Source organism: Pinus tabuliformis, chromosome 3_1, assembly GCF_031772625.1.
Source record: "Pinus tabuliformis cultivar Carrire ecotype Pingquan chromosome 3_1, CPIR1, whole genome shotgun sequence".
Taxonomy (NCBI): domain Eukaryota; kingdom Viridiplantae; phylum Streptophyta; class Pinopsida; order Pinales; family Pinaceae; genus Pinus; species Pinus tabuliformis.
The window spans coordinates 133,277,246-133,421,424 of NC_142301.1; the positions used below are offsets into that span (position 1 = coordinate 133,277,246).

The 144,179-nt window shown below is 37.9% G+C and overlaps 1 protein-coding gene across 4 annotated transcripts; it reads right to left on the reverse strand.

Moving 5' to 3' along the window:
• Positions 1-42,742: 42,742 nt before the first annotated feature.
• On the reverse strand, positions 42,743-101,338 carry LOC149186124 (protein CHUP1, chloroplastic-like). Of its 4 annotated transcripts, XM_089410907.1 has the most exons (12): positions 101,114-101,338; positions 100,810-101,001; positions 100,609-100,680; positions 100,272-100,475; positions 100,007-100,101; positions 98,493-99,278; positions 96,806-98,323; positions 96,495-96,626; positions 71,215-71,396; positions 70,324-70,435; positions 43,427-43,573; positions 42,743-43,243 (listed from the first exon to the last, which is right to left on the reverse strand). In XM_089410907.1, exons 3-12 carry the CDS (start codon positions 100,613-100,615, stop codon positions 43,157-43,159), a joined length of 3,270 nt encoding a protein of 1,089 aa, XP_089267033.1. In that variant the 5' UTR covers positions 100,616-100,680; positions 100,810-101,001; positions 101,114-101,338; the 3' UTR covers positions 42,743-43,156. The 4 variants fall into 4 exon arrangements, with proteins under 4 accessions (XP_089267033.1, XP_089267036.1, XP_089267034.1 ...); XM_089410910.1 differs by lacking the exon at positions 101,114-101,338 and having other exon boundaries at positions 100,613-100,680; positions 100,815-101,093; XM_089410908.1 differs by lacking the exon at positions 101,114-101,338 and having other exon boundaries at positions 100,815-101,093.
• Between the last annotated feature and the right edge of the window lie 42,841 nt (positions 101,339-144,179).

Genomic DNA, 144,179 nt, shown 5'->3' on the forward strand with positions numbered 1-144,179 from the left:
TTTATGCATGATTTGGGCCAGTTTGTAGTCTGTTTCCAGGCTGGTCACTTTTTCCTTAAGCTTGTTCATTTCAGTGGTCTGAATGGACATTTCTTCCATTGCTCTGACCAACCTGTTTGCTTCATCACCTGTAGAACCTATTGTTGTTGACCCTGTTGTTGACGTAGTTGGTGTGGATGCTGGCAATGTTATGGCGTGGATGCTGGCAATGTTATGGCCATCGGAGCTGTGGGAGCTAAGAATGCTGCCAAAGTAGAAGGTACAACAGTGGTAACTGTTGGGAGGATAGTTGTAGGGGCATCATCAAGACTAGCTTGTTTCAACTGAATCAAGCTATCCAATTCTTTCTCCATCTCCTTTAACTGATCATTTAGCTATAGCTCTAGGTCCATCATCTCTTCATGATTGGTTTGGCTCTCCAGGTCCTCCTTTGTCTATGGGTGTTGTACATGTGACAACTTGAGTTGTTTCTTGAGGGATGATATATCCTCATTCTCAGGGAAAATTTTAAGAACCACCCTAAATTTATATGTATAATAAATGGTTGAATCCCCATGATACATAGGAAAAATGGGAGGTGATTTTATCACTAATATATATATATATATATATATATATATATATGGCGAATCTCTCACCAGATTATACTATCTTGTAGAGTCATGGCGAATCTTTCACTAAATTATAAAATCTTGTAAGATCTTGGAAAATATTTCACTGAATAATAAAACATTGTGAAGCCTTGGCGAATGTTTTGTTAAAGTATGAAACCATATATGATAATAATAAAACATATTCATTAAACTGTAATATACTAACATACATTTTTAGAAAAAAGAAACATAATTTTCACTTCCTACAAACAATATTGCAAATTTTAGTGGCCATGTTTGTCATGGTAGGAGAGATTAATGTTTTCTCTACCACTTTTGTCAAGCTACCACTTTTGCCAAGCTATCAAATTTCTTTCTTATTTCATAGACTCCAACTGCGAGATAAAAAAAAACACATCAAGTTTGTTTACCCCAACACGCCAACAAGTAGCAAGCTCTAACTATATAATATAATGAAGTAGTAGGTATCCCAAAGACCTGAAGGGGATCTAATGGAAAGAAGTGACCATTGTCAGAAGCCTTCCAATCAATATATAAATATATAAATGTAGATTTATTATTATTTTAATTGGAAATCTTCAATTAAAAAATAAAATTTAATTACGTCTCTCCCAATATAGATCTCTTATTAGCATAATTCACTACCTTCATACCATTTTTAACAGCGTTGTAATATGTGGATTAATTTCCTTTTTGGTGCACAATCTCCGCCTTTTAGGACAATATGGTGCAGTGACCCAACCCCTACAGATCATTACGACAAACTAAGAATAGTAGAGAAGATGAAAGGTTGTACAAACCAACATATTTTTCAAACAACTAATCCAAGATCGGTACCTTAACTTTTTCATGAAGATATCATATTGAGAATGTTTGAAAAATGGTGGGAAATCTGGGCAGTGACTATATTTATTCTGCGAGGGTGATGCGGAAATAGTTAAGATTTCATTGTTTTGAATTTTTTTTGTTAAATCAGAAAAACCAATATTAATGGAGATATCGATATTTTTTACTAAATTTTGTGAAGTGACTAAATGTAGCTTTAACCATTCACCTTAAGAATTTTTTTACAATATAACTTCCTAAGTCTATTTAATATCTTTATTATCATAAAAACTAACCTATATCCATCTTAACTCCACATCTACCACTCTTAGAGGGATGAAATCTATTTATCCCTCCCAGCACTTGGTAGATCCAGAATTAAGATGGATCTAAGCTGATAGAATTTCCCCTTTAAATAGTCTATGCTCACATGAATACCATGGGTTATCATAAACCTGGAGCTTAAAAACTACTATTAGTAATTTATAAAAATTAATAAAATTAATAATTGATTTTTATTTTTTTTATTTTTTATTTTAACCAAGTTAAAATGTTTAAGTGACATTAAATTACAAGATCCATTTACTCTTGATCTACCAAGCCCCGAGAGAGATCAAATATTTTCTCACTCTATGTTAGTTTGCATATCACGATATTTGATCCAGAGTAAAGATGGATCAATACTAGTTTAATTCCCCCCCTTTAAATAGGGGGCATTCCATGTGAATACCATGGGTCAATACCATGTGCCATCTTTATTTTTATTAATACTAATATTATGGTTAATAATGTTTTTTTGCATGGTATTAATAATAATTTGGTCCATGGTATTTGGCCCATAGGCTTCACCTAAATATAACATATTTTTTTGAGTGTTCATAAATATAAAGTGGCTTATGGAGTAAATATAAATAAAAAAAAATTATTCAATTAAATAAAACCTCTTTTTTGAGCCTTCTTAAATAGAAAGAGGGTTATGGACTAAATATAGAAAGAGATTTTATTTATTTACCATACTTATAATTTATTTATATTTTTATTTATTTACCATACTTATGAAGTATAAAAAGAGGTTTTATTTATTTACCATACCTCCACTTTATTTATATTTTTATTTATTTACACCCTTGTGTGTTCATAAATATAAAGTGACATATGCAGTAAATGTAAAAAAATGTTTTATTTATTTACCATACCTCTCGTTTATTTATATTTTTATTAATTTACCATACCTCTTTTATAAATATGGTATTTGGCCCATAGGATTCACTTAAATGAAACCTCGTTTTTTAGCCTTCTTAAATAGAAAGAGGATTATGGACTAAATATAAAAAGAGGTTTTATTTATTTACCATACCTCTAGTTTATTTCTATTTTTATTTATTTACCATACCTTTGGAGTAAGTATAAAAAGAGCTTTTATTTATTTACCATACCTCCACTGTATTTATATTTTTATTTATAACTATCATAAATACATTTTCTTGAAAATGACGGCGAATGGAAGATTGTAACTTCTAATTTCAAGGGCTAAATTTATTTATTTTTACCCTCTCCCTTAAAATAAGGTGGGCTAACCTCCATACCTAATTTTTTTATAAAATAAATTTGAGGCGATTTGTAACAATGTACTATGATACAAAATATTCGCCCAATAAAAATATAAAACCCCTACAATTTTCCATGCTCATTCTTCTTTTTGATCAGCTTTTCAGTAGCCTTAATGTCACTTGGATCATGGCCCAGCTCAATGACCAAGTCCTCTAATGACTTTATCCTGTTGTCTTTGGCCTGTGAGGAGGCCTTCTCCAATTTGTACTGGGTTGTCACATTATCTAGTGAATCCTGCAACCTATGTGCAACCATGGCTTTTCCTGTAAGGGTGGAGTAGATCATTTCTCTAGCCTTCTTGTGGAACTCTATCTGGTCAATGGGATGAACATCCCTAGCCAATACCTCAAAATCAGTATTCTTATAGTCAGCCAAGGTCTTTGGTTGCTGAACAGTGGGCTGCAAAAATGGTACCTGCATCTTTCCTGCTTTGATGTCAAACGTTGACATTAGCCTGCTCTAGTTGGCTGGTGTATGTTTGAAGTATTGGGCATAGGTCTCTGCCTTCAACTTCTCATTCCTCATCTTTATTTCTTTATACATGTCTTTGATGTCCTTTTCTCTGTCAGCTGGCCTGACAAAGGAAGAAACCTCAACACTTTGTTATCTTTCAATCAATTGAGTGTTGGAGGTTGATGGTTGTTGTGTTTCACCTGATGTAGATGTGCTTTTTCTCCTCTTCCCCATTGTTTCAGTGTCAGCGATTTCCACTAATTCAATGTCCTCCTCCTGTTCAGACACAGGATTCAACTTGGGCCCTTTTTTGAGCTCAAACAACTCATATGTAGTCTCCATGGAAGAACTGGATGCCTCTTCCCTATTCCTCTTTGAATTCTTCTCTTCATTGGCTGGGGTCTGTAACACAAAAGGATTACTCATTGGCTCCCCTAGTTTTGGAACCTGCAGGAAAGAGCTTTGGTCAAATTATTTTTCCAAATTAATGAGTGTGTTCTCCACATCCACAACTATGCTATCCATATCAATCAATGTATTTTCCAACCACTCAGATTGGTTGGCAAACTGTTCAATGTCAAGTCTTGGGTGGTTGATGTAAGGTCCGAACTTGACCCTAAGTCTTAGCTTGTTTGTGACCCCAGGAGGGTCATACTGCCACATGAAGTTGTTATTGAACTTCATCTGTTGTAGTATCTTGTCAACCTCTGGTCCAGCCTCTATGTTATTGCAAATGAATGGACCGAATTGGTTCTTCATCTTAAACTGGGTCTTCTTCCTAGCAAATAGGAAGTGGACCTCATCAGAGTTGATGATTTGTCTAAAATACTCAAATGCAAATATCCTCATGGGGAGGTATTTGGGCAACTTGTAAGGGGCTAATTGGCGGCCATAAACCCTGATTTCAGTGTGGTTCTGGTATAAGTACGAGTCTCCCAACTTGATGTTCTTAGCAAACTATAGCACCCTCTTGATTTCTTGGTTGATTCTAGGTTGAGTGTTACTAGTCAACATGTTCATGACTGGGTAGACAAATGAATCTATGAAGTCTTTGTATGTAAATGTTGTGGAGAATTTCTGGATCAAGGGCATCCAGAAGACAACTGATCTCTCTTTTCCCTTGGTATCCAACTTCTGGATGCTTACAGGGAACTTATCTACTTGGTAATATAAAAACATGTGAAACAACACTGAAGAGTACTTGAAAACTCTTTCAGTGGGCAGTCTTGTGAATTGTTCATGCATCCTGTCTGCAATGAACTGAGCATAATTGTACATGATAGCAGGAGGCTTGCCTGGGGTAAAAATGGACAGGAAGGCCAGGATGACCTCATCCACATGCTCATCTGTGGTGTATCCTAGGATGCATGAGAGCATGGTGATTATATGTCTGCCAGTTTCTGAAAAAATAGTGGCAGCATAGGGTGGGGTATCTGTAGGAGTATGGCGGTCTTCAATGATGAAAGTCTGGAAGATTTGCCTTATCTTAACTAGGTCCAGGGTGATATACAGGTCCAATAGGTCTCCAATGGATAGAGGGGTCTGATTTTGGCTAGGTTGGACTTGAAGTATTTGGTTGATGGACTCTGGTGTAATGATGAATAAGAGTTGCAAATTTGGAGCAACAATAGCTCTTTGGCTAGGGATATAGCAAGCATGACAAAAATGTATGATATTAGGGAATCAGTGGACTTCTGGGAATAGATATTTGGGTAAATTGGATTCCCAGAGGTGGATTTCATTGGCATAGTTCAGGAATCTATCCTTACTTCAGCAGTGGAGCCTCAGAAGGTTGGTTGGAGTAGCAGTGTCTTTTATTTGGAAATCCCTGTCTGCTAGTACCAAATGGTCAATGTCCAGGTGAGGGGTGGACACAGATCTGACGTCCAGAGAGGCCCGGGAAGCCATTTTTAGGGGGAAAGGTGTGAATTAGGCTTGTATAGGTTGTAGCAGTGAGGCTTTGAAAACTCTAGTGCAGTGAGAGGGTAATTTGCAGTTTGCAAAAGAGTGGTTTGGGTATTCTTGTAGAAATACTCTTCAATTTAGGGAAAATTAATTAAATTCAATTAATTAATCTTTTAAATTAATTGTACGCTTTCAAATTGAGAGGGTCGTTCCAATTTTTCTCAAAATACCTAGAAATTGGTGGTTCAAGCTACAAACTGGTTTCAATGGTGACTATAGAGGGTATAGTGGCTTCAGCTGTGCACTAGATGCTTGAACGGGGTGCCCGAAGCTTGTTCGGGAGGTAATCGGTAGTCAATTTCAGTTGCAAAGGCTCAAGGTGGTGCAGGAAGGCTTAGGTTGCATTCACAATGCAAACGAGCGAAAAGAGTCGAAATGGGATTCTTCGGCGTTCTAACCGGCAATGGTTAGAATTTGGCGCGGAATTCATAAATGAATAGTGAATGGTTTTGGCTTTTGGCGGGAAGGCAGTTTCAGGGGCCATCATACCACTTTTGGCAAGCGGGGAGTATTTCCTTGAGAGCACACGATTTCATCTGGAGTTGCCACATAGCATAATGGGGCCCGAGAAAAACTGCGAATCTCACGTGCTCTCGGGCTAGTAAAGGTCGGAGAGGGTATGAGTGCGATATGGATGCGCGCCATTAGATCTGGGGGTGGGAGATCTAATGGCTGTCACGCAGTCGAGATGCATTGAGGGGAATCGGGGTGAAGATTTGTGGGACCTGGGCGATTAATTACAACTTATTGTAATTAATTAATGAATAAGGCGAGGATTAAATATAAGCGAGTTAATGGAGTGGGACCAGGGTTTAATGTGGCAGGGTTTTCTTAACCACACCAAGGGTGGTGGGTTAAAAGGGTTGTTAGGAAAATATGAATTCGGGGAATTAATTAAATAATGTGGGGGAGGAGGGAGGGCGGATAAAACCTTAGGATAAAGGGTTTTTATGGGTTTTTAGGTAAAATAGGGGAATTAATAAGGGGGAAATTGATTTTTCAATGGGGAATGGGTTTCACACTAGGGAAAAGGGGTTTTGGATAGGGGGATGACCTTTGGAGGGTAATTTGCTAGGGAAATGTGTGAAACCAAGGGGTAAGGATCAAAATGAAGGGAAAAGGGTATTTTCATAAGACATGATGGGATAATGGGGAAATTAGTAAGTATGTAGTGGGGGTGAAATGAAATGAGGGGAAGTTAATCAAGTAAGCTTGTGAACATCTTTTCACTCTCATAAATGCTCCTGCACACTGAAACATAGGATTAAGCATGATAAATGTGCTTATGATTTAACAACCTTGTACATCTGCAACCTTTCTTCTACCTACCCTTTACTTATCCTAACATTTTTTCTTCATTTTAATTGGTGCATTTAAGCTAGCATGCCCTTTCTTTCCTTTTCTTTTAACAAGCAAAATATCTAATTCTAACCTTATAACTTCCAATGGCTGGGATTAAGCTTATGAACACATTTTTATTTCTCTACCTAACTACTGATCTGCAAAGGTTAAACAGTTTGGCTAGATCTTTATTCTCTATCTATAAACATGAAATCTAAGGCATGAATTAGTCAAGATTAAGTTATTTGACTATCATGTGCTATGGAATTTATGACAAAATGCACACAACCGTTATTTTGCACATAAAAGTAAAAGTAATGGCACTTGAATTTGCACACTTTCAAGATCTGTTTTTGTTTGGAGTTCATAATTTTCAGTTTTTTGATATTTCCTTTTTTCTTTTCGTCCTTTGATTATTCTTTTAGGACATACTCTCTTTACATTTTTTAATTTTTAATATGGAAAAAAATTTGCAGAAAGCAAAAGTATGTACAATATTACAAGACTAATCATAGCCAATTCAAAATTATGAATCCTATTATTATAGGACCCTAATGATGACTCCACGTGGGGATGGAATTTCCTCGTGAAATGTCAAGAAATTTAAGATCAGTAACCTTTGCAAATGTGACTAAAGTTACCTTGTAAATTGTTCTTCTGTGATTCTGCTTTATTCATAATTATGATGGTGAACCTTTCAAAGCTCAGGGCCTTCTCTTCGGGTTTCAACTTCAAAAGATTACCATCCACTCCAATCTAAACTCTGCAATGTTATATACAATGAGTAAAGTAAAGTGAACTATTGTTAATCTGTGGAAAAATAATGCTTCAGCATTCTACCATTGACAGGTCCTCCTGGTAGATTTGATCCATCTATCTCTCTCAAGAAAAAAACATTGTTACCTTTGTAACCATAAATGACATAAGGGCCTTGCCACAAAAATCAAATTTGCCATGTTTTCCGTTGTCTTCTCTTCTTGAATCCCACTTAAGAACTTTATCACTTATGTAAAAATCAACAACTTTGGTCTTTTTATCAAATATCTTATTGATTTTGTCCTGGATTACTTGTGATTTTACATATACTTCTTCTCTGGTCTACTGCAAGTGTATAGTCTAATTTATCCTTCTCTGGATATCATTTGGTTCTACCTACAACTTCTGGATGATCTTCATCACTGGAACTCCCAAAGAGGATGGAAAAACAACATCCATACCATATACTAACTGATAGGGAGATGTACCAATGGAATTTTTGGTAGTTAGTCTGTCTGCCCGTAAGGCATTGACCAACTTTTTGTTCCATGTCTTTTTGTTGTCTTCCAATAATTTTTTAATCATATTGACAAGGCTTTTGTTATAGGATTCTGCAAGTCCATTACCTTGAGGTTAATAGTCAGTGGAGTGGCCAAGGGTGATGTGGTATTTGTTACAGAAGTCTACCATCTTCTTGGACTTAAAAGCAGCTGCATTATCAGTAATGAGCTTTTGGGGGCATCCAAATCTTGACAAGACATTGTTTTCTAGGAAGGAGATAATGACAGAGTCTGTAGCTTGTCTAGAAGGGATGGCTTCTATCCATTTGGTAAAATAATCAGTGGCTGTCAAAATCCACTTATGCTGGGTTGAGGAGGCTGGGTGTATTTCTCCAATGAAGTCTAACCCCCATTGTTGAAATGGCATTTCTGTGGAGATGGGTTTGAGAGGTAAAGGTAAAAGCTTTCTTTTTCCCTCAAATATCTGGAAATTATGGCAGGAGGTCACATGTTTCTTAATATCTGCAAAAAAGAGTGGGCCAGTAAAAACCAGTCCTCAAAATTTTTTCAGCAATAGTCTTCTAATACAAGTGTCCTCGATAATCTCCTACATGAAATTCTTGCATAATTTTATCAGCTTCATCTTTCAGTAAATAATTTAACAGAATACCACCATTGTCTTTCTGAAACAAAGCATTATCTATAATACAATATCTTAATGACTTAATTTTCAAAAATCTAGCTTTAGTTCTTGTTAAACCAGGAGGAGCTTGTAAGTTCAGTAATACAAATATGATATCTACATACCAAGGTGAATCAATAAAAGGTTCACTGATCTGTGGAGTCGTCATCTCTTCCTGATCATCAAGGGCACCAATGAAATTTATATCTAGGGCCTGACAATTCGATTCAGCCATGAGTTTGGATAAACCTTGGCCTTTGATAAGTTTAGTGGACTTTATTTCTATGTGATATTCCAAAATAGTGGCAATCCATTTGCCCCTCTTTTCTTCAGGCCCATTTTGTGTCAAAATGTCTTTTACTACTGAGTTTGGAACATAAGCAATGATGTGAGAATACAAAATGTACACTTTGAAGTCTTTAATAGCCTTTACTAAAGCTAACGCTTGTTTTTCCATAATGTTGTATTTGAGTGTGGCATCTCTTAAGGATTTACTGAAAAATGCAATTGGTTGTTCATATCCCTGGTCATTCTTTTGCAACAAGACTGCTACAATAGTGTGTTTTGAAGCAAAAGAAAAAAATTATAAAATCATTCCGAAAATCAAGACTTATAAGGACTGGAGTTTTGGTTAGGGATTCCTTGATGGCTTTAAAGGACTATTTTGCCTCCACTATCCATTTAAGTGTTGAATTTTTGCTTAACATGTTATTTAGTTCTCTAATCAATTCTGCTAAATTTGAAATGAATCTCCTAAGAAAATTAATTTTGCCTAAAAATGACTGCAATTCTTTGATATTTCTAGAATGGGTGATGGTCAAGATTGCCTCTATTCTAGTAGGATCTATTCTAATTCCATATTTGGATATCATATGTCCCAACAGTTTACCTTCTTCTAGACCAAAGAGTTTCTTTTGGGATTTAAGGAAATACCAAATTTCCTGCATTTACTTAAAACTCTTCTCAGGTGATCTGGGTGTTCATTATCAGATTTAGAAAAGAGTGCGATGTCATCTTGGTAAACCACTAAGAAATCATGGATCTCCTTGGCAAAAGCTATTTCCATAGTTCTTTGAAATGTTTCTCCTGCGTTCATTAATCCAAAAGGCATCTTCAAATACATGAAGGTACCCCAAGAAGTCGTAAATACAGTTTTGGCTTGGTCTTCTGGTTGAACTAAGATCTAGATATATCCAGAAAATCCATCAAGCAGTGAAATTCTAGATGAGCCTACTACTCTCTAAAGGATATGGTCCATTTTTGGTAGAGGATAGTTGTCTTTTAATGAGACCTTGTTTAAATTTCTGAAATCAACGCAAAGTCTGATTTCTCCAGTTTTCTTGCTAATAGTGACTAAGTTTGAAACCCAATCTAAATATCTAATGGGAGCTATAATTTCGGAATCATATATTCTTTTAACTTCTTTCTCAATAGATGGCATAAGGACTGGATTAATTCTTCTAAGTTTCTGTTTAAAATGTTTATGATCTTCTTTGATAGGTATCCTGTGTTGAATTATGCTAGTGTCATAAGCTTTTGGGTATTCATAACTCCATGAAAATACATCTTGAAACTCTTTAAACAGATTTATGTATTTAACCTTTTCATCTGGAGGTAAGGCTTTTGATAATTTAATGAGTTTAGGTTTTTCTTCACTTCCTTTGTTACATTCTTCAATATTTGCTCTCAAAGGCTCCATTTTCGGTTTCCTAGCTACATCGTTGGAATCAAACAAGTCTTCTAAGGGGACTAATCCCATAAGCAAAAAATTATTTTTAAGATTAAAAATTTCAGGATCATCATTCATTATTTCCTCTATTTCTACATTTTCTAAGTTATCTATTTCTAATTTAGTGAAATTAGTAGGTTTACCTATATCTAAAAATATTTACATCTATCTCGCTATCTATTTCATTGTCTATTGTACAGTCTGTATCTATATTACAATTATGAAACTCACCTTCAACATTCATGAAGTCATAAAATTGGGAATCCTGTGAGAAAATCTGCCAATACTTCAAATTGTCTGGTATGATAGGCCTATGTCTCACTTCGCAGTGTATTGATGGTTACGCTAAAAAAGGAAATTTGTAAGTACTGGAAAAAGTAGCCAGACTGTGGGCTTGCATATTCTGTTTTCTAGGAATGGCAGCAAAGTTTGTTTCTAGAAGGTCTTTGATCAAATCTAGGACAGTCTCTCTATATTGACTCAGTCTGGGATTGTTTACAGAGTATTCACCATTAATTTGTTTAATAATCAATTCTGAGTCACCAAGTATAAAAACTCTCTTGGCTCCAAGTTTTCTAACCATTTGTAATCCTAAGATCAGAGCTTCATACTCTGCCATGTTATTTGTGCATTTAAAATTTAACCTAAATGCATCACCTTCGGCATGATTATTCTCCATATTGTGGATCCACAGTCCTACTTCTGCCCCTAACCTATTCACAGATCCATCAAAATCCAAATGCCATAGGGACTCATGAAAAATGTTTTCTCTGTCATCTGTTTTGTATTTATGTTGTTCAAATGTGATTTTCTTTTTGTCATGGTCTGAATTGTACAAGATGAAAGAGTCCATATCAGAATGAATGGAGTATATTGGGAAATTTTGTGGTTTTTCTACACTACTCACCATGTATTTCATCAAGGTATCTCTATATAGTTTTATTTGTTGGCCAAAAACAGATATGGTGGCTTATGACATATCTAATTGCAAGGATCGTTGCAATTTTTCTCCCCATGAGCGAGATAACAACATTCCATATTTGGGTGGGATGTCTGCAACTATTATGTCCATCACAATACTCTTTGATGGGCATTGGACTAGAGTTACACATAAATCTTTAATCAAGCCAAGGCACTTAACTTGACTAGAGTCAAAGGAAAACAAATCCTTATATGGTCTGGTGATATCTAAGTTTAGTCTCTCCATGATTGCTTTTGGCATCAATGGGATACCCCTGAGTCTAGCATAGCATTATGTAATACTTTGTCATGAATGTTCGGGCTAATGTAGAAAAGAGAGATTCCTCCTTGCTGATGACTACTATTCACCTCAAGGCCAAACAATAACTCAGGTTGATCATCATTCAAATTCACTGCATCTTCCCCTTCACCTATATTTAAAGTTTCTATGATCTATAGGATTCATTTTTCACTAGCTCAGTCAAAGGGACTGATATTTTCAATTTTGCTATTTCAGTCTTGAGGTTGAAAGGCAGTTGAGCTTTGTTTGTTTGGATGAGATCTTCCTTAACAAATGCAGTTTGTGTGTTTTTATCTTGTTTTTCAGTACTTGGCATTTCAGTGTATTTTTCCGCAATTTTGTTTTGATTACTCCTACTTGGAATGTTTTGAGTCACTATTTCAGTTTGAGTTTCGGATGAGGTTATATATACAAATTTTGGGCTAAAAGTCTCTTGTGTTCCCCTAGGAAGGATTTGTAAAATTTTAGTGACAGGAGCTTCTGTTATCTTTTTAGTTTGGGTCTGGATTGATCTTTTAGTGGGAGCTTCATTGTTCTTTTTACTTCTTAAGCTATATTGTTTGTGAACTTCATATATAGCTGACTCATAACCCTGTTTAAAGTCGAAGGATTCCCCATATTCTAATTGCAATTGTTGCAACATATACAATTCTTGTTCTTCTTGAGTAAGAAAAACAACATCTTCATTTTTTATTCCTAATAAGTTTATCTGGGTGCCATCCTCTCCTTCATGGTTCTGTGAAACCTCCGCATAGTTTTCTTGGAAGGGTGGCCTAATTTGCTGCTCTGGTATTGCATTCTTTCCAGTGTTAGGATTCTTCCTCAAGTTAGGGTTTCTTATTGGGGGTGACTATTGGTTCTCTCACTGAGTTTTTCTTTCCATGTTTTCTAACCTATCCATTATTCTCTCTACACTCTTTGTCAAACTATCTATTTTACCATTAGAAGTGGAAGTTTCCTCTTTAATGACAACTCTATTTTCATTTCTCATTCTAGCTTTCTTCGCTAATAGGTTGGCCTCTACACTAACAACATTAATTTGCATTTGTTCCAATGTTTCAGGGTTTCTTTCCCTTAACTGGTATAACATGTCAGTGTCAAAACCATTAGGGAATTTAATTAATGCTAGGTCAGGTGGAGGCTTAAGATAAGCAGAGGTTGCATTGTAGATGCTATTGAACCTAGTACAATAATCCTGAACTGACTCATTAGGATCTCTTCTAATGTTATCGTATTCGGAAAGTATTTGCAGAGGGTTTTTCTTTCTCTCCCATTTATCAATGAATACTCTATGAAAAGCAACTAAATCTGCAATATGATTAGCTAGTAAAGCTTTGAACCATTTCTTAACATCCCTAGTTAACGTTTGGGCAAACAACCTCATTTGGATATCAGATTCATCTATCTCATGCAACTCAAAATAGTCAATCATTTTGTTCACATGCTATTGGGCAGTGTACTGACCAGTAGCATCAAACAAAAATATTTTTCTTTGATAATCTTGGGGCATGGCATGGAGTTGTGCAGGAAAAACGAGAGGTGCATATCGGTCTACCATGGCTTGGATTCTGACTTGACTAGGGGGTAATATGCCAGTACTTGAGGAAGGGCTTGAAACAGATGGAGATGAACTAGATGAGGATGAGGAGTTTGGTTGGATAGGAAGCTGATGAATGACTAGTTTAGGGGAATGGACTGTGGTGGATATTATTGGTGAGGTGGTAGTAAATGTAGTTGTTTAAAGATTGTGTAGAAATTTCAGAGGTAGCAGCGGTAAGAGCAGCTAGTTCAACAGATTGTTGAAGGTAAGTAGCATCTATATGGCTTATTAATGTGGAGATTAAAGCTTCTAACTTTTCAAAATGTATCCAACACAAATTTATCTAAATCTGGATGTATAGGCACCTTTTTCGACTCAATGAATTGAATAAAATTAGGGTCTAACATAGTTTCATGAATTGCATTCTCTGATTTAGTTCTAAACAATGAGAGATCAAATGAAAAATCAAATGGAATTTCCTCTAAAGTTGACAACTCCTGAGGGAGTGAATTTGCTTTAATTAACTGGCTACTACTTGCTTGAGATTCTACCTTTTTTGGTTTTCTTAAAATTCTATCTGGGTCATCACCTATTGTAGCAGGGTTTGGATCTGGGTTTGCCCTGGTATAGTGAGTCTTCTTGGGAGCCATAATTTTAACTTTTTAATTTTTTTTTATGAAACTTTTTAAAAACAACTTATAAAAATGACCTTAACGGGCTCAAGATGAAATTTTAAGGTTTCCCTGAAGTTTTATTTGACTGAGTATCGAAGTTCCCCAGTACGATCGCCAATTATGTTATCACTCCAAAATTTCCTCTAAGTCGTCAGAAAAAGAAATGATAGAGGTAACTATAAACCAACTTTGGAGATCAGGATCTAGCCTTCCTAATCTCATAGAGGGCTCTCTCTTTTTTATTTAACTTTGTTTAGTTATTTGATTTTAAGCTAGCTATGATTGTGCTTGGGTTTTTTATTTGAATTTGGGTGGTGGGATCACTTACTTAGATGAAAAGAGGCTTGCTTTTACCATTGGGTTATGGGGTCAAAATGTCAGACAAACAAGACTGGATCAAGTTCTAAAAATAATGTCTACAGGGCAAGATAGAGGAGTTACTATAGATCTCAAAGGCTTGATGGTGAAATGGTTTCTAATCGGATCTAGGGAGAAATTAAGGGTTCCTTAGACCGGATTATGAAGAGAAATTAAAGAGGTCAATCGAGATGTGAGAGCAATTAAGGGTTCTCAAATCCGGATATCTGAGGAAAACATATAAATGATTAACTATGCAAAACAGAGTGTATTTAAACAAATTCTGAGTTAAATTTCCATTTAATTCATTCAAATTTAGATAACATTAAGTTTATGAAACACATAAGAAAGTAACAAAATCAGACAAATAAGATACTTCACTGCAATAGCTCATCTCATGAATCTTATAGTGCAATCCTTTTATTAATTGCTCTAGTCTGTTGACTTGAAAATCGGTACAATAACCCTTAGGTTTAAGATCAAAATAACTCTACAAATGTATAGCAATCCACCCTCAATACTTCGAATTATGAATTATTTATACAAAAATAATTTTACAAAATATCCCAAACTGTCTTGTGAACTAATCTAGGAGAAAGGAATATCTTCATGCAAGAAGATAGAGTTAGTTATTGAACTGATGTTTGTTGTCCCTGTTATTTAGGTTATGTTGGCTATCTTTTGATATTTTGCACTTTAATTTGCTTTGTTGTTTGGTCTTCCCGCTGGATGTTCTATTTACTTTGACATTTTAGCTGCTACACTTTGACTTGGCTGGCCTGTCAATATCCTTTTACTGTGCCCTTTTACTTTTACTGTACATTTTACAATTTTACTGTGTATTTCTACAATAAATCATTTAGTTTTTCCCATGTCTCAGCATTTGGTAATTGGATATTGAGCATCTTTCTATAGATCTCATCTGCCTCTGTATACTTGGAAAAAGTAGGCTTATTGACAAAAAGGTGTTTTACCTCATGCTGGAGGTAAAACAAATTCTCAAAAGTTTGATACAATACTTTGCCAGTAGGTATACCCTTCATGGATGAAGTATTTACCTGATCTCTGGCCACTTCTATGATCTTTTTATTATAGTCTTCCTATGTCATTAACTTGTCGTTGATAACCAAGGGATTTGGTAAACCCTTTTGCCTCAAAATTTCGAACTTCACCATGAATATGTCAATGGCCAATTGCATAGTTTGGCACTTATCCTCTAGGTTCAACATCAAATTCCTTTTGGTGAGGACCCTCTTCACTTGCAAAATTGTACCTGTTCTATTAGGTATCTCTAATTCTTGCAGCTCATACCTGTTCTTGGAGTTGAAGAAGTGAATGATCCTTGTAGCTTCCTCTGGCATGTCTCCAAGTTCTGCTTTGACTCTTTGAATGGCTTCTGTAGCCTGCTTTATTAGATCAATTTGTTCAAAAATAACCTGGATGGATGGCCAAATATCATTGATAGAGTCAATGATATTGGCCCACAGTTGTTCCTCGGCCTGACTTACATATTCTTTCAATGTCAGTTCCTTCTCCAGGCTTTTGATTCTTTTGGTCATCCTTGCAGACTTCTGTTGTTCTTCTGTTGTTTGTTTCCAGGCTGGTCACTTTTTTCTTAAGCCTGTTCATATCAGTGGTCTAAATGGACATTTCTTCCATTGCTTTGACCAACCTGTTTGCTTCATCACCAGTAGAACCTGTTGTTGTAGACCATGTTGCTGATGTCGTTGGTGTAGATGATGGTAGTGTTGTGGCCATTGGAACTGTGGGAGCTATGGATGTTGCCAAAATAGAAAGTACAATAGTGGTAACTGTTGGGATGACAGTTGCAGGGGCATCATCAAAACTAGCTTGTTTCAACTGAATCAAGCTATCCAATTCTTTCTCCATCTCCTTTAACTGATCATTTAGTTGCAACACTAGGTCCATCATCTCTTCATGATTGGTTTGGCTCTCCAAGACCTCCTTTGTCTGTGGGTGTTGTAAATGTGGCAGTTTGAGTTGTTTCTTGAGGGCTGCTATATCATCATTCTTATTTTTTATCATCTTTTCAGTAGCCTTAATGTCACTTGGATCATGGCCCAACTCAATGACCAAGTCCTCTAATGACTTTATCAGGTTGTCTTTGGCCTATGAGGAGGCCTTCTCCAATTTGTACTGGGTTGTCACATTATCTAGTGAATCCTAAAACCTATGTGCAGCCATGGCTTTTCCAGTAAGAGTGGAGTAGATCATTTCTCCAGCCTGCTTGTGGAACTCTATCTAGTCAATGGGATGAACATCCCTGGCCAATACCTCAAAATCAATGTTTTTATAGTCAGCCGAGGTCTTTGGTTACTGAACAATGGGCTGCAAAAATGATACCTGCATCTTTCCTGCTTTGATGTCAAAGGCTGACATTAGCCTGCTCTGGTTGGTTGGTGTATGTTTGAAGTATTGGGCATATGTCTCTGCCTTCAACTTCTCATTCCTTGTCTTTATTTCTTTGTACCTGCCTTTAATGTCATTTTCTCTGTCAGCTGGCCTGACAAAGGAAGAAACCTCAACACTTTGTTGTCTTTCAATCAATTGAGTGTTGGAGGTTGATGGTTGTTGTATTTCACCTAATGCAGTTGTGCCTTTGCTCCTTTTCCCCAACGTTTCAGTGTCAGTTATTTCCACTGATTCAATGTCCTGCTGCTGTTCAGACATAGGATTCAACTTGGGCCTTTTTCTGAGCTCAAACAGCTCATATGTAGTCTCCATGGTAGAACTGGATGCCTCTTCCCTATTCCTCTTTGGATTCTTCTCTTCATTGGCTGGGGTCTATAACACAGGAGGATTACTCATTGGTTCCCCTAGTTCTGGAACCTGCAGGAAAGAGCTCTGGTCAAGTTGTTTTTCTAGATCAATGAGTGTGTTCTCCACATCCACAACTATGTTATCCATATCAATCAATATATTTTCCAACCACTCAGATTGGTTGGCAAACTGTTCAATGTCAGGTCTTGGGTGGTGGATGTAAGGTCCCTGTTAGCTCTGCTATGTTCTTTAACTTTTGATGGATAAAACAGGTTGGGCAATGTTGATTTTGGTTGCAAAGGAGCTCGCAGCAGTGTATTATATCCTTCCCCTTCATTTGCAATATACCCTTATAACTCCCCACACCTCCGTTTCCTCCTTCCCCTTAAATCCTCCTTATTCTCCTTTAAGTCCCTTTATCCCTGTTTTTCTCCTTTAAACCCCGCATAAACCCTTTTTCCTGACTCCCAGGCATATTTTGATTAAACGATAAAAACCTTCATAACTCGTTTAAAATCCTATATAAACCATTCTTCGTTTAGTCCCGGGCGCATAGTTAAACTTATAACCTTTGATTATATAACTGTGTGCATATAAAAATACTTTCGACGGGCCCTCACCTGTCACATCATTTAATAAATGTGTGCGATTAACCGTGACCTTCCGATTATCCATCGCCATAATCCAACGATGTGCACAGCCCCCGTTCCCATAAACCGCACGTCCGTTGACATGCGGGGAAAGCGGTTTCCCCGCCGTCCCGTCAGCCACGTGTCCCATCCTGATTGCATCGCGCCCCCCGGTACGTAAACCACCTTTTCCCGTAAAGCGGTGTGGGGAAACCGCTTACCGCCCTTCCGGTACAACCCCCGCTCATTAAACTGCGCTCATCTCCGTCGCCCGATAGCCTTCGGATTGGCCCGACAGCAATCCAACGGCCCTCATTCGTCAGATCCCGTTGACCTCCGATAGCTCCTCTGATATAGTCTCCACCGCCCGATTATTTAATCCAACGGCCCACATTTGATTCCCGCTTGCTCCCGATAGCTGTTGCGAAATGCTTCCTGCCGTCGATCCACGATATCCAACGGTAGATATATCTCCATGCCACCTGCGTCCACTGCTTTTGCCATGCTTCCAAGGGACAAAGGATAACATTGTTCAGCTTCCACCGGTACTCTGCACATAAAATCCTCAGCTACCACATTCAATACAGTGTACCTCCGAAGGACAAAAAGGACGGCCTCGATGCTCAGAAAAGGACGGCCGAGCATTAGAAAGGGTCGATTTATTCATTAAGACCATCAGATTGTAGCAGACAAACTATCAGAAGAATTAATATGTGTGGGTGGTCCATTATGACCCCTCCTCGTGGTACTTAGCAGAGTGTTTTTGTAAACAAATTCTATATATACCCAAAAGAAAGATGTAAACAGGTTGATGAATGTTATTCTGTTGTAAGGTTCAACTTCTGGACACTGTAACTACTGTGATACCTGCAACATCTGGTCTTCATTTTCAGCAAATGCAAGCTTTTTTTGCTATTAATTGCTCACTTTCCACTTCTTCTTCTTTGTTCCAGGCTGTGCCTATTATGCATTTATTCATGTGTTGTAGATGTTTAGCATTAGAGGGGCTGTCATCCCACCTCTGTGTTTGAATCTAGCATGTATCATTGAATTTGTATGAAAGTTTCTGTTATTTTAATGCCAGAGAGTTGTCATCTTGTCTGTGTATTAGGAAACAGATTTACAGACCTTTTAACTAGTTGCAGTTGGCCATCACAGGGTCTTGTGCATCTACTGGTGTGATCAGTATTCTCCATTATCACATTTTCTTAAAACTGTGAGATATTGGTGGTCTAAAACCTTGTAGTCTGGGGGTGTTCACCCATGTCTGGGGTTAAGCATAGTAGAAGTGGTTATCTGGCTTAAATATGCAGCATTTCTTTCATTCATCCACCATTTTTTCAACATTTTGTTGAGTTTGTAATGTTCTCGAGCATCTCTCATATACAACCTAGGAGAGTTTCTTAAGGTGATAACATTAATTGGCGTCGTTGCCGGAGAGAGGAAAATTGAAGCTCAGCTTCCCTGAGAGAACGAAACAGCTTCAAGCTTTGATGATAGACAAGGTTTGAACACATTTTATGATTGTAATCATCTATCTGGCAACTCCACTGGAGGAAGACCATCCTTTGGTGACTCCACATTGAATTTCTAGCTCAGTTTGTGAGACACACTCGAAGAAATCCTCAGAAATCACCAACTGAACCAGTGTCTGAACCTGAGAGGACTGTCAAATCGAAGAAAGCTTCACAGAAAGGGGCATCAGGATTAGGTAAGCCTAAGAAATCTCATGCATCTCTAAAAGATAAAGTTATTGCTGAAAATATACAGTTTGAAGATTTAGAACCCAGCACTGTTAATAAGGAATTCCTTCATAGATTAATTCAGCCCCTTGTGCAGTTAGTTCCCATTTGAATCTCAGTCCAAAGAAAGTTCCCAATACAGTCCAAAGCATCCCTTTGTCTTTCCCATCCATCTCATTACTTCCTACCATTCAAGCTGCTAGTACTCCAGTCAAGGCAGGACAAAAAGCACCCACGAAGATAGAAAGAATTGTTGCTGCTAGATATGGACCTCTGGTATTGCCTGTTCCTTTAAATCCTATGCCTGTGGGAGAATATCAAAAATATATGCCTAAATTCATTGGCACAGAGGGAGTAACAACAGAAGAACACCTAGAATCTTTTTACAGTTATGCTAATAATTTAGATATAAGTGAAAATGATGTATGGATGAGAGTTTTTGTCCAGAGCCTTGATGGGGAGGCCAGGAAGTGGTTCAGAGAATTACCCCAGAGATCTATAACAGATATTGAAGCATTAGATGATGCATTTTTGAAGCACTGGGGAGATAAAAAAGACCTGTTGTATTACCATACTAAGTTTGGTAACCTGAAGAGGGAAAATGGTGAATCTTTTCCTGATTTTAATAAAATATTTAATTGAATGTATAGTAAGATACCAACTGAGGTAAAGCCTACCCCTACCTCTGCGAAACTCACTTATGCCAATGCTTTTGACTCAGATTTCTGCCTATTATTGAGAGAAACAAGATGTGCTACGCTGGCAGACATGTAGGATGCAGCCCTAGAAGTAGAGTCCAATATCATGGCTGCAGAAAAGCTAAAAAATCAAGCTGACAGAAGGAGGCAGAGAGGTCAGGCTTCTACTTCTTCTGCATCATCCTCATAGCCTAAATTGGGCAAAATGACCAAGATGATAGAGTCATTGGCTGCTGAAATTTCTAAGCTAAAGGTTGAGCAGAATTCAGGGAAAACAAGGCAGCAGAACACATTTGCTCCAAGAAACCCCAATCCATTCAGAATAGCAAATGAGCAGTTACAAATAATGCAGAGGGGTGAAGAATCAAAAGAGTAACAGAAAGTTAAAGCTCCCTTCCAAAATGTAGTCATGGAGGAGGAACAGTTTGAAGAAGATGAGGATGAAATTCATTGTATGGAAGATAAAGGCAATGCTGTGTTTTTTACATTGGTTGTGTATGAAGAATCATTGTTGCAAGAACAAGACAGTCAAGAATGGGATAGAGAAGCTATCCTACAAGCTGAACAACAGCAGAGATATAACCTGAGATCAAATGCAAAAAATATCAAAGAAAATATTGCCCAAAGAGCTGATGTCCAAGCAGAGAAGACCAGCAGTTGATCCAGTCATCCTCAAAAGCTCCAGTTCAAGAGGTAAAAGGTTCTAATAAGTTATTTTCTTCTTTCAGCTTTGAGTCAGAAGTTCAGAAATTGAAAATATTTGTGCCTCTGGTAGAGTTGGTGAAGAGTGAAGTGTTTAGAAAGCCTCTTCTTGAAGCCCTTGAGCTAGAAACCACACAAACCTCCACTGACTCTGTCAATTTGCAAGATGACAAGCTTGCCATTGTGCTTAGCCTCATGATTGAACCTGTTGATAATAATTCTCCATCTTTTTATGTCTCATTGACCATTCATGACAAAATCCTTCACAATTGCCTACTAGACACAAGGGCCAGCCACAATTTAATGCCTAAAGCTGTCATGGAAGAGTTAGGCCTTGATATCACTAGACCCTATCATGATTTATTCTCTTTTGATTCAAGGAAAGTGAAATGTCTTGGATTCATCAAAGATCTGGCCATTACTCTAACTCAGCTGCCCATGAAGAGTATGATGATGGATATTGTGGTAGCAGATGTCCCTCCCAAGTTTGGCATGTTGTTGTCCAGAGGTTGGATTAAGAGACTAGGTGGGACATTACATAATGATCTATCTTATGCCAATGTCCCAGTGTTTGGAGGAGAAAGCAGGAGGTTGTATAGAGAAGCACAATTGGCATATATTATCAGTGATGAGAAGAATCCTACCAATCATCCCATATATGCAGTGGACACTGATTTTGGAGCATGTATTCTCCAAATGGAAGAATCTCAGAAGGCCTTAATGCAGATCAGAAAACCAACAGTTCAGGCCGAGGAAGAGCAAGGAAGTAAAATTTGAGAGATGTTCTTTGATGGAGCATGTTCCAGGGAGACTACAGGAGCAGGGGTGGTGCTGATATCTCCACAATAAGAAAGCATTCAGCTGTCTTTTAAGCTGGCTTTTCAAGTCACAAATAATATAACAGAGTATGAAGCTCTGTTGTTGGGCCTTAATGCAACAAAAGACAGAGGAATCAAGAATATAAAGGTGTTTGGAGATGCTGATCTAATCATTCAGCAAGTAAATAAAACATTTCAAGCAAAACACCCAAGGCTGAAAGCATACAGAGATGAGGTATGGAGAATCAAAGATTTTTTTGAAAATTTATGTATTTCATATATTCCTAGAGCCCAAAATCATCTTGTTGATTCTCTTGTTGTTTCCGCTAGTCTATTTATACCTCCCATGCCTCCCGGACTGGTTTATGAAGTCCAAATGAAATATAGACCATCCTTGCCTGATAATGTCCACCATTGGAAAGTTTTTGATGATGATGATGAGATAAATAGGTTTCTTCAAGTCATTGATGAGTTTTCCGAAATGCAAATTGACCAAGAAAATGATGCCTTTGAAGAAAAACCCCAGTCCCAGCTTAGAAATAAAATTGGTAAATACAACATTGTCCAGCTTCCTACTAACCATATTCCTAAGGGTCTAATTCCTCTAGAAAGACTGTTTGACCAGAATGATGTGCCTTACAAAGCTGCCCAAAAAGAAGACCAATCTGCAGTCTGTAAGCATGATATAGGAAGTCCAGGTCAGCCTAGATATGTAAATTTTTCCATTCATTTGTCAGCTGATCAAAGTGTTGAATACTGCAATTTAATGAGGCAATTTGCTGATGTGTTTGCCTGGGAATATAGTGATCTGAAAACGTATGATAAGAACATAATTCAGCACAAAATCCCTCTGGAGAAAGACACCATTCCTTTTAAACAGAAGCTGAGACCAATAAATTCGATGCTTCTTCCTCTAATTGAAAAAGAAATTAAAAAATTATTGGCTGCTAAGATCATAGTCCCTCTCAGATATTCAAAATGGGTGGCCAATCTGGTGGTGGTGAGAAAGAAGAGTGGAGAGATCAGACTATGTGTTGATTTCAGAAATCTAAACAAATGCTCAAAGAAAGATAATTATCCCTTACCAAAGATGGAGCATTTGCTGTAAAAAGTCTCAGGAGCCAAAGTAATGTCTTTCTTAGATGGTTTTTCAGGCTTTAATCAAATTGTTGTGCATCCATATGATCAAGAAAAGACTGCATTTACCACTCCTTGGGGCACTTTTATGTATGCCAAGATGCCTTTTGGATTGATGAATGCTAGAGCAACCTTTCAGAGAGCTATGGATATAGCATTTGTAGGGGAGAAGGATAAATTTGTCCTTATCTACCTTGATGACATAACAGTATAATCCAACAACGATCAAAATCATTTGCAGCATTTGAAAAAAGTGTTTCTGAAGTGCAGGAGGTTTGGAATTTCAGTCAATTCTAAAAAATCTCAATTTGCTTTAAATGAACGCAAGTTGTTAGGACATATTGTGTATGCTGCATGTGTTCAAATTGACCCAGAAAGAATCAAAGAAATACAGACTTTGTCTGCCCCTAGATCAAAGAAATATATCCAATCCTTTCTCGGAAAAATTAATTTTGTAAGGAGGTTTATTCCAAATTTTGCAAAACTGGTAAAGCATGTTACCTCCATGTTGAAGAAAGGGGCAGAAATCAAATGCACTGATACAACAAGACAATATTTTGAGTCCATTAAGAAAGCCATTATGGAAGCTCCCACATTAAGCAGCCCAGATTATAGCAAGGAGTTCCATATTTTCTCATTTTCCTCTGAAGACACCATTGCAGTTGTTTTACTGCAGCAAGATGAAGAAGGTTCAGAACATCCAGTATCATTTTTCAGCAAGAATTTGAGGGATGTTGAACTGAGGTATGATATTATTGAAAAACAAGAATATGCTCTTATCAAATCCTTGAAAGCTTTTAGAGTTTATATCCTACATTCCAAAATAATTGCATATGTACCCTCTGCTGCATTAAAAGATGTCTTGACACAACCTGATGTTGATGGAAGAAGGGAAAAATGGATTGCAAAGATGATAGAGTTTAACATAGAGCTGAAGCCCACTAAGCTAGTCAGAGGTCAGGATCTTGCTAAGTTATTGGCTGAAGAAAATTGCAGATCTTTGGATATTGATTTCCTATGCACAATTGCAAAAAATGGTCAGACAGGTAAAGAAGAGGAAGCAGTTGAACCGGACAAAAAGGAGTCGGTGGCCGAAAATCTAGCTTCATGTGGTTGGTATTCTGTGATAATTAATTTCTTGTTGAAGCTAGAAATCCCTTCAGGATTTACTCAAAGTCAAACTAGAACTTTAAAACTTAGAGCAGTGAAATATTGCATCAATGAAAATCTGCTCTACTGGAGGGATCCATCTGGAGTGCTTTTGAGGTGTCTGGACAAGGAACAATCAAAAGAAGTGATGCAGCAATTTCATTCCAGCATGTGTGGAGGGCACCATTATTAGAAGACCACAGCCCATAAAATCCTGAGAGCTGGGTACTATTGGCCCACTTTATTTTCTAATGTATTTTCTTTTGTTAAATCTTGTGACAGGTTCCAAAGATTTGAAGGAAAGCAGCAGTGGAAGTCCCTACCCTCAAAACCAATTCATGCAAAAGGACCTTTTCAGCAGTGGGGTTTGGATTTCATTGGAGAAATCAATCCACATTCCAGTGGCTAGCACGGATGGATATTATTAGCTACTGGTTATTTCACTAAGTGGATTAAAGCAATCCCTACTAGGAAGGCTGATCATAATGTGGTCATGAAGTTTTTGACAGAAAATATCTTCAGCAGATTCGGTTGTCCACACAAACTAGTCACAGATAATGCAGCAACCTTCAGGGCGAAAGAATTGGTGGAAATGTGTGATTCTATGGGTATTAAACTTATTCATTCCACCTCATATTATCCTCAAAGAAATGGTCTGGCAGAATCCTCTAATAAAAGTCTGATCAGGATAATTAAAAAGCTGTTAGAGGACAATAAAAAGAATTGGGATTCAAAGCTCAAGTATGCATTGTGGGCTGACAGAGTGACTATTAAAAAATCCACAGGGAATTCTCCTTTCAAGCTGGTATATGGCACTGAGGCTATATTTCTGATTCAGCGAACTCTCCCTGTGGCAAAATTCCTTCAACAAGAACAGGATGATGAAGAATACATGGCAGAGGATCACTGATTTAGCAGAGGTACATCATATTAGAGAGTAGCTGGTTGAAAAGGCTGCAGCACATCAAGAAAAGATCAAGGAAGCCTTTGACAAGAAGGCAAAAATAGATGATTTTCAGATTGATGACTTGGTTTTCAAATGGGATGCACTAAAAGAAAAGAAAGGCAATCATGGGAAATTTGATGCTTTTTGGACAGGGCCTTTCATCATTTCATAGATTCAAGGGAATAACACCTTCATACTGAAAAGTATGGGAGGAGAGGCAGTTTTTGATGGCCCAGTTAATGGGCGGTTTTTGAAAGTTTATGTGATTTAAGGTCTTTGGCCTTAAAAATTGTAAATATTGTGTTTTTATCAAATTTAGTATAGGTGCAATAGACTCCATGCCCAATGAAACACTAGGAATTTTGGCTAATTCGTTTTCAGTTGGAAAGGCATTAATCTGCTGGTTCTTAAGACCTCACGGGGAGGATCTCATCCCCAGAAGGAGCCAGTGTTAGCTCTGCTATGTTCTTCAAATTTTGATGGATAAAACAGGTTGTGCAATGCTGATTTTGGTTGCAAAGGAGCTCGCAGCAATGTATTATATCATTCCCCTTTATTTGCATTATACCCTTATAACTCCCCACACCTCTGTTTCCTCCTTCCCCTTAAATCCTCCTTATTCTCCTTTAAGTCCCTTTATCCCTGTTTTTCTCCTTTAAACCCTGCATAAACCCTTTTTCCCAACTCCCGGACATTTTTTGATTAAACACTAAAAACCCTCATAACCCGTTTAAAATCCTGTATAAACCATTCTTCATTTAGTCCCGGGTGCATAGTTAAACTTATAACCTTGGATTATATAACCGCATGCATATAAAAATACTTACGGTGGGCCCTCACCTGTCACATCATTTAATAAATGTGCGCGATTAACCTTGACCGTCCGATTATCCATGCCATGATCCAACGATGTGCGCAGCCCCCGCTCCCATAAACCGCACATCCGTTGACCTGCGGGGAAAGCGGTTTCCCCGCCATCCTGTCAGCCACGTGTTCCATCCTGATTGCATCCCACCCCGTGGTATGTAAACCACCTTTTTCCATAAAGCGGTGCAGGGAAACCACTTACCGCCCTTCCGGTACGGCCTCCGGCTCGTTAACCTGCGCTCATCTTCGTCGCCCGATAGTCGTCGGATCTGCCCGACTGCGATCCGACGGCCCTCATTCGTCTGATCCCGTTGACCTCCGATAGCTCCTCTGATTCAATCTCAGCCGTCCACTTGTTTAATCCAACACCCCACATTTGATTCCCACTTGCTCCCGATAGCTGTTGCAAAATGCTTCCTGCCGTCGATCCACGATATCCAACGGTGGATCTACCTCCATGCCGCCTGCGTCCACTGCTTCTGTCATGCTTCCAAAGGACGAAGGATAACAGTGTTCAGCTTCCACCGGTACTCTGCACATAAAATTCTCAGCTACTGCATTCAACACAGTGTACCTCCGAAGGACAAAAAGGACGGCCGAGCACTAGAAAGGGTCAATTTATTCATTAAGACCATCAAATTGTAGCAACAAACTATCAGAAGAATTAATATGTGTGGGTCGTCCATTATGACCCCTCCTCGTGGAACTTAGCAGAGTGTTTTTGTAAACAAATTTTATATATACGCAAAAGAAAGATGTAAACAGGTTGATGAATGTTATTCTGTTGTAAAGTTCAACTTCTGGAGACTGTAACTACTGTGATACCTGCAGCCTCTAGTCTTCATTTTCAGCTAATGCAAGCTTCTTTTGCTGTTAATTTCTCACTTTTTACTTCTTCTTCTTTGTTCCAGGCTGTGCCTGTTATGCATTTATTCATGTGATGTAGATGTTTAGCATTAGAGAGGCTGTCATCCCACCTCTGTGTTTGAATCTAGCATGTATCATTGAATTTGTATGTAGGTTTCTGTTATTTTAATACCAGAGAGCTGTCATCCTGTCTTTGTATTAAGAAACAGATTTACAAACCTTTTAACTGGTTGCAGCTGGCCATCATAGGGTCCTGTGCATCTGTTGGTGTGATCAGTATTCTCCATTATCACATTTTCTTAAAAATGTGAGTAATTGGTGGTCTAAAGACTTGTAGTCTAGGGATGTTCACCCATGTCTGGGGTTAAGCATAGTAGAAGTGGTTATTTGGCTTGAATATGCAGCATTTCTTTCATTCATCCACCATTTTTCCAACATTTTGTTGAGTTTGTAATGTTCCCAAGCATCTCTGATATACAACCTAGCAGAGTTTCTTGGGGTGATAACATTCCCAACTTGAACCTGAGTCTTAGCTTGTTTATGACCCCATGAGGGTCATACTGCCACATGAAGTTGTTGCTGAACTTCGTTTGTTGTAGTATCTTGTCAGCCTCTAGTCCAACCTCTCTGTTACTGCAAATGAATGGGCCCAATTGGTTCTTCATCTTAAACTGGATCTTCTTCCTAGCAAATAGGAAGTGGACCTCAACAGAGTTGATGATTTGTCTAAAATAAACTCAAGTGAAAATATCCTCATGGGGAGGTATTTGGGCAACTTGTAAGAGGCTAATTGGCAGCCATAAACCCTGATTTCAGTGTAGTTCTGGTACAAGTACCAGTCTCCAACCTTGTTGTTCTGATCCAAAATGGATCTTGGATAGACTTCTAAGTCTAAAGTGTTCCTCAAAGAGGAAAATGAAAGTCCAAGGATGCTCCTGGAAATAGTCCCATTGCATAGATCTTTTCATTTTGAATCTACTGCAACTTGAATGGGCTAAAATGGACTTCGGATGATGAAGTTATCGCAAAAAGAAGTTTGCCTTTGTTCCTTTGAAAAGGAGGCAAATTCTTCCAAAAATGGGCTTAAGGCCTTATAAAGGAAAATCGCATCGCAAAAGGTTCAAAGGGCGGACTTAAGGCTAGGCGGAAGGGACCCCTGATCAGCGATCTCCGACATATCGCAATCGGAGGCAGGCTATATGCAATATCGGAACCCCAGGCAGCGCGACATGTGATTATGCGATTGCCGATTATCGGATTGACGGATCGGCGTCGCCGCATGCCATGGTATAAGGGAAGAACCCCTGGGCCGTAGCGAATGCGATATGCTGATAGTGACATGCGATCTCAGCCGTCGGATCGAGAAAAAGAATCAACGGTCAGGATTTAATTGGCGGTCGAGAGATCAATGATCCCCGATACAAAGAGTCATTGCGACAACAATATGCCGATAGCGATATGCGATATCGACCGTCCGATCAAGGAGCAGATCAACGGTCTAGATTTAATCGGTGATCAGCGATTGACGATCCCTGATGCCAAGGCCAATGCGATTGCGATAGCGATATGCTGATAAGGGCCGGACCCGATGGGTTTATAGACCTGATTTCATAAATTTTGAAATTCAGGAATTCAGAATTTCTGTGTATTCCCGTGTATTGAGGTTTTTAGACCTCCTGCCTATGCGATTGCGATATGCCGATGAAAGGTGGACCCGATAGGGTTTATAGGGTCAATTTCATAGAATTTGAAATCCGTATTTCGCGCCTGATAGTGTATTTCTGGTAAAACTCTGTGTATTAGAATTTTGTTCCATTTTCGGGTTTTGCCTGAAGGAAGGCCCCGATTCCTTTGTAAATGCCCCTAATCATTGCGCCACACTGCAAGTGGGAATTTTATAGACAATGATGCGTTTGTAACACAGAGAGAGCCACAAAGCCACAGAGCCAGATGGCTAGTCGAAGAGACAAGGAGCAGAAGAAGCCGCAGAGCCGTAGAGGAATGATTATGCATAGAGAAACGGACAGGAAGCCGCAGAGCCGGAAGAATGCCTCAAAGAAGCCAGAGAGCTCAATTGACGAGGTAGCTGGAACCCAGAGAGCTAAGGGAGCGGAAAAACAGAGAGCGCATTTGACTGAAGGTCGCTGGAAGGTTGCCGAGAGTCGCTTGGAGGTCAAGCGAACTACAGAAGCACGAAGAGGCCGAGAGAGAGCTCAGAGAAGCCAGAGCCAAAGAGCGAGAGCCAGAGCCAGAGCTAGAGCTAAAAAGCTGAGAGCTTTAGAGCCAGGGATAAGATGGTGTTCTAAGCCCATTGTGTTCCATGTAAACCAGTGGAGTTGAGCGTGGAGCTTGTAAAAGAACTTATGCCATAATCCCATAGAGCCTAGTTGAGTTGACTAGAGCTCACAGAGATGTAGCCCAAAAGTTTTGGGTGAACTCCTAATTAAATTGTTGTCTTATGTGTTTGTTATTTGCTGGACTGTTTTACGGTTACATGTATTTACATATCAGCGTAAACAACAGAAATTAAGGCATTTGAACAGCTAAAAACAAACACCAGCATACACATATTTTCAAGCATTATTAATTCCGCAATTGCTTAATCACTAGATCTTGGGAATATTTAAGCTTTGCAAGTGGGAGAGGCTCTTGTAAGCTGACAAGAAGCCTTTAGTGCACCATTTTCAGATCATGTTCTTAGCCAACTATAGCACCCTCTTGATTTCTTGGCTGATTCTAGGTTGAGTGTTACTAGTCAGCATGTTCATCACTGGGTAGACAGATGAATCTATGAAGTCTTTGTATGTAAATGTTGTGGATAATTTCTGGATCAAGGGTGTCCAAAAGACCACTGATCTCTCTTTTCCCTTGGTATCCAACTTCTGGATGCTTACAGGGAACTTATCTGCTTGGTAATATAAAAACATGTGAAACAACACTAAAGAGTACTTGAAAACTCTTTCAGTGGGCAGTCTTGTGAATTGTTCATGCATCATATCTGCAATGAACTGAGCATAATTGTACATGATAGCAGGAGGCTTGCCTGGGGTAAAAATGGATAGGAAGGCTAGGATGACCTCATCCACATGCTCATCTGTGGTGTATCCTAGGATGCATGAGAGCATGGTGATTATATGTCTACTATTTTCTATAAAAATATTGGCAGCATAGGGTGGGGTATCTGTAGGAGTATGGCGGTCTTCAATGATGAAAGTCTGGAAGATTTGCCTTATCTTAACCAGGTCTAGGGTGATATACAGGTCCAATAGGTCTCCAATGGATAGAGGGGTCTGATTTTGGCTAGGTTGGACTTGAAGCATTTGGTTGATGGACTCTGGTGTAATGGTGAATAAGAGCTGCTGGTTTGGAGCAACAATAGCTCTTTGGCTAGGGATATAGCAGGCATGACAAAAATGTATGATATCAGGGAATGGGTGGACTTTTGGGAATAGATATTTGGGTAAATTGGATTCCCAAAGGTGGATGTCATCGGCATGGTTCAGGAATCTGTCCTTACTCCAGCAGTGGAGCCTCAGAAGGTTGGCTGGGGTAGCAGTGTCTTTTATTTGGAAATCCCTGTCTGCTAGTGCCAAATGGTCGATGTCCAGGTGAGGGGTTGACACAGGTCTGATGTCCAGAGAGGTCTGGGAAGCCATTTTTAGGGGGAAAGGTGTGAATTAGGCTTGTATAGGCTATAGCAGTGAGGCTTTGAAAACTCTGGTGCAGTGAGAGGGTAATTTGCAGTTTGCAAAAGAGGGGTTTGGGTATTCTGGTGGAAATACTCTTCAATTTAGGGAAAATTAATTAAATTCAATTAATTAATCTTTTAAATTAACTGTATGTTTTCAAATTGAGAGGGTCGTTTTGGTTTTTTCTCAAAATACCTGGAAATTGGTGGTTCAGGCTGCAAACTGGTTTCAATGGTGACTGTAGAGGGTACAGTGGCTTCAGTTGTGCACTGGATGCTTGAATGGGGCATCTGGAGCTTGTTCGGGAGGTAATCGGCGGTCAATTTCAGTTGCAGAGGCTCAGGGTGGCGCAGGAAGGCTTAGGTAGCATTCACAGTGCAAACGAGCGAAAAGAGTCAAAATGGGCTTCTTCGGCCTTTTAATCGACAACAATTAGAATTTGGCGCGGAATTCATAAATGAATAGTGAATGGTTTTGGCTTTTGGCGGGGAGGCGGTTTCAGGGGCCATCGCACCACTTTTGGAAAGCGGGCAATATTTCCTTGAGAGCACATGATTTCACTTGGAGCTGCCATGTAGCAGAATGGGGCTCGAGCAAAACCGCGAATCTTGCGTGCTCTCAGGCTAGTAAAGGTCGGAGAGGGAATGAGCGTGATATGGATGCGAACCATTAGATCTGGGGGTGGGAGATCTAACAGTTGTCGCATAGTCGAGATGCACAGAGGGGAATCAGGGTGAAGATTTGCGGGGCTCTGGGGAATAATTACAACTAAATGTAATTAATTAATGAATAAATCGAGGATTAAATTTAAGCGGGTTAATGGAGTGGGACCAGGGTTTAATGTGGCGGAGTTTTATTAACAGCACCAAGGGTGGTGGGTTAAAAGGGTTGTTAGAAAAATATGAATTCGGGGAATTAATTAAATAATACGAGCGAGGGGGGGATAAAACATTAAGATAGAGGGTTTTTATGGGTTTTAGGTAAAATAGGGGAATTAATAAGGGGGGAATTGATTTTTTCAACAGGGAATGGGTTTCACACTAGGAAAAAGGGGTTTTGGATAGAGGGATGACCTTTGGAGGATAATTGCTAGGGAAATGTGTGAAACAGGGTAAGGATCAAAATGAAGGGAAAAATGTATTTTCAGAAGACATGATGGGATAATGGAGAAATTAGTAAGTATGTAGTGGGGTGAAATGAAATGAGGGGAAGTTAATCAAGTAAGCTTGTGAACATCTTTTCACTCTCATAAATGCTACTGCATACTAAAACATAGGATTAAGCATGATAAATGTGTTTATGATTTAACAACCTCGTACATCTGCACCCTTTCTTCTACCTACCCTTTACTTATCCTAACAATTTTTATTCATTTTAATGGGTGCATTTAAGCTAGCAGGCCCTTTCTTTCCTTTTCTTTTGACAAACAAACTATCTAATTCTAACCTTATAACTTCCAATGGCTCAAATTAAGCTTATGAGCACATTTTTATTTCTCTACCCAACTACTGATCTGCCAAGGTTAAATAGTTTGGCTAGATATTTATTTTCTATTTATAAACATGAAATTTAAAGCATAAATTAGTCAAGATTAAGCTATTTGACTATCATGGGTTGTGGCATTTATGACAAGCTTGACACAACCATTATTTTTCACATAAATGTAAAAGTAGTGGCACTTTAATTTGCACACTTTCATGATCTCTTTTTGTTTGGGGTTCATATTTTTCACTTTTTTTATCTTTTCTTTTTTCTTTTTGTCCTTTGATTATTCTTTTAGGACATACCCTCTTTACATTTTTTTATTTTTAATATGGAAAACATTTTGCAGAAAGGACTAACCATAGCTAATTCAAAATTATGAATCCTCTTATTATAGGACCCTAACATGTTGGAGGGGTCGAAACTGCAATTCTGAAGCTGGGCCGAAATTCTGGAGTTGTTGGGGGCCAAAATTATGGGTTGTCGCTGGGTTATGGTTGTTGGACAATAAGAGACTATTGAAAGTTGCTAAATCATATTGGAAGGTTGTCTTGGTGGAGGAGGAAGGTATTTTGGTCTAGGATGTTGGTCTATACTTGAATTTAGTATTGGAAGAGTTTGACAGGATTTTCCCATATAAATGAGTTTTATCCCTGGTTGAGTGCCTACATCTGGTATCATTGATCTTTGCATTTTATTTTGATGATTGCTTGATGAAACAAAGATAAAAGAAGAACATAACAAAGTTAATAAGAACACAAAGATTTCACAAGTAATTATCAACATAAGAAAATATTTCTTCCTTTTTTATTTTCTAACATGATATCAAAGCTAAGGTGACCAAGGAAGAAAAAGGCAGCTTGAAGATCTATTGAAGAAAAAGGAATCAAAGGAAGGTCATTAAGGAAAATGACTATACAAGGAGACTACTATCTATAGGAACTATGTAAACTACAATGAAGGGAGAAAACAAGCTAGAAGGAGCTTCTAAATACAGGGCATGGAAAAATAGGATATATCTTATCGTCGCTAAGAAGAAAGTTGTGTACCTTGTTCAAGGAAAATTCAAGAAACCTACAAACGATGTAGGGAAGGAGAAGTTTAGAGGAACTGAAATATTGGCCATGAATCTAATAGTAGATGGACTAAAGGAAAACCTAATTCCATACATATTCAACATAAACTCTGCTCAATAAATGTATGAAGCTCTTTCGAAGTTATTCGCCACTAAGAAAATTGGTCAGATAGCTAGTCTCAAGAATGAACTAACGACAATAAGGATGACAAGAGATGATATTGTGTCATTATATTTTGTAAGGATATCGAGAATAAGAGATGAAATCCAAGCAATATATGAGGTTGTACCAGGGAATACATAAATTTAGTAAAAAAAAAACACCTCGTAATTGTCACTCTTCAAGGTATACCAAAATCTTGGAGTGCTTTTGCATTAGGTATTAACACTTGGAAGGATACTCCAACTTTCAAACAAATGTGGAATGCATGCAATCAAGAAAAAGCTCGAATATCATTAGTACACAACAAGAAGGGGGATGAAGAAGATAACACCTCTAATGCCTATTCTGCTCATCACAAGAGAAAGGGAACCTTCAAGAAGTTCAAAGGACCAAAGAAATAAAGTTGACCTATCTAAGATTGAATGTTACAACTATCATAAGATGGGTCATCACAAGAATCAATGTCCTAAGAATCCAATGGATAAGAAGAGAGACAACGAACAAGTAATTATTAACGATGAAGCTCTACCTAAGTAGAACAAGACTGAAGAATCAAAAGTCAAAGACTTATACTACTAAGTCCTGTCTTACATATCCTTCTTAGTCTTCTATTCTAAGTTTTCTATTGTTTTCCTTTATGTTTTGATTTCCAGAATTTGTAGGTCTAACATGTCTTGTTAGAACACTTCTGAATTATTTTGATAAGTTGTAGGTGTCCCTCAGAAATATTGAATTAAGAGGGAGCCTCCACCATTTTACCAAAAAATAAGTATTTTGTTCTTTATTTCCTCTTTTATGTTTGGGTTTCTCCTCATATCGATATTTGCTTGTATAGTGTGCTAATAACCTTTTCTTTATATTTTCCTTGCTAGGAAAGATTGCAAAATATATAAAGGTTATGGACGAGACTTCAAAGGATAGACTTGAAGTATGGAAGAAGCTCAGTTGCAAAGGAAACCCTTCAAGAATTGATGTTCTACAAGATTTGTTAAAGAACAATTCAAGGTATGTCTTAAAATACAAGTTTTGTTATAAGGTTATCTTCATAAAGAAAAAAGGTATGTTCATTCTCTTTTCAACTTTGCTTTACATTACTTACATCATTATGTCTAGGGTTTTGAATCTTAAGGATTCTTGTTTGGGTGATTAATCTTCGAATTGAATCTACTCTTATTATCTCTTATTGTTTGCTCACTTTGGTGAGACCCTAACCTTGAGGGTTCACTGTAAAACCCTAGCCTCTTGTTTTTAAGGGTATGTCAATGTTAATACTGAAACCCTAGTCTACCTAGGGATTGTTGATGAAGTATAGAAATCCTATTCTTTTGAAGTTTAGGGTTTTGATAATCTTATGATAAAACCATGGTTCTTTAGGGTTTTTTATTAATGTCTAGGTTATATAATGAAACCCTAGATATTTAGGGTTTGGTGAATTAAGGTTTAGAAACAAAAACCCTTGTAATAGCCAAAGTAAGATCATGGGAATGAAACCCTAGGCATATATTCGTCTGCATGATCGAAACCCTAGCCAAGTGAAAATTGTTATATATCTAATTTCGATGTATTGATGTTTGTATTGATGATTAATGCTAGGGTATGGAATTTTAGATATGTATATGCGAGTATGCTAACTTAATTATGGATACTCATGTTTTAGTTTGTGAATTCTAGGGTTTGTAACAAAACCCTAGTATAGATTGATATTCTAGGACATGATGATATTGTTTTCTATTATTGATATGATTGAGCTTTGGTGATAGAATCTAAGTTTTGCAACAAACCCTAGTAGAGTCTGACATGTAATTCTAAAAGCATATTGCTAAAACCTAAGATGTATAATTGTTATTTTATTGAATTGTTGATATCTAAGGCTTTGTTTCTCAAAGATGGAGTCTATGGTTTATGACAAAACCCTAGCAAGAAGTTAAAGTCTAGTATGTAAAAAGATGTAACCCTTGCTAAATATGAACCTAACTTGGTTTGGGTATTTGATGTCTAGAGCATGAATGATTTGATCCTTCCATTGTAATGACATGATTTTGATATAGTTAACTTTATGCTTCGATTTGTATTTGGTTACACTTGTTAAAGTTTTGTAGGTACATGATCTTCAAGAAGTTGAAGATGTTCATAATGATGAACATGATGAAGCTATAAGAATGAAGATGATGAGCTTGATGCCATGAGAAACAAATGAAGCCTTGAAAAAGTGAAGTCTCCCCAATGTTATCAAGTTGTTGATCTCCCTAAGTTGAGAGGGAGCTTGGATAGAAGAAAAATATATATCTCCCCAGTTAAAAGGGAGTGCATATTGTGATAGTCATAGTGAATACCTTGAATAAAGAATGAAACCAAATACTGAATGGATCTACACAAGACTTAAAGAGTACTTAAACTATTTGGTGTTGCTGAAGAATGAAGGAAGAAAACTTTCGACAAGTTATATTTGGATAACTTGATGACGATATAAGTAGCATCAACATAATTGAGGACCCCAAATATTTGCGTTTACTTGTATATATATTTGAAAGTTTATTACTAATTGGGGTTATGATTGTGCAAGATCTCTCCGTAAATAAATTGAACTTTTGCAGCATGCTTGGATTGATGGATATATATTTGGTAAGGAAAGGTGAAGCATCTTGTGGCAACAAAATGCTTGGGAGGGCATCTGATCGGCCTATGTGTTTATGTCTAGATCCCGAACTAGGGAGGGTGGCGTTGGTCATGGAGCTTCGACCTTGGATATGCACCTAAATCCCTGGGTTGGTGATAGAGCTTAAAAACTTGATGGTACCTAGAGTGGCTAAAGGTTGAGTTTATCTTAGTCCCACCCAGTTAGAATACCCTAGTTAGGTATCTAATCTGTAGCACTACGTGTGCTAGAACTCTTCATAGTTCATATCATTTTGAGATCTTCATGTACCTTCATGTAATTATGAAAACCTCCCTAGTTAAGAGGGAATGTCGAAGAATGTAACTAGTGATGTAGGAGCATTCGGCTCAAAAATATCATTGTATTTTAGTAGACATAGGGGGTCTTGTGTTTTAAAGAAGTTGGTTTCCTGAGTATTAAATTAATGTAATTATTAAAGTTTTTTTTCCACTGGAAAAATCGTAATTTTATTCATATTGAGTAAAATTACATGTTGTAGATGTTGTAATAGCATATGCTTTATCAAAACTTGTCCTGCTGGAAACGGGTTCTAAAAATAATTAATTGTCTATCTATCCTTTCCTACCTTTCCTTTTTTCCACTTTCCGCCAACCTTCATTGTTGGGTGTCACTATTACAACAGTCATTTGTGCTTCATTTGTGGCGGCCAAGATTTCTTTTTCAGAATCTGAGCTCGCTGTAGAGTATGCTCGCTCGCTGCCTCCAATTTCTTGCCCTGGGGTGTGTTTCTCACATTGCTGCTGTGGATTGGTTGTCTTTGGATCTATTGCATATTCAATCTGATTTTCATCATTCTGTAGATTGTGTGGAAAGCTTTCTTTGCTGAGTTCTGGATTATTTCCTCCATATTCTGCTTCTTGAAATATATTGGTGGTTTCTGTGTTCTTTCCCTCTTCTATGTCATCTGCCCATGTGGCTGAAAACTACTAGCCTTTCGACTCTGGTGGCTATCTTCTTTTCCTATCTTTTTTGTTTTGTGGGCACACACTCTGGAGATGACCAATTTGACGACATATGCAACATCGGAAGGTAGTGTTTTCATAATTAAGTGGTTGGGCCCATTGCTTTTCATTGTGGAGTAAGAGAATGTGATCTGGTAATCCTTAATTGAGATCCACTTCCACACAGATTCTGGAAAATGTATAGATATCCTTGGATAGGCGCTTATTGTCTACTTTTAAGAATTCCCCCAAGGCATTGTTGATGCCTTCTAATAATTTGAAGTGCCAAAAGTGCAGAGGTAAGTTATATAATTTTACCCGCACTGGCATTTTGGAAACCACCATGGTGTTTGGATCAAAATCCAGGAACCAAGATGTTATAAAAAGGCCAGCATTACCCCAGAACCATGGTCCCTCATTCAATGCATATTCCTTGTCCTTTACTGTGTCGAATTTGACAATAAAAAACCATTTTGAGCAGAGATGGAGATCACAGTTTTCTGTCCATATGGAGTAAATCCATTAACAAAGGGCTTCCGGTTTGGGACAAAAACCATTAAACCTGCATATCACTGCTTTAGTTAAATAATTAGCATGTATTTCATTTACCTCGGGTAGGGTGATTGTTGATGCAGGGTTCTGTGTTGTTTGCTCGACGATGTAGGCCCCAGGGGTTGTAGCTTGCTGTTATGTTTTCGCTTTATATTACATCTTCACTTTTACTGCATCTTTGAAGGAAGCAAGTCCTTTTGAGCTTGTGTCGGAACAGCCTCCACGGAGTCTTATGCTAAGACAGATGGTTGAGTCATTGCCTATATCGTATTCTTTTAGCTTGCGCTCCTCCTGCAAGACTTTCCCTGTGTAGATCAGGAGTTGTTTGCAGGGTGGGATTCCAGTCCTTTCTTGTATCCTCTGTTTGAGTGTTTTTATCGCCTCCTATTTCCCTATCTTGATGCATAGTGTGTTCCCCTCCATGGATCTGATAAAGAGAGTATTTTTTTCATCCTTCGAGCATATCAGAAGCAAATGCTTCAGGCTCCAATGTTGGGATGTTTGTCTGATCCGGCACAATCATCGCGTCTCTCTGCTGCTAGCTCTGATCTATGATCTAAGGCTGTGTTCCAGGGCAGAGAGGAGACTTTTTGTTATCAGGCATCCAGCTCTGGGTTTGGTGTGGACCAATTTTTTTGTTGAGCATCAGATTTATTTGGTCAGTGCAATATCTGAGGTTTTTACCCCTATTTAGTTTTCCATTCTATTCTTCTTCTGCATATTTGGCTTGTAGCTCAAGCCAGAGGGGAAGCTTGGCAGTTGCATGCCCCCAGATCTATGCGGCGTGCTACGATTCATGGCCAAAAGGAGGCTTTTGGTTAGTGTACCTCCCGATCTGGGTTTGGTACAGCTTGTTCAGTCTGGTGTGTGCCAAATCTATTGTATCCTTAGCAGATCAGTGATTAAAGAGCCCTTCCGTGGTGAGAGGGATCAATCCAGGTCCTTGCAAAAATCGTTCAAAATCTGTGCTATCGAAAGCGGGATCCAGGAGCTGCACTCAAGTTTGCTCAGGTCAAGCCGGTGTTAATGCGCTGTGGACGAAACAAGACTGCCTGCAACTAATGTGGGTTGTTACAGGGTTGGATCTGATTGCCATGATCGTCGTTGTTCGAAACCCTCGTTCTGGCAATCCAGTGACCGGATACCTCAGATCTAGTAGAAAGAAACTCCATTCCGTCAAGATGCACCGCAGATCCGTCTCCACTCCTCCCTTTCGGTTGCTCAATTCCCACAGCGAGTTGTTAATCTCCCCATACACCAGATTTGGCCGTAGATCTGCTTCTGGGGCAACTCCAGAGGGATAAACCCCTACTGCATTTGTGGTGGATCGAAATGCTTTGCTTGTGGGGAGAGATAACCCAGAGTATGATTTCTGATCGAGTTGCTCCGTTTTCCCTATCCGTTCCAGATCCAACACAGATCTGCTTCTCTTTTGATTTTCGATCACTCCATCCTGCATTGCAATGGCCCACGGATCCAAAACCCACTCAATGTTACGCCTCCATTTGCCTTCACTCAATCCATCCGGTGATGCTATTCCCCTTCTATCCTCTACGGCACCGATCAGGGTAAACTCTGCGATCTCTGTTACTGCCATTTCCTCTCCCTCCATCAGAAACCCATGTGTCTCCAACGTCAGTCCTTAGATTTCTAATATGTTTCCGGGCATATGTGATTGTTATGCCAATTAATTATTAAGGTTTTTAAGTAAGTTTATGAGAGATATTAAGAATAGGAATTAATTAGATATTGTGAGGAATATTGTAAATGTTCTCGAATGTAGGAGAACATGAGTGATGATAAGCGATTAGTGAGGATTGAGAGATTTTGAAATATTGTAAATCTTAGATTAAGAATTGGTTTCATGATTTTGGAGATTAAAGTGAATCCTTAGGATTTAGTTGAGTTGTTGAGATCCCCAAGGGATCATTGAAAGATTTTAGGACTTGATGAGCAGATTAAGGATCTGAACCGAAATGGGTTACAGAACCTTTTGTATAAATGTAAGCCTAAAAGGCATAGAGAGAGTTAGCTAGTTAGTTAGTTAGAGAGTCAGAGATTAGATAGAGTTTGATTGTAAGCATATGGGCAGATAGGGAAACAGAGGCCACTGATATTGGAAATCAGGCCTAAGAGAAGAAACTATGTAAATACTTGTTTACGAATATAGAAATTCGATTTCAAACCTGTGTGGAGTACATATGTTATCAAATTGTAATTATTTATAAACGAAGTGTTTTTGCATAAGATATGTGTGTGTAAACGAAATCGAGAAGGACAGAGAGCCGAGACAGCGTACATAGAAAATTGGAGGTTAAACACTTCCAATGATGGACTATAATTAAGCTCAGGAAGGAGTCAAACAGAAGATTAATGACGTAGAAAGAATTAAACAGCAAAGCACAGGAACCGTTGGATCGGCCAAATCGACGGATAATAACGATGGAAGAGGAATGGCAAAGATTAAATGCTAAATCTTTGGTTAAGTGTCTTTCTTAAAGGTTTTGATTTAAGCATGTGGGCAGTTTTCGAAAGACCGGAAGTGGTATCTCGCGCGGCCTAAAGGCTGTAAGTGGTATTTCAAAATTCTACGCGATAAAACTTGGAGGCAACACGTAGCACACCAAAACAACTTTTCTCGCGTGCTTCCGAAATTTTATTGGTCATGCTAGTTGGAGCGCGATATTGTGTGATATCCATTGGATCATGCGGGATTGATCAATGGTGGAGATTTGGGCACACAAAAGTTGAGCGGGTGACACAACAGTCGTTGGATCTGAAGGAAGAGATCAACGGTGCAAATTTGAAGCGCAGGTTGAGCATCGGTATATGTGCAAAATCATGTGAATCGGCAGAATGGTAAAGTAATGAAGGATTAAATGGTTTATGTGTAATTTCTATTATACAAGAGTTATAATAGAAATAAAGCGGAATAAATATATTATGGTTGATATGCGCAGGTAATAAGAGTTAACCAAAGATATTGAAGGGTCATATGGTTTTCGCTCAAATGTTTATTAAGGTTTAGACCTTGGATAGCTAAATCAAATGTTTCCACTTAAGCATTTAGATAAGAACATTAAATCTTGATTTAAGAGAGTTTTTCCTCAATATGAGATGGAAATTCCTAGGACATGAATATGACATGCATTTGTATGCATATTGTGGATATTTGCAGCGAATGCTGCATCAACTAGTGTCGATCTTCATAATTGTATTTGAATCATGATGTAATGTATTTGTCAAAAGAAAGAAAATTAATTTTATTATTAAAGTCATTGACTTATTAAAGCATGGGTTTCATGCTTGGGTCAATGGTTTATAGGTCAAAGCCTCCATTGTAAGCTTCTAGGGTTTATGCCAACTGTCCTTGTCCATGTCATAATGTAATAGACCCTTCTTGGGCATTGTCAATCAAGAAACAAATTTATTTTAATGTAAATTAGGTCTTCTAAGCCTCCTCCACCAAGTCGGCCTAATTGAAGGGCATAATCTCTTATATAAAGGCAACAACTCGACCTCATTTGGAGCACTCACTCAACGAGTTCGATTTGAAATTTCCGAGACAAGAAAAAGTGAGAAATTCAAAGAACAAGGAAGAAAGGGCTAGCAGAAAAGGACTTTGTCAAGCACTAGAAATCAAAATTTTCTCTCTTTCTCTCACATGTGTGAAGCTGTTGAGTTGTTGGAGGGGCCAAAACTGCAATTGTGAAGCTGGGCCAAAATTCTGGGTTGTTGTTGGGTTACAACTATTGGACGAAAAGAGACAATTGAAGGTTGTTGAATCATATTGGAAGGTTTACTTGGTGGAGGAGGAAAGTCTTTCGGTCTAGGGTCTGGGTCTATCTCAAAACGCTGACTTGGTGGAGGAGGAAGGTCTTTTGGACTATCTCAACTTGAATTTGCTAGTGGAAGCGTTTCACTGGGTTTTCCCCTATAAAAGGGTTTTAGCCCTGGCAAAGTGCTTACATCTGGTGTCATTGATCTTCGTGTTTTGTCTTGATGATTGCTTGATTAAACAAAGATAAAAGAAGAACATAAGAAAGTTAATAAGAACACAAATATATCACAAGTAATTATCAACGTAAGAAAATATTTCTGCCTTTCCGATTTTCTAGCAAAGAACAGGGTCCCAACCCCAAGTCATGAGGAGTTAAGTGCCCAACACTCAAAGCCAAAGGCTAAGGAAAAGGAAATCTGGGCATTCGAGATATGCTTGATACAAAGTGTCCATAACAAATAACCCTGATATCAGATTCATCACAATAGTGACATGCTAAGCCAAGGTAACAACGCCTGATCACAAGGACAGATGTTGAAGATGAGTAAAGGCACAACTAAGGTAAAGGAGCTAAAATGGTTCTCGTATACATATGATTTCTTGGTAAGAGTAGTCGATAGAGCAATTATTAGAGAATGCATGCAGTGCAGTTAATAGAGCATGAGACAGAGCACATGCATAAGAACACATGCGTAAGGAGATGGATGGCTAAATAAGAGGTGAACATGACGTAAACGGGAGAAGAGTTGTATGTAAGAATATGAGAGAACTATGAGAATACTGCATGTGAACAAAATGTGGCTTGTTGAAATGGTTAAAGGATCCATGATACCATGGGTGAAAGCCATGGATCGATACCCATGGTAATAGAGATCTTAAGCTATAAATTCCGAGTTAAATGTTGTAGCAAGTGCTTAACCTGTGTAGATGAAACCTGAGCAGATCATATGACAGAGAGAATAGTGGTAATATTGCTAAGTGTGCAGAAGCAGGGCCCATAACAGATCTAAATGCATATTTGAGACGCAGATAAACATCAAGCTGAGTTCAAGCTGAGTTGAGTGCAGAAGCACATCTTAGAACATATCTAAATGTAGATCTGGGATGCAAATGAACATCAAACTGAGCCAAGAGTAGAAGAGAGTGTAAGAAGACGATGACCAATCGGAGATCTTGGTCAAATAACAGAAGAATAGAGTTGCGTATGTGCAGTGCGAGATTTAAACTGGTGTGGTGAGCACATAATGAAATGCAGTCAAATGCAGTGTGGCTGAAGACTCTACAAAGAAAGAGCAAATCACTATGAGTATTATCTTGGATTCAATAAAGTAGGTATATTGTCAAACTTGATGATAAAGCTAGACCCGGAAAAGATAAAAAGAGTTGAACATATGAACTTCCCAACTTTGAAAAAAAATAATAAATCTTATATTTAAGTCAACCAATTCAACTAACTCTAAAAACTTTTAGATATTTTTAACGTATCATATATTAAATATAACCAAATAAACTAACTCTAAAAACTCAGATATTTTTAACCTATCATATATCCTAATATATTGAAATATATTTACATTCTCAAATATAAATTGATTAAGCGTCTAATTAAATAACTAAATCCAGAAGAAGGTTTTGCTTAAGCCAAAGGATACGTAATTCATAGCTATGGCCCTCACCACGCATATAAGTTGGTTTAGTGCTAACGTTGGAATTGAAGTATATCACCAACATTTCAATGTGTATATCGATAAGTGTTTTTCTCGTTAACGCATGAAATTACTAATCATAACTCCATTGACGTATGTCAAGTCAGAATGATAACAATACTACAGTGAAAGAGTTCGATCAAAACTCCATGCAGGTGGATTTCAAGGTTAGTCTAACTAAAGGTCATGTGATGAGAGCTCTAAAATGGAGAATACGCTTTATCCACAGGAGGCAATACTAAATCAGAGACGAATTTCGGATTTTAACATGCATCTTGGGTTCATTATGTTTTATGCTTTTACTTCATCTTAAATTAGTGCAACTAACACTAATACAAAGGGTTGGTTGACTTTGGTCAACCTAACCGACTTCTGAAATATGATACATCTATTCTTTTTCAACAGGAAAATTAGGCTGGATTTGAAAATTAATCTGTAATCGTTGCTTAGTTTGCTTCTCTAGTCTGCTCCTGAGCACGCCTTCTGAGACTCTCAAATGCTCGCATACTCTCTTCATCAAAACCTCCAGCAAACTGCACATAACATTTGAGTATTATGAAATTCCCACAGAGCTAGAGTTGTTCAAGGTATATATGATACTGGAGTATCTGAAATACAATTCCCAAAAATTTGATTTTGCTACATTGAGAAATCAGCCTTGCTGCTCACAACTTCATTCAAAAAAGAAGTACAGCATAATGGATGCAATTTCTCACCTGGTGAACGCGAAAGGCGAAACGCACTCCCTGCAGAAGTAGAAACTCTCTAACTGGTTCCTTTTCTGAGATATTTGCAATACCATCCAGCTCAGATGCCACACGCTCCATGTACTTTCTCGCGAGTTGGACACAAGCAAATTTAATCTGCACATTACAAATAATTCATAACCCAAGGCAAGTCTCGGAATTAACCGTTGAAACGTGATTGGTTGGTAAGTTCTTATAAAATAAAAGATAAAAGGCCAGAAATTAACAAATCAGAAATTTAGTAATTAATAACGGAATCTAAAAGAATTTAATATTCATAATATAGATTTTCAGTTTATATCAGATATGTTAGCCGTAGTTTAACTAGCAGGAGGAATAACGGAATCTAAAAGAATTTAATATTCATAATATAGATTTTTAGTTTATATCAGATATGTTAGCTCTAGTTTAACTAGCTGGAGGATTCCAGTTATATTTAAAGAGAAAATCAGGCAAGAATTTTTATAAATCCAAGTTATAGTTGTTAAACTTCAAAATTTTAGGTGTCCTAGACATTTTTGATGGTGCTGAATTTATTTCTACCATAAAAACACGATTTAAACACTGCCTCTACAAGATTTTTTGAAATTTTTTGCCAACATTCCAACCACTTTTGGCAGTCCGGACAATTCCTCTACCTCCGTAGATGACTCCAATATGTTATGACAAACTGTAAACTTAAATATCAAATAATGTCAAAATGTTATAACTATAATGTTTGTTTTTAATAGCATGGAATCCAGATAAATTTATGCTGGTTTTAAGAGTCGTAGGTATACCTTAACCCATCCATGAATATCTAGGTGCCCACCAATAAACTCTCATGTAGCGAATGATAATAATATTGCTAAAAGTCTCTTCTATTCTAAACCTCTTCTAATACGTGTATCTCCATTAGTGGAACAACCAATTGTATTGATGCCAGGTTGATATTGGATGAGAGTGGAAAATAAGACCTAACATTGCTTGGCGTATAAATTTGTTAGGTAGATTGGAATTATGTGCTAGTTAGTAAGTTGAAAATTACAAATCCCGTCAATTAATTTCATATATAATAGTATATGCTTTTGGTCCCAAAAATAAAACATATAGCCAGACGAAGTTGACCATATGCACCATTGCGATTTTACAACTTACGGAAGAAGCATCGAAAAGAAATGGAACAAAGTTTACAGAGATCACGGAAGGAAAAGGATCCCAGTCTAAAGACATCTTGATAAGTCAGGTACACAAAGTATCAAAGCCAGAAAAATGGGCTGGGGAAATGAGGGAAGATCATGACAGATTATAGATGAAATTACTTGGTTAATCTTTAATACAAAAATCATGCCACGGGAATGGATGAAATTACTAAGTTAATCTTTAATAGAAAAATCATGCCACGGGAATGGATGAAATATGAAAATAACCTTATGTTGAATTGAAGTAACAAACGACGATGAGATAAATACAAATAGGACTACAATCCATGGAGTTTAGAATTGATTAAAAATATAGCCTTGGTCTATGCTTTTTAGAACTTTGTATTCAACTTCTCCAAAAGAGCAGACATGAACCGAAACGAATTTAAGAGCTTCCAAATTTTAGAAATCACAGCAAGATTGCAAAACAAGTAGACAAAAGCACATTTATATTTCAAACTTAGTAACTGACATTAGAACAAATGTAAGAAGTTCACTTTTAAAACATAAGAAGTTCACTTTTAAAACTTTTGAGCATGTTAACTAATTTTGTCCTTGTACCATAAGATGTCATTTCTCTATTCAAATTTTGGGTTTTGGTCCAAATTCTTGATTATGGAATAAGATTCAATTTTGCATATTCAACTTGGATTTTGTTTAACCAATTAGGAAGCACTATTGTTGTTGCATATGCTGCTCCATCATCTTTTCGTGATACTACATCAACAACTACATTGTCCTTTCCCTTTTTCATAATATTTCCATATCAAAGGTGGAAAGTTTTTCCAACCATTTTTGTTGTTTAGTGGACAATGTTTTTGGTTGTAATATGCATTGAAGGCTGTTGTGATCCATACATATTGAGAATTTACTTTGCAAGATGTATTGTTAAAACTTGGCTAATGCATCGATAATGGTAAGCATCTATTTATCATATGCAGAATTTAAGCTTTCCCTTTTGTTGAGCTTCCAATTCTCAACAGCTATCGGATGGTTGTTTTGCATTAACATTGTGCCTATTCTAAACCCCGAAACATCACATTATACCACAAAGGGTTTTGTGAAATTTGATGTTTCTAATGCAAGAATGGATGGCACAACCTTTTTCAATGTATCAAAACATTCTCCCGCCTTGTTATTCCGTTGGAAGAATTTTTTCTTCAAGAAATTTGATACTGACATTGTCAAATGAGCGTAGCTCTTGATGAACCTTTGGTAATAACCTGCTAATGTTAGAAATCCTCGTAGTTTTGGCCATTCCATGATTGCTTTGGTTTTATTGGGATCCACCTTGACTCCGTTATTGGATATGACATGGCCAAGGTATTCTACTTCTTCCTTACCAAAAATTACATTTTGATATTTCCGCATAAAATTGATTTTCTTCTATGAGAGAAGACTCGCTCCAAATGGTTAAGATGTCCCTTCCATGTCATTGTAGATAAGAATATCATCAAAAAAGACTAGCACAAACTTCCTTAGGTAGTGTTTAAAAAGTTCACTCATAGTTGCCTAAAAAGTGGCAGAGGCATTGGTTTTCCTGAATGACATCACCTTGAATTCATAGGGACATTTGTGAGTTCAAAAAGTAGCCTTTGCAACATCTTCTAACCTTACTCATATTTGATAGTACTCTAACCTTAGATCTAATTTTGAGAAATGTTGCAAGTAAACACTTGTGGGAGACAAGTGTTGAAACCAAGAAGAAGTTGTTGATGTTGATGCTAGCATGTTGCAGATCTTTCATGTTGGCTAGGGTTTTCTTGGTTTTTGCTGGCCAAGGTTTGGAGAGCTAGAGATTGTACCATATTTGTGATAAACATATGGAATGTATTGTTGAAGAATGTAATTAGTGTCGGTCTTCATAATTGTATTTGTCAAAAGAAAGAAAAATGATTTTTTATTGTAAAAGAAATTGACTTATTAAAGCATGGCTTTCATGCTTGGGTCAATGGTCAATAGATCAAAGCACCCATTGAGTGCTCTAGGATTTTTGTATTATGTCAAAATCGAAGTCATAATGTCAAAGGCCCTTCATGGGCACCTTAAGTCAAAGAAGAAAAATTGTTTTGTGTCAAAAAGACTCCTCCATCAAGTCAAATTCCTCTCCTGCATGTCATCCTACCCTAATCCTCCAAGCCGGCCTCAAACAGTTGATAAGTCAGCCTCAAGTGGAGCCTCAAACAACTATTAATAGCCTATCATTCGACCTATTGAGTAGCAAGAAGAGATGGCATTCGATCTACAAATAGGAGTAATGGAGTGCGAAATATCAAGAGAAGGGTGTATCCTATGCTAAGAAGGAAGAGAAGTCGAAGCATAAGTCTGAAATAAGTGATCCTTAGCCACACGTGCGAGTTTTTTTTATGAACTACAGGGCTGAAAAAGAGCAGGAAACCAAGTGTTGCAGAAGAAAGAAGAGGGGCCAAAAACTAGTTTGCAGTTTATCGAAGGCTGACTTGGTGGAGTGAGGGAAATCATTTGTCTCGGTCTTGGGTTCTGGTTACCTCAATTTTGATTTGAATTTATTTATGGAAGAGTTTGACTGGGTTTTGCCCCTTCATTGGGGTTTTCCCTTGGCTGAGCGCCTACATCTAGTGCCCTTTTGTCATTGACGATCTTCATGTTTTTGGTAGTTGTTTGATGATAAATTAACAAAATAACAATAAAGAGAAGAAGAATCTAAAATAATGTCACAAGCAACTATCAAAATTTAAGAGAAATCAAATTGAATTAACCATAACCTAGCTGCCCTAGATTTCTCAACATGTACATGTACTTCATTCTTTATACAGGTGTGTGTGTGTGTGTGTTAGGAAACGACGACCCCCAACATGGCATACCAATATGCCAGAACTCTCAAATCTACTCTGTTTTCACGACTGTTTTTTGCTTGTGCGGGCTAACTTAAGTGCACAAAAAGGGTGTGGGGCCTTTCTATGGCCAAAAAATAATTTAATCTACCACGAAAATTTATCTTTATTCACTCCAAAAACTAATTTATCTCTAATCAATCTATAATTTAGTTCTGTTGAACAAACACCTTGTTCTATTTTTGTTGATGAAATTGATGATGATGATTATTAGGATACGTAATTGTACTTGTGTTTAGCTCATGTTTTATTTCATTTTCAACACATATAATCATGTATATAAAGCCCAGTTTTGAATGTATAGCCTCATGTATAAAGACTGATTTTGGAATCTTGGATGTGTTGAAAAATCTAGGGCATCGAGATTAGGTGATTTCTCTTCTATTGATAACTGTTTGTGAGTGCTTTTTACTTCTTAGATTAGGATCTTCTTTTACTTTATTATTATAATGTTATTCTTCATCAAATGTCTACCAATGCATAAACCATAAGGAGACAAGAGACACAGAATATAGGCTATCAGCCAGGGCCAAAACCTCTCCTTCTTGAGAGGAAAACCTAAACAAATTCTTCTTCTTATAGAGATTCCAATTGATGAATACCAAGACCAAGACCCTAGACCTTTTTTCCACTCCAAGACCAAGTCACAAACCTTCCTTGATGAAATCCTTCTTGAAACAAACTTGTTTCTCTTTCCTTCTCCTATGGTCAACGCAAGTCAAACTGTCTGCACTACTGCAATTTCAGTTTCATCCACAAATCTGCAACCTCGGCTTATCTTATACCCTTGCAATTCTCACGTGTGAGCTGTTTGGAGGTATCTTCCTTCTTCGCTTGACTAGGAGACTGTCCTTCCTCAATTCAGCTTGAGGATACACTTGTTCTTTTCCCAAATCTGCCTTCTTATGATAACTGAAATACCTCGGCCCTGTCTGCAATAGGTGACAGCAGATCCTTACACGTGTGGAGTGTATTTTAGCCCAAAACAAACCCAAGAAAACTTTGCTCTTCCTTCTTTCTTCACGCTGGCTAGGAGACTCCCTTTCACTGACCTTCGCACCACTTTCTATTTCAGACCTTGACCGAAATTCATCACAGAAATTGTGTCTCTGAAATAAGGCTGAGCTGCCCTATTTATAGTTGTTGCCCATGCTAATTAGCTGACATGACATGTAGGTGAGCCGATGTGTCCTTTGGTGAAGATATTATTATCCTTCTTGAAGTCGACTTGTAGGAGAGGTCTTGCGCTTATCTTGGAGGGCTTTCATACTTTATTTGATGACTCATACAAAATGTAACATGCCCAAGAAGGGTCCTTCATATATGAAATTGACTCAATTTGACTTTTATGACTAGATGACAAATCCTAAAGGCTCACAATGAAGAGCCATTACAAAAAATAAAATTTCTTGCTCATGACAACCCATGAGACAAGCATTACAATAATAATTTTATTTTTCTTGTTTTCATCAATTACATAAAATCACAATTACATATGTCATTATGAAGACCGAACCTAGTGACACTTTTCAACAAGTTGTATAGCCTCATCTATAAATAATATTTTTGGACTTTGCATCATGCAATCATCTATAAGAGTTTATATAGACTTGGATTTCCTTCTAAAATGCCAATATGTATTTCGTTCCTTTTTTCCTTGCAAGATAATGTGTGTGTAAAGTTACCGGCTGTCCAAAATTGCATATTTGTTTTATCACAATCATTGTCTTCTTGATTTGGAAATTTCCAACGCTTAATGTCCGTGCTACTTTGACACACTTAAGGGCTGACATTCTTATGGGATTTAACATATAGTTGGAAGATAATAGAGTGGACTTACTGCTCTATTTCAGAACTCTTTTATGCATGAAAAATTGTTAAAATTGGAAACTAGGGCCAAATTACACTTTGGACAGATCATTTGATGGAGATGATTATTGCATTGAATTCCTCTTTTCGAGAGGACGGAAATCGACCTAAAGATCATTAAATTTGGATAAACAGAAATGTGTTTTTGAATTTATGCCCACACATGTGCAAATTGTCAAGGTCGGCCACATCATCATGTAGGCTCATGAAGCCCAAGAGACATGTGTCTTCACCCTCAACGTCTTGTATAAATATGAGAGACCTCAAACCTCATTTGGCATCATATCATCACACACATTCTTCTCTCTCCTTATCTGATTGGTTCGTACAGCTTATTGGGCATCTCTTTTCCTCACATGTGTGGCAATAGAAGGACGAATTACATGTCTGAAATTTCAAAGTCTGTTGCAAGTTTGACCAGCATTGACCAAGGGTGTTTTGACCACATTTGACTGCGATTTTTGGGTCAGAATTTCATTTTTGAAGACCGCATTTATTGGCACAAGGACCGGGGCATTATGTTGACTTTGACCACAGACCAATCGCGAGGTTGACCAGATAGTTTACTACATAATTTGACCAAGTTTGACCATTGTTTTTAGGACTGTTTTGGGCTGACTTTGACCACCTTATAAGGCCAAATTTGCCTCGATATGACTGAGCTGTGTAGAGGATGATTTGCTACTGCGTTGACCTACGTTGACTTTTTGGTTAGCGCAAAATTTGACTATTGTTGACTGCACATTTGACAGGGTTGTTTTCACGGTGATTTGGCAAGTCAATTTTGACTTTTGTACACTCTCTGCTGAACATTTAATATAATAATAAGAAGAATTGATCAAAGAGTTTTCCCCATCTTGGGGGTTTTTCCTAGCATTTGTCAAATCTGGTGTCCTCTTGTCTTCTGCATTTTACTATTCATGTTCTATCTACAGTTACTGTCAATGTGATTTATGGTTAATGTGATTGCTATTGGAAATTGTCATTGGGCTGCTTAAAGGAACATTGAAGTAAATTGTGCAAAGCATAGAACATACCATTGTTAACTAAAATTAATAAAAATTGTGTTCCAATGGCTGAAACTTGTTGGCATACATTTGATATCTTTTCTTTTGGGATGCCTGGTGTTGGATTGATGTGAAATGAAATCTTGTCCACTGTTTGCTGTTTTAAATTGATATTTCATGAAGTTTACAAAGACCAGATCCGGAAAACCTCACAGTGAGGTGAAATTTTTGTCTATATTGGAAGTCAAAGAACACAAATTTCTACATGGTATCAAATTTATTCTGCTAACATCACTCTTTATGTGAAGAGAGAATTAGTATTTCAATTGTATTGTACCTAGGGGTGGTTCTTGGCCTTGTTGAGGTTGTTGGGTGTGAAGCCCTATGATGCTTGGGAGAAGCACTTGAATCCTAGAAAGATTGTTCTACTTATTTGTTGCTGATTTTTTGCTTTGAGGTTGCTTCAGATTTGCAAGATGGTGACTCTTGATCTTAGACAGTGTGACAAATTGGATAGTGACTCAAATTTTATACCTTGGAAGATAACGCTACATATGCTTATGGATGGAGCTGAGATTTGGGAGCATATTGAGAAATTGATAGTTGTGCCTACCAACCCAAAACTATCAGGCTTCAGCCACTCATGTCAAGAAGGAGAGTAAGGAAAAGCAAACCATCCTTGATTTAATGATGGACCAATTCATCCCTCACATTGTAAGTGGTATCGGGAGGCTGGACCATGCAACCAAAATCGGGATTTCCCATGTAGTGTGAGCCCTAAAGCTAATGGCCAGTGAAGTTGATCCCATAGGACTAGGATGCAAAGGTAACCACGAAATCGGGCAATGGAGACAGGAATACAGACCTAACCCACTCTTTTCGTCGAATCCCCCCACCAATCCATGCCCAAAAGTGCCCATGACAAGTAAGAAAAATTACTCAACTATACCAATGAAAAGCCTTACCTTCGGGGTCGAGAGGCCCACCTTCAAACATACATTCATAACAAATGGGCGAGGGACCAAATGGTTGGCTCAGATGGCGGAGAAAATGGCACATAAAACTATTTGGGGGCTACAAGGGGTTGTTGGCTGCCGGCTGACGACCATCTAGGAGAAAAAATTTCTCCTATGCATACTACCCACAGGTGGTGGGTAACAAGGATCATTTAAGATACCTAGGTGGCCATAGGTGACCTAAAATGATTAATGTGTCTCATTGTACCTTGCATCTTAGCTGAACAATTGATGAATATCTAATAGAAGAAGAATTTGGATGGGTTTTGTAGAAATTCCTTGTAGATTCAAACTACTAATTATAATTTACTAAAACAATAGACTTGAATCTACTCTAGTCATTAGCGAAAACAATTAAATGATCGCGAAATCATGAAGCATACAACAGAAAGAATTCAATCAACACATTACACAATGACTTCCTGGGGAAAACCAAAGCTAAAAACCCTTGCTATCTGTATATTGCATTAGTTAGAAAATATGAGAAGATTACAATGCTTTGCTCAAGCCCAAGCAACCTCTGCACTATCTCTATCTGTCTCATAGCTTCCTAGACAAGCCTAGGCCAATACTTAACCAATTTTCTGCTTGCCCAAGTCCCTATTTCCTTGCATTGTTTCCTTGGGAATTAGCCCCTTATTAATTAGGGAAATTCCTCAATATGAATTGTGCAATCCTCATAGGCCTTCCTCTGACTACATGCACCACCTGTACAATTCAGATGATTATACAACTGATAGTACACTGCCCTTGAACTCCAATATCAACTGGGTAACTCTCAGATCTGACATGCATGAGTTATTTATGAGTGAATCATCATTTAACTAGTTGAACACATGAAGCATCACCCCATTCTCTGACCTCCTACTAGTTCCTTCATCAGTTGGAACTAGTTTAACTGACTTTAACTCAGTTAAACTGAATTAATTAATTACAATTCAAAATAAACTCAACCAAGGCTCCTATAAAGTAGGAGACACTCTACATGACTCAAGTTAGACCCTCAACTCGAATTAATTGAGCCAACTAAGTCAAATTAACTTAGTTAACTCGTACAAGTTGTCTTGTGATGTGGAATTACAATTTTATTCCTAATTTAATTCAAGGACAAAATTAAATCAGGATTTTCTTGTTGCATTTTCAACACTCCCTCTCAACAAGAAAGGGATTATCAAATACCCCAATCCTACCTTTATGGAACTCAAATTTGCCTCTTGACAGTGCCTTAGTCAAGATGTCTGCATCATGTTCCTCTTTACGAATGTAATCCAGCAACATGATTTTCCTTTGCACACAATCTCGTAGATGGTGATACCAGATGTCGATTTTCTTAGACCAATCATGAAAAACTAGATTCTCAGAGAGTTTGATACAACTCTGATTGTCACAATAAATCACTTTAGGATCCATCTGTTGACCAAATAACCCAACAAGGATCTTCCTCATCCAAATAGCCTCACAATTTGCTTGACTAGTAGCCATGTACTCAGCTTCTGCCGAACTGAGTGCAACTGATCTCTACTTCTTGCTATACCAAGAAACTGTTATTGGCCCAATACTAAAGATTCCCCCTGATGTGTTATTTCTATCGGATGGACTCCCTGCCCAATATGCATCTGTGAAGCCTTGCAGCGTCACTCCCTCTGTCCGTTTGTACCAAAGACCAAACTGAGCGGTGCCTCTAAGGTATCTCAGCACACGTTTAGTTGCCTTCCATTAATGTTTGGTTGGCTTAACCATTGCTTGACTAAGATGGTTAACTGCAAAACATATGTCTGGTCGTGTGTTCTTCAAATACATAAGTGAACCCATACGCTGCTTGTAAATAGTAGCCTCCACTACTTCACCTGAAGTAGCATCTTCCTTCCTCCAATTCCCTGCTAGAGGAGTCTCCATGGGTTTTTTTCTCTCCATGTGGAACTTCTTCAGTATCTCATTGGCATACTTTCTCTGAGAGACAAATAGTTCCTCATCTACTTGCCATACTTCCATACCAAGGAAATAATGCATGAGCCCCAGGGCTTTCATCTCAAATTCTCTTGCAAGATTTGACCAACTTCTCATCACCGGTTAGAATTAAATGATCGACATATAATACTATAATCAATAATTTACTTTCAACCACAATATGGTAAAGGTTCGCATCTGCTTCACGTTTGGTGAAACCCAACCTGGTGAAATAGTTGTCGATCCTGATGTACCAAGCACAAGGTGCTTGTTTCAATCCATACAACACTCACGTGAGTTTGCACACATGCGACTCTTTGTCGAAGGTCTCAAATCCTTCTGGTTGTTCAATGAACACCTCTTCCTCAATCACTTCGTTCAGGAATGTTGTCTTCACATCCATCTAATGTATCTTCCATCCCATCTGCATTGAAAGTGCTAGAATAGATCTAATTGAAGAGTACCTTGCTACTGGAGCAAAGGTCTCCTTGTAATCAATTCCCTCCACCTGAAAGAACACTCTGGCCACAAACTTGGCCTTGTGTTTCTTGACACTCCCATCTGCTATTTTCTTTACCTTGTAAAGCCATATGGAACTCACCACTGACTTGTCTACTGGTCTTGGGACCACTTCCCAAACAATGTTTCGGATAATGGAGTCATACTCCTATACCATGGAATCAACCCATATTGGTTGTTGCACTGCTTCCTCGAATGAGGATGGCTCAATCTCTACACTCTCGCTCATCAGAGCCATGTAGCTAGTGTACCGATCTAGTGACCTCTGCCTACGCTGTGATGTGGGTGCTCCCACATTCTCTCTAGCATCATGCATCAATCCGTTAGCTTCTTTGGTGTGCTTCCTTCCATCTCTAGAAGTCTTGGCATGAGCAGGTGCTTCCACTCTCTTCTCCTTGCATGTGGTTGCTCCACATCATCCTAAGGTTCTCCCATTGGAGCTAAAAACTCCTCACCTGCATGCAATTGAAGCTCCCTCTCAAGGGATCATCTCATGGCCTTCTCTTCATCGAACTTCACATCTCTACGAACCATTGTCATCCTGTGAGATCGCAGGTACACCCGATAGTTGTGAGGTGTATCAGTGTACCCCACAAATAAGCTCAACTCAGTTGTTGGCTCTAGATTTTTCCTTGCATCCTTGGTAACATGACAGTACACTGATGAACTAAAGATCCTAAAGTGTGCCACATGTGGTTTCTTGCCTGAAAAAGCTTCTTCTAGTGTACACATCCCGAAAATCCGATCAAGAACGGTCCACACACCTTTGAGTGAACTTTCAAGGATCGCTTGCGCTCGACTCTCCTAATCATGAAAGGTGGCTTTGGTGTATTTCCCTAATGTACACCCTTTTCATGTATCTCTCTGCTCTAGTGCACCCTTGGGAAGTGTTGAAGAAATTTATTGCATGATCTTCAAAGCTCCGTAGTGCAAGTGGCCCAATATTCTATGCCATAATTCATCGATGTCTCGTCTTTGCAGTTCTCTGCGTTTGTGCACAAAGCAACACAATCTTCTACTTCCAATTTGTAGAGGTTCTTCACCCAAACCCCGATCCACTTCACTTGTGTTGTGGCTATGTGACGAAGGAAAGCCTTTCGTTTGCTAAATATCACATCATAGCCATGGTCTTCCAACATAGAAACTAAAACTAAAGTCTTCTTCAAACCCGTAACATACATGACGTCTTTTAATGTGAGAGAAGAACCAGACTCCGTCTGAAAAGTAATAGTACCGATGTCGGTCGCGCTATACCTCCCAGCATCTCCCATTTCAGTGTGCATCAGGAGGTCCTTCTCCTCCAAGTCACCGAAAAATTCTTTGTTTCCAGAGATATGGAATGAAGCTCCACTATCCAGATACCACACACTACCCATCACCGATGTCATCATGCAAGCAATGAGGGTGAAATCCAACTCGAATTGTGAAGCAAGAGCTTCACCTATCGCTCCTCCTGAGGGCTTCTTGCTAGCCTTCTTGTGCGGACACTTCATGGCATAGTGTCCTAGCTCATGACAGTGAAAACATTTAATCTTCGACAAGTCCTTCTTCTTGCCGCCCTGACTAGAATCTCCTTTGGATTGGAATTTCTTTCCTTTCCCTTTCTTCGCCTTTCTAGCTAAGGCACAGTTCTCCTCATCATCATGCTTGGATGAGGTTCCATCTCTAGTGCTCCGCCTTATCTCTTCTTACACCAAGTTGGACCACAAACACTCCCACTTTGGTAGATGCTCCCTCCCATTTACTGAATCCTGGTAGTTGTGCCAGCTCTTGGGAAGGCCTAGAAGTGCTAGAATGACTAGATCATCTTTAGCAACTATAATACCAACACTCCCAAGCTCATCCTCACATTGGGAAAACTTGCTTAAGTATTGTGGTATTGTGTCACCCTTCTTAATCTTGATCTTCTGAAGCTTATCCTTTAGTGCCAGCTTCTTGTGGTCACTGTTGTTCTGAAACAAGTCAATCAAGGCTTGCCACATTGCATATGGTGTATCCTTCCCATGGAGGTTTGAGACAATATGATCTCGAACTCCTTCTAGTATGATCCTTCTCGCCTTTGCAACACATTTTCTCCACTCTGCCAGATCTTGAGCATCTGTTATTGGAGGCTTAGGAATATCTTTGTCTATGAATTCGTTCAGCCCGTTGTCTTCCAACACTAACTCCATCCTGTCCTTCCAAGAAATACAATTCAAACTACCCTCAAGGGCATATTCGAGTCTCAATACGTAGAATGACATCCTACTGGCTCTAAAGAATGTTCCTGCAAATTCAATTTCACCTGCAAAAGACAAACTCGTATTCTCCCCTTCTAGTGTGATTTCTGCTCTAATACCGTGTAGAAATTCCTTGTAGATTCAAACTGCTAATTGTAATTTACTAAAACAATAGATTTGAATCTAATCTACTCATCAGCAGAAACAATTAAACGATCGCGAAATCACGAAGCATACAAGAGAAAGAATTCAATCAACACATTACACAATGATTTCCTGGGGAAAGCCATAGTTAAAAACACCTGCTATTTGTATATTGCATTAGTCAAAAAATATGAGAAGATTACAATGCTTTGTTCAAGCCTGAGCAACCTCTGCACTATCTCTATCTGACTCACAACTTCCAAGACAAGCCTAGGCCAATACTTAACCAATTTTCTGCTTGCCCAGGTCCCTATTTCCTTGCGTTGTTACCTTGGGAATTAGCCCCTATTAATTAGGAAAATTCCTCAATATGAATTGCACAATCCTCATAGACCTTCCTCTAACTGCATGCACCACATGTACAATTCAAACGATTATACCACTGATAGTACACTACCCTTGAACTCTATCTCAATTAGGTAACTCTCAGACCTGACATGCATGAGTTATTTATGAGTGAATCATCTGTTAACTAGTTGAACACATGAAGCAGCACCCCACTGTCTGACCTCCTACTAGTTCCTTCATCAGTTGGAACTAGTTTAATTGACTTTAACTAAGTTAAACTAAATTAATTAATTACAAATCAAAATACACTCAACCAAGGCTCCTATAAAGTAGGAGACACTCTACATGACTCAAGTTAGACCCTCAACTCGAATTAACTGATCCAACTAAGTCAAATTAAGTTACTTAACTCGTACAAGTTGTCTTGTGATGGGGAATTACAATTTTATTCCTGATTTAATTCAAGGACAAAATTAAATCAAGATATTCTGGTTGCATTTTCAACAAGTTTTCCCCCTAGTGGGGTTTTTCCTTGGTCTCTGACCTAAACACTGGTGTCTCCATTGTGCATGTTTTTCTTCTATTGATCTTTTTTGTTTTGTTGTTTATTGTTTTCTCTACATAATTGCTAATGTTGATAGTAATGTTATGGGGTGAATGTAAAAAGTAAATGTTGAAAATGTTTAAATACAATTATCTACAACAAAGAACAATGTAGCCTTAGGAAAAATTAACAAGGAGTAGTCGTTTGGGTCAACAAGATGGAAGAAATTTTTGAATCAAACCCTCTGTTGGGTGAAATAAAAAATATAATGATAGCTTCCAACAACTTAGAAGGGGAAGCTTATGATTGATTCCTATGGTGGACTAGGAAGTGTGACATTCGTTCCTTTCATTGGCAGAGTTTCACGACGACATTATTAAAAAGGTTTTAAGACGCAAAAGATGATGATTTGTACAACAAATTTGTATTTCTCAAACATAAGGGGAACACAAACGACTACACAAGAATGGGAAGTTTTGGAAACTAGAAAAATTGGACTCACAAACAAATAGTTGCTAAAAATGTACATTTGTGGATTAAAATATTATATCCATAATGAAATAAAGCTACGGAATCCTATAACCATTGAGGATGCCAAGCATGCATCAAAATAAATATAACAAAAGAACAAGTTCAACAAGCCACCTTTTACAACTCTAGAAAAAACAAACAAATACTCAAATGAAACGTAAAAAAAGAACCCTGCGGACAAGTCTGGCAAATATATACCTCTGCCATTAGAAGAGGAAGAGAACCAACAATAGAGTATAGAGAAATAATGGATCAACAAATGTAGGAATTGTGGAGACAATTGGACACCCATGCACAGATGCAATAACAAAAAAACTACATACATGTGAAGCCAAGGAAAAATCTAATACTTCCAGCGATTTCTCAGAGGATGAATATAAAGAAGAAACTAATATTCCAAATATAGAAGATGAGGAGGCCATTCGCAAGATATCGCTCGCCACAATAACAACAATAGAGAAACCCCAAACTTTGAAACTAAGAGGGCACATAAAAAATGAAAATGTCATTGTTTTCATAAACACAGGAAGTACCCATAACTTCATAGGTATAAAAGTCGCAAAAAGACTAAATCTATTCATATTCCCAGCCGCAAACATTAGATTAATGGTAGCATATGGAAAACGCATTGATGGTATTGAGAAGTCACAAGGTCAAGCTACAATTAGAAGATTATGAATTAGAATCCCGTTTCTCCATTGTGCGCCTGGGAGGAGTAGACATCGTATTAGGGATCCAATGGTTGCAAACTCTAAGAACCTACTCTGCGAATCACCAAAAAAAAATTATCAAGTTAAAATCGGAAGGAAGAAAATATAAATTGTCCAAATTCCAACCACCACCAACTCAAAGTATATCTTCTCAGTAGATGACAAAACTAATTAAAAGAGGGGCACCAATCTACATTGCACAATGCCATGCAATAGAGATAATTTTTGAAAACTACATTCAGTCTTCATAATGACATGTGTAATTGTGATTTTATGTAATTAATGAAAAGAAGAAAAATAAAATTATTATTATGCTTGTCTCATGGGTTTCATGAGCAAGGAATTTTATTTTTAGTGATGGCTCCCATTGAGAGCCTTTAGGATTTGTCATAAAAGTCAATTTGAGTCTATGTCATGTATGAAGGACCCTTCTTGGGCATACTACATTTTATATGAGTCATTAGATAAGTATAAATAGCCCTCCAAGACCAAGCAAAGTATCCTCCTCATGTCAACTTCAAAAAGAATAATGTAAATTCCCCAAAGGACATGTCGGCTCACATACACTCATGTTGGCTCATATACAGGAAAACAACTATTTATAGGCAACTCGGCCTCATTTCAGAAGGCAGATTTTGGTGAAGTTTTTTGTGATGGTCTGCAGTGGACAAAAGTGCAAGAAAGGGAGATAGAAGCCTCTCATAACCAGCGAAGTAAAGGACAGGAAGAGCGAGGTTCTTAGGGTACTTTATGGGACTGTTTCAAGGGCAGAAAACACCTATCCGTACTAGAAGTTTGTTACAGCAGTAAGGACGAAAAGAAGTTTGTTACAACAGTAAGGACGAAGTTTGTTGCAGCAGTAGGGAGCTGAAGTGGAAGAAGGTCGAAAGTTAATATATTGCAGCAGTGAAGGCCGAGGAGAGGAGAAGTTTGTTGCAGCAGTGGTGCAGTCCTCCTAGGGAGCTGAAGTGGAAGAAGGTCGAAAGTCTAAAGCAAGCCAAGGTTGAAGAAGAAGTCGAGAAGGAGGAAGGAGCAAAAGGTTGAATATCGTTGACTAAGGATCTTGTGTCTTGGTCTTGGAGTGGCAGATAGGTCAAGCGTCTTGGTCTTGGTATTCGTCAACTGGAATCTCTATAAGAAGAAGAATTTGTTCGGGTTTTCCTCTCAAAGAGTGAGAGGTTTTGGCCTTGGCTGATAGCCTATACTTTGTGTCTCTTGTCTCTTTATGGTTTATGCATTGGTAGCTATTTGATGAAGAAGAACACTAATAACCTATGTAAAAGAAAATCCTAATCTAAAGAAGTAAAAAGCGCTCACAAGCAATTACTAATAGAAGAGAAATCACATAATTACTATGCTCTAGATTTGTCAACAATAATAACACCAAAAACAGTGGATTCTCAACACCTGGAGATTGAAGCATTAGTCTGCAAAAACAACAAGGTATTTCAAGACTTACCTATGAAGTTGTCTCCAAAGAGAAGGACAGAGCATATAATAGAGGTTAAATAAGGTGCAACACTGGTGAATATCAAACCATATTGATATCCTCACCATTGTATAACCAAAATAGAGAAATTAATTCAAGACTTATTAAGGTGTAGAGTTATCATAACGAGTAGAAGCCCATATTCAACCCCAATAGTGTTGGTTTGGAAAAACATTGATCCTTCATACTAGGAATAGATTACCAAGGCCTCAACAAGATAACTATAAAAAACAAGTTTCATATCCCATTTATAGATGAAATGTTGGACGAACTCCATGGAGCAAAATATTTCTCAAAGTTAGATTTAAGGTCAAGGTATTATCAAATCCGAGTTAGATTAGAAGATGCGCCAAACACTGCTTTCAAAACACACGAAGGTCATTATGAATTCAAGGTGATGCCATTTGGGTTAACCAATGCCCCTACCACCTTTCAAGCAACAATGAATGAACTCTTTAAACCCTACCTAAGAAAGTTCATTCTAGTCTTTTTCAATGATATCCTTATCTATAAGCAAGACATGGAAGGAACATCTTAAGCATTTGGAGCAAGTACTTTCCCTCCTAGAAGAAAATCAGTTCTATGCAAAAAAATCAAAATGTACTTTTGGTAAGGAAGAAGTTGAATATCTTGGCCACATCATATCCAAGGAAGGAGTTAAGGTGGATTCCAGTAAAATCATGGAATGGCCAAAACCAAATAATGTATCGAAACTAAGAGGATTCCTAGGTTTAGCAGGGTATTATAGAATGTTCATAAAAAACTATGCTCAGTTAACAACTCCGCTATCAAATTTGTTGAAGAAAAATTCCTTCCAATGGGATAACCAAGTAGACGAATGTTTTGAGACACTAAAGAGAGTTATGTCTTCTACACTTGTGTTAGCAACATTAGATTTCACAAATCCCTTTGTGTTAGAATGTGATGCTTTAGGAGTCGAGATAGGTGCAATATTAATGCAAAATGACCACTCGAAATCTTTTGAAAGTCGAAAACTCAACAAAAGAGAAAGCTTAAAGTTTAAATATGATAAATAGACGCTCGCCATTATCCATGCTTTGGCCAAATGTTGAAAATGTCTCTTAGGAAGTAAATTATCAATATGTACAAATCACAACATTCTTCAATTCTTATTACAACAAGACATTCCGAACAACAACAATGGATGGAAAAACTTTCCACTTTTGATATGGAAATATTACACAAAAAGGGGAAGGGCAATGTAGTTGTGGATGCACTACCATGAAAAGATGATGAAACAACAACTTGTGTGACAATAATGGTGATTCTTGATTGGTTAGATGAGATTCAAGTTGAATATGCCAAAGATCATGTAATGTCCCCTCTCAGATGATCGACGGAGGGACAATTCACTAGCAGAATTTCGACTCCCATGGGATTAGAGTCGCAATGGGGGAAATTAATAAAAGGGGGGTCACTTAATAAAAAATGTCAACTTTATAAAAGTGACGTATAAGGTGACAATGATAAAAGCGATGGAGGAAAATATTGGAAAAAAAATATAGAAATTAAAAACGAAAGGGAAATAAATTCAAATTGGAGGAAAGGTCGTTAGTGCTAGAGTTGATTGGGATCAAACATTATTTCCATGGAGCCCTTTCCTCTAGTCCACAGATTTGGGCGTGTTTTGCTAACTTGTGGAAGGTTGTTGGAGGGTGTTTGATCGTGGGAGGTTTCTCTTAACTCCCTGCATATCTCTACTCAACAGAGGATAGGTGAATTGGCTGGTAGGGGGTTGAAGTTACACACAAGGAGAGAATCAAATCCACGTTTGGCTTATTGTGCAAGAGGAGAGTCGTTTGGTTATGTGGGATGTCATTGCATGCGAAAGAAAGGTTGATCACTGCCTAGAATACGTAGACAGTACCCTAACTTGCAATTGGGAGATGTTGGTAGCCTGCACTAGAGGTAAAAGGGGAAGATCATTGCTTGGGAGCAAGAATATCAGACACAACTCAAGTTTGAGTGCATATACGAGAGCACCGCAGATTGGACGTAGTGGCATCAAGGGAGAACAGGCTGCCATCGTGATCACCTGCATGCATAGAGGGAATGTGTGGATTGGTTGTGTGGAACTGGGAGAGTTTGGGTCACCTCCTGGGAGTGTTTATAAACACAAGAGAGGCATTGATCAATAGTGTGGGGATGAATTATATAGATACACAGTGGCACGAGTTGCTAGATGTAGCTACCCTATGCCCATGAGGAGGCCAATTGCACACACATGATTGCAAACATAGATAGTGGCTCGACTAGCTGGTTGTAGCCACATCAGGTGCAACAACAATGCATAGGACGACCACAATGATAAAACACGGTAGTGGGGCACACGAGTTTAGATCGCAAGTCAAAACCAATTCACAGTGGGTTGATCGCAACCTGGGTATTAGTCCTAGGGGCTTGTGGTGGTTGCTCAAGTAACTCATAGGCCATCGAGAGTTTGAGGAGACTATAACAGACATAAGAGGAGGGAACCCTTGTGATGTCAAGCCGCACCGATATTACAAGGAACTGTTACTAATGAAAGTTGAGTGCAAGTCGATCCCTTGATTTGCAGTGACTATGGGAATAATAAGGATTTTCTACTGTTGCGGAGTCATAGAGCTAGGTCACACCTCAAGAACTTGAATCTACATCCATTACATGAAATTATGGCAGCCAACACTTGTTTGGGGGTTGCAAATCACAACAAAGGGAGTCGACTAGTCAATCAACCGTCTATAATGTCTGGAGCCTACTAACTTTGAACCTAAAGAATCAAACTTCTTCAAGTTGGTCATCATCGGAGTGACCATCAATCTGTTGTCCTCCATCCTAAATCTCTTGAATATTTCTAAAGTGTACTTCCCATGTTCGGGGAAGACATCGCCCGATTGTTGCCAAAACTCAAGTCCTAAATCTTATTTGCAACCATCTCAAATTTTGACACTAGATCTGACTTGCAACCTGCAATTAGTCTTTTTACACTTGTCATAATGAGATTGTCCACATACAATATGGAAATGAGGGGCTCAAATCCAACCAACAAGAAGTATAGGTCAGGATCTGCCTCACTCTTCGTGAAGAAAAACTCACTTTTATAGAAACAATAACAAAACTAAAACAATCCTTAACTTCTTCAATTATGATGGCAAATCACTTAAAGTAATTTTCCTTTACTTATGTCAAATCAGCAAAGACATATAGTTGTAAATAAGTGTTCATCAAGAACAAAGATGGTTGAAAATAAAATCTGCAATTTACACGTGATTGTACTACTGAAAACTTCATCAACATGTATAAAATGAAGTTGTTGTACATACCATAACTTTATAACAAGGTGAGTAGAATCCACTAGTTCTCCAAAACCCTAGCTAGGAAAAGCAATGAAAAACCATAGCTCAACCAAAGAGCTCCAACATGCATTAGTCACTAAAACAAGTCTTCCAAGACAAGACATCCTCTTTGCTTCTTTTTCTTCACCAACTATACCCTAATGTCAAACCTTCAAGGGATGAAACCCTGACACTAGACTTCAATTTCTCCAAGAAGATCATAAAACCCTAGTGACTCCACGAGAGAGAAATAAAGTACAAATGAAAAGCTAAGAGAGAATACGACTAGTGCATTCTCCTCTAGGTCACATCTCTACATGAGTGAAATAGGAATGAAAGTGATAGGAATGTTAAGATCTCTCTCCTTCCTCTATATATGTGGGAGGTAAGGGAGAACAACAATAGATTGTGGGCCTAATATCTTACAACCTTAATAAACACATGTAGGCACAACACAAGTGAAGCACTCCACTCCAAAGGTAGACATGTCATGCTCCAAGGTGATGTTGTACATAATAAGGGCATGTAGCTACACAAAAGGTGTATCCACATCCCTCCATCACAAGCCCACATAGACTCCATTGCTCCTAAACCAAGTGCTCCATTAGGTCCTGTTGACCCTGCCGCCTACACCTACCTACAAGTCAGTGAAAAAAGCCTTCAACCCCACAAGGTGTGGTTGGTGGCAGGGAACTCAGAGAGGGGGTTGGGGTTGTCACACTTATCCCGACTTTCTCTGTTTGAGCTATCTCCTAGGTTAGCTAAGGGGGGTGGTCCCTAATGAAAAGTTAAGTTAAAAGATGTGAGTTTCTAGGAGAGTGTTATAGTGAAAATGGATTACTTTTAAAGATTTATGGGCAAATATGAAGTGAGCAACTTGAAATAACAATGTCAATCATTAATATGATTAAAAACCATAAAACCAGTGTCTTATAAGGAATTTGCTCAACAATTTAAAGATATATTTGCTCAAAGTAAAAAGCAATGCTCTCAAAAGAGAAAACAAAGTAACCCTGAAATGTAAATAAGAATTGTTAACACAAGATATGTAAGATACAAAATGCTTTTGAGATAATCAACTTTATAAATCAAAACATGTAAAACATATCTTGCCAAAACCCAAAAATTAGTAATTAACTTGGAAATGTAAAAGAAAGTAAATGCTAAACCAAGACATCAATATGCAATTAGACTTGAAACATGAAAATAAAACACTTGTTTGAAATGATTACAATACTTGCTTTTGGAATAGACTTTGCATATGAAAACTCAAACCATCAAGAGACAAGTAAAGTAAATGTAATGGAAAGTGCTCTTGGTTAATTTTATTAATTAGCTCTACAACAAGATTACAATTTAACTATTCAATCCTCAAACCTCGCCCTCGCCCAATGATATGAATCTCACAGTGAGGAGTCAATAGAGGAGTAGAGGATCCCTAAGATGTCTACTTCAACCAACTTATGTTGGAGGTAAAATTTTAATGAGGCTTGGAGCCTTCCTACACTTAAGATACCTAGATGAAATGCAAATTGTGTCAATTCTCCAAATTAAAATAATGATACATGCAAATGCTTCAAAGAGATTGATTTGCAATGCTTGAAAATGAAATAGTGTTCAACATAAGTTGCAATTATAACTTCAATTGGAGGAATAAAATTAGTTTACAAGTGTTGCATGAGTTTCATCAATGAATTAAAATGATACAACTAATTTGCTTGAAAGTAAAATTTGTTTCAAATAGACAATGACAATAAATTGCACCAATATTCAAGATAACAATGTAACATAAAATTGAAGCATGTAATCAAGTGCTCATGAAACAATTTACCAAGGTAAATGGAAACGAATCAAAGTTTGTTAAGAATATAAAACGCTTGCATGTAAAGGATGAATTGTCCAAAGTAAAATGTAAGCTTGTAGCTCCAAGCAACAATGAGAAAGAAAATGCAAAGCTCAAATGAAATTGTAACAAACTTTAACTTAATGAAATGTGATAGTGAGGTTGTGTTAATTCCCAATTAAAACATGCATGTAAGTGAATGAAGTATGAAAGCTTAAACCATGCAAATGTCAATCCACCCAAGAGAAGCCTCCCTCTAAATGGGGAGATAGGATACCATGGGAGAAATCCCAAGCTCCCACAAGCAAGTTAGATCTTTTATTAATATTACAATGAGAAGAGGGCCCTTCAAAGTTCTCAACTATACTTCAAGGGGAGTCCTCACAATAATTGCTTGAAACTTGGACACTAGACCTCCTTTCTTGAGAAAGTAGTGACAGGATCTCACAAAACGTATTCAATGGAAACAAGGTGTGAGTTTCCTCCAAATGCCCACGGCTTAAAGAGGAAAATGGGCAGCCCTCTAGTGAACTCGACTTGGCCAAAATAAACCTCAAAAGGGCTCACGACATCCTTGGAAATCGAACCCCCAACACTTGCCAAAGGTCCTGCAAACACTTGTTAGATGTTGTGAGAAGTTGCTCTTCAAAATCTGCGACATGAGAGTTAGCAAACAATCCAAACAATGGCTGCAAAATAAGTTAAGTATTAATGGAAAAATCCGCAAGATAAAATGTATATGTACAATTATAATTTACAAAAGACTAAGCTAAAGAGTGAGAGTAAACTCTCGTCTTTGCTTAGCCATCTTCAAGCTCTTAGATAGCAAATGAAAGAAATGAAGTACAATGTTTTTTTTAAAGAGATTTAAATTTAGAAGTTCTCGGCTTGTGTACAAGCTATGTGCCGAAATCCCTGCAAAACCACTTTGTAAGATAAGACTATGAAGGTTCAAAGAACAAATGAGAGTTCCTTTAAGAATATATCAAGAGTGGGTTGGTCTCTCCAAAGACTTCCTCTCACACTTGATTCTGTAATCCCAACAAAATGTTCCCTCTACAAAACTTCAATCAATAATTACTTCCATATAGATTTAGCAATAAACAATGATAAGAAACTCTAGAGATTTATTTAAAACCAACTAGAGCATTCTATACCTAGAGCATACTTCTAAATCAAATGTCAATGCAAGATAGTTCTACATTAACAAACCTACAAGAGCATATGGAAGCAAATTAGATCAAAGCATGTGTAAAAGGAATTGTACCAATGCTCAACAATTCATCACACTCAAGAAAGAGGAACACCTCATGAATAAAACCCCAAAATCTTTATTGATATTTCTGAAAGTGTACAAGGCAGCAACGCTTCCGCAAGCACAATAGCTAGTAACAATATTATCAATGTGAGAGCCCATGGCTCTATTATATAGAGAGTTGGGAGCAAATCCCAATTAAGAATGACAATAACAAATGGCATTGGAGCCAATCTCAATGTAGAAGTGATTAAACAAGTGGCATGAGGTGACAATCCCAAAGAGATTCGAATTTGTTGAATGGAACTCCATTGCCAAGTGTAAAAATCGAATTCTGGCAAGTGGACATCATTTTCTTCTTCCCTTTTGTGCCAAATTCGAATTTTATGGTGGAATGACAAGTGTATATGGGTGGTAACCCATGTGGGGACAATTTCCCACAAAAATCTCCACCAAATATTCTCCCAAATCTTCCCAAATGTGCATTAATTTCACAAATTCGAATTTCCAAGCAACTTTTTCATTTAATGCCAGAAATTCGATTTTATTTGAGCACATGTCATTTCCTTGATTTTAGGAGTCCACATCACCTTGGGACTTCACTTTAACTCCCCCATAATTTTCCACCTCATTTCCACAATATTTAGCATGTGTGGATATTTATTTTTCTCCATTTATTTAATTTATGGCTTAATTAAATGCCAGATTTCCCACTAAACTTAAGAAAAGTGAGTTTTGAAAGTCCAAAACACATTATTAACCCCTCAAAGTGTGTTATAGTAAAAAGTTGAGGGTGAGAGGTGTAATTTTGATTACTCATACCCCATACAACTTCTCTAGACTACACTTATTACAATTTAAATACAATTTTATTTGCAATTTTTGACCTGCGGGAAATCTAAAAAATTAAAAAATGACTACCTAAACCTAACCAAATTCCATGAAATTTTTTATGTGATCTAGTATGGTAATATACATCGACTCTAAACACTAAGATGTGTCAAGGGCTCAACTTTCAAACCGTCACTGCGGCTTTGGGATAAAACGTAAGTGAAAAAACCCAGAAAATTATCCACCTCTGAAAAAGAAGGGATAATTAACCAAATAAAAAAACACTCCAAGGTGTACTCGTTTGCTGATCGAGTCCCAACATCCTAGGTCTGTTATAGACTCAAAACTCATCATTACTAGTATCACTTATTACAATTCCCCATAGGGTGTGGAATCTGGGCACAAGAAAGATGATGAGAAGATAGAAGTAGAGTTAAAAAACTCGACTGATGATCTCTGATGGTACAAGTGTCCTCTGGATCATCCTTGGGCATGGAGTCTTCATGTAATCATCAGGTGCCACTCCAGTGGTCAACAGGTCCACTCCCCATATTGCAGGAAATCACTCACAATTCAGGTGTCCTTGAACCAACTCCAAGCCTCCATCCAAGAATCCAATCTAACCATGCTATGTAGGGCCTATGCCCTTGTCCAAGATGCACAATGCTCCTCCCAAGTAGGGCATTCTCCAAGCAAGGGAACCTCTCAAGCCTTCATGAAGGATGTCAACCAAGCTGTCAAGAAAACTCCAATGCCCTAGGGAAGAATACCAAGCATCTACCTAATTGAGGTCAACCAATCACTAAGAAAGCTATCTCCAATATGCAAAATCTGTCATGAACCATCACCCATGTGCCAATCCATTATGGACCAATTTTTTTTAATCATGAATCTATATTCTAAATCATAATGTTAAAACATAAAATTTAAATGCTTTCTTTCAAAGTATCAATATAATTTTCTTAAATAGCTCTCTCTCTCTCTCTCTCTCTCTCTCTCTCTCTCTCTCTATATATATATATATATATCACTGTTTCCTATTTTTTTAATGGTCATGTTTCTAGTGCATTTATGTTTCAGACACATGTTTTCATTTCCCCATATCATGCAACTTAGTTTCAAAGTAACTCAAAAACTAACAATACGAAGCATTAATTTTATTAATGATTGTGCACCAACAATACAACAAATGGCTAGCCTGTGACAGGTTGCTCACAAACAAAATTGCATACTACACTCACCCTTGCATGTTACATCATATCTAAGTTGCAAGAAACGCCGAAACGTTTTGGAGTCTCCAAAATGGGTACGTTTAGAAACGTCCCCTCCCAAAAATGGAAATGTCAGCCGAAACGTCGACTGAAACGTCATATATGTATATATAATATATAAAAGAAAAAGTTATAAATAAGTGAAGAACACATTATCTTGCAAGTAAAAAGGGAATACGACCCATAGATGACAATTTAGAAGGAAAACCAAGTCTATATTAACTCTCATAGATGATTACATGATGGTTGAGTTTCAGTCGAGTTTCCGCTGAGTTTCGGAGTTTCGGGTACGGGTACGGCCCAAAACACTGGGTTCCTAAAAGTTTTGTGCAACATAGCATCATATACTTATGCACACTTAGCAAGCTATGGTGGTTCAACCACTTATCACTAACATTCACCTTTACTGTTACATATTGCTTACATGTTATAATCTAAGCCGCATGGATACAGATACCAATGGATATAGGTAGAGTATTCAAAACAAAAATGGCAATTTTTTAGAAAATCAAGACATTATACAATCAGGATACAACAAATACTTACATACATATACAACAAATACTTACATACATGTGTGTATGTTTGTGTCTTTCCACGTGCAAGAAAAAAACCATGAGATAAAAAAAAAAATCAAAACATTAATCATGAAATCCAAATTTGGAAATAAACAGACAAAAAAAGGAAGAGTAATTATGATTAAGGAAAGCCCAAGCCTTTTATTTCTAATTTAATGTATAAGAAATAATGATTAACCTTATTTATTCTAAAATTCCATTAGTGACTGAAATGCCCGACATGCCAGCCGAAATGGACAATGTTGGCGGACACAACAGATTTGGCATTGTCAAAATCTGAAATGTTGCCGAAGCATTTTCAGAAATGTTTTATACCAGGATTCATTTAAAAAATGTGAAACATATTTCTGGCATCAAGGTTTGGCGTTTCCGGTTACATAACTTATAACCGTAACCTAGTATAACTTAACCACTAAAGAGGTCACATGATGCCAATGCTAAAATTGAAGTCATGCAATAATTATTTAGATATAGACATTATTTGGAGCTCGTTGTTTGCTATTCCAACACTTTCCTCACCCAAAAGTCCAAATCGAACAGATAAATGGGATGTGAAATGCTAAAATGATCCTCAAATGCCCCCACAGGACAAATAAACAATTGCATAAAATAAATATGCTGAGCAAAAAGAAACACATTTTTACACGCTAATAAATAAGAAATCACAGAGGCAAACAGGCCATCAGTTTTCTACGTAACAGATACGCATGAAGTATATCTATCGAGTGCACAGACTCACCGAATCATATACATATCAAGAAAGTTTTATCAACTTTTTCTTCCTATAAAGCTAAAATAACTCGATGATTGCAGTTAGCCGTATGCTACAAATATGTGTCACACGTGCTACTTTATCATATCAGACATGGTCTTCCCAACCAAAGTCACAAATAGGAAGAAGTATTATGATCTCTAACTTGATGACTGCAGTTAGCTATATGCTCCGACTAGGCGTCACACATGCTACTTCGCCCTATAAGACATGGTTTTCTCAACCAAAGTCACAAATATACAGAAGTATTCTGATCTCTAAATCCAGGTTTTGATGGTGTTCCTCTATAGGGTCCCAACCAAAGTCATTAAATGGTAAAGAATTCTGTGCCAATCCACTACTGGATACTGTCTCGTTTATGTCCGAACGCATCGAGATTGTTGTTTAATGGGCAAAAGAAGCAAAATACCAGTCTAAAGAATAGAAAACCATATTAACGCATTACCTTGACTGAATAGGATGTTTAGGAATAACAAAAGCAGAACGTAGAAGGGGACTTCTTTAACATATTTCTGGATAACTTTCATCAAGCTCTTCTCCATATCAATGGAAAGATAATTCACATAAGCACTAAACAATGCATACCTTGCCGACAAGGCCAGAATCGAGCAGCCAGTAAATAGGAATATTGAACTCTTTATAGCGAGCAACTACTATATCTCGTGTGCGTAGAAGGGCATACATACTTTTCTCAACTCTGCAAATTGAATAACAATAAGTTTTGTTAGCATTCTCAACTCTGTAAACTACTAAAAGAGAAAATAACTTCAATAAAATCTTTTATAAGACTCTGAATTTACACCGGCTCTCTTTTTAAGGACTTGTATCATGTTGGTAACTAGAGAGATAAGCAGACAAAACTCCTGGAATTCTTTTAAGTGATCACTTGTATGCTCTAGATAACTTAAGATAACACAAAGACAAGACACAACTCCATAATTTGGCCTTCTACAAACTTTGAATTTTCAATTTACAACTGATCTCTTTTAAGTAATGACTTGTGTCATGTTGACAACTAGAGATAAGACTTAATTACCACAATTTTTCATTAAAAAATGCTTTGACTTGAAGTTATACAATCCCTGCACTTTATCTTGACACGTGATTTTCAGCCACAAGTCGCTGGGGTGCATGGTAAAACTCTTGAAAGCAAAAAATGGACACAAATACAAACATCTAAAGAAAACAACCTACTGTTTTGACTTAAGTTACCACAATTTTTCATTAAAAAAATGCTTTGCCTTGAAGTTATACAATCCCTGCACTTTATCTTGACACGTGATTTTGAGCCACAAGTCGCTGGGGTGCATGCTAAACTCTTGAAAGCAAAAAATGGACACAAATACAAACATCTAAACAAAACAACTTGCTGTTTTCATCCTTGTTTTTGAGTAATAATATTTTCCTCCTGAATCACGGCTGATATAAAAGCGATTAATTTTACAAGTAATAAGAAACAAGGGCATAAGATCTTACGATTCAAGTAAGGAGTACATCCTATGGAGGGCCGTGTCACGAGAAAGTATTGGATCATCAACAAAGGAAGCAATTTCTGACTCCAACCTTTGCAAATCTTGATATTCAAATGCTGCTTCCCTCAAAGTATCAGCTTTACCCTCGGGCCAATCAAAATGCTTAAGAACTGCACGCTCGTCAACCTGAAAACAGAAGTAAAACACTTTTTTTCTAAGCATATAAAGCCATGTCTGATTTACTCTAGCAAGATGCTTAACAGGAAAGAATAAATAAATCATTTATGATTTCCTCAGATCAGTTTGATCTATGAATTCATATTAATCAACCGCTGCCCATAACCATCCATGCATCTTACCATATTGACTCTATGCCTATAAGATTCACTTTTTCAAAACGTAAGTTTAAACCTATATATGAGAGCTAACCCTCTTGAAAGATCCAGGTTTGGTAATTAAAATATCTAAAACAATAAAACATTTAAACAATGGGTCTAAGCACCATATAATTTTTACAAAGATATTCCTTTGCAGGACAGCACTTTGTATCCCTCGGTTATTTTCAATCCTTTCTGTTATATAGTATTTCTGCAACCCTTCATTGGTTCTCGGGTTGCATATCTGTTCACAATTTTATTAAAAGAAAATAATAAAGATTACCTAGCTTCAAAATCAAGACCCTCTCTTCTTGACAGTTGTGAGATATGGATCCCAACTTGATGCAAACAGGTTGGAATTACGTTGAGAACGTAAAATAATAAAGATTACCCAGCTTCAAAATCAGGATCCTCTCTTCTTGACAGTCGTGAGATATGGATCCCAACTTGATGCAAACAGGTTGGAATTACGTTGAGAACGTACTCGTTACTATGCTTTCAAAACATATTCACACTAAGAAAACATTTCCACCCTATAATCTCACCTGAATTTGATGCTCTCCTCTTCACCTCAATGATTTTTCATGTTGTAAGTAGTGACCACGTAACACAAATTGAAAGAATGGTTGATCAAGACTTTTAGATACCTGTACCTAGCTTTCCAATCCTTTATATAGACCTTTCTAGCCAAGGTATTAAAATCAGTCAGTTGGTATGATAAGGTTCTCCTCTCCAACGAATAAACCTGGATGTCGAGAAACACCTTCCCACCCTTTAGAATTATTAGCTTGATTAACTACATGTTTAGTTGATAATAATGAGCTTAGATTTTGCTGTTTTTAGCATCTCACCGAGGAGTTCTTTTTGCACTCCTACATTGCACCTTATGTTACAGGATGTACCTTCCTACTTTTGCGGTCATTTGTCGGAAATTAATAAAATTATCATATCATATCTTATCTTACCCTCAATAGTAAGCAAGGTAATACCGTAATAGTGCAAGCAACTATAAAGCTGTTTTCTTTTTTGAAAAATAGGTCTTGTTACCCCTTCTTCGAGCAGATGTACCGATAGAAACAAAATTTCAATTGCATCTTGGGGGAGGTATCAAGCTCAGTAGCCAACAGATACGGAGATATCAAGCTCAGTAACAAACAGATTTGTGTTGAAATGACCGTGAAATACAACCAGCAGACCCAAGTGGGCGTTGGGAGGGCCTGGTAGGTCTGTGGCTGCCAGCAGTTTCTTTTGGACCAAAGTTATTGACAGAAGGTGCCTATCCTTTGTCACGATCAGCACGCTTGTGCATTTCTGTTTTCTCGAACAATTTCTGGTGGATAAAGTTACCAATCAAACTTTGTATGTACTGTTGAATTCTCTGGGTTTCCATATACATGGGATGTTGCACACAGTGAAAAGAAATAAGGCTGCTTGAACAGTATTGCTGGCACTTCAAGCAAAGGTTTAAATTATGTTCAGTCAGAAGGGTTTTGTGAATTTTTATTCTTTTTATGTTTTTCAGAAGGTTTGTGCCACCTTAAAGTTTAAAATACAGCAGCTTTAAAGTCATGAAAGAGGAAAAGAATATCACGGAGGCACTTAGTATTTTCTTAGAGTCACTGGTCACAACACCATATTAGACGTTGACTGTCAAAACAATTAAAAAAAGGGGGACTGCTTTGCAAATAGAAGAAGATCGAGGTGACACCAGCTCAGAAATTGTATGTTAATATGTGTTAAAATTGGCAACTAGGGCCAAACTCCACCTTGGACAGCTCATATGATGGAGATGATATTTTTATTGGATTCCTCTTTCCGAGAGGTGCAGGATTGATCTAAAGATCATCTCATTCTGACAAGCAGAAATGGAATTATGAATTTATTTTTTCTATGGACAAATTGTCAAGGTCGGCCAGAAGTCTAATGTAGGCTCATGAAGCCCAACAGACGTCTCTTCACCCTCAACGTTGTGTATAAATAGAAGAGGCATTTTCCTCATTTTAGACATCATCTCAACACATCTTTCTCTCTCCTCTCCTCATTGGTTTGTACAGCAAAGGAGCAGCTCCTCTTCTTCACCGTTGACTTGGGTTGACCAAAAATTTCAGGCTAGAATTTCAGGACTGTTTTTGGGCCATCTGCAGCAGTGTTCACCGAGGGTCAAACTCACTCCTTTGACTTCGTTTTTCAGGCAGGAAATCCGACTTCCTTAGGCCGCATCCCCTGGCACAGAAATTGAGGAATTTGCTGTTGTTTGACCTGCAATGACCGCAGGCCCTTTGCACTGATTCAAACAGTCTTTGGAGGCCGAGTTGACTGGGTTTGACCGAGCTAATTTGGAGGAGATTTTCTGCTGGTTTGACCAGCATTGACTTTCTGGTTAGAGCATCCTGTTGACTTCAGTTTGAATAGATTGTTTTACAGTAATTGGGCAAGTAATTTGTTATATAAAAATTAGTTATTTTTATTAGTTAATAGGCAAAGGGGATGATCAAAGATCATGCCCATTCACCAAAAGGCACCAAGGCTGTATTTAAGCCAGGGCTTCTCATCCTATAATGCATCATTCAATTATTAATAAGATTTATATCATAGCTGTTAATTGCTTAGTTTTTGTGCTCCATCTGGTATCAATTATTGTTCCCAAATGGCTTAATGAGATTCGAAGTGAATATGAAAAAGATCCAAAAACAAGCGCTATAATCAATAACCTTCCGCACAACTCAAAATGGGAATGGAAGAACGACATTCTATGGTACAAGGGAAGAATCTATCTGAATTCAAACTCCAAGTTTAAAACCAAGATCCTCAAGGAGTCACATGATTCACTGTCAGCCGGACATGTTGGATTCTTTAAAACTTACTATAATGCACGCCAATCATTCTTTTGGAAGGGAATGAGTCACGATATTCAAAAATATGTAGCAAAATGCGATAAATGTCAAAGGAATAAAAGTGAAAATATTATGACACCTGGACTACTTCATCCCTTAAACATTCCAAATTAGAAATGGGAAGAAATATCAATGGACTTTATTGAAGGCTTACTTGTATCTGATGGTAAGGATAAGATTCTTGTAGTAGTCAACAGACTCACCAAGTATGCTCACTTTATTGCAATGAAGAAATCACACTCAGCAAAACAAATCACTGAGATATTTTGCAAAAATATTTACAAATTACACGGATTTCCAAAGGTCATTGTGAGCGATAGAAATTCCAAATTTAAGGGTAATTTGTGGAAGGAATTATTCAATCATATAAGAACCTACCTCAACATGAGTTCTGCTTACCATCATCGAACAGATGGCCAAACATAGGTTGTCAATAAATGTTTGGAAGCTTACCTACGTTGTTATGCCACACACAAGCAAAATAAGTGGGTTCAGTGGTTACATCTCGTTGAATGGTGGTACAAGTCTACTTACCACACGTCAGCAAAAATGACTCCAATTCAAGCTTTGTACGGGTACGAACCTGGCTATCATCTAGACAAAACTACCAATTGTTAAAAACCAACTAGAAGAAACTCGAAAGGTCATACAAACTCTAAAAGAAAATCTAAATAATGCAAGAAACCGTTTGAAGCAACAAGTTGTCTGAAACAGAACTAAGAGAGAAATTGAAGTTGGAGAATGGGTATTTGTCAAGCTCCAACCGTACAAACAACTATCCTTAAAAAAAAAAGGAAAAATTAAATTAGCACCAAAGTTCCATGGACCATACCAGATCAACAAAAAGATCATCCAAGTTGCATATAGTTTAATCCTTCCGGATAAAAGTTGTGTCCACAACATCTTCCATGTATCCTACCTTAAAAGGGCACTTGGTGACCATCAATCAACACAAACAACGCTTCCATCCTTAGATGATGAAGGTGTTGATTTGGGGTAGCATCGGATGTGCTCTAGGCATCAAATTTTGCAAGGAGGCTTGGGCACATATATTCCAAAGAACCCAGAAAGTGTTTTGGGAAATTCCACTCATAGACAATTTTATTAAAAAAATTAATATTTTTAATGGAGTTTCTAAGTCTAAACTTAGGAAAATTAAAATATTAATGGGTATTAATCTAATTGTGGGTGTAACTTCTAGAAAAAGACGGAGATCAAGTCAAAATGATCTAAGCCTTCGATTAGGAGTTAAAGGTCGTTGGTTGTCCAACAGGAAGATATAAGAAGGGGCTTCACGGTCATTTTGAAAACACACCAAGAGATCAAGAGATCGAATTTCGGAAGTGAGAAGTTTTCAGGAGAAAGTTTTGATCGAGGAGATTTCTTGCAGTTGAAGGGCAAGGACAGCGTCCGAAGAGAGAGATTTTCTCAGCCGAAGAATCATCAACAGAGAGACACTGAGAGTAATCCAATAATGACAACGTTGAGCCAGAAAGGCTAACACAGAGCCACGCAGAGGCAGCGCAGAAGCCAAGAGGGAGTCCGAAATTTGCAGAGGGAATTCGAGTTTCAGAAGCCAGGAGCCAAGGTGTGAGACTGGGAGGCAGAAATCAAATCTCCTGGGCAGCAAATAGACCAGCCAGAGGATTGATGCTATCCCCAGAGAGCTTGACGCTGAGATGACGCAAATACTATGCAGAGGCAGCACAAAGTCAACCAAAAAAACAGGGGGAAATCATTCTGGGGCGGGATCAGCCAAGATTTACAATGATAGTGTGAGGTAATCTCACAATTATTTTTGCCAGTATTCTCTCTCTGTAACTGAATAACCTGAGAGGTAATCAAAGATGTATTCAGAATTTGCTACTACTTAATAATAATAAACCCTCAAAACCATTGCACCGGTTTTCCCGCATTGGTTTTTTCTAGGGATGTTTGTCCAAAAATAATGGTGTCTATTGTGTTGTATTTTCTTTCTTGCTCAATATCTTGTTTCCGCATATAAATTAATTAAGTGAAGGTTGCAGTAGTATTTAGTATTTACTTCGATATTTTCCATAGCACACAGTGAATAACTTGTATGGATTAACAAGTAGGAGAAGTAACATCAGTTTGTTGCAGTAGGGGTTCCTCTTGTGGAATTTTCACATAGTATCAGAGCTACAGGTGAAGCAAAAAGAGTAGAGCCAATAGATCCAATGCTGAGCAGAAGAAAGGAGCTCAAAAAAGTTGCAGGAGGCAGCAATTCGAAATCCCCAAAGGGCTGACACAGTTCCAAGCCGGGAGTGCAGATTTTCGAGGCAGTCTCTCTCCGAGTGAGTCGACGGAGAGAAGGACTTCCAGTTCGAATTTTTGCAAGGGCAAAGGGAGCAGTGCTAAAGCCTCGGCGTGAGAGAGCTAGTGGGATGCAGATTTTCAGTAGGTCGTTTGTTGGGTTGAAAAAAGTCAGAAGAAGGAAGAGAAGCACCTTGAGGGAACTTTTCCTCAGCAGACGTCCCGCTAAGAAGTTCGTTTTCTCATGGATGAGCAGCAGTAGTGAGAAGCAGAGGGGATTTTCGACATTTTTGGCAGATATGGCAACCAGTGGCTTGAGGGATCAGGACAGGTTGGACGGAGCATCCAACTACGTCATCTGGAAGGCTAGAATGTCTTTCCTTCTAGATGAGCATGCCCTCAAGATGTACGTCGACAGTGTGGTCGCTGAACCTGCGGATGCAGATGCACTGAAGAAGTATAGAGCTGAGATGGTGAAGTCCAAGAGGATGATCTTGGATGGAGTAAAGGATCACATTGTGTGTCATGTCGCTAGTAGAGGCACTGCTAAAGAGATGTGGGATGCCTTGGCCACGTTATATCAGGGATCTTCCGAGCAGCGAAAGATGTACTTAGAGCAGAAGCTGAGATCTGCTTAGATGCAGAAGGGAGAGCGTGTGGATCCATTCCTCACGAAGCTGAAGGAAACCCGTGATGAGTTGTCTGTTGCAGGGCATACACCTCAAGATTCAGAGTTGGTTAGACTAGCCCTCAATTCTGTCTCAGATGAGTGGCAAGTCTTTGTCCAGAGTATCCTGGGCAGAGCAGCATTGCCTAATTGGGATGAGATGTGGGCAACTCTAAAACAAGAGGAGCTGAGGAGAGACCTGGTCAAGGTCAAACTTGATGGAAGTAGCACAGCAGTGGGTCGAAGCCCAAGGAGGAGGATAATGCAGCCCTTGCATCGAAGGAACAGCAGGAGCAGCGGAGATGTAAGGAGGACATCTCGAAGGAGAAGTGTTTCAGATGTGGTGAGATGGGCCACTATGCATCTCAATGTCCTCTCAGGAAGAAGGACAAGGATGAGAAACACGATCCAAAGGCTGCGCCCGCGAAGATCAAGGAAGAGGAGTTTTCCATGACAGCCGAGATACCTCCAGGAGGGAGGTGGGCTAATTTAGAACTGTAGTTCGATAGAGCTATAGAGGGGCAAGATCCTTGAGGAGTCCACCTCTTGGTTCAATACCTTGCTACGAGAGCCCAGTTTTGCAGTAGCAAGATGGACTAGTGTCAGATGGTGCCGAGGAGTGTCGGAGAGACAATTGCAGTGGCTAGGAGCGCAAGAGTTTGAGCAGCGCAAAGCAGAGTTGACAGCAGTGCAGATGGCACAAAGAAGAGGTCAGCAGCAGCGCAATAAATTCAAAAGTTCAGCGTAGAGACTAGCAATAGTTAGGCTTCAGCATTCACGTGGTATCATACTAAACATTGTTAGTTTAGTAATTTTGGATGTTTTTCAGTTGCTTCTCTCAGCGATTGAGGTGCAGTAATTTTGGAGAACCCTCTAGCCACAAACCTCACTTTGAATTTCTCAATGCTGCCATCTGCAGCATGCTTTACCTTGTAAAGCCATCTGGAAGTAACCACGGATTTGCCCTCAGGCCTCGGCACCACCTCCCAAACATCATTCTTCATGATAGAAGAATACTCCTCCTGCATGGCCTCTCTCAAGACCCGCTGGCTAGCTGCCTCCTCATAGCTAGAAGGCTCAGAGTCAAGGATGCTGGTAACCATCGCCATATAGCTACAAAACCTCTCAGATGGTCTACTCTCTCTGACCGGCCTCTTCGGCTCAGCAACAGATGTGGCATCTCTCAAGGTGTCCTGAAGCCACTTGGGCTTCCTCTTCCCTGAGCACACTTCTCCCACTGGAGAATGAAACTCCTCCTCCTCATCATCATCAGTAGCCTGAACTCCTGACTGTCTGTCTGCTGTCCTCCTGCCTGCACCTGAACCTGTAGAAGCTGAGGTACCGTGTGAACTGTCCATCAGTGGACTCCCTAGTGAACTGCTCTGCATGCTGCCCGGAGCACCGCCCCTCTGGCTCGGCGAGCCATTGCTCACTGATGAACCTGACATCCTCATAGATGTACCTCCGGATCCTCCTGATCCCTGCCCACTGGATCCCTGCGACTGACTCAACTACTGCTGAGGGTCTGGCTGATCTAGATACTCTAACTCCCGTGACCTCCTAAAGGCCCTGTCCTCCTCGAACTTCATATCCCGTCTGACAACAACTCTCCTCTGTGCAGGAATGTAAATCCGAAAGGCCTTTGAGGTCTCACTGTAGCCCACAAAGATACCCTTCTCTGCGGTGGGCTCTAGTTTGGTCCTCTTCTCCTTGGGTATATAGGAGTATGTAATGCATCCAAAGATATGAAGATGACCAAGATCAGGCTTCTTCCCAGAGAAAGCCTCCTCCAGAGTCATGTGCCCCAAGGCACAATGCGGACTCCTGTTCTGCAAGTAAACAGCTGTGTTGCAGGCCTCTGCCCACAAGAACAATGGCAACCCCTGATCATGTAACATGGCTTTGGCAGCCCCTATGATGGATCTGTTCTTCCTCTCCGCAACCCCGTTCTGCTGGGGGTTGTAAGGAACAGTGAACTCCCTCCTAATGCCTGCCTCCGCACAATAGTCAACAAACTCTCCAAAGGTGTACTCTCCTCCATTGTCCGACCTCAAGGACTTGATCTTTCGACCTGTCTGAGTCTCCACAAGAGCTCTGAACTCCTGAAACCGCTTGAAGACCTCACTCTTGGTCTTCAAAAAATAAATCCAGGTCCTCCTGGAGTGATCATCAATGAATAAGACATAGTACTCATATCCACTCAAGGAAACATGAGACATCCGACCGCTCACATCAGAATGAATCAAATCAAGTATCCCAGTCGCTCTGCTGTCACTGCTGGGAAAAGGGGATTTGGCAAACTTGCCCATCGCACAACCTCTGCAAGTATCAAAGTGATCAGTACTGAAATCTGGCACACCTGTAGTGATCTCCCGCAATGTCCTCAAGGCTCCATGATACATATGTCCCATCCTGCGGTGCCAAATCTCACACAGCTCAGAACTGCTAGCTCTGCTGTCGGTACTACTGCTCAATGCCAAAAGGGGTTGGAATGCAAACTTGTACACCTTTGCATGGCGTACACCTATCACTCTAGCTGAATCAGCTGGAGTGCCCCTGGGATACATCAAACACCTGTCCTCCCTTGAACAGTACCTCATATCCTCTGTCCTCCAAAGCTGAGACGGATATGAGGTTCTTCCTCATCCCTGGCACATAAAGAACCTCTGACACCTTCAAGGGAGGTTTGGACTGCCTCTGAAATGTCACTGTCCCCACCCCGACTGCTCTAACAACTCTGTCATCACCGAGTACTACCTCAATATCAGTGCCACTCTCTGAAAGCTCTGAGAAGTACTCACGGACTCCTGTCATATGACGTGAAGCCCCACTGTCCACATACCAGATACCTGAAGATGCTCCGCTAATCGAGGGAAAAGCATGCTCCCTCTGAACCTGTGTGGCAGGTGATCCTGCACTAGAGGACTCACACGTAGTGAACGCAAACTCCCGATCAAAACGACCTGCAAAGTCCTCAATCTCTGCTGAAGCTGCCACGTCCTGGTTCTTCCCCTTCTTCTTCTTCTTCTCCGGACACACAACTGCATAGTGTCCCATCTTTTGACAATTCCAACACTTCACCTTGGAATAGTCCTTCTATGTGTTCCCCTGTTTACCTTTACCTTTGCCTTTGCCCCCACCACTGCTTGTGGAAGCCTGCTTCTTCCCTTTGCCTTTCTTGCCTCCTGCCACCAGTGCTACGTCCTCATCCTGCTCAACTGGCTTGGCTGCCCCAAGCTGTCCTTTTCTGATCTCTGTCTGAATACAATCATCCCAAAACCTCTCCCATGTGGGAAGGGTCTCACGTGCACAAACCCCATCAGCAAAGTTCAACCATGAACAGGGGAGGCCATTCACTGCAATACGCACCAACTCAGTGGATGGAATGGCCTCTCCAATCGCTGCCAACTCATCTCTCACATTGGTAATCTTTGTGAGATATCCAGCTGCACTATCATTCCCCATCTTAATGTTCTTCAGCTTCTCCTTCAGGACCATCTTCCGGTTCTCATTGGTACTCTGGTAGAGATTGGACAATGTTGTCCACATCTCATGGGCATTGCTCTTTCCTCTCACATGAGGAATGCAATGGTCTTTGATTCCGTCTAGAATCAGCCTCTTACCCTTATTGTTCTTCTTTTTATACTCAGCCAACTGAGTAACATCAGTGGGTACAACAACAGGGTTCTGTGCGGTATGCACCATGATATCCCAGACTTCTGCCTCCTCAAAGATACTCTGCATTCTCTCCTTCCAAACGCTGTAATTTATATGCCCATCCAGCCTATCCTCCACCCTCAATCCCAATGACATCCTGCTGTCCTAAAACTGAAAAATAGCACTGTTGTAGTAAAGATAAAACTGCTGTTTATGAAAAAATCAGCTTGCTGGAATTTTCTGAGTGAAAAATCAGCAACTGTAATTTTTCCTTTTGCTGTCCCAAACTGCCCTTCAGCACTCAAGCTCTAATACCATGTAAAAATCTCTGTTTTCCCACCCCGGTTTTCAGTTTCTCCTTATTTCTCCCATGTAGTTAAATGCCCATTCCCATAACCATACATTTAACAGACTGAAAAAATAAATATTGCTGAAAACACAAATTCTGGAAATTTTTCAGAATGCTGGAAATTGCAGAATTAAAAATCAGCAATCAAAAATAGCCATTAAAACACATTAAAACACTGATATTTTTGGTCAACTTGACCCTGGAAAAACCCCCTACAACTCTTGAGGAAAACCAGTTTGAGAGCTCTTCTTTATTTCTGAAAATTGCCTTTTTACAGTGAGAATTATTCAGCAAAAAATCAGCAAGCAAATTTACAACTTATCTCCTTTCTCGTGCCTCACAACAATCTGGAAATTACAGCAAACAGGACAGCAATAAATGTTGTACAGCCTCCGTTTTGTGTGCAGAAAAATCAGCAAACTGCTCCTCGATTTTTGTGCAAAAATCTGTCTTTCACTATGTGCTGAATCAGCTGTACAAATCTGCTCAACTGCTGCCTTGGAATCTGTGCCAAGCTACTGTCTCCTTCTCCTCCCTGCTCAGAAATCTCTCTTGCTCTCTTGCTCTCATTCTCCCAATCTGCTCATGAAAGAATGAATGACCTTTTCCTCATTTTCCTCCTTTAATATAACTCCAAGTGACTTTTGGGTGATCCAAGTGACTTTTGGATGATCTCTAAATCCAATGGCTGAAATAGATTTAGATCAATGGCTGAGATTAAATGCTCATTTAAATCTCACTTTCTATTTTTTAATTCACCCCACTTTAATAAAGACCCACTTAGTCATTTATTTCCAAAGTCACTTTTCCTTTCTAATTTTTCATTTACTTTATAAAAGTTACTTTAAAATTAGACTTAGTAACTTTATCACTTAAAGTCACTTTTAAATTAGATTTAACTTTATAAAATTATAAAGTCACTTTAGGAGAAAAATTAAATTCTTTTGGACACTTTTCCCTAGGCCAAAGATCAAAAAGCCTAAGGGAACCACCTGTCTCCGGTACCAAATTTCAACAGAATCTAGTTGGGATTCTACACCGGGGAGATCGCCTTGTGGTTGGTGGAGAATTCTGGCCCATCAACAGGTCTAAAAAACCAAAAAATCATAAAAATTGAGAAAATTTCGGTAAAAATTGGCAAACATCAGAAAAATTAAGATACCACCAAAATATCAGTAAAAATCAGCAAACATTGGCTGGGCCAAAAAATCGTGATTTCGTGATAAAATGAAGATGTTATCGGGATGTTTGCAACACTGCTTCAGCATAATATTGGGCTAAGGTAAGCATATCTCAACCATCTTATTCTAAAATAATAAAAACTCAAAAAAAATTCCTTTTTTCTTTTTTAAAAAAATATAATTAAAAATATTTACTAGCTTACACTTTCTGTATTTTATCTCAAGATAAGCTAGTTAACCCTTGAGGTTTGAAGCCATAGTTTTTATATTTTATCCAAGGAAAAAATATACCTTATTTTGGTGTTTCAAACACACTTCATAAATTATATTGAGTTAGTTTTGCAGATATATGTAATTTTATAGCGATACATACTTCAGATCCATCAAAATTTCAGGTACAAGAATATTATCCAAGTGATTATTTATCATTACCCCCTTGTATCAGTTCCCAAATTTATTATTCAAGTTTACATCATCATTTTGGGACTATTCTTATCGTATTCCAGTCATTAGAAGGTTAAATTACAAGCTGAAACAATTTTTCAAGTTTTGTACTAGTAGGGATTTGATCCACCTCTGCAACAAGTTTCTGGCTTGCTGGAAATGCAGATTCGTTGTAGCAATGAAGCTGAGGAAGGGTCAAATTGATAATTCACTTGTCCTAGCTTCCCCACCTTTAGATTACCAATATAGAGTGTGTATACACGTGAGGGTGGCCCTGAAAAAGAGAATTTCCTCTTTGTTTTCTGAGTTTTTTTTTGCATTTTTCAAAACTGTAGTCATAGGATAGTGAGCAAAAATACACAGGAAAGCCTCTTACCAAAGGTATATATCAAGGACAACTTATATATTTGATAAGTACATTAATTATGTGCTCTTTTGAGCTACTCACATGTTTAATATCTTGAGTTTAGAGCAAAATTTGTTGCTACTATGCATTACTTTTTTGCATAAATATCATTTCCAAATCATTTTAGTAAGAAAAAACTAACTCCTCTCTTCACCCAAGACACCAATCAAAGCACTAGTCTATAAATTGTTGGGTGAAGTACCTAAGAAAGAGAATCCTCCCATAGCCATTCAAGTAGGAGTTGGGCTTAAAGAGTGGGGACTTGTGCCGAGATGACAGAGGACACTTGTTCTGTAGGTGCCATCTTAGCATCTTGAACAGGCCTTGATGAGACAACTAGTTTGGCTGGTAACTGGCACCATGATCTACATCTGCTTGACAAATAACTCAGAGAAAATGAACAAACATATGCTAAGGAGAAATTTCAACTACTTTCCTAATACATATTCATTAAATTGCAAATCAAATGGCCGATACAAGCATAGATCCATTGGTTTATTCAACACCATGTGAGATATAAAATAAAAATAAAACCAGCATAACTTGTTTGAAATTTATTACTTTACCAATGACAATGTACCTTAGTCCTGATTACACTATAAACCCAACAGTTCATTTACGAAATAGCAGCTCTGGTTTTGGGGACTGTAAAATCTCAGGTCTATACAACCATGCTTTTATACAATAAGTACACTAGTGGTTGGGACTATAAAATCACTACCCTGGACCTCCATATATGCTAAGGAGAAGGTTGAACTACTTTCCTAACACATATTCATTAGATAGCAAATCAAATGGCCGATACAAGCATAGATCCATTGGTTTATTCAACACCATGTGAGATAGAAAATAAAAAGGAAACCAGCATAACTTGTTTGAAATTTATTACTTTACCAATGACAATGTACCTAAGTCCTGATTACACTATAAACCCAACAGTTCATTTACGAAATAGCAGCTCTGGTGTTGGGGACTATAAAATCTCAGGTCTAAACAACCATGCATTTATACAATAAGTACACTAGTGGTTGGGACTATAAAATCACTACCCTGGACCTCCATGCATCCCTTTACAATATCCATTGCTTAGATGATGCCTACAGAGAGAATGACGATGAAAGAGGAGAAGTAGATGAAGAAGAATGTGACTTCCTATTGCAAAATTAGTGATACTCTAGGCAGATTTTCAATTTCTAATGGCCTCTTTCCTCTATTTTGCTACTGATTTGAACCTCTCATGAACATCATGTATAAATTAGAAAAAATATCTCAACTGTTGGGAGAAAATTGAGCCCAGAATTAGGTTAGAAAAGGCATCTCCTTACAACCAATGATAGCCCTCCCTTTTCCTGTTGCCTCTACTGATTGACCCCTTTTGGTGAGGGCTTAATTTTTAATTTGGGGCCACCACTCGCTCAAATTCGTGAAATTAGGGCCATGTGTGAGAAGTCTAACCGAAACAATTATTTACTCTTTTGGACTATTTCACTTTCCTGGCTATTTTAGTCTTCTAGGAAGGTGTCCCACTTGAGATAAAGCTGCTACTAGCGGCTAGGAATGTAATTGTTGCCCAAGTGGAAACTTATGCTACATCCAAATCACTTTACACAAAAACCACTTTATGACTTGGCATTTGAATTGCAGGTTGCACTTTTGACAGTGACTAAGGCATTAAGTATATCTAATATAAAGTGAGCCTTGGAGGATTACTCGTTCCCACAATTATTTGCAAATGGAGGATGGATCCAAATTCAAAGCATCAAGTAGAATCAAAAGCCCCAATTGTAAAATCATGACCGATCAATAATTAATTCAAAATGCTTGAAAGAGGCCTTGATTTTGCAAATCGAGCACAACATTCAAAAGCAATAGGAGAAAGGAGTTCGATCATGGCCCAATTCCTTAACCAGGCACAACATTTGAAAGAAATAGGAGAAAGAAGCCCAATCTTTTAATCAAGCCCAATTACTAAATTGGGCACAAAATTCAAAAGCAATAAGGTCAATCCAATTCCCAAATTGGGCACAAAATTCGAAAGTAATAGTAAAGAGGGACCCAACCAAATCAAATGCAAAAAACATTTCAAAAAGTCACAAAGGCAAAGACAATGAAAAGCTAAGTTGCATTGAAGCGGATATGAATACGGGGTTTGAAATGGATACGGCAAATTTTCAAAAAATCTGGATACAATATGGCAAGGAAACCTCGCACACACACACAGACAGCTATATATATATATATATGATAAAATAAAAAAATTCATATTATCATTCATTTTTTAGTCTTTAGAATCTAGATTCTATATTTAAAAATACATAATCATCATCATGAATTAAACATAAACAAATCATCATCATCAATTCACTATAAGCATTGTCATCGTCATCATCAATGATTATTATAACATTCAAGTTGGCACCTTTGGTTAAAATGTCAATACCCACTCACATTTTAAAGAAATATGAGATTGTTTTCAGAGTCACATCATGATTCATGAAATTATATATTTTTCTAATGAATTTGACAGCACAAACACAGAGGCAACATAGTGAATTTGACTTTGTAAATAGTATGTTGCACAATATCTTGGTCTAGACTCTAAAGGAGTCATGACATAGAAATATTGTTTAGTATCACCGGTTATAATGTAAATTTAATAATTGCAAATAACAGTGTCTACACATTATAAATTGAATTGTATTCCAGTAGCTACAATAGGAGATGCTCTGAAATTCATAGAAAGAAGTAAGTTGGATTTATTTATTCACAACCTAAGATCATATGACCAAGAATCAAGATGCCACATTTTAAGCAGTTAAGTATTGTGAAGTGTGATACTAGTAAAGAAATGTTGAGAAATTTAACCTAAAGCAAAGAAACTGCTTCCACCAGCCAACTTTGTGGGTAACAACTTTCTTCTTGATTTCATAGATACCTTATGAGTTTCCATTCCAAATTCCAGGCTTCCATCCTTTTAGATCTAGCATTGTTGAAAACTTGTTGGCAGATACCCCTATCATGTATGAATCCTTTTTCAAGATAAATTTTCACTTTCAAATAAGTTGTAATCGGTGGATATAAGGTCTGGAAAGAATTCAGCTGCATTTACATGCTCTGGAAAAACAAACCTAGAATATATTCTTGCAATAAAGTGCCTAGAACATTGGAAACTTGGAAAACTAGAAACTTGGAAGCTTGGAAACATATAATTTTTTTTGGAAACAAATCAAATTTTCTTGAGACTCCTTTGAAACGTTTCCGATCTCAAGCTAGCCATTTCCAAAAAAGTGAAACGTGGCAGAAACGTTTCCATGTCGTTTCCAAGCCGTTTCGTACGCATTTCTATATCAGAAACGTCGAACGATGTTTTGGGAGTTGGGGGTAGCGTTTCCGGTAACTTAGATGAAAAGATGGTCAATTCACTAATTGGGAACAATTATTGAGTCAAGAATAAAGAAGAATTCAAAATGGGAAAAAAGAGGCCCAATCATCAAATTAAGTTTGACTCAAAGCTCGACCCCACAATTTGAAAACAAGTGAAATAATGCCCAATTTGAGAATTGAGGAGGTAAAAAGCCAAAACAAGAAGGGTTCTTAAACAAAGGCAAAGCTTCCAAAATCAAGGCCAATTCATAAATCACGTACAATACTTGAAGGCAACAAGAGAGATTGTGCCCAATTCATAAATTGGATGCAACATTTGAAAGTGATAGGAGAAAGATGTTTGAAACTCTGAGAGGGGGGTGAATCAGTGTCTCACTTACAATTAGTTAATTATAAAATTTTAGAGCATGAACAATAGAACAGTAAATAAAAAAACACATCACAAGAGCAGTACACGACAAATTTTTAGGTGGAAACCTTTCCAAGAGACAAATCGTCGAACGCTTTTCTAATATTTGTGAGTATAGTAATTCTTCAGCTCCAACTGAAAGGGAAGCCCCAACTTCCTAGTACTCTAGAAAAGCATTCAAGTTTACAAAGTAGCTCCAACTCCTAAAAAGACTCTCCTGCACCCTAGTTTTTCCAGCTCCAACTGAAAGGGCGCTCCAATGCCCTAGTTTGATCAGCTACAACTGATAGGATGCTCCAACACCCTGTAAGCTTCAACTTGCCCTAGTACCACCCTGCCACCCTAAAGTATTTTAAGGCTAGAACCAGAATGAGACTTACTCTCCTGCCTTTTACCACCCAACCACCCTTAATATATAAAAATAACAAACAATTTGTGGGTTCCCGTACCAGGGACAATGACCCACTTACAAGGATATTCAATAAAACCCTTTTTTGCTAATGCGTGCTTCAGATTTACAATGAAAACTAAACTCCTTCAACAACTTCAAAGTTGCTTCTAAATGAAGTGAAAGTAATAGTCTTTACTTCAGCACAGCTTTTCAGATTGCAAAATGCCTTTAATCAAATAGTCGATTTCATACCTCAAAGAAAAATTGTTGATGCAAGATGTGCCATTGTTATACCTAGAGATGTCTGCTGATGCAGGATGCCTACAGATCTGATGATGCCAAGAATATATCTTAGGATGTCTATCTACAATACTAATTAGATCTCTGTTGATTTACCTTCACTGCTCTAGTTCTTTGATAATACTAGTACACAGCGCTTCTACTACTAAGAGTTCAGTTAGGGTTATACTGCTTCCATATGATTCTTGTACAATTTCCAAATCTGAGCCATAACATCAAACCATACCTTAGTTTAAGCTTTACTTCTTTTGCTATACGCCTTGACGTATCAACACTAACTTGGAAAGGAAAGAAATTATGCCTCAGGATAGTAGACCCTAAATGCTGCTTCAGAATTACAATAGCTAACCTCAGGAAAATGCAAGTCCGAGTTTCAAATAGGCTGAGAATGACCTCAGAAACACTGTTAATTTCCTCCTCAAATTAGGGCACTGAACCATAAGGATACTCTAGACTAATTTGCCAACGAATCCAACTTCAATAATGCCACAAGATAAGCTTCTGAGTTGATTCAAGGAGGACAGATTTGATTGAAGGAGTTGAGTCACAGGACGAATCAAGGGCTGAGTATTTATCTCATGGTGATGTCGAGGTCTGCATAAGCCAGAAGTTTGTCACACAAGAAAAATCCTCTCAAATCTGCCTTGAACACAATTAAGCACACCAAGATCTCAGGAACAGAGTTAATTGAAGCTCAGATCAGTCCAAAGTTTGTCATCAAAAAGCCCTAATATTGCACTATAACATGCACAATGCCTCCAAAATTTGCACGCAAATCTGAAATCGAGTCATAGAGGGCCGAAGCACAAGAGAATCAAAAGAGATCAGTGAATGTAAGCCAACAGACTCAGGTTGAGTGCTCAGAAATCAGTGAGTGTGCCACTGAGATTTGCTTTTGTTGAAGGCCAAAGTAAAACCTCAGAGCCTGTGTGAATAAGCCACAGAGCTTATTTCAGTAAGTCCGCATGGATGCACAAACACTGTAACAACTAGCTTCAGACTTGCCTACCACAGAGGGCTGAAAACTAAGATGAACTTGCCTCAGAACATCAACGAACTTCCTCAGAAAATAGCCCAAATCTCCTTCAAACAGGCCGAATCACCTCAAAAATTGCTTAAAACCCCAACGAAGACTCAATAGCAAAAGATTGAAAGTGCTTCTTCCAAAATTCTACCACAGATTGACCTGTCTTCAAGTTTGGCGTGACTACTCCAAAGGCTGCAAATAGGTAGAAATATTACTTTGAAAATGCCTCAGATTTTTTTGTTACATTTGAAGACAGATTTGCCTTGAATATATAGAGGTCGAGGTATCTTCTAGAGGACAAACCAACCTGTAAAAAGGGAGGGAAGCCGACCTAATTTAGACTTTGAAATTTGAATAATTCTTGGAGCCAAAAATTTGGAAGGGGCCACTCCTAAAATCAAATTAATTTTTGACGCAATGCCCCTGAAAAGCCTCCTTTTATGCAACCGAATTTGACCTCAAAATATTTAATTAAATTCTTCATGGCCTCAAGATTTGGGCAATGATGAGCTGCCACATCATCTCATTTTGGGGACTTTGACCATAAGAAGGGGGCTTCAATCTTTGATCAAGTATATCTCCGCAACCGAGATGAACCACAAGGCATGCCATATACCATTGGAATCAGTAAGATGAGGAGAATCAAATGATGATGGTATTGAGCCCAAGAAACTTGATTTTCCTTGTCATTTTGATCAACTAAAGAGGGGATTCTTCTGGCATTGCTTGGGTTGACATCAATGGCAACCATATTTCAACAAAAGGGCCCTAATCAAAAGATCCGGCCCAATTTCTAAATCAAAAACAACATTTGAAAGCAATAGAGAAAGGGCCTGATCAAAAGGGCGAGCCCTATTCCTAAATCGGGCTTAAAATTCAAATTTATAATGAATAAGGGGCCTAATCCAAAGATATTGCCCAATTCCTAAAGCATACGCAAAATTCTAAAGCAATGAGAGAAAGGAGCCTGATTCCTAAATTGAGCTCAAAAATAGTTTGAAATGTTGCAAAGGCAAAGAAGACAAAATGATGCATGATTCACTGATCGGCCCTGATTAATGAGTTAGGAACAAAGAAGGATTCAAATGAGAGAAAAGGCCTAATAAAGAAGATTGAGCCCATTCAAAGCTAAGCCCTAGAATTCAAAATTAGTGAAATGGTGCCTAAATTGAGGATCTAGGCGGTAAAAAATCATAACAAAAAAGGTCCAACAAAGAAAAGTTTATGCGCATTGAAGAAATTGGTTAGGTATGAAAACCCTGGAGTGTTGAAAACTTCAAAGGTAAGGCCTGGATTGAAATGCAATTTGCCATGAATGTTGTTATGGGCTCCAAAGGCACACAACATCATCGACGATGGATTTTGTTTTCCCTTTCTAGGATCTTGGATCCAGTCCCTGCTTCTTTGGATCTTCCTTGCACTTCTGCACATTTGTTAACTTGGTCCACACCTTTACCCACCTTAACAATTTTCCTCCAACACAATCCTGCTGAGCCACTCTGTCATGGGCAATGTTTTGCAATTCAATGTTCTTCTTGTTTGCGGAAATGTTATTAGAACCAATCAGTCCAGCCGACTTTGGCCCGAAATCGGTCCAAACCGGAATTGGACGGTTCAATACCGAACAGTCCGGTTCTGTAACGGAACTGGCATACTGAACCGGCCTATTCCACCAAACCAACCGGTTCAGGACCGATTTTGTTCTGTGTGTCCTTTCCCAGGGCAACATAAAAAAAAAAAAAAAAATAAATAAAAATAAAAATAAAGAAAAAAATAAAAGATTGCCTTTTTTATCTTTTTATTTTTTCAATTGGTTGGTTTACTTCTAATTCTCTCCTAGGCCAACCTAATATTCAAGCCTATGGTCCTCAGCCTAATATTCAAGCCTATGGTCCTATTATTGCTATGCATTTCATGGTGTTAATTTTAGATAACAATGGTATGTTCTATGCTTAAGAGCAATTTACTTCAATTTTTCTTATTAGCCCAATATCAATTTCCAGATTAGCAGTCACATTAACATTGATAGTAAATTCAGATAGAACATAAACAATAAGTAAAAGACAAGGCAAGGCAAGAGGACACACTATTTGGTGGATGCTAGGGAAAAACCCCAATGAAGGGAAAACCCTTTGATCAAATCTTCTTATTATTCTTCAAAAGTTCAATAGAGAGAGAAAGTACAATATACAAAATTTACTTGCCCAAACACTGTGAAAAATAGTCCAGTCAAACTGCAGTCAACAGGATGCCCTAACCAAAAAGTCAATGCTAGTCAAACTAGCAGAAATTCTCCTCCAATTCAGCTCAGTCAAACCCATTCAACTCGACCTCCAAAGTCCAAATCAACCCAAAACAGTTCTGAAAAATCTGGTCAAACTTGGTCAATGCATAGGCAACTTTCTGCGGTCAAAGGGGTGCAGTCAACGCTAGTCAACCTGCTCAAAAAGTCTCGATTTTTGTGCCATAATATGCGGCTTTCCCAAGTAGAGAATTCCCACAAAAAATGTAGTCAAACATTGCCCGATCAACGGTAGTCAAAGTTGGATGCAACTCGGTCAACGTAGAGAACAAAAATCCCAGTCAAACCTTCGCACACGTGGAGAGGAACAGGCTGCCTATAATTTTGTATGACCCAATCAAATGTAGAGAGAGAAAGATGTGTGATGATGAGTGACCAAATGAGGAAAATGAGTCCTCTATATACAGACAACGTTGAGGGTGAAGAGACACGTTTGTTGGGATTCAAGAGCCTACATTAGACTTCTAGCCGACCTTGACAATTTGTCCATAGAAGAAATAAAGTCATAATTCCATTTATACTTGTCAGGATGAGATGATCTTTAGATCAATCCTACAACTCTCGGAAAGAGGAATCCAATAAAAATATCATCTCCATCATATGAGCTAACCAAGGTGGAGTTTGGCCCTAGTTGCCAATTTTAACACATGGTAATGTTAAATTCTTAAAGCGAAAGTGGCATTCTCCTTAATCTTTCATTTCCATCATTTTACTTAAATTTTTAACATTACCATGAAATGACTCGGGATGTTTGAGAGTGGTTCCAACCTCATTTGATTTCATATGGAGAAAGTAGACTTTTATATTTCACTCAAAATCCAGCAGAGTTAACAATTTTTCAGGATATCAGGATTGCCGAGATTGCAACATTTCCACTGCATTTTGTCATGTACGAGAGTAAGGAACTAGTATTTAATAAACAACACCAATCCCTCTATGTACTTTGATGTTAGTGGAAATGGTTGTCGAACTCCTCTATCATGATTAATGACTCTACTAAAAATGTACCCATCACTAAAACAAAATCTTGACTTGACATGCTATGTTTTTTCTATCTTATTTTACTGTTTAGAGGGTTATATTGATGATAAAGATCCCAATATAGGCAATGATTGCAGACTTGGATGCTACTCATTCTTCAAATGATGATGAGGAGGATGATTAGGATGATGATTATGATGATGAGGAGGATGATTAGGATGATGAAATTGACAATTACCACTTGTAGGTTGTATTTGTAGTATTGTAGATTGTGGTATCGTACTATCATGTTATTTTGGACTATAAGTGCCTTTTAGATCCTGTTCTAGATGTTTTTTGGTTCAGCAACGTTTTTCACTAAGTGCTATTTTGGTTATATGCACTATTACTTGCTATATGCCTTTTAGATCCTATTGCTTGATGTTTTTTGGTTCAGCGATGTTTTGCACTAAGTGTTATTTTGGTTCAATGCACTATTACTTGTTATATAAATGAGAACTTGTGCATATTTGTGTATAAATGGTTTGGATTCATATGGATGCACATGAATATATATTTTTTTCTTTAAAATATGAAGATTTTATGTGTTTTTGGTAAACCGGTTTTTTTCCAGTTTTTAACTGATTCCCGATCCACAAGATTTTTCAATTCTGATAACATTGGTTTGCGGCTATGTTGCAGGAAACGTTGCCTCCAGGGTCATTTCAGCCCAGAAATGAAAAAGGAAACAAGGAAACTCATACCGTATAGCTTGGAAACTCGTTTTCGGTCGTACTGACACATTTCACGCTAGGGAAACAAGGCCAGTACAGCCGGAAACGAGTTTCTAGGCCGTACGGCGGAGTTTCCACTTCACAATTGCAGTTTTCTTTTATTTATTTTTTATTTTTTCGCTTCCAATTTTTTATTGCGCAAATAAAATATCTTGTGGATGCTTCTCTCAAGTTATAAAAAAGCTCTTGCCTCATTCCCTCATCACACAATTGAGCGAGTCATTTCTCTTGGAGATGGAGAAAAGAGGAAGAGAGCAGTGGTTTGAGCTAGGGCATTTTCAACAGTGAGCAAAGAAGATTTCAATAGCAAGAGAAAGAGATTTCAGTAGCAGATTTGGAGTGCAGAGTTTCCAACTACAACATTCTTGGCTTTTGGCTCAGCCACAACCATATTTCTCGTCTTTTCTGGCATTTTGGGGTAGCTTCAGCTACAAAAAATTAATTTGGGTAAGAAACATTCATTTTCTTAGTTTTTTCCTACTATTACTTCAATTTTTCGAGGGTTTATGCTTCCAAATATATGAAAAACGTTTTTTCTTTACAATTTTTTTTTTTTTGCAGCAATGGCTTCTAACCAAGGTGCAACTGCAAGTTCAAGCCCTGGGTCCAACCCGAGCACTGAATATTATCCTCTTCGGAGGCATGTTCAGAAGCTTCAAAAATGTGAAGGTGGTGGCTCATGGGAATGACGATGTAATATTTGCAATAATTCGTACAAGGGCTCCTACCCAAGAGTGAAGGCACATCTTTTGCATGGAGGAGGACAAGGGATTGCAGGTTACACAAAAACAGCAGACCCATTGGCAAGGAGGGCATATCAAAGAGAGCAAGATAAGGCGGATGGAATGAAAAGAAGGCATGACGAGCTTAGTCAAGTTCCTCCTCAAGCTCCACCTAACATTGAGACAAGGATTGTAGTTGAAGCAAGGAAGAGGAGAGCCAATGCCACTCAACAACATGAGCAACTGGCATCCAAAAATACAAAAGGGGCATCCCATTCAGTTTAGGATAGCAGAATTGCTAAATTGGTGAATGTGCAAGTGAGAGAAGAAATTGATTCCAGAGTGGCTAGGTGCATCTATGCATGTGGTATCTCATTCAATGTTGTTTGCTCTCCTTACTGGCAAGAGGGTGGTGCAAGTTATCACAGATAATGCACCAGTTTGCAAAGATGCAAGTTTAATTATTGAAGGAAGGTATGACCACATCTTTTGGACACCCTGCATTGTCCATAATCTGAATCTGATTTTAGAGAAGATCAACAACAAAGTTCCATGGATAAAGGAAATCACAGGGGAAGCAAGGGAGATTGTTAAATTCATCACCAACCACCACTAATCTCAGGCAATATTTCGAGAGTACTCCAAATTAGAGTTGTTAAAAGTTGTTGAGATGAAATATGCCTCAAACTTCCTGATGTTGCGCAGCCTTGTTGAGGTTAAGCAGGCATTAGTTTTTATGGTGGTGAGTCAATTTTGGGTTGAGTGGAGACAAACAAATTCAGAGTGGGGATATATGGTGCGTAGATTGTGCCTTGATGAGGACTGGTGGAGCAAGATAGATTTCTTGCTAAAGTTCACAACCCCTGCATTTCAGCTTCTTCGGAAAGTTGACACTGAACAACCTTTCTTAGGAGAGGTATATGATGGCATGGATTCCATGGTTGAGAAAACTATGGAAATTATTTCACAAGAGTCTCCATAGCTTTTGTTTGTTGATGATCATTTTGTTCATTTAGTCAAGAAAATCATTGTTGATAGGTGGAACAATTTCAACACTCCATTACACACTTTAGCACATGCCTTGACCCCAAATTTTAAGATGAGGAGCTTATTGCTCAAAGCAATGGGAAGAAGAAGGCACCCCATAAGGATAGAGAGGTGGCCAATGGGGTAAAAAAAGCCCTTATGAGAATATTTCTATCTCATCTACACAGGGAGGTAAAGGAAGAATTTTCCAGTTTTGCTGCAGGATTAGATCATTATTCAGATATATCAGCTTTGGAGGAGAGAAGCACCATGAATCCAGTTAGGTGGTGGATTTGTCATGGAGAAAATGGTGTACATTTGCAAAACCTTGTCATTCGTGTTCTTTCACAAGTGGCAAGCTCTTCATCAACAGAAAGGAATTGGAGCACCTATGGTTTTATTCATTATGTGAAGCGCAATAGGTTGGGCTCACAAAAAGCAGAGGATCTTGTTTATGTGCACTCCAACCTTCGCCTTGCATCTCGTAGTGGTCCAGAATACAACAATGGTCCTTCTAAAGAATGGGATGTGGATCCAAAAATTCCTAATTTGGATCTCTCTCTTGCTGCCCTAAATATTGAGGTCCAGCCTGGAAGTGGAATTGGCCCATCATCTTCTTCAGCGCCACCATCCACTGTTGAGTGTGCTTCTGCTTCTATTTTTGATGAGGATTATGATGATGAGGATTAGTCTTTTGTATTTATAGTTCTTGTAGCCTCAGTCTTTATTGTACTTGCAGCCTCATATATATAATAAGGCTGATTTTGAAATTTGGATATATAATAAAGGTTGATTTTGGATATTCCGATATTGCTATTTTTATTATGTGATAATTCATGAGTAAATGTGATGTAAATTTAATCATAATGTTTAAACTTTCAATGTTATAAATTATAATGTATCATGTATTGCATTTCCCCGTTTCCAAAATTTGGGGGGGGTCATGTTTCGTACCCGTGCCCGTTTCGGAAACTCGTACCCGTTTCCCCATTTCATGCAACTTAGGTTTGCGGTAACATAATTCTCAAATGCAGCACCTTAACTCCCCACAATCCAATTCTCCACAACATCTCTTTGTGGGACTTTACATCATCCACTATTCATCCTTTCAGGTTCTCTAATTTCTCCATCCACAATATTGACTTGCAAAACCTGCAACCCTGATTTGCAGGCCTCTCAAATTTCCACAAGCACAAACTCCTATTGACACATCCACTAACATGTCTTGCAGGTCCTTTCCACATTCACAACTTCACTCACAAACTTCCCATGTGGGTCTTTCAAGCTTGTACGTCCTTTGCAGTTTTTTCATTTATGCGTCAAACATTTTTCAAACTCCTACGAATCCACTCCTTTCATTGTTCCATTTTTCTTCTGAAGTTGGGAGCAATCTCTTCATCTTAAAAAAGGTTGAAGAGTGCTCTACATTATGTTTATTGATGTAACTAAAGCAAATTAATATTTTAACAATCACATCTTTTCAGTCTATGTTAAAATAGTGATCTATTAATGAATATATTTTTAATATGAACATGATAATTTCTACTGAGATACAATTCTGAGAAAAATAGTGCATAACAACAAAATCATGAATCCAGAGAAACAGGGGAAATGAGCTTCATATGAAATTAGGAAAGCATCATCTCTTGAAAAATACAGAGTATAGTAACACGGTAATTAGCCCTAGGTTTAGATTTTTCATGGAGATGCAGATACATACCAAAAACGATAGTTCTTCATCCAACCAGTGCACAAAGTCAACAACATCTTTAATGTTTGTGTAAGCAGCTGCCCGAACTTCATTTGCCAGTGATTGAACAAAGTCACCTTGAGTCTCCACATCAGCTTTAACCTGCATTCACAGAGGACCAGTTGTTTACCTTTGTTCAATGCCAAACAATTTTTTTCAAATAACAAGAAGCGGAGGTCCAAAAATTGACATCCAAACTCTTTAAATTGTTATTCAAATAAATATGAATGCTAATTAAGGCAGATTCATAGCACATTTGTGACTCAAAAAGTAGTACTCACAGATAAAAGATATGCAGATTTGTTTCCAAACTCTCCAATCATGTTACTACAAGCATCTGAAATGTTGGTTGATGCTGTGGATGCCACATTCGAAATTTCCTTTTGCACTTCTCTTTTCACTAGCGATTGATAGAACTCAACTACCTGTGGCACTCTTTGCACTTTATCTCCTGCTCTGCCTTGAGATTCAATTGGGATGCCAGTTGGAGGTGCCGGTGGAGTTGGAATCATACCAGGGGCAGCTGGAGGTGGAGGTGGAGGAGGTGGGGAGATAGGTATGGCATGGGAAGCTTTTGATGAAGCATTACTGTATGTCAAAGAACCAGTGGATGGCTTTGGAGGTTTCTTTGCAACCCTCGGAGCCCTCTTTTGTACTCCTTTAAATGTCATTTTGCTAATTTCAGGCTCCTTGCTTTCACGGTCATTGCCATTTTTTGAATCAGTTTGAGATCCCCTTGTTTGAATAGTGTCTATAAACTTCTCTGGCATAACACTTTCAGCCAGTGCCTCAGTTTTCAATTTTTCAGAAAACTTTGCTGCTCTTGCTTGCTCTGCTCTTTCTTTGATGTCATTCTCTCTCTGTATTGATAAATTATGTCTGACTTTAGAGTCAGGATGCTCCCCACCATGCATGCCTCCCACAGACTTTGACATAAGTTGAAATGAAGTTGCCACATTGATTAATGAGTCACTCATATCCAGAGTTGTTCTTGATGTATGATAGTCATCCTTTCTAGGAGAATCAACCATTGCTGCAAGATCATGTGTCTCAAGGAAAGTATCTGATTTCGACCTTGCCTTTGTTTTGGGGCCATTGTGTCTTGTTAAAGAGGCAACGGAAGCATCAGTGCTTGAACTTATCGGCATTATAAATTCTAATGAGCTAACTGAAATTGACTGTTTGTGCCCTGGACTTTCATGCCCTGGACTTCTGTGCCCTGGATTTTCATGCCCTGGACTTCTGTACCCTGGACTTTCATGCCCTGGACTTCTGTAACCTGTAATAGGCCCAGTTCCTCTTCTGTCTCCAGCTGATCTAACTGATGACACTGCAGAACCCTCCTTACTTCTCCCCCATCTTTTTAGCTTGTGAATTAGGCTTGGTTTCTTCAATCGGGTTAGTCTGGTAGAGGTGCTGTCTAAAGAGGATTCATCAAAATCACAACTCTCAGGAGGTGTTGATGTATGGGATGATGGACTCTTGGAGTCATTATCTGTACACTCTTTGTCATGTAATGCTAGAGAATCATGTCCTGCATATTCCAACATAAGCTGCTTTGCATTCTCCTGTGACCTTGGGCTCAAGCTTTTGTTGAGATGTCGTGCTGTCAGTTTTCCTGGAGGGGGTTGGTAGTTCCTTAATTCATAGCGTAGACATGCATTAACCCATCTTAAATACACCAGTTCTTCCACTTCACTAAATCGATTATTTTGCAGACCTTCCACTTGCTTTAACAGATCTTCATTCTCATGCCTCAAAGTTTTCAGCTCTTCTCTTGCCTTTTGCATTGTCTCTGTCTGCAGGCAAAGAAAATATAGACACGATCATTGCCATCTTTTAATTTGATTTGAACTGCCATATTATACAAATAACTTAAAATGCACAAAAAGCAGCTAACCAGAGAAGTCTTACACTCAACCCAGTACTAGGTGAAAAACATAACACCATATACTGAAAAAGGCATACCTCTGTTATTTTAGAGAGGGAAGCAATTTGGGTTTCTGCATTGTCTAGTTTCAGCATCAGCTCCCGCTTCTCATGTTGCAACTCTTTGTTGGCCCTTCTTAATTCCATCACTTCGATTTCCAGATCTTTCAAAGTCTGCAGTTTCTTCTCAATCTCGAATTTCTTTTCAGAATACTTTTTCTCAGTGTCTTGAAGAACTGCAACTTGTTGGTTGAGCATAAGAAGTTGCTCTTTTGTCTGCATAAATTCCATTTGTATCTGTCTCTGAAGTTCTTTAATCATTGCTCTGGCAGATTCAAGCTCTTTCTTTACTAGGGAAGATTCCTCTACTTCCTCTTCAAGTTTCTTCTTTTGAGTTTCCAAAGAATTCAGTTTTAAATTGAGCATTTCAATCTCAACCGTGTTTAGTTGGAGCCGTTTTTGTAATTCTACTATGTTTGTTTCCTGTTCCATGAGACCATAATACTCCAGCAATTCCCCTTGAAGATTTTCTTCACTTTTCTGCAATTCTTCTACAAGATTCTTCAATCTCTCAATTTCGGCAGCATTATCTGAAATTGCCTCCTCGCACATGTGCTTATATTCCTCAGGAATTATATGAGGATCTACTGCAATAACCTGCTTCTCCTCACCACCCGACTGTGTAGGTTTAGAAGATGAAACAACCTCTTCCAAAGGAAACTCGATCTCTCCTGATAAAAGTGCATTGAACTCTGGCAAGAGGAGATCATCGTTGGCCAAGCTCAGTGATGGACTAATGCTATCAACTCTTTTAACGACCCCCATCTGCATAGCCCGTCCATTTTATACATTATTCAACTTTGAATTGAACCGATCATAGATAAATTTAAACATGATCATCTATTAGTTTGGGAAAACATTCAAAAGAGAATATATTCCTTCCAATTCAGCAGGATGCCCTTGGGCCGCCCTAGTTCACAATTAATATGAAAGACGCTTATCGCACTTGTATTTGTGTCCACCACCTGTAAAGATGTGGAACACTGTTTTATACTGCGACGCATGTGAACACTCGACTTAACAGCCATGATGACTCAAACACTTACAACGGCACCCTTGCCGGAGCACGCAATCCACTTTTCTGAGGAATCAAACCTTGTGGGGCTATAACAATAGCCCGCTTTCATTGACCCGGGCCTTTATACTGTGATGTGTGTGACCACCCGACTCGACTTGACAATGCCCGGTTTTCATTGACACCGGTCTTGTGGCTTAGTTCACTATAAACATCTCACAATCATTCAATTTAATCCCTCTCTGTGAGCATGCATAGCAAAGCTCCATCCCCTAAATACTAAACACAGCTAACTACCGGTCAACGGACCCTCAGACATCAATTCTAGAATTTGAGAGTAATCCAAGAGAAAATGAAATGATCAAGACCCTAGATTAACTATTAAAAACAAACTGTACTGATAAATTTTGAGTAATCCATAAAAATAAAATAAAACTTCTGCAACGGAAGAAAAACCAATTGGAACAGCTTTACATACATCATTTTCCTGTGTTGAGTCCACTTTCGTGTACGAACATATTTCTTTCTTGATTTCCACATTGTCTTGAGCCTTCTTGTTAGAGTTTCCTAACTCTGGATCCACAACAATCAGGATTCAAGAGCATTCTCAGGAAATTAATTAAGACAAGATAAAGCGTAAACAGAAAATCAAGACTAATTTCTTTACCTTTTGCAGAAAATATCAAATAAATCGAAAAACAAAATGAATAGCAACGCAGACAAGGGAGAAACGGAATGTTTACCTCCCTGAGCATCCGATCCTCTGATAGTCTTTCGATTGACAGGCCTAAATCTCAGATGAGTCAATATGTAAGCTGTAACCGAAAGACTGATAGCAAGGCCTATCTTCACTAACATATATGTAATTCTTCTACTCGCCACCGTTAATCGCCCGCCTATCGCGCTTATCTGTCGTGAAGTCTCAGAAATCCGGCTTCCTCGATCACCTAAAACGCAATTTACACAGATTGTAAGAACAAACTTATTTTCTCTACTCTCAAACCTTCAGAAAGAAGGCAATTTCTTTAAAAAGCCTCTCAAGCAACAATAAATACGGAATATAAAACAAAAGAGATATACTCGCCATGCCAGCGTCTTTCACTGAATAAAACCAGAATTCCGCTAAAAACAGTACTTCAAAAGAGTGAACTCCTGTGCAATTAAGTCCGATCAAATCCATTTAAGCAAAATAGTCGACGACTTATTCGTTCAAACAACATAATCACTTCAAATATTGATTAGATAAAGCCTCTAACAAATCAAATCTTAAGCGGGTCAAACCTTACAAAACGCAAAACCCGTTCCAATTTTAACAGAAGCAAGCCATGAAGCTAGTGTCATGTCATTTTGTCGTTGGCACCGAAGTCTATCAAATTCTTCAACGAAACTTGATAAAAAATTTCTCCCCGGAACGAAGAACAGTTAAAAGCTGGACAGAGTCGGGCCAAATTTTGCAGAGTCCGGTATATTTGACTGCTAAACACACAAGCCAGAATGAATTCATGCTTTAAATGAAAAAGCTCAGAGCATACTTTGCCATAAGCAAAATCAAAACGAGTTTGTCATCCAAGGGTTTGAAGTATACACGAAATTCACAATCACAATGTCAATGTCACTCTGTATCCGGCTACCGGGAATTGATGAATTATGCCGAAAATTTTTGCCAGCAGCCGTCCATCCAATTAAATACAAGTCCAACTGGAATATATTACACCCCTGAGAAATATGGTGGATTTAATAAAATAGTGAGCACACAGTTTTATATTGTGGGAAGCATGGGATTAGACTGTTAGCGTTGACAAATTTGTTGGATCGCCGCGGAGGCATCTGCTCTTACATTTATATTTTGTATGCGCTGAGCAATCTCACACGCAACAGATCGACACAATTGTGGGGTCTCCGAATCTTAGTGTTCCAAAGTTTAAAATTCATTCCGGGGTTTAAGGGATGGGTGTTTTTCGTATTGAATGAATTCGTTTAGGCTCGGAAGTCCCACCCACGCGTCTATCCGATTGCCATATGATTTTTTCCTTTTTTTCCGAGCATTGAAAAAAGAGCATTCAGAGTATTTATATCTTACCAAGAAATTGTTTAAGCACCTTGTAGAAATTTTGTCCATCAATTGCCATATGATTTTTTTTCTTTTAATTAAGCATGGAAAAAAGAGCATTCCGAGTATTTATGTCGTACCAAGAAAATGTTTAAAAATTTGCCAGAAAATTTGTTTCCATTTTCGAAGAAGTTTAAATATTTTTTAAATGGGTTTCGATAATATTCATTATTTTTTAAATTGGTTTCGATAATATTCATTAAAATTTGGTAATATAATTATTCTAAATTTTATAACTTTTATTAATATTATCATGATGATGATGATGGTTAACATCCACTGAGACCAAATAATGGTCTATTGGACCTAAAGAAACAAATTATTTATTTTGATTTAAGATTTTATTCTTATGCTCAAAAAGCTTGGAGAGAAGCCTCCCGAGCTCACTATAATTTTGACATTGTAAAAGGCTAAGAAGGTCAGTATTGTAACAAAGATTGTGAAACTGAGATCTAATGTGGTTATACGCGGGGCACTCTAAGAGGAAGTGTTTTCATCTTCGATGTTCCTATTCTCACATATATGGCAGATCCTTTCCATCCATGGCGTTTTAGGAACTGCCCAACGACCTGTTTCACTATGGAGCTCATGAGAATTCGTTCTAATCTTTGCTATATTAATTTTCTTCTTTGAGCTAGTTAAAATAGAGAGATACTTTTGATCTTCTAGGGTGGGGTTGATGACCTTCTTATAATAACTTAATTTTCTTTTAGCCGCTAAATCTTTCTCACACCACATTTTTTCTTTGAACTTAGAGGTAACAATATCTTTAATGTTATTTATGTTTTGCAATGCATCATTTTTGTTGATCTCCCAATAGTTTAACCAGGCCCTTGTGTCTTTATGCCACCCTCGATTGAGCCTTAGGTGGTGCTGGCTAGAATTTAAACCTAGCTTAGGAAGTCTATGATCGTCTATGTTACTGATTTTGTGCTTGTACAACAGAAACCTAAGCATAGCTAGGCTCTCAATAGGGGAAAGACCTGCTTCTATAAGGAGAATAGGATAGGGTGTATTACTTTTAATTTTCAGGTTATAAGTTATAAAGGGCTTCTGGATTTGCTCAATCTTTCTCCATGACTCTCTAGAGATGCTGCAACCCCAAACCTCACAGCCATATAAGATAACAGGAGTGACTAAAGTTTCAAAGAGGAACTTCTTTTTATCCCACATTAGGAGGTTTGCTATTTTACAATTATTTTCAAGACCAAAATAAGCTTTCCACCCCCATTAATCCTTTTCTCAATGCTATGGTTCCAATTGAGCTTGTGATGAATAAATAAATAAATAATTTAATTTGGATTAAAATTAATAAAAAAATAATTGAATATGTTAAAAAATATTTAGATAATTTTTTTTATTTTATTGAGGTATAGATATGGTTGGTAAATGGTATAAATATTAATCTATAATAACAATTGAGTTCATTTCAGGTGTTTAAGTAGAATGGTTGTTATCTTCCTCACCTATGTTGATGAGATGATGGGTTATAATACTTCAATAAATATTGTTGTAATGGCTTTGTCCATTGTTGTATTGGCTTAGTTAGTGAACCATAGACATCCATCCATTAACCATGGAGATCCACTCCCTTAACCATATAAATAGGCCAATACTATCCCTTATCAATACTAAATACCCAAAAAATGATAACTCATTTTATATGACATTTTTTTCAATTAATCAATTTAATTAAAACAGAGAAATGACATCTCAACCTTTGATTTATAACTATTACTCTTAAAAATATTATAGAATATTTTGTGGAGGTTAAATCTATTGATAATTAAATTAAAATTCTAGAAATATTATTTCAAAATAAGCACATGTTAACTTAAAAATTCTAAAAATCCATATTCCAAAATAAACATGTCAATATAATTACTTTTTTACTAAAAAATTATTATTTTCAAATTTAACAAAAAAAAATTACTAATTAAAATTTCATTTTATTATGGAGTTGTTTTTAGTGAAACTTTTGGGAAGCTTTTCCAGTGGGTTTTTCGGGTTTAATTTCTCTAAAATCCCCTAGGAATTTATTGAAATCACAACCTTGATGGTTAACTCTTGCACATTCAAAGTGCCATAGGGGAATTTCAGGGTGTTGAATCCATTTATGTAGTCAAAAAACCATTTTAAATAACACAAATCAAGATTTCACCTCAACCATATATGTAGTCAAAAAACCAGTGTAAATAACACAAATCAAAATTTCACCTCAAAAAATTTCGCCAAATTCAGAAAATCTAAAAAATCACACTAAAAACAACACCTTTGAATATTATAAAATTAAAATATATATATATATAATAATTTGAATTTAAAAATTTATTTAAAATATTTTATATTTCCCAAAAATTTCATCTCATCATTGTAAACTTTCACCATAAAATCGTAATTTTCGAAACAACTTTAGTTTTAAATTTAAGAAAAAGCAAGAACAAAAAACTTAATCTCCTTAAGAAAACTTTAATAATTGAAAATAAAGCAACTTAAATAACTTTTACACAAAGCCTTCTATTGATACTTAACCCCGCTTATAAGAAAGATCTTTGAAAAGCTAAGGCCACGTGTCTTCAAAAAAGCAATAGACTATTTACAAGCATTTAAAAGGTAAGGCAGTTAAATTTCAAAATCAAATCTTTTTTTAACATAGCCACAAATCTTTTATTAACATAGCCTCGAATGCACTACTAGATGGATCCTTGTTTGAGAACGAAAATATGTTTTTTTCCAACTGCTTTTGTCCTTTCATGTTATGAGGATGAAGGAAAGTAAGCTATATTATTCTTCATTTTGTCTTTTTTTCCTTTTAGAATTCAATAACAGATAAGTTGTTTGTTTTTTTGTTTTTAAATTTAATAATAGATATGTTAAATTAATACATAAGGTAGTTCAAAAAGTTTTGGACAGATGGTGATTGCCTGTGTTGTTAAAGCATTTTTAAATGTTAAGTCACTGATTCAATTCTCCATTTTATTGCACTGTTATTTTTAAATATAACTATGATGTCACCTCAACGTTGCTAAAGTTACAAAAAAAAATAACATATAGTGTGAAAGAAATATGTATTTGACTAGAAGGTGAGAATATAGAGTAGAATATATAAATGATAACATTATAATAATTATTCTAAAGAGTGTATGAAAAATTTATTTGCAAATGGAAAATATACAAATTTATGGCAATTTTAACATATATTTTTTAATATATTTTTATTTATAAATATGATTTTAATAATAAGTTGTAGTTAAATTATGAGATTGAATAGAAACTTCTAGGAAAGAAGACATTATGGCTTTGTGGGTAGGTAGGAATCTAGAAGCATGTCACTAGGGTTATGATAGCAAGCTAAAGAATGCCACTTTGGTTGACTTGAAATAAAGGTTGAGTCCTAAAAAAGACTTTGAGTCCATGTATTAAGCTTATGGAGATAGGCATAACACCTAGCAATGGAGGAAATGCATGTCGATTATTTAGACACTCCACTCAAGGCGGGCTACCCCAATAATCATTGATGGGATTTTGGGTCATTCCTTGGCTATAATCAAACCACCAGAGGAGATGCCATTAGCAAAGGAAACACTTGTGGTACTTGGATCCATCATATGAGAGTTAGGGACCTCATACCTATAGGTTGGTGAAAAGATAGGAGATTGATTCCTTGGATCTTATGTAACCCAAGTCAATGGAAACACGAGGAGGCATGCAAGCACAAGAGAACTAGATGTGATGGGAGACCTATTCACATACTCTCCTTAATGATGTGGAAGACGACATTCATGACTCCTTATGGTTTTTTAGCTCCACTAAAATCCATCATGGTGAGGACATGGTGAATGGAAACATTGGTTCACCCACATGAAAGGATTGTAGAAAATCCTCAGTTGGGAGGTTTTATTAGACATAACCTCTTTGGGGAGATGGTGAGCATTTTTTCACTTGTATAGCATCAAACACTTGTGATGGGAAACTTATAGTTGAGAGTAATGGACCCCCATTAACAAAATAGAAAATGCATAAAGCACAAGAGAAAAGGTACCCAATTTGGTCCTAGGAGAGGAGGTGAAACTCAACAAAATACAAACCATGAAGGAGGTGGCTTTGGTAGGAATATTTTCCAATAAATGTGTGTCAAGGGGAAACCTTAAAGTGTTAACTATGTACTCAAATGTTTGTTGTTGGTGAGAGGATGGATGGTTTGGGTAACTAATGAGGGGGAGGACACCAACACTATTCTTCTATCCCACTAGATTTGGGGATCTCAAGCCCTCTTCCTCAATGGAGGGTAGACTTCGATGCGAAATCCAAAAAGATAGAAATTGTGTCGATCTAGGTTCAACTCTAGGGATTTCCTCTTATCATATGGTCAAAATATTTTTTCGAGAGATTAGGAATATGTTAGGATTTTTTTATGAGGCGGATAACTCTTTTTTGCACTATCGGTTGTATGGGGATGTCTCAAATTTTAACTGAGCTAATTGTATCTTATAGATTGGAAAATGCCATAATGATCAGGTGAGTAGAGATTATGCTTCGGTAGGAGATAGATTATGAAGTCATTCCCTTAAAATGCAAGATATGCCACTCCTGTGGACATATGGGGTTGGATTATGCATAGGGATCAAAGTATAAGATATGGGTCTAAAAGGACATGAAGGATGTGGAGGGGCAAGCTCCAATCTATCATGTCTCACCCACTAGGAAGGTACTGCAAATTGAAGCTTAGAAAGATAAACAGGAGGACACACCTTGAACCACCCACCAAGCCTTTAATGTGACCAACATACCAAACAATGAACCAATTATGGGTAATAATTCTTTCTCCTATCCTTCATCAACTCATTCTATTGATTCTGAAATTTAATTTGGAACATTGGGACCTTCACCCTTTGTCTCAAAGAGGGGTAGTCGATAGAACTTCCTCTCTAAGTTGTTAGGGATTTTGATACCCCAACCTTAAACTCTTACACCAATAAACAACCTCCATCAGCCCTGAGAAGCCCCTATGCCTCCTCTAAAGGGGGACATTCCTCTAACCCCCATTACTCCTCTGCCTACACAAGATGACGCGTCGCTTCTAAAGGGGCTCAAGAAAAACCTAAGGTCTAAGAACAATGGTCTTACTTCTTTGATGTAAGGATGGAGGGAAAATAGGTGCTTTCACGAATTCAAAGAGGAAGACATCAGAAAGGGGAAGACAATCCCTTTTATATGTAGCTCAGAAGCAGGCAAATTCAAAGGTTCAAACTAGGAAACAATGTTCACTCATTCAGGCCCTCAGAACAAATTCCTTAGGGAATGATGCTTTATGATTATTGTATCCCTTAATTGAATAATGTTGGCTAATTCCTTCAAGAAATTGGTCATAAAAAGGTTAGTGGAAACCCATAAACCATCAATCCTCTTCTTGCAAGAATAAATGATGGAAAGAGAAAGAGTAATCAAAACCCTCTTCTCAGGCACTAATACACAAGGGAGATCAAGGGTGATTATCACTAGGTGGGTATAAGAATACTCTCTTTCTAATAAATTATTGGGTTGTTAGGGCTAATCTTGGCACAATACTTTGATTTGTTGGGTGTGTTTATTCTTTACATGACTACATGCATTCATTATACATTATGTGAGGTGTAGTGGGAGGATGCAACAGAGGGTGAAATCCCCCTTGCTTCGGGGGCTTGCAAGGGAGGAATCACCCCTGCATTGGGCCCCTAATAAAAAAAATTGGGCAATTTTTGCATCTATTTTTTGGTGATTTTTGGAACACGTTTTCACCTCTGGCAGTTTTTCGGCTCATGGTGCTTTGGACCATTGTTTTGTAGTTTCAATTAAGGAACTACAATTGTATTCTAATCCAAGGTAAATGGATCGGCAATTTATCCCCAACATAACCTTCAACACAACCTTCATCACTCTTATCCCCCAAATCAGATAACCCAACTACCTTTAAACAACTCATTCCTATCTCTTTATGTAACAACATATATAAAATATTCTCAAAACTAACAAGAAGATGGCTAAAAAAAAATCTCTCCACCCATATCTTACGTAAATAGTTTGAATTCCTTTGAGGGAGACAAATACAAGAAGAAATTGGACTTGCTCCAAAGGTTTTGCGCTCCATTTACACTAGCAATAAAAAAGTCCTTACCTTTAAGGTTGATTTATTCAAGGTATTTGATAGAGTAAGCTAGTTGTATATTAGGATACTACGAATTCATTTAGGTTATTTCCACTCCTTCGTCACCAGGATCATAAACTACATAAGCACAACCTCCTTCACCTTATTAAAAAATGGCTCTACCACATCTTCATGAAAGGAGAAAGAGGTCTTAGAGAGGAGTGCCCTCTCTCTCCCCTTCTTTTCCTCTTAGTTGTGGAAGGCCTTAGCAGATTGTTGAAGGATTCCTTAGGCAAAGGAAAGTTGAAAGTTATTGCTATAAGCCCCATATGCTCAATTTCAAATTTATTATTTGTAGATGATATCCTAATATTTTATGAAGGGAACATCAGTTATGTAGAGCACCTTGATTAGTTTCTTAAACTTTTTTGTAAATCCAATAAAATGCTCATTAGTAAAGCAACATACTCCTTATGCACCTTGGGACTCTCCGAGCAAGAAAAGAATGTCAACTCCCAAATTTTTATCTATAGGCTGAAGATATAACTAGGTATAAAGGACTTTGGTTTCATGCTCAAAGCTAAAAACCATTACAAAAATGACTGGCCATGGCTTCTTTCCAAGTTGGAAAAGTCTAAAGTTTGGACTTGGTGCAATAAATGGTTATCTAAAGTAGGTTGCTTGGTATTGGTTAATCTTATCCTAGAAGCCATCCTAGTGTATTGGAACTCTCTAGCCTCTTGCTTGGAACCTAAAGGTAATTTTGGGAAAAAGTTGATATATGCCTTGTCACTTTCTATGCGATGGATGCGAGGACAAAAAACCTATGGTTCTAGTCTCTTGGAGGAGATTGGTCACCCCTAAAGCCTTAAGGGGATGGGGACTAAAAAATAAATTCATTTTCTCCAAATATTTGCAATGAAAAATATCTGGGGGATGATACAAAGAACGAGACTTTTGGATCAAATCATTAAGGAAAAATACTTTCCCTAAGACAATATAGTGGAGTGGATAAGAAAACATGTCAAGAAGGTATATAATGTATCCATTATATGGAAAGTTATCTTAAATTATTTCCAACTTATTGGAAAATGGATAATGTGGAGAGTTGGAAATGAGACTTAAGTCCTCATAGGGAAAGACCCCTCGATAGGGAGTGAAAACCATTTACTTCCTAACCGCCTTGATTGGGAACTCAATATGGTATATTTTTTCCTTCAATTGAATCTTAAGATGGGACTATGTAAATTGAAATATTTGATTGTTTTCCTAGGGTGAATTAAGAATTGAGGGCGATGAGGCACCTATGTGTAACAATTACATCATAGCACTCCAAAACACATTTGTTTCCCCCACAAATTTGGAATATCAACTACTATGACCCTTTAACCCCTTGGAAGGAGTTGTACTAAGACTCGAATACTCAGGATCAAACTAGGAAAGTAGAGCAGATCCTCCGCCATCTTGAGGGGGAACTTTGGAAATTAAAATTCTCAAAAAAACAAAGTTATTTATGTGGCTCCTATTGCAAAACAAAGCCCCCACATGGGACAAATTGCAAAGAAGGAGTTTTTCGACAAGATGTAGAGACCAATCATCATCTCACATTAGGATGCAAATTTACTATGGAGGTATGGATGGAGATTCAATGGACCTTAGAGCATTCTTGTGTATGGGGTGATGTTTCCATACAAGAAGATTTGAAGAATTCGTTCAACAATTATCTCACTCATAAGTTAAAGGCCCTCACCTTCATTGTAGCTTGGGGTATCCAGATTGCTAGGAAATTGCATTCTTTTCAAAGAGAAGGCTTCATCTCCTCGGGTTTGTGTTATCCAAAGCTTAGCCATTTACTCTCATCATTCTTAAATTTCTCAATCCAAGCAGATTAGAAAGCACCACGAAAGACAAATTCAAATGTGTATACCCTAGGATTTTTTTGATGGGGTAGCCTAAGGGGACCCCCCTTGTGGGAGGGTCTAGTGGTATACTAAATCAATCCATTTCATTCTTATCAAGGCTTGGAACAACCACAAATAACTATAGTGAATTGATGATACTTAAACACAACCTATAGCTAGCTTGGGAAAGATGAATACCTAAAATTCATATTTACAAGGATTCACAACTTGTTTTTTTTTAAGGAAACAATTACTTTTCTATTATAAATTTTGGATTACATGGCCATAACCATTTAGATCAGATATTACAAAACTTGATTTTGTGATCTATATTGTTTCCATATTCCAATAGATCTAGAAAGGTTTCTTTTTACCTCTACGAGCCCTTTAAGCTAGAGTTCTACATTGAAACCTTCCATATATCCAAAAAAATTGACCCAATAACAAAATATATTTGAAATACATATATTAATGGAAAAATAAACAGGCTTTGAGGGCCCGACTTCATCATTTTTTGCCCAGAAGACTACTTTTCCTTTGCTCGCTCCTACATTCGTTTTTCCATCACTAGAATGCTAATATTGCTCCTTGATGTCAGGTTTTGAATTTCCAAATAGGAGTTCTTGAACCTATGCTAATAGAATACCACTAGTGAGTTCTGCGTTGTTGGACATAAGATCCATCTCCAACTTAATGATTTTTCTTTCCACCTTCACCTCTAAGCTTTCAAATTTTGCCGCACACAAGGATGGATTCACATCTCTTTAACTCTCCAGCAAGTTTGTTGACCCGAACTTAAACAGGAATGCAACAACTTACAAATATAATCATAAACACAGAGATGCAGCAGAAAAACACTTCATTTCATTAATAGAAAAATATTGAAGTATGCTTATAGACAAAATGGAAATAAGATAGCTCGGGTGATGGTAGATTATCTTTGAGAAGAGATGTGGCGGCTACATGCCTCTGAACTGTGTTACAATGAGGCTCAAGGGCCTATTTATTATTGGAAAACATGAGGAAACCCTAACCCCAGGAGATGTAACACCGAGAGTTTGTGGGCCCCGTTGGGGTTAGTTGGGCATTTTTTGGTCATATTATCTCTGTTTGGCGTGTACGATACCTTGTTGGAAAGGTATCGCCGAGTACTACAGGTTTCATTGCAGGCCCATGCCTATGACTATGAGCCTGCCGCAGACCCAAAAAAAATGTCGTTTAGGGGGTCAAAATTGCTCCGGAAGTTCAGGACTCGAAAAACTGCTAAAAATAGTAAATGTTGAAATGAACAAGGAAATAGATGAAACTGACTAGAGGGTCTAGCTGGAATAGGAAGGTGGCCACCAATATCCACCTGGATCGTTCCTCCCCCTTTAGGAAGCAATGGTCTCCATTGCGTGCAGAGCCTCCATGAGGTGAGGAAATTTCTGTTGAACTTGGTCCTTGGTGAACCACTTGCCCTAGTGAAGGAGTTGGCCTGCTTTGATAACTCGATATAATTGTATCCTCTATTGGTGAGTGTTCTTGATCTGTGTGTCCATGATCTGATCAGTTGTGGCATGTTCCATGCATTCCGAGTTGAGATCTATTGGTGTGAGTTGTTCTGTAATGTCAGATGTGTCCAACAATGGTGGATTGAAGGCGATCTACATTGAACACTAGGTGCAGACCAAAGAATCATGGGATGCTGAACTCGAAGGCATTGTTGCCGACGACCTTGGTGATGGTGTATGGCCCGTATCGGAGTGGGTGAAGCTTGTGGTGGGGTCCAACAAGATGCTCCTTCTGCAAATTTAGCCAAACTTTGTCGCATACCTAGAACTTGTGTGACACTCGATGTCGATCATGGCGTTGCTTGTACTTAGCATTGGCTCTGTCCAATATATCATGGACCTATTGGCAGATGTGTTGAATGTGCTCAATGAAGTTGTTGGCCCTTTCAGCTTCAGACTGAACGCGAGCCAAATCTACCTGAGTGTCTACAAATGGTATGGCCACATCAATGGGGCATAATGGTTGCCCTACTTGAAAGGGGTTGTGGCCTGTTGAGCTGTGGAGAGCTCTGTTGTAGCTGTGTTGGACATAGGGGATAATTTCATCCCATGTGCGTGGATGCTTCGAATTGTAAATGTGTAGAATGTGTACGATCACCCTATTGACAACCTTTGTTTGGCCATCAGTTTGGGGATGGAAAGTCGTGGACTTACTAAGTTTGGAATCCAGCATCGACTAGATACTTGACCAAAATGCACTCAGGAATCTGTTGTCCCAGTTTGAGACAATGGACTGTGGGATCCCAAAGTGTATCCACACTTGCTCAAAGAAGAGCTTAGCAGTGGCCTCTGTTGTGATACTCTTCTTACAGGCCGTCATTATGGCCATCTTAGAGAATCTGTCGATGACCACAAAAACACAATCGTTGTCGTGCTTAGTAGAAGGAAGGCCCGACATGTAATCCATGGATATAGATTCCCAAGGCCGGCTAAGAGTAGGTAGAGGAGTATACAGGCCTTGCTTCTTGATGGTTGGTTTGGCAATGGTGCAGGCAGTGCGAGATCTAATGTACTTCCCAACATCTTGACAAAGTTTTGGCCAATAAAAATACTTCTGCAATACCACCACTATTTTCTCTACTCCAAAATGTCCAACGACCTGACTGTAGTGCGCCTCCTAAATCATCTTGGCACGCTCACTTGAAGGAACACAGATGTGTCCCAGGTGGCATAACAGTGCATCCTGAAGGTGAAAATTTGGAACTTGCTTCCCTTTCAGGAGTGTCTGGTATATGTTGCTGAATTCTAGATTGCTCTTGTAAATATGCAGCCACCCCAATGTCCCGTGCCCACAGGAGTCGAGCACATTAATTAACGTCGTCACCGGTGGTTGGCTGAGGCAATTAACGACGTTATTGGTGCTGCCCTTCTTATACTTAATGTTCAAATGGAACTGTTGCAGATAGGTGGACCATTTCTGATGGAGATCGTTTTGCAGCTTCCCTTGTGTCTGTATGAACTATAGAGGTTGATGGTTTGTGTAGGTAATTGTTTCCTTCCCCATAATGTAATTCTTCCATTGATGGCAGGCCTGCATAATGGAATACATTTCTTTGTCGTAAGTGGGTTACTTTCAGACTGTGTCTGAAAGTGTCTCACTGTGGTAAGCCACTGGATGCCCATGTTGAGTAAGAACCGCACCAATAGCATAGTCAGAGGCATCTGTCTCTATCTCAAATGGTTGTTACAGGTCTAGTAATGTGAGCACTGGTGTAGAAAAAAGGCGATTCTTCAACTCGGAGAACGCTTTTTGTTGGGTTTCCGACCAATTTTTTTTTTCTTTTACTCTGCCCTTGGTGACCTGACTTAAAGGCCAAGTGATATGAGAGAATCCCAACATGAACCTATGGTAGAAAATGGAAAGACCCAAAAAGTTACAGAGCTCTGTTAGAGTGGTTGGGGCTGGATAATCCCGAATGACTTGTATCTTGGATGGGTCCACATGTACACCCTTCTCATCAATGATGTATTCCAGATATTGAACCTGGGTCAAGCCAAAGGTGAATTTCTCCAAGTTAGCACATAACTTGTGTTGTCGCAAGGTTTGAAGGACCTCTCAAATATGGTGGAGGTGCTCTTCCCAACTCTGGAAGAAGATCAGGATGTCATCTAAATACACCACCACAAATGCATTAGTGAAGGGTCGCAATATGTCGTCCATCAGTCTCATGAAGGTTGCAAGGGCGCTCGTCAATCTGAACGGCATGGATAACCATTCAAAAAGGCCCTCCTTGGATTTGAAGGCAGTATTCCACACATCAGAGGGTTCAATAGGCACATGGTGATAACTTGAATTCAAGTCATTCTTGTTGAAATATTTAGCCCCCTTGAGCTGGTCCTGAAGGCCATTAATCCGTGGGATTGGGCACCTGTTTTGAACAGTGATCTTGTTCAGTGCCCGATATTCAATATAGAGCCTCTTGGTCCCATCCTTCTTTTGTACCAATACAATCAGGCTCCCACAAGGTGATGAGCTTCGCATAATGTGCCCTTTTTGTAATAGTTCCTAAATCTGCCTCTTGATCTCATCATTCTCCAAAACAGAGCGTCGATAGATCAGTCCATTGGGTATCGGCGCACTCTGGGTCAGATTGATGGAGTTCTTGACCTGACAGTGCAGAGTTACCCTTGTGGGTGAGGTGAAAATATTTGTGTACTCCTCCATGACCTTGTCCATCTATTGTTGTTGTGTCGAGGAGCCTTGCCTAGAAACTGTGACCGCAACCTTCTTCTTTCCCTGGGAGTGAATCATAAGGAAAACAATTTTCCTGGTTTGGGAAATGATCTTATTGCATTGCTTTGAAGTGATCAAAGAGATGGTGGTAGGCAGGGCTACCTCTGGTATCCTGTACAACTATTAGCCAAAGTAATAATCACAGAGAGATGTCTAGACTCATATACAACATGTCGCTTCCATAAGTATGGTTGTCCTAACAATACATCACAAACTTCAAGAGGAACAACGTCACACAGTATCTCATCTGTGAAGGGCATGATGTTGTAGGGAAGGAGACAATGTTGGCTGAAGCGAAGATCTTGTCCTTGGTGAAGCCACTTGATGGTGTACGGTTGTGGATGTGGGGTAGTCTTTACGCCCAACCAATTCATGACCTATGCTGAAATGAGGTTATTTTAGCTCCTGTTGTTGACAATGAACTGCAACAAAGAACCCTTCACCCACATCTGTGAGTGGAAGAGGTGTTCCCCCTCCTCTGGATCTTCAGGCTCAATCTTCTGGATCTTGGTGGTGACCACGATGGCATTGGGCTCTGCATGAATGATCTGCTTCCCTTTATCAATTCCCTTATCAGGTTCTGATTCAGAGTCAGAACCTGCATCTGATTCATAAGCCTTCAGCTCAGCCACCAGTGACTCCTTGGCCCGAAACTCACTCGTATTATGAGTGGAGCTCTTATGGAACTCACACCATTTTCTCATGTCCTTCTTCGTCTTCATGGTGTTGTTATTTGCTTGCAGCTTTGGTGGGTTGTCCTGGGTAGCCCCGCCTTGGCTTGGTCCTTTGTTCTCTTGTTTGGGGCCACCTTTTCCTTGCTTTGGATTTGCAGATCCAAAGTCTTGCTTCTTCTATTTAAACTTCTGTTCAATCTTGGCAGCGTATCGATATGTTGTGTCGAGCGAGGAAATGTCTAGGAACTCCATCTCATCCTGGATGTACTTGTGTAGACAACTACAGTACTAGAGAACCAAATTCCACTCAATATCCTTGATACCCAACTTCATGTGAAGGGTATGGAAAAAATTTGTCAACTTTGTCACATCTTGGTCCCTTCCCTCCCGTAGCGTGGTCCACTTTCTGCATTTGTCTTCATAACTCCTGACAAGGTAATATTGTTCCTTGATGACATTTTGGAAAGAATTCCAAGTGGGTGTGGCTTAAAACAGTGAGGGTTCACTCCTGTCCTTTTGTTCACAGTAGGTTTCCCACCAGTCCTTGACGCGCCGGGCGGCTTTGAGAAGTGCAAAAGTAATATTTTCCTGATTGGAAAAGTCATGAACTGAAAAATATCCTTCCAACAGATTTACCATTTATGTATGGCGTATGCATCTATCAGACCTTCAGATATCAGAATATCGAAGTTAAGTTGTACCTTAAAAGGAGTGGCGCCTCCAGAGTGGTTGTTGGATGAAGATGCATCGCTTGTGGGTAACTGTCGAAGGATCTGGGAAAAGTTATCCATCATCGTTTCCCTCTGTTGCTCGAGGGTTTCCTCGAGCAACATTTTGAAAGGATTTCCAGCCCCCTCATCTTTCTTTTCTTCTTCCATGGGAGGTCGTCGAGTTTTGCGAGGTTGATCTCGCAATTGTTCAACCAGATCAAGCCCTAACTCCTGATACCCTGACCTCGTTGGTGACATGCAAAGAAAAACATAGAAAGAGTAGATCGCTCTAATACCACTGATCTGAACTTAAAAAGGAACAAAACAACTTACATATATAATCATAAACATAGATATGCAGCAAAAAAACACTAAATTTCATTAATAGAAAAATACGGAACTATGCTTATAGACATAATGGAAATAAGATATCTTAGGCAATGGTAGATTATCTCTAAGAAGAGATGTGGCAACTACATGCCTCTGAAATGTGTTACAATGAGGCTTAAGGGCCTATTTATTATTGGAAAACATGAGAAAACCCTAAACAACCAAAATCCTAACCCCAGGAGATGTAACACCAAGAGTTTGTGGGCCCCGTTGGGGTTAGTTGGGCAACCAAATTCTTGGGGTTATAACTTGGTCATATTATCTCCGTTTGGCGTGTACGATACTTTGTTGGAAAGGTCTCGCCGAGTACTATAGGTTTTGCCATAAGCTAATTCCTATGGCCATGGGCCCCAAAAAAACGTCGTTTAGGGGGTCAAAACTGCTCCGAAAGTTTAGGACCTGAAAAACTACTAAAAATAGAAAATGTTGAAATGAGCAAGGAAACAAATGAAACTAACTGGGGGGGTCAAGGTGGAATAGGTGGGTGGACACCAATATCCACCTGGATCATCTTTCCTATGCTACAGAAGGTCAATTTGACCCATCGACAACTTGAAGAAAAACCCCGTCAATTTCTTATACCACACCATATTGGGCTCCAAAGGATGGTCCCCTTCTAACATGATCGACAAACGATTCAATAGAACATGGACACATGAAGAACACCAGGAGAAAAATAAAGGAGATGACCAAAGATCCAGTGAAGCCAGTATAAATAGACCCTCTTCATTAGTTCTCCCACCATTACGTTCTTGTGATCTCCAAATCAATTGTAGACTTGTCCTTCTCAAGAAACCAGACCAACCTTCCTTCCAAAAAATTTATGAAAGAATGTGGGAAGAGTTACAATTGACCCTGCTCCATTAATGCACCTATTGGGATCCCACTATGCTAGTGATTAGTGCCATCCAACTGTTCATCATCTTGGACATATCAGGCTTGGAAGTTAGAGTTGAGCACCCAAAAATACCACATACTTCATTTAATCCTCCAAGTGGACTCTCGATAAGCATAATTACCAATCATTTATGTACATGAAGGTTTAATCCTTGAGACTAGGATACTAGGCGGTCGTCATCCTTGATGGCTATTTGATCTAGATTTAGTTACATTTGATTATGGAATAGGGGCAAAACCCTTGTCATATCCATTTAATTCAATGGCTCCATTTTCCAACTCCGAGCCTCGGTTAACCAATCCATCTTCCTCTCCGTTTAAATGCCTTAAGACATGAAAGAGGGATTTTTCTTCAATTTTTTCATCTAAGGAGTTATTCTTCTCACCATAGGATGGAATGTAGAATCATTTATCAATAAGGACTTAGTAATCATTCTAATGACAATCATAGAATCCCCAATAATTTTGAGCTTTCTTATGCCCTTATTCCTGGCGATCTCTAGACCTTTCCACAGCGCTAGGAATTCGACCTTGTTGCTTGTGGTTGTGCCTAAACCCTATGTGTATCTAATCTCTTCATATTCGTCGGGAAAATATATCACCCCTCCCTCTGTTATTGCCCCTGATTCAGAGCGTGTTATAAAATGGATGAATGGGGACTTCTCCATGTAGAATGACAATATTTTTCCATTATTCCATAATATAAAAAGCAACCTACTAGAATTCTCTCATCTCAACTTTGATCATGTTAACAAGGTGTTGAGGCCTTAGAAATCTGTGGCAACAACAAGGGGGATAACCACCTAGTCCGAACCTTAGAGCAACTCCTTTTATGTTTGGAATAGTGGCTTCGACTGGATATGATGGGACCAGTTTCCTAATGTTTTGGGTTTGTATCATTTGTAGGTTTTTTCTGATGATTTGCAAAAGAATAACTATAAATTAACATAGCTTTATTCTAATATGCAAAACTTTGAATTAAATCTATTTTAATCTAACCCGGGGTATTGCTGGTTTTATGCGATATAAAAATATGTCTATGTAATCTATGAAGATATAGATCAATCACAGACTATATAGAGTTAATATATTATAAGATAATTCCTTTGAGAAAATAGTTAATCAAAAGAATTGTGAAAAACATATCGCATATTTTAACGATCACATATAAAACAGACCATTCTCTATTCTGATATCATACAATAGTGCAACTGATACTTTAAACAGAGATGACAGATTTCATGTATAATTCATGAAAGATAAACTTATCACTAATACTAGAACAAAGATTTAGCAAACACGATAATAGTACCAGATGTGTATTGTTCTGCTCATTTGACTAGTGACAATAGGCCATAATCAATCTTCTACTAATAAGTATCCCAAAGAATACAATAGTGCATCAACAGTGATCAACAAAAATATATTTGATTGAAAAGATCATGTTCCATGATTCCATCAAGGCATCTACAAAATTACAATAGCGCATTTTTTGTAAATGTTCTTAATAAAATTTTGGACCCTTCTCTAAATGCATGAGAAGGGTTTAAATACTATTCTTAATTAACTAAAAATAACTTATACAAAATATCTATGAGGAGGTTTCAAACAACCTTCCTTGTTCCTAGTATCCAACTTTCCAAAAATAAAATTGCTCAAAAAATGACTCAGGTCTTCATTGATTAATCACCGCTGCCAGCTTTGCCTCTCAGCTCACAAATGTCGGACATTGGCTTGACTTGTGGTGGCATCCCGAATTGTGTTCTCAACTACCCTGCAAATATAGCATCATGTAAAGGTGGCAACATTCTCTGTACTGAATCCAAGGAGCAATTCAAGGTCATGATCTAACTGTGTGGTTTGACCAAAAGTTTCCATACTGCTTCCCAGTTGATTTTTGATAGCCCCTCAATTGTTTCCTTCTGTAGCTGACTCTTATTCTTCCAATTCTCGTCTAATGCTTTAAGATCAGGAAGTGTTTTTGGATCACTCTCCTTTATGAGGTTGGATGTGTGCAACATGTGATTTATTGTTTTAACAATGCTTTTTGAAATACCCGATGCTCTGGCTATTGCTAGTTCGGCCTGTTTCACCTGTGAGTCCCAATCAATGAATAGAATATCCTTATGTCTTTCATTGATCTTCGGGAGACTTGACCTTTTCCCTTCATCTGAATCCTGCCATTCAATATAATCAGAGATCTTAGAATTGAGTTCATTGAACTCAATTCTTTGATCAATAATGATGTTTGTTAATTGTTCACTAGTATTCAGAGGTGGAATGATATTTGATATATGTTGGAGGAAGAGCTGCTTTTGCTTTGTCAATAGAGTATTAAGTGTCAAAGCTTCATTAATGAATTCTTCTGCAATAGGAATATCCTTATGTTTTGCTAAGTCACTCTTGAGCTCCGAGATTTGTTTGTTTTTAGCAGATAAGTCATTTTCATGACTTATTTTCAGTACTTCCATATCCTGTTGTAGCTTATGCAGCTGCTCCTCTGCTTGATGGTTCACGCTAGCTCTTTCTTCATCTAACTGTCGCAGTAATAATGTGATCTGGTCATCCTTTTCTTTAATTAAAATAGAGACTTCGGTTGCTTTGTCGATTGTTGTTATAGCATAGGCTTCGACAAATTGAGATAGCTGAGTCAAATGTTCAGTCGGATTTATTTGTGTGTCCTTCCATAGGACATCCATAAATTCATGTTCTGAAGGAGTTTCGGCTCTCCTCCTCTTTCTCTGCCTTTTTACAATAGCTTTATGAAGACGGTTGTAAAAGACGTCTAGAGGAGGGATATTTGTTACATTCAAGACAATTTTGGTAGTTGGATCTGCAGGGATTACCTTTGTTTCTTGGAAACTCATTTTTGGACCTTAAGTAGTCATTATTGCTATTTGCCTTAGCGGGGTCTGAAATCCTGTGGTTTCTTGTGTTGATGATACCTTAGGAGTATCCTGTAGTTTGTCACTGAATGCATCCAAAGCTTTTCTAATTCATCTGTTTCTGCTTCCTGCTCTCGTGACATGCCTGGCTTATTCTGCTTCTGAGACTTAGTTTCAGTTACATGATCAATAATCCAAAATTATTTCAGGAGGTATTTCAGCCTCTGTCCTCTAAACTCTTGGAATCTTCTGAATTTCTCTGGGTCGAACTTTGTCTTGGCTGCATTCAGAATCTGCTCAAATTCCTCGGCTAATTCCAGTAAATCTTCAAACTCATCTACTGTATGAGTTACAGGTTTGATCTTAACTGAAAGGGTGAATTTGTTTGCTATTTCTGTGGATCAAAAGGCCTTACTGGTAGAATGGGGAGCTTTAGTAAGTGCATATTTTGATACTCTTTATGCGCATGACCATAATTAAGAAGGGTGAATGACCCTCACTGAAGGGGAAAATTTGGCCATAGGGATTTCTTCATTTTCCTCAATGTTTTTGTGACACCATTTCCAACTATTTGGTATGCTACTTCTCTTACCAATATTTTATATGATACACACATAGGGAAGACATGTGGGAAAGCTTGGCTAACAAATATCCTAATATAAGAGAAGGACTCTTCAAGAAAATACCTTATGATTTCTTGGAGGTATTTGATAGCTTCTTTTGTGAATCTCAGACATCTTCTATTGAAAACTAACTGATGTAAGGGAAGAACAACTCCCTGGCATAATTGGTGAAAATGTGGAATATAATATTGTTCCCACATTTGCTTATAACTTAGGAAGATAGGAGTAGGATCATCGATACTCCATTTCCAACCTATGGTTGGAAAATGAGTGCAAAAACAAATAGCATCGAAGATATATGCAGACATGAAGAATTGGGGAACTTCTCTAGAGGAGGCATCCCTGGTTTGGCGATATTTAGTAATCACTTTGGCCAAATTCTCAGATAGAATGGTTGCCCAATTCATAATGTGAGAATTAACACAAGCCTCAATTAACGGAACCTAGTTGATCGAGAACTTAGAATTATCAGGGAGACCATACAATCTACATAGCATAGAGGTTGAAAAATTATAAGGATTGGCCAAAGAAGCAATGGGGTACATACCTGCTCTATCTTGTTTGAATTTATTGTCTCTTCTCCTCCATTCCTATATCATTTGAAACGAGTCTTCGTTTTCCTTTACAAACTTTGCAACAAACTATTTGTCGTAGATGTCCTGGGCATCGGGTAGCTTGTACATTTGTTGTAAATCTTCGGCTCTGAAAGAACCCGAGACTGTATTTTTAGTTGTCTTGATAATTCTGTCTTCGACTTCTGTATTCTCTACTACCCATATTATCATATCTGTATATGGAAAGAGTCTAGCCCTTGCTGTCATTCGATGAAAGAAAGAGCGTGCAACATCTCTGAACTGCACTCCTGACAGTTCTGTGCTATCAGTTGTTGGTCGAACATCTATTACTTCAGGGTTTTCATTCTCAAGCGCAATATCGATAGTATGCCATGTAGTGGCATCTCCATTTGCAGCGCATACTGTATATGTAAAGCTGGACGAAATCTTTGTGTTTTTAGTTTATGCGATAGACTACTTCGTATGCTTATGCATCACCTTTTGAATGGACATCGCTTGAGCAGAGTTCCTATTAAAACCAACGGCAATTAATTGTTGCATAAAATAAAAGATTTGATGAAATAACCGCACTTTGAAAGGAAAGACCTGGGAGCAAGTTAAACATTAATCAACCATAATGAACACCATGATTACATGCATAGGGATGATAACCATATTAAATCATTCTGACCTAACTCGTGTCCAGCTTAAAAACATAATTAAACATCTGTCAAATCCGTCATGTTGGATATTTAAGCTATAGCGCAAATGAAAGTTTGTTTTATGGATCTTGCGATCTGCGCTATTCAATATCGCAAAATCGCAATATCGAGATATCACAATATCGGGGTTTTGATAGGTAACAATTAAGCTGCTGACATAATATCCTCCGATGTGTGATATGCGATCGGGATGTCGCATACAAAGTTCAATCGCAAGTCGCATATCGATATTTTTTGAATGTGCTTAACTTTGCTACTAAGGAATCATGCGATTTGCGATTTGCGATGAGGACTTTAATATGTTTTAAGTTAGGTTAAAAAGGGCTTTTTGAAAAGTTACAATTTTCTAAAAGTTGGCATTTTATTCACAAAGAGGGGAAAATTTCAATTTAAAAGGATCCCTATTTGTATTATACATAATAAAAATGGGGGGGTTGTTGCATAGCACAACACAAGGATAGGAACTGGAAAGAAGAATGCCTATCCAAATCTAGATTGGAAATGGATAGAGGCTCATGGAAAATATATATAAAAAATCAATACGACTCCACTGAATATTTTCATGACTCTTGGTTCCAACTAGCTTAGTGTTTCTAAGCAATACATAGTGTGTATAGGAATTCATAGGATTTGTTTAGTTGTTGATATAATGGACATATCTCATAATCATTTTTTTGATATTTATGAACTATTCGTAGAACCTCTACGGTTGTTTTCATGACTAAGAATTTTGTTAAGAAAGTACATGGATATATGATGTATGTATTCAGAGTTTTAGTCTGTCATTTGTAGCTAAATTTTTCGGTCGTTTTGGACAATTTTGGTTGGGCTCCCAGCTAGAGGAATGCTTTGTGCACCTGCTATTGTCATTTTGTTCCTATCTTATAAATAAAATTACTATATTCTTTTCCTTGGAAAGATATGTTATAAAGTGTGTTTTTATTAGTAATTCAAAATAATAAATAGGAAAATAAACAATTTAGACTTCAAATTCACAAGACTTATTTTGGATTTATGGAATTGAAAAATATCAAATTTTAACGTTACACAATTTGGTTGCATGGGTGAATTCGAAGTTGTCAAATCTATTTTGCATAAGGGTATTTGAGGGTGTTGAATCCATTTCTACATTAAAACCAACAATTTCATTAAATCTAAAATTACAATTTCGACAACTATTGCCTAATAAAATTCTTCTGATGACAAATAAGAAAACTTAAAAAACATAGAAAGCTTTGACACTCTCATCTAATAGTTAGCCATACACTTATGTTTAGTGGATTTCTTAATAACATTTTTATCTTCTTTTCCTTTTTCCACGTGTTTTTCACCTAGACATACACTTATGTTTCTTGGCTTTCTTAATAACACTTTTCTTTTCCATTTTGTTTTCCCACCTACATCTACATTTCTTCTATGTAGTATCAAACCTTGCAAATGTTCTATGAAGCCATACACCTATGTTTGTTGGCTTTCTTAATGACACTTCTTATTCTCTTCCATTTGCCACATGTTTTACACCAAGCCACCCATTGACATGTATTTATTGTGGTATCAAATCTCATAGTTGTTCCATGATTGTTATAGATCATATCAAAATTTATTAGGGCTTACTCTACTTGCCATTTTCCTTCAACATAGATTTATGCCACTCTCTAGATTTTCATATCATGCCGACAAGATGCTACTATAAATGGTTAAATTTGTCCATTAAGTTGAAATATTCAAATTTTAAAAATGTCTTACTATTTTACCATGTTTTTGTTAAAAAATAAAAAATAAAAGCCTTGATCAATTTAATTATATATGAACATGTGTCATTCACATAAAGAAATCAACAAAATAGTACAAAAGGTGAAAACATCAACATTTATAGTGCTAAATCCTTATAGTGTAAAAACATGCATTGTTAATGATCACTTATTAATTACCAAAATGTATTGCAATAAAGCCTCCAAGGCCTTTCAAGTTCTAAAGACCCATCATTTACAAGGATCTACATTGAATCAACTTGAACAAAGCCTTGCATTAAGCCACATTTATGGGGCCACCTTTAGCAAGGCTCTAGGAGGCTCTTAACGCTACAACCTATGTAAGCAAAGGAGGATTGAAAGTGAGTGAATATTATCAACATTTCCCCCAACCCACTACAAGCCTAAGGTGTGATCCAAAACTCATCTTCTTTGGATTTTGATTAAGATTCAAAGTTGAGAATGATCATGTTTATGTTCCGTTTCTTGAATTAATCAAAGTTTAGACAGAAAGGTTAAAAAGTTTTGACCATAAAAGATGACATAGCTTAAGTAGAAAAAAACCTTAAATATATTTAATCATATGTCAAACCACCTAGATTCATCAATCACCTTCTTTTATGCCACTTTGATGTTTGATAACTTGTGATTACACAATTACATGTTGGATTTGAATGCATCTAATACTTCAATCATAAAGTTTGACCCCGAGTGTCAAGAGAATTGAACCCATGACCTCTCAATCACAAAGGTGCCTTAATGACAAGAACTTGACTAATTAAACTAACTCTCAATACTAAAAAAACACACTCTAGTTATATTATAATATTTTTCATTAAATTTCAAATACTGGAAATATGAAAATAAAAATCCACAATGCCACATGATCCCATTCCTTTTAATGCCTGTGCCACTTGCATTAAAATGCTTCACATTTTTCTCCAAAGTAAGATCTTTCAGAAGCGAAGGCTACAAAGTCTATGCGAGAATGTAATTCCTAAAATGCAAAAGTATTCACAAACATTTAATGCAAGGTAGACAAATGTCAAAATCATATGTTTTATGAAAGTATCCATCAATGTGGTAAGGCAAATGATATTTTATTTATTACATTAATTTTGCCCTGCGTTTCATTCAAGCTTGGAGCAATTAAGAAACATACATGCAGACGATGTTTATGGTTAATAAACCTATTAAACTTAAAAATGGAAAATAAACCTTTTTATTTTAAAAATGAAAAGGAAAAAAAAAATTATAATAATTTTGATAAGTTTATAATTTTTATAAATTAATAAAATATTATTATAAAATTATTTTGTAAATTTTAAAATTATGTTATATTTTGATATTTTTATTGTGTTGAGAGATACTCTCTAATTTAATATGGAAGAATTTTTCTATCTGAGGATACCAATCCTTGCTCATGACCCTCTTATGAAAGATGGGCAGCCTAAGGTATTTAAAAGAGGTCCAAGATGTAGATGTTGCAAAGCCTAGACATCTGGAAATGGAGTTTGCGGAAGAAGCAGAGATATTCCAGCAGTATATATGACATTTTCCCTTGTTTAATTCACTGCCCGAAACTTTACAATAGTCTTCCAGCACTTCTTTAAATTTGATTGCTGAAAGAGGAGATGCAGCCCCCAGCAGCAAGGTATCGTCCGCAAAGAGGGCGTGATTGATGCTCTTAACCCCTCTTGCTATGCACAGCCAGCTATATCTTGGTCCTGCTGCTTCTTATCTAAATAAAAGCTGAGGACAGAGGCCTGCAGCACAAAGAGGAGGGGTGGGAGGGGTCACCCCTGCCTCAGCCCTCTAGAAGCTTTGAAGAATTCAGCTGCCCTACTGTTCACTAAAGGTGCACTCCAGGGTGCTAAAATACAAGCTCTGATCCGCTTGATAAAATTTTGACCAAAACCCAGCTTGTGCAGAACATCAAACAAAAAGCTATGTCTTACACGATCAAATGCATTAGCTAGATCTAGTTTAATGACCATACCTTTTTCTTTTCGACGAAGACTGGAATGGATCGCCTCTTGGACCAGGACGAAGTTATCTACTAGTTGTCTGCCATGTATAAATCCACCTTGATTCTCCGGGATGATTTTGGGGAGAATTTTCCTCAACCTGTTTGCTATTACCTTGGTTATCACTTTATATCCAATGTTACATAAGGATATTGGGCGAAATCTATTGAAAGAGTTTGCACCTTTTTCTTTAGGGATGAGGGCGAGAAAAGTCGAGTTTGTGCAACCTCCAATTTTCTGACACTCTTGGGACTTGTGGATCATTTTAAAGAACTCCTTCTCAACGATCTGCCAACAGGTCTGGAGAAATCTGGGTGTAAAACCATCCGGTCCCAGGGCTTTGTCGAGATCCATTGCATAGAGGGCGTCCCTAACTTCATTTTTGTTGATTTTGCCTTCAAGAGCCTGATTCATTCTAGAAGTGATAAGGTTGGGAACAACGTCTAGCAGATTGTCGTTTTGGCCAGCCTCCATGTCTTCACTATACATCTTCTCAAAATGTTCTGAAGCTGCCTTTTTTATGCTGGCAAAATCCTTTAAGGTGCAGTTATCTTTTTTGATTTCAGAGATAGAATTACGACATTTCCTGGCTTGAGCTTGCTTATGGAAAAAAGAGGAATTTCTATCGCCTGCTTTGAGCCATAAACTCCTGGACTTGAGCCTCCAGAATTCTTCTTCTGCCAGACAGGCCTTATGGAATTTATGTTGTAACTAAGACTCCTTGTCCAACTCTTCTTTGGTTGGAGAGGAACAAAAGGATTTTCAGAAACAAGGAACATGACTTCAGACTAGTTGCAAATACAGTGAAATGTCAGTTAAATGAGTGGCTAAGAGACAAAAGTGATGACACAAACCTAAGCCAGCAGGATATTGAGTTTGGAGCTGCTCTCAATCTCAATTTTCAAAAATCGAAAACCTCATCTACATCCCTCAAAGATTGGCAAATCAGGAAAAACGAAGAAGAATTCCAATCTTGGATGTCCAAGCAAACACTTCCTTCTCTCTTCTTTGACGGGGTAGCCAAGGGAAATCTAGGAATTGCTGGCGCAGGAGGGCTCATTATAAACCCAGAAGAAACATCTATACACAGATTTGCTTGGGGACTGGGCCACTCCTCAAGCATTCAAGCTGAAGCGATGGCCCTTTTTCAAGGGATCAAACTTCTCAAAGAGCTGGGACACAAGGAGGCAATTGTTTTTGGCGATTCCCAGGTCATCATCAAAGCAGTGGCGACCAACACAAATCCAACAGATTTGCGGCTTGCAAGGACAATTACAAGAATTAAAGACATGACAAAGCTCCTGAATTTGAAATTTTTTCATGTCCTGAGAGCCAACAACAAAGAAGCAGACATAGAGGCAAACAAGGCAGTCCAGCTAGCTGCCGGAACTATTCTCAGAGACAATGAAACCTCTTGGGACCCAATTCCCTAAATATTCATGTTTTTCTGCATTTTATTGAAACAGTTTGTATGCATTCATAAGCTCGGGAAATCAGCAGCAAGAGTTCATTTTATAAATTGTAAAAAGAGGCAATTCATAAGCGTATGTGCTATGTCCCTCTTGTTGGAGAGACGCTTAGAAACCAGCCTCACTATTTGTAACTGGAATTGTGGCTTTTTTGCCAAATAGTTAATGAAATCCCATAACCGTTTCTGTAAAAAAATATAATAATAATAATAATAATATGGAAGAAATGTAAAATTATATTATGTAATAAAATCTCTTGAAGTGCAAATATATTTGATCCCTCTCAATGCTAGGTAGATCTACAATTAAAATGGATCTAAATTGATTTAACACCTAATCATATTCTTATATTTATTAACTTTTAAAAAAACACTTTTCTATGCTCCTCTATTTATCACATGTTTTCCATAAAACCATGCACTTATATGTCTTTTATGTTTTTGGTGCGGTATTCCACAAAATTCCATGATTTTTTTTGGGATCAATCAAACTTTATGAAAATTTGCTTTAGTTTTCATTGTTCTTTCACCACATTAACATGTGTAACATGCAATGCATACAACATGTTATAAAACAAGGGCTATATAATAGTTAGTATTTTCCGCTTAGCTTAAATATAGCTTAATGAAACAAAAAAAATAATAAAGACAAAGATTTCATCACAAAAATAAAACAACTAATAAAATATTATATTGTTGAATGTCATCACCAAAAATTAAGAAATATGATTAGCTAATATTGTTTATATTAAAATACATACATACATACATACATATATATATATATATATATGTTTTTTATTTTTATTAATATATATAATTGTCTATAATTTAATTTGTTAAAATATGTTTTTAATATAATAATAAGTCATTTAAAAAACTATAATTCATGAAAATAGAAATAATAGAAAAGGAAAAAGAAAAGATCAAAAAGTTAAATAAAAAGGAAATAAAACAAAAAAACAAAAAATTAATAACTAATAAAAATGGAAGTTACTAAACAACCAATAATAACACCTCAACCAATCACCTTACACATAAATAAATTTCAATAATAATAATAAAAAAATAAAAATTGAATTCATAATGTTAAATTATGAATAAACGTCATAAATTTTTGTTCAATGACAAACTAATACGCAAAGGCAAAACTACGTGTGTATTTAAATTTATTTATTATATTGTATATTAATTTAAAAAATAATAATATTTGACTCTCTTTTATTAGCAAATCAAATTTAAATTAAAAGTTATCTAATTTTCTATCATGGTTCACTAGTTGTGTAGGAAAATAAAAGGGATAGTACAAAAGATAAAATTATTAACATTTATAATGGTAAAACTTTTATAATGTACAAAGAAAATATTCATTTGATAATTTTTTAATAATTTATTAAATTTTTGAGGAACTATTTATTTAATTGTCAATTTAGTATTTGTATGTCCGAATTGTCGTGCACCATATATGTCACTATAGTATTATTAATTGTTGATGAAATTGTAGTATTCTAAATGAATGTCATAGAATAAGATATTAAAGTTCTTTCACTAGTAACTAAGAAAACCAAACTACACTTACAGAATTGAGATGTCACACTTATAGCTAGTGGGCTTACTAAGATTATTGTTGTAACTCTCAGCACAGGTAGAATCACTATTCTAAGTTGTAGGAAAGGAAATATCATTCCTCTACCTAGTGGGCTTAGGAAGCTTGTTGTTGTAACCCCCATCACAAATAGAAAGTAAATCACACAAGAATCAAAGAGGTGACTTGCTCAAGGGTTAGAAGATCCTAAATTCTGTAACAACATGAGATGTAATGCTAACCTACAATATAAAAGAATTAAACTACAAGCTATAATGTAGAAGATTCAAACCACAACTATGTTGTAAGGAATCTAATTACAGTTAAAGATAATAATTGCAATTCATGTAAAACAAACTAAATGGAAAAAGTATTGGAAACCAAGTAAACAACTTAATATTGAAAATATAGTATTGTATTTATCTGATTAGTGAGTTGCGACAATGTAATGAATAAGAAACATAACAATGATTGAGATAATTGAAATATAAAAAAATACTGAAAACTAAACTATATAGTTACAAGAAGTAACTAGTTAAAGAGGGGGTCCTACCTCCTTAGATGAAGCAATGGGTACAAGAGTAACAAAATGGTAATTAATCACCACACCATTTAAGCAAATAAAATGGAAACAGGACATGAGTTTATATTAAGAATTTGAAATGTAGATTGTAATCGAGAGCTTCTTTATATATTTTCTCTATCTCACCCAGCTCGAGTGGAGCTGAGTTTTTATACATATTGCTTGTTATCTTGATTTATACATGAAATCAATGGACAACCATAAGAATCTTTAGATTCTTAGGTTATTTCTATTTGTTACAATGATTTCTCCAAAAGATATAAAAGAAAAAACAATGTTGACTCTCTCAGTTGTGGGATAAGTGGCATATGGGTCACTTTCTTGATGTGGTAAGCTTTTCTTTGTTGAATAATCCTTTATCTTTGTCACTTTCTTTTGTTGGGTACATAAGGTTTTTGGAAATCATTGACAAATGGAGGCTTAGCAACTATTGAGTTATGCTAGTTGCTCTAGAGTTGCAATAGTTATGTCCAACAACTAACTATCAATGTGTTACAACAATGGTTTCGAGACAAGTTGCAACATCGACCTCAGGTATGTTGCAGCGCATGACATGCTTGATGTAGCATCGATCAAAGCATGTTGTAGCATTGGTTTCAAGGCATGTTGTGGCACTCGTATTGCAATAGTGAACATGTTGCATCAAGGCTCCTAGACTCCATCGTTTTGTTGTAGCAAGATCACAATGGTGTTGTAGTAGTGTGCTCATGGGAGTTTCAACCATATAGGGGTAGTGTAGAAATCGGTCATGGTAATGTCATGAAAACCTATGGAAGTTGCAATACATAGGGGTGTTGTAGCACTTTGCATTGCAGAGATATGAGGTTGTTACTACAACACGAAGGTGTCGCAACAACACTGGGAGTATTGCAACAATTGTATCTGCGGAACTTGCCTGAAGTGTTTTCTCATGCTTTTCCACAAGTTAGTGCAAATAGGAAATTTTTTCTCTAAATACATAAGAATAAACATTAAAATGGCATAATCAAAAGATAATTATACCTTGATCATAAATTCATTCTTGTGGGAAAAAAGGGTCATGATTTGGCCTGGAAATGGAAAAAGATGTGTAAAAAGGCATTGGACAGGTGCTAAAGGATGCCAATTTGGGCTCCCATCATTGTTAACAATAATTTTATTAATAATCAAACTCTAATACAATTAATCTAAATATGCAATAAATTTTCCCTTTTTTAACCACTCAAAAAAAGGGAGAGGAAATTGGCATTTTAGCCATGAAATTTGATAATAATTATTTGAGATTGATGGGTTCATATATGAAAGCTCAACATTTACACAATTTGTTTGTAGTAGGGGTACTTGAGGATGTTGAATCCACTTTTGCATTAAAAACAAAAAAAATTATTAGTCCAAATTTTTCTAACCATATTTTATTGATTGGAAACTTGAAAAGAAAACATACAACATACAACATTCTTCCTCTTATGATAAATCTACAGCATTCATCAAACATAGAACTCTACAAATATCCACCATTCACAAGGATCTACATTGAACCACCTTAGACAAAGCTCTGCATCGAGCTACATTCCATAAGTTTTATTTATGGGGTCATCTTGCATAAGTCTCTATCATTGAGACTTAGTGGAGAAGGGACTTGATACTTTGCCTATGTATGTGAAGGATGATCAAAAGTGGCTCAAAAGTATCAACATTACCCACCCACACATGTCTAAGCTTCGATATAGAGTTCAACTCCTTTAGAATTTAATTTCAATCTATAGTTGAGAAGTTTTTATCTAGAGTCAGAGTCCTTTGGAATTTCACCTCACTTAGGAGTTGAGAATATCAAATTTTATGTTATATTCATTGAATTGAGAAATATCCTAGACCAAAGGGAAAATGTTATGAATTTGGAAAAATATATTTATGCATGTATTGAGCCATCAACATTGATCAATCACTACCTTTTTATGTCACATTGGTGTTTAACAACTTGTCATTGCATAATTGTGTACTTGTTTCAATTGCATCCAACAATATGAATCATGCATTCGTGAGTCATGAGTAATCTTGACCTTTATATCATTCAACCACACTATAGTGTTTTTCCATGGGTTCTCAAGAGGTCAAGTTGTGTGGTATGATTAAATATATGTACGTCAAGCATTCAACTTATTTGGATAAATTGATCCTCATGGATGTGGTAGTAGTAGATCTCCCAACTACATGGAGAGTGTTGATTTCAAGAATGTGGGTTGTCACTATTAGTGGATATATCCAACTAGACTTATCTTATTCCACCATCTAATGGATTATAAGTATGAAATTAAACCATGTAACAAGAAAACATTCAAATTTAACACAGAAGACCTTAATAAACCAACAAAAGAGATAATTTTCACTAAGGATGACTTGGGAAATTACAACAATGTTGGTTAAATTTGACCATCCTTTGGAGCATGTCATTGCTAGTGAAGAAAACTTGTTGATGCTTTGTGGACTTTTCATTTTGATGAAGTATGATCTAGGAGTTTCATTGGTCACATTGAATGGTCCACACTTCTCCTCTTAAGCTAAATCATTTCCTAATCATATTGCCTTGAATTTGACCTCATGAATAATGTAGTTGAGAAGTACTCTTGTTCGTTCTGTTGAGAAATCTAGGGAATTAGCATTAGGTGATTGCTTGTGAATTCTTTTTACTTGTTTAGATTAGGATCTTCTTCATGTTAGATTATTAGTGTTCTTCTTCATCAAACAATAAGAAATGCATGAACATAAATACATAAGAGGCACAACATGTAGGCTATGATCCAAGGCCAAAACCTCTCACTCTTTGAGAGGAAAACCCGCACAAATTCTTTGTATAGAGTTTCCAATTGACGAATACCAATTCCAAGACCCTTGACCTATTATCCACTCCAAGACCAAGACACACGCTCCCTTGTCAATACTCTTCTTGAATCCTCTTCCAATGAGATCTTCATCATTGCCTCGATACTGAGATCTGCATCACTGCCTTGAAATCAGTGTTTCCTTCACGAGCTTGTATCACAAAGATATGACACCTTACTGCACTTTGTTATGACATTGAGACAGAGGTACATATCATTGTAAGGTAGCATCTAGCTGCCCCTTTATCCTCCTTCGACTGATTCATTTGAACCTCTTTACTACCACTATGATCCGAGCTTCTGTCTCACTGCCACCTTAGACTTGTTGCCACTATGATCTGAGTTGTTGATTGTCCATTCGAAATACAGAGAGAAAGACATGCTATTCGAAACATAGATCTGAACTTACTTATTGACTGTGATAGAAGTCTAAATTTATCAGTGTTGCAATTCATCCAAAACAGAGATCGAACTATTTGGAGACCAAACTCATCACTGCTCTCTTCATTCGAACTATTGATTGTAGTTTACCAAAATCTTAAGAGGAATCCAAACTTTTGTTGCCACCGAAAGTCTCAAACATCTGATCTTTTGTTGCCACTGAAAAATTCAGAGAGATATGACCAAAATTATGTCTTTGGGGAATAGGTTGAGGTGCATATTTGTAGTGGTTTGTTCATCATATATAAGCTGACATGAGTTTATGAACTAGTGTGTCTTCATTATGTGAGATGAAATGAGTTCCTTTATTTATCTTGAGGCCAACATAGGAAGAGGATTGCGTGTTTGTAGTTGGAGGGCTATTTAGACATTTTCATAGACTCATATACATTGACACATGCTCAAGAAGATATCTTCATACATGACATTAATTCTTTGACTTAAATGACAAATCCTAATGCTCTCAATGCGAGCCATCTAAAATAAAATCACTTGCTCATGAAACCCATGAAGCAAGGTTTACAATAATAATTTATTTTTCTTCATTACATAATTTACAAAAGTCACAATTACATGTCATTATGAAGACCGAACCTAGTTACACTTTTCAACACTCCCTCTTAACTAGGGAGGTATTCGTAATGGTACTTGGTCATTCTCAATCTGAATAATTTCTCACAAGAAGAATTGGATTGGCAGCTCTATTGTATAACATCATATCAACCAACATTGTCACATAGCAAGGCCTTGACTAACAACTTTATCTCTCCACAAGATCTTAGCTCAATGCTGGCGAGACCAATGATTTATAGACACTCTCATCATTATCTCTCCCGGAACATATCCTACTCGGGTTCTCGGGGTGTGTTCATGAATACTATTCTTATCTTGGGTTCCCAGTCCTCAAATAATATTTGTCCTCCACGACTACTCTTACCTTGGATGCCTTATCTCATCCTGTTGTAGCGGCTACAAACACCCTCCAAAATTTTGCCTTAGCTTAGTTTTGGAGCCTCCCTACCAACCATCCTTAGCAGCTTGTCTTGCACTGTCCAAGTACAAATTATTCAGTTGAGTTTCAATGGATTACTAGCCTGTGCTTATCAAATTGTTTGCCTCCCACCCACAGGCTGACACTCTGGGACTTAGTCATTTTCTGGTTGTGATGCTTGTTATCACTTAGAATTTTCTCAAGGTTAAAGGAAGAAATTTCCCAGGCAACCACAAACCTAATCTTTTAGACTCAGGTTCTAGCCAACCTAAGTCCAGAGAGGGCTCTCTCTTTATAATTTAACTTTGTTTTGGGTGGGATTTTAGGCTAGTTATTAGTGCTCATGATTTTTTGTTTTGATTGGGTGGTGGAATTAAGAAAACAGATGGGAAAAATGAGTATTCAAGCCATTGGGCTATGGAGTCAATCAAAGAGTGGCTTAACTGGATCTGATCAATCACTAAAGTAAGAGTTCACAGGGCAGGCTAGCACAGCTAAAAGCAAATCTGTAGGTTCAAATGGATGAGGTAGTCCTAACCAGGGCAAAGGGCAATGAAGAATCCTTAACCGGGATTAAGATGAAGAAAAGAAGGATGATCAGTAGCAAAGGGAAATGAAGAATCCTTTACTATGGACCAAAGGGGGGAAAACTACGGAAGTAAGGGAGCAATTAAGAATTCCCAGACCAAGATAGTTTAGTAGAAAACATATAGAAAGTAAACAGTTAAAATAGAGAGCAGTTAAGCTAATTCTGAGATATCATTTCTTGTTTACCTTTCAGATTTCATAAAAGACACATATGAATATTTATAACATGAAGAGAAAACAATATTTAAACATGAAGAGATAATACTTATTGTTCCAACTGTGCACAAGAATCCAGTGAAATGTCCTTAGCTTTATTTGATATCTAGCAAAACCAGTCCAGTCTTGAGTACAATAGCTCCTTGGATGAATATAAAATGTCTACATAAATGTATTTTAATCCCACCCAAAATACTTCAAATGAAGAAGTATTTATACAAATTCTAAACTAAAATATCTTGAAAAAATATCAAGATTGGTTTACAAATATCTCAAACTGTTTTACACTAATATAACTTAAATAAAGGACATTCAAAACTAATGAACCTATTTGGCACTATTTTTATGGATTTATGGTGATAAATAATAGAAATTTGAATTTGATAGCAACTCTTAAGTGATGATGAGGCTTCCAAGTCACTTACTGCCTCCTTCCTTTGTGCATTTTGCCCCAAACATTCTGCAAACTTAAGGTCCAATGATACGCTTGTATATCTCAATTCGAGATATATATGTAAAAAGTGAAAGAGGTTATTGTATATAAGTATGTTATTGAGATAAATCTCTCTCAGTTTCCCAAAATTAAGCTCCATCTGTTCACAATATTCTCTGCAAAAAAATGTCAAAAACAGGACTTTGCACGGTCCAAAAACTAGGTTCTGAAGATACGCACTTATATCCCTTTTGGTAATACCTGTGTAAAAAGTGAGATAGGTTTTTGTAGATTAGCCTTTTAGAAACAAAAACCTCCTCCCGTATTTCAAAATACATTTTTAATTGGTCACAATAGTTTTTTCAAAACTATGACGTAAACAGGAAATTCCTGAAGAATGTACCATTTCCGCTCTAATTTCATCTTTTAACCTTAAATTTCTTTTAATTGTTTTTGACTTTTACTTTGGATAAACTTCATTGTTGTTAGTGAAAGTGTTTTCATCTCTGTTTAACCCTTACTTCCTCCATGTTTACTTTTACCGCTCTATTTTTTCATTTGTCTTCACTTTGACATGAATCTGTGTGCTCTGTAACTATCTTCCCTGTTGTTTATCTTCATGCTAGCTGATTTACTTGACTTGGTCTTCAATCTGATACTATTTAACCCTGATACACTTTGACTTTTCTTTACTGTGTCCTTTTACCTTCACTGTATATTTTATGTTTTTTACTGTCTATTTCAACAGTAAATCATTTAATTTTATGTTTCCTCTGCTTGTCTTTTAACTGTATGTTTTATTTTCCATCTCTGTTTGAATAGATTTGATAACAATCTCAGAGTAAATAGGTCTTATGACTAGTATTAAGACTATTTATCCAAGAGTGCAGTCTTCTGATCGCCTGTAAAATAAAACAAACTATTAAGAATACGTTGGGTTGACAGGGAGGGTCATTAATGGATTTATCGAGCTTTATAAGTCTACGAAGTGAGTCCAAAGTGACTTCGGGAGGTAAAGCATGATTGAATTGGTTAGCAGAGGCTTAGGTGGAGCAGAAGGGTTTCATATGTTTACACAATAGAATGGGCGAAGGGCGAGAAAACCTAGGTTCTTGGGGTTTGAACTTTAACGGGCAAACTTTTAAAATATGGCGCGAACTAACAGTAGATGGTTTGTCGCGTAGCGGATGGGCGGGAAGTAGTTTGTTTCACACAACTTTTGGGCGCTTGGCGGTATTGGGGGCAGGCTGCCCGATGCCATTCATCGGGCGCCACGTAGCATTGGGGCCCAATAGGAAACCACCCATATTGGGCGGGTAAAGGTTGGTCTTCGGAGGCCTGGCAAAATCAACGAGGATCATTAAATTTGATGGGGGAAGATCGGGCGGTGGTCGGTTCATGAAGTTGCACGAATGGTAGTGGGGGGGCCCAGTAAGGGTTTAAAAGCGACGGGTTTTAATTAATCATGGATTATGGTGGATTAAGGGCATCAGGGGTGATTTCATTGGCGGATGGTTTGACTTGTAATTAACCACGGATTGATCAATTATGTTGGGTTTTATTCATAAAGTTTATATTTCAAACTTTCGAGGTGGGGTATTAATATAAGCATTTTATTGATATATATATGGGAAGGGTTTATATTTCTTTTTGGGATTTAATACATATATAAGTGTTAGAAATTAACATGAAGATGGCGGAGAATGCGTTTCAGTGCTAAGTGTAATGTATCTAATTCATTTGCTTTTCGTAATCATATTGTAACTTAGGCTAAAAAGGTAAGGGTTTTTTAGGAAAAAGGGTTTACTTGGGAGTAATTGCTTTCCCTTAGGAAAATAGAGTTTAAACCTTAGGAAAAGGGGTTCTATGAGGGGAATGAGGGGGAGTGAAGAGGGGTAAATGTTTATGAGGAGAATTTTTGTACTTACGGTCTATAAGTCATTAGGCCGAGGGTCCGGTCCCTCCAGAAGTCAAAGAAATGCTCTGAGCCCTTTTGACTTAAGATTTTAGGTACTTAAGATTTTTTCTTGGAAATTAGTTAAGTGAAAATGTAATGAGTGAGAGAAGTTAATCATTTTGACTTTGTGAACTTTGATGCATGCTTGATTTTCACCCATACTTAGAACTTTTGATGATGAAAGTGAATGCTCTTATCTGACAATCATCACAATTCTGCAACCATTCTTCTACTTACCCACCTACTCATCCTACCATTTTTACTTCTCTTTATTAGGTTGCACTTAAACTGGCAAACACTTATCAAAACCTTTTCTTTTCTTTTACAATAGTAATCTATCTAAGTCTATCCTTATTACATCCAAGGGCTCATATTAAACAGTTGAGCTCCTTTTATTTACTCTACCTAATCTAATTATCTGCCAAGATTAAACAGTTTGGTCAGATTTCAATTCTCTATCTATCAACATGAAATTTAAAACATGAACTAGCCAAGTTTAAACACTTTGATTGTCATGGATTTTGGCATAAAGTAAAATCTGTACACAATCTTTTATTTTACATCCAAGGTAACTAGGGGTGGCATTTGGACTTGCTCACTTTCATGGTCTTTTTCTTGGGGTTCATTTTTCATTTTTTTCTGACCTTTTTTATTCTTTTTTGCCTTTGATTTTTCTTTTAGGGCATACCCTCTTTACATTTTTTTTTTTTTGAGAATATGGAAAACATTTGCAGAAAGAAAATGTATGTACATATTACAAATTTAATCTCAGTCATTCAAAAATTATGACTCCTATTGGTATAGGAACCTAACAACGCTCACCTAGGAAATTGCGCGATTTTGGAGGGGAACCAGCCTAACCTCTGGAAGCGTAATCCATATGGGCTCTAGAAATTCGCAATCCAGCCAAGTAGCCTTCCCTCTAAAAAACCACGCAATGCAGCCCAACATTGGGCTTCATTTCAGAAATTGCGCAATTTTGACTGACAGCCAGGGTTTTAGGCCAGATACTGCGCAAATGTCATTCCTAGGCCTGCAGGTTGTCGCATGTGCCCCCAGGTTCACAAGTTCCCTCTAGGAATGAGCAATCTTGATTTGCATGCATGGTCCACTTTCCTCGAAAAATAAAAAAGAAAAAAACATCCCTTGATTTTAGGGATCCATTTTTAGCAGCTGGAGGTTACATGCAAAAGTCATTTTAGAAACCTCCCGCCAAGTGTCGCTTTTTCCTAGATTTGTGGCATGTGTGTCATAAGCCTCAATCTTATCAAACTTATTTATTCGACACTTCAGAGCTCATTCCTCACATCGATCTTGGAGCTCTGACATCCCACATCGCATCTAGGAGCATTCAACACATTCAGCTCAACTTTTTCTGGGTAAGTCTGCTTTTCATGTCTTTTGCTGCTTTTTTGTCGCTTTTTGTATTTCGGTTTGTGTGAGTGTTGTTTGCTTGGTTTTGTTGAATTTTTGTTGTCGTTTTAATGCATGTTAGCTTGTAGAAGCATTGTTTCAAGTTTTTCATTGCATCTCACTATTGTCGCATGCATGACATTGTTTCTACACTAACAGTCGTCGTTGCGGCGACTCGCTTCACACACATGCTTGTTTTCCCATTTCATGAATCCTTCACTCATTCTTTGCATGCATGATCACTAACTCTTGTTTGCACTCAAGTTTGCCATATATTCAGACTTTTCATGTTTTCAGTCGCCCGTTGGCGGGTCTGGGCTGCCTTGGCTTGAACCTTGCCTTGCCCAGCTTGCAATGTGCATTTCTAAGAGTGAAGGCTCTGCCTTCCTCCCAAAAATTGCACAAAGTTGGCCCAACATTGGCCTCTAGGCTTTCTCTACGCAATTCTAAGAGGTTGTGCCTTGTTGGCCCTAGAAATTGTGCAAATGCAGTTGCTGGTTTGCAGTCCTTGCTGACTGAAACTGCGCATTGCATAGTTTCAGTCCTCATAAGGTTAGGTTGGGCTATGCATTGTGCAGTTTCAGCAGTCAGTCAACCTTTTGACAGCCCAAACTATGCCTTGTGTAGTTTTGGCATCTAGTCTCCCAGCCTCCTGGTGAAAATTGCACAATATTTCTAATCAGTCACCTGGGTATGTTGCATGTTAGTCCTTAAGTTGCTTTTGGTTTTCAACTGACAGATTGCTTGCCATGAGTGTTTCTATGTCTCTAGGTATCATAGGTGTTCGGTCTGCCTCTTAGCAATACCGGTGCAATTTCGTCTAAGAGAGAAAGGTCAAAGGACATCATTCAGAGCGCAACTAGAGATGAAGTTGAGAAAGTGTCTATGAGCTTGCCTATCTATGAAGACACCAAGTTGTTCATAGACAAGGATATCAAGATGAAATGGAAGGACATCGATGATACATTCTTAGTAACATTTGAGGAAAATCTGGAAGATTGCAGGGTTTATGTCAACATTCACAAGTCTGGTTTGTACCAGATTTCATGCAGGTATCCCATGTTTCCATGCACAGACACAATCCACTGGATTGTTTCGCATATTGATCCAGAGACAATGGTGTTGAGCAGTGTCAGTGGAACACAAATTGCTACCTTCCGGGCGAAGGATTTTTATGAGATGTATCACTTGCCATAGCCGGTGTTCACGAAGGATAAACCCTTCAGCAAACTGTTATAAAATTATATATTACGGAGCAATGGAACACATAAAATATTGCAGAAATATAAACACAAAAAAAACATAAAAAAAGAGAGACACGGATATACGTGGTTCACCCAGTTTGGGCTACGTCCACCCTGAACAGCCAGTCCTTCCTTTCTATTATCCAGCAAAATGAAGAGACACAACCTACAACAGATCCGCTGTAATATCCTCTGTTTTCTCTCACAGTCTCACCTCTCTGTTTCTCGCTCACAGAGTACACATCTGTTACACGGCCTCAAATAGAATGCCCTCATACAAAGAGAGGGGTTGCTTTCTAGGGCAAAAAACCCTAAACTAAACATAAGTTCTACCGTCAGATCATCCGCCTAATGAACAGCCCAGATTGACTAGAAATTACTATAATTTTACAAGGCAATTTTACATCTGTTTTTAGCTTCGGGGGCACTGCCCCCGAGCCCCCGCCAGGGGACCACTGGCCCCTGGACCCCCCAACTGGGGGGATCGACCCCCCCAGACCCCCTTGGGGGGGACAAGTCCCCCTCGCACCCCCCGCGTAGAGGGGTGTAAAAACTTCCTGGGGTATACATCCGGTTGAAACGAAGACCTCTGAACAATCATGCTCCACACACAACACAAACCCATTAGCAGTGCAAACTCAAGAGATATCTTGAAGAGCTGGATGAAAGATCCAACCAAGTTCAGGACAACACCTATCCAGGTTTACAAGACGAGGATACTGTAGAAAGAATATCAGCTCTTGGTCATCTTTGCAGGTCGCTTATATAGCCAAGAGAGCACATAAACCTTCTCGTAGAGTTGGGTGATCGTGTTGGATCAATTGGTCAGCGAAGGAAGACCTTGCAACTGGTCCGACATGTTGGCTCTCAGGTTGAAGGAATAGGTAACTGAAGCCCGACATCCTCCTAAGGGTCGGCAAGCGAAGATATACATGCCCGCTTACATATTGGATGTAGTTTGTGCCCATCAGCAGTTCCCAGGCTTGGGTTGCGCATGGACACCTTCAGAAACCTCTATGCACACCTATTGCAGGTTGTTCTCGAAATGCAACTTCCCTAAAGTTCAAGAGACCAAAACTCCTATCTATGATTTTGAATATGGTAGAAACTTTGGCACCCATAATGATGTGCATCTCCAATCAACATTACCTATTAAGTTTGAACAAAATAGTGAATATCCTATAATTTTTCCTTTGACAGTCATCCTACATATGACATGGACTATGGTGAGGAAGAAAAGAAGGTTGATCATATTATCAAGCCATTTTGTGTACCATATGAGACAAAGGTAGAAAGTTCCATTCCATTTTTTGAAGGCATCCTTACTGAAGATGAATAATCTTATCATATTGGAAGAATGAACCAATATCCAAGCATACAAGAGGACTTCTACAAACCCATAATAGATTAATTACATAGTGAGCAAAATCAAGGTTATGGTATGAGTTGCTTTAGGCATAGTTTGAAGCAAGATCTGGGCTTCTTTTGAGGCACATTCTTGGGCATATATTCCAATGATTTATGATAGGAAAACCTTCACTTAATCTGCACCAAATCCAAGAAAATTTATTTGGACATGAGTGGCATTCTATGCATTATCCCGGTGTTGATTTGTGGTACTATTTCTATGGTTGTAATCAAACCATTTTAGGGCTTCAACTGAATCTCTGTGGCATCTTCGCATGGATCAACATAAGGTTTTATTTGATTGGTTAATAAAACTCAGTAGTAGGATATGAAATCCCCCTAGTGTTATACAATGTCAAATTCCATCAAACAAAATGGATTGAATGCATACCTTGAGTCTGGCCATGGTTGTCCCATAAGTCTTATATAAATCTCTGCATAGGTTTGGAACTTTGCTCTTCTCAACTCTGAGCTTTCGACTCACATAATCTGTATAAATTCGTAGCGAAAATTTGATGCCTTTGATTTATTATCGAGCTGGAGAGAATTCGCCCAGATAGCTTGTCTCTCTAGCTCAACTTCACAGGGTATTCATCACCCCGGTGTATAGAATGATATTCAAGTAGTATCCACCTTGCATGTCGTAGGAAGTGATGGAGGCATTGATATACATAGCAGATTGGTATGCCTCACCCCTTTGCACCTTCATATGGATGTACAACGCGAAGAAGGCTTCGCATGTTTTACCAAAGTTTTCCATGGATAAGCTTGTCATGCAAGAAGTGTCATATCACATCTCGATAGGGTTGTTAGCGAGATTGCATAGGAAGAATAAGGCACCTTGGCCTGCTCTTCCTTTGTGGATCGGGTTGTATGAGATCTAGAATCTCAAGCATGCTGAGGCCGAGACAGAGGAATTCAAAAGATTCACCTTCGGCACCAAAAGTTTCAATCTGTATGACCCATATTGCTTAGTGAAGGACCACTATGTGAGAGTGCAACATCCTTGGATCCACGGGGCATGTCATTGGCCTAAGGAAGACCCATGGAGATATTGCTATCACTTCTCCAGGCTCAATGAACTGGTCAACATAGCTGTAGAGTGGTTAGCAAAGCAGAAGGAAGCAACATCTTAGAGAGCAGCATCATTAGCAGTAGTAGAGGGTAGCAAACCTGCGTACAACAAATGCAAGAGGAAGGTTGTTGACAATGTAGAGGCAGAGCAAAGCTGCAAGTTCAAAGCAGATCCACTTGTGTTGAAAGAAGCTTTGGAGATTGAGGCTAAGAGGCGACAACGTGACAGAAGGATCACGTGAAGGTAAAGAGAGAAACAGAGGATGGAGGAAACAGAAAAGGAGTTGCAGGAGTTGAAGCGACAACTCAGGGAAGAACAAGAGTTGCGCAGAAGAGAGAAGGAAGCACAACAAGAACAGGTACAACAGGAGGTGTAACATGCACAGATTGATGAAACTACGCCCATACAAGTTATAGATTCATCCGAGTAGCTGGCACAAAGAAGACAGGGTGAGCAGTCGCTGGAGCAGGACCTTACTCAAGAGATTGAATAGATGCTAGAGTAGATGGAGACAGATATGGTTCAACCAAAGTCAGATTAGGATATTGACCTCATGGCTCAGAACCAAGAGGTCATCCCACCGGCTTCACTAGATCTAGAAGCAGAGATAGTCCCAAGTGATTAAGGAGACACATAAATCCTTGAAGACAATCTAGGAGCGAAGATGCACAACATATGTTTCGATGAGTCATAGCACAGAGTTGTGCAGTGACATAGACTGCCTACTCCAAATGTCCATATATCTCCTGTGCAGTTTAAAGAATGAGTCATCATGTCTGATGTGTGAAAGCATCCAATTACATTGGCTGATGCTACCAAATCATATGTCGAAGCCACTAACTCGAGTGTAGATTCTTGATAGTTGAGAACGATCGCATGGCTAAGGAGTTACAAGCAGCCAAGCAGGGAGGAGAACAAGTTATAACATCCACTAGCGCATATTTGAGGAGAGTGATACTGGATGAAGTATCTTCTCTCAAGATAGTCATACGGAAGCTGTATTCCAGATTCTTCACCGTGCATAAGTCAGTTTTCCATCTCAATGGTTGGCAACAGTGATGTGCTAGGACAACACACATCTTGTCATATTTGCACACTATTGTCGATCACATGCAAACATGGACAATAAGGTACAAAGGAGCCCCATTTCACTTGCCAAAGATGATGAAGCCAAAGAGGATAGAGTTGAAGGCACACATCCAGAGTCAGATCCAAAACTGATATGTAAATGTTAGGTTCCAATGCGTTTTTAAGTTCATTCAATAAATTTTAACAGTTAATCTTGAATTAAGTCTCGATTTCAAGGCCCCATCGAATGTATCTTTAACACTGCTAGAATGCAACTAAATGAGCAAAAAGGACCATTTTCTTTGGATGAAAAACTAGCTAAGGAAGAGTGAGAGGTTCAATGCATAATAACTGAATGGAAAACAAGCAAATCAATCAAAGAAAAAGGAACACTTCTACCATCTACTCAAACTTGCAAGCAATCCAAGAAAGAATGAGAAACACACTTTTTGCTTTTCAATGTCTTAATCTAAAGAATCTACTAATGCAAAAATCATCTTTCAAACCTTAATACAAGATGAATGCACTTTTTGATTTTCTCAAATAAATGATAAGCAACTACATGCACAAACGAATCAAAGACTCAAAACTAAAGAAATAATCCTTTTGACAAAACTGGAAAACTATTTCATTGACTGGGAAGCAAAGCGATTTATGCCAAGCGAAAGAAGGAGACCGAACAAACAAGACAAGGAAGTTCGGTGACCAAAAACATATACCAATTAAGAGGATGAAAAACAGTGAAAAAGAAGAAGCCTCAAACAATGAGAGAGATTTTACCAAGCAGAGTCTAAAGATCTCAATGAATGAGTGACCCAAGCAAACCAAGCAGTGGAGAAACCCTAGGGTATTTAGGTCACATGGTTCAAAAGAGAGGATTTGAAAAGACTTGAAAACCAAAATAAAAAATCTTAACAACCAACACTTTTGACACAACAAAGAGGAGCAAAACAAGCTCTAAGGACAAAACACACTGGCCAATCAACCAACCAAACCTCAAAATTTGAAACTTACAAGAATCGTCGCAAGTAAAACACTAACAACATGCGTCGACAACAAATCGTCGCGCCTCCCTAACCAAGCACTTTGTGACATCGTCACGAAAGTACATCAGTTAGCTGTGCCGAGCCGATTTCAGGTCTCGTCACGACCTTTAGACAATTTATCTGCACTGTACAGTAAAAGGTGCAACCTAGCGGACAATGCAGATGTGACTACTTTGCGACTGTTAGGAAATAAAAAGCGACGACCCGGAATAAAAAGCAAAAAATGAAAGTTGGACTGGAGTAGGGCCAGATCTATCACTTAGAAGGTTGGGAAGGCTATATAAGTTGTCCAATAGCTTCCAGAACAAAGTATGCTACCCAAAAAATAAGGAAGACAATAAAACAACAAAGCCAATCAATGCAAAAGAAAAAAGACAAGTCTCTCGCAGAGCCGCCAACTCGGGACACAAGTAAGTTCCCTTTGTGGATAGAGGCAACCCTTCTAGCCCTAGAGTGGGTCTAGTCGCTGCACAGACAATACCAAAGAAAATTTCCTTAGAAATTTGGTGTTATGAAGACCTACCTTCAATCTGACGTTCGATGAAGTCCTCATCGTGTTTCTCCAACTCTTTGTTCTTGTAGTCATTCATACCTAAAAACAACATGTAGAGAAACACCACAAA

Excerpts from the sequence above, each read along its gene's own strand:
- LOC149186124 (XM_089410907.1), bottom strand. Across the intron at positions 100,102-100,271 it reads AGGATCGGATGCTCAGGGAG|AGTTAGGAAACTCTAACAAG; the intron begins GTAAACATTCCG and ends TTGTGGATCCAG. Across the intron at positions 96,627-96,805 it reads AATCTGCATATCTTTTATCT|GTTAAAGCTGATGTGGAGAC; the intron begins GTGAGTACTACT and ends CTGTGAATGCAG.